The sequence below is a fragment of the Phyllostomus discolor genome, chromosome 5 (assembly GCF_004126475.2).
Source record: "Phyllostomus discolor isolate MPI-MPIP mPhyDis1 chromosome 5, mPhyDis1.pri.v3, whole genome shotgun sequence".
In the NCBI taxonomy this organism is placed as follows: domain Eukaryota; kingdom Metazoa; phylum Chordata; class Mammalia; order Chiroptera; family Phyllostomidae; genus Phyllostomus; species Phyllostomus discolor.
The window spans coordinates 103941315-104085493 of NC_040907.2; the positions used below are offsets into that span (position 1 = coordinate 103941315).

The following is a 144179-nucleotide window of genomic DNA, read 5'->3' on the forward strand; positions in this document are numbered from 1 at the left end:
TATGCTCCTACTCCGCTCATTGTTATTTACTTGAGTTTACGCCCAGCTCTTCTTCAGTAAATGTTGGACACTGTCAGAATTTATTCACTGATGTTTTTTAAAAATTTTAAACCTCATACAGAGTGAGAGAATGAGTGATTTAATAAAATAATAAAATTAAATATATTAAAAATAAAGAGGGAGATAGGGCAGTCAGAAAAGAACATGCCTGAGGAGGTGTCATTTGAGCAAAGTCCTGAATAAAATTGGGTGCAGAGCTGTGTGTGGGAAAAAGCTGGTATGAAAGCCTGTGATGGGAATGAGCCCATGTTTTCGTGGAACATAAAGAAAGTTAGTGTGGTGGAGTAGAGTGAACAATGCTGTCATAAGATTAAGTTAATGGGAAATAGGACCCAGGGGACAAGTTGAAGAATGTAGATATTACTCTGTGTGTAATGAAAAGCCATTAGAGATCTCTTGAGCAGGGAAAAGATGTGACCAGATTTATATGTTTTAAAATATAACCTCTTGCTGCTGTGTGGAGACTAGTTGTAGAGGTAAAAGTGGAGTTAAGAGATGATTGATGTAAAGCCAGTGAAGAAATGATGGTGGCCTGATGCTGGTGGACGTGGAGCAAAAGGGTCAGTTTTAGGATATATTTTATAATTAAAAAATGGTAGGGACTTGCTGATGAACTGAATTTATTGTGTGAGGAAATAAGATAAATTAAGGGTGGCTCTTCAGTTTTATTTTTATTTTATTTTTCCAACAGGCTTAATGCACTTTATTTTTCTTGTATAAAATTATGTGGTGGTCACAGCTGGAGCCTGGGTCCTCTGCACAGACCCTTTGGTGGGTCATTACAAGATGGTCAGTGAATTCCTGATAGGGATATTTGGTGAGCAAGGTATCTTTCCAGAGGTCAGGGTGAGATAGCTATGGGCCTCGGAGATGTCATCAATGGTGGCCTTGTTCCAAACATAAACAATTTATGTTTTAAATTGCATGCTATTTTGAGTAATGTGATGAAATCTCCCTTTGTACTGTCTGGGACATCAATCACACCATTTTCCAGCATATCCATAATTTATATGCTAGTTGCCATTTAGTCACTTAGTAGCCGTATTGTCAGAAGGTCAATAGTAGCCTAATGTTATGTCACAATGCCTATATCATTCACCTCATATCACTCATCATATGGCATCCTGTCATATCACATCATCATAAGAAAGGCGAGTACAGTACAATATTTTGAGCGGGAAACAGCATTCACATAACTTTTATTACAGTATATTTTGTAATAGTTTCATTTTATTATTAGCTATTATTAATTGCTTACTGTGCCTAATTTATAAATTAAACATTATTGTAGGTATGTATGTATAGGAAAAATAGTATAAATAGTGTTTGGTACTATCCATGGTTTCAGACATCTCCTGGGGGTCTTGGAACATATCTCCTATAGATGAGGGGAGATACTGTAAACACACACGCACAGACACACACTTTTGATTATGAGACAATCTGCCTCATGAGAAACAGTATGCCACACTCCTAGAACTGCATGGATATGTAGCATTCACTTTGTCCCTAATACATAGTCAGCTTTGCCCATTAACTGTTGATATATACAATCTCTTTGCTAACTGTTGGTGTGATGAGCATTTAGTTTTATAGTTTTTTAATAGCCACTCATTTATTATAAACATATGTGCTGATTACTATATCACTAAAATAAGAGAATAAATTTACTTTTGAGATTTTTATCATTGTTTTAATCAACACATGTATTATAACTCATGAGTTCTTGTTGATATTAACAGTGTCCTGTGAACAAAAAACTTTAGGAAGTATAACTGATAAGTCTTGTAAATATGAATCCTTGTGATACTTGTAAGAGATGGAGATGAAAACAGCATAAGAAAATGAGTTGATAACATTTGAAACTGAGTGATTAGTTCATGAAGTGATATTTTATTTTTCTGTCTAGTATCTGCTGTTTGAAATTTTCCATAATAAAAAGATTTAAAGAAAATGAAGGAAGATGAATGAACTTTTATTGGATAAAAGGAGGAGTATTACATCAGATTCCCCCAAATTAGGACCTAGTGGTGGATGTTCAAGAAGGTGAAGTATCAAAGGACATTAACAAATCAAGACTGTAGACTTTTGCAATGTTTTGAGACTTGTATAGGCTCAGAGCTTTGGGAAGAAAACTCATGTAAGTGAGTCAGAGTGTTCACAGGTACATAGGGATCAATTGGTGTCCCAGGGAAACTCTGAGCAAAAATTTGTATGGAGAATGTTCCCCTGAGCTCAGAGAAACCCATTGGTTAGCTTTTGCTTGGTAGCACAGAACATTAACTCCAGTTTTCAACAGGAAGGCAGTCTGCCACCACTGAAAACTAAAAGGTCCTGCAAAACAACAAAGTGTTTTAATATTCCAAAATGATGTGCATTTGTATCTCATACAATAGTCATACTTACAGTAACAGAAAGTAGACTGGTCGTGACCAAGGGAGGGACAGGTAGGGACTTGCTGTTCCATAGGTATAAATGAATGTTGTAGACATTTGCTGTTCAGCATTGTACCTATAGATAACAATACTGTATTCAGCACTTAGAAATTTGTTAAGAGGAAGAATGTTTCTTTTTTTTTTTTTTTTTTTTATTTCAATCATTGTTCAAGTACAGTTTTCTGCCCCCTACTCCCGTTTCAGCCCCTCCACCCAACCCTCCCCCCTTCCCCCCACCCTTAGTTTTTGTCCATGTGTCCTCCAAATTTGTTCCTGTAATCCCTACCCATTCCCCCCTGAAATTCCCTCTTCTCTCCCCTCTGGCCACTGTCAGACTATCCCCTATTTCAGTGTCTTTGGTTATATTTTGCTAGTTTTTTGTTTTGTTTTGTTTTGTTGTTTAGATTCCTGTTAAAGGTGATATCATGTGGTATTTGTCTTTCACTGCCTGGCTTGTTTCACTTAGCATAATGCTTTCCAGCTCCATCCATGCTGTTGCAAAGGGTATGAGCTCCTTCTTTCTTTCTGCTGCATAGAATTCCATTGTGTAAATGTACCATAGTTTTTTGATCCATTCATTTACTGATGGGCATCTAGGTTGCTTCCAGCACCTAGCTATTGTAAATTGTGCTGCTATGAACATCGGGGTGCAAAGGTTCTTTTGTATTGGTGTTTTAGTGTTCTTAGGATAGAGTCCCAGCAATGGAATTGCTGGGTCAAAAGGCAGATCTATTTTTAGTTTTCTGAGGAAGAAGAATGTTTCTTTTTAACTCATTGGTTGTTGGACTTCCATGGACTTTGATTTTCTAGCAGTTCTGGTTGTTTGTTGCAAAAGGAAGGAAGAAGGCTATACAAAGTGAAATAAAGGACAATATATAGGAAACCAACAGTGAAGGGAAGGAAGCTTGGGTTCAAGTCAATGATTTGGATCAGAAGGAAGAAATACACATTCAATGAGAACAGAATGAAGAAACACAAATGCAAAATATAAGGAGAGGCTGGAGAACCTCTGGGACAACTTTAAATGTTCCAACATCTGAATCATATGGGTGCCAGAAGAAGAGGAAGAACAAGAAATTGAAAACATATTTGACAAAATAATAAAGGAGAACTTACCCAATATGGCCAAGGAACTAGATATGCAAATCCAGGATGGTCAGAGAATCCCAAAGAAGTTGGATCCAAGATGAAACACACCAAGACACACCATAATTAAGTTACCCCAAATTAGAGATAAGGAAAGAGTCTTAAAAGCAGCAAGAGGAGACAGTTACCTACAAAGGAGTTCCTCTAAGACTATCAGCTGATTTCTCAATAGAAGCCTTGCAGGCAAAAATATTTATTTTTATACTTATAAACAAACAAATAAAATTCCTGAAAATAAAAAAAATTATCAAGTAGGTAGATTTCATGTTAAGTGTTATTTTTTAAGGTATGTTTTATTGATCATGCTATTACAGTTGTCCCAATTTTTTCTCCCCTTTATTCCCCTCCACCCTGCATCACTCCTGCCACCAGCATTTTTGCCCCTTTGTTCATGTCCATGGGTCATACATATAAGTTCTTGGGCCTCTTCATGTCCTATACTTTTCTTAACCTGCCCCTGTCTATGTTGTACCTACCATTTATGCTTCTTATTTTCTGTACCTTTTCCCCCATTCTCCTTCTTTCCCTTCCCCACTGATAGATCTCAATTTATGATTCTATTCCTATTCTAGCTGTTTGCTTAGTTTGTTTTTCTTTTTAATTTCAGTTGTTTTTTCCTTTTTTTTGTTTCTAAATTATTTTATTGTTGTTCAAATACAGTTGTCTGCATTTGCACACCCCCACTCCCCCCACCCCAGCCATCCCCACCTCCCTCCCCTAGTACCATCCCCTCCTTGGTTTTGTCCATGTATCCTTTATAATTGTTCCTGAAAGCCCTTCCCCTTTTCCATCCATTATCCCCTTCCTCCTCCCCTCTGGTTACTGTCAGTTTGTTCTGAATTTCAATGTCTCTGGTTATATTTTGCTTGTTTATTTGTTTTGTTGATTAGGTTCCACTTAAAGGTGAGAGCATATGGTATTTGTCCTTCACTGCCTGTCTTGTTGATAGTTGTGAGTTTGTTTTCATTTTACTGTTCATAGTTTTGATCATCTTTTTTTTAGATAAGGCCCTTTAACATTTCATATAATAAGGGCTTGGTGATGATAAACTCCTTTAACTTGACCTTATCTAGGAAGCACTTTATCTGCCCTTCCACTCTAAATGCTAGCTTCGCTGGATAGAGTAATCTTGGATGTAGGTCCTTGTCTTTCATGACTTTGAATACTTCTTTTAAGACTCTTGCCTGAAAGCTTTCTTTTGAGAAATCAGCTGATAGTCTTATAGGACCTCCTTTGTAGCTAACTGTATCCTTTCCTCTTGCTGATTTTAAGATTCTCTCCTTATCTTTAATCTTGGGTAATGTAATTATGATGTGCCTGGGTATGTGCTTCCTTGGGTCCAAATTCTTTGAGACTCTGTGGGCTTCCTGGACTTCCTGGAAGTCTATTTCCTTTGCCATAGTGAGGAAGTTCTCCTATGTTATTTTTTTTTTTCAAATAAGTTTTCAATATCTTGCTCTTTTTCGTCTCCTTCTCATACCCCTATGGTTTGAATGTTGGAAAGTTTAAAGTTTTCCCAGGGGTTCCTAAGCCTCCCCTCATTTTTTTTTTTTTTTTTTTTTTTTTTTCATTCTTGTTTCTTCATTCTATTCTGGTTGGATGTTTATTTCTTCCTTCTGCTCCAAATCATTGATTTGAGTCCCCATTTCCTTCCCTTCACTGTTGGTTTCCTGTGTACTTTTCTTTATTTACTTTCCTAGCTTTCACTTTTTCCTCTATTTTGTGACCATACTAAACCAGTTCTGTGAGCATCCTGATTACCGGTGTTTTGAACTCTGCATCTGATAGGTTAACTCTCTTTTTATCACTTAGTTCTATTTTTGGAGTTTTGATCTATTCTTTCATTTGGGCCATATTTCTTTGTGTCAGCACACCTGCAACATTTTTAGGGGTGTAGCCTTAGGTATTTTCCTTGGTGGGCAACCCATTTCTCTGTATTGTGGCTCTGTATGTCAGGGACGGGTCAGAGAGGGAACAATGCTGCTTGCTCAGCTATCTGCAGCTTTCAGTCACTTCGCCTGCTACCCACAAGCAAATTAGATCCTTCTGGTGCTGATTCCTGGGTGGGTGGGTTTGTGTACTTTCTAGGACCCTTTGGGCCTCACCAGTGAACTCTCCTGTAAGGCTGGGGATTTCTCCTGCCACCGCTACCCCCACAGGTGTTTTCAGTCAGAGATTTTGAGGCTCTTTTTGACCCATGCAGGAACACTGGGTTGCACTGTCTGTATTGCTCCCCAGTTGTCCTCCTTGTTTAACTGCACACAAATGTGGGACAGCCAGGTCCACCAACTACTGCCTTGCCCACTCTGTCCTCCAGTCACTGCCTTACAGCTTGTCCTCTCCTCTTCAGCTGCCTATCTCTAGCCCTCCTACCAGTCTGAATGAATGTTTCTTCTTTAACTCCTTGGTTGTCAGACTTCCATACAGTTTGATTTTCTGTCAGTTCTGGTTGTTTTTGTTTTTAAATTTGTTGTTATCCTTCTTCTATTTGTGTAAGGAGACACAGTGTATCTACCTATGCCTCCATCTTGGCTGAAAGTCTCATGTTAAATGCTTTATTTTTAAGGTTTTCTAGAAGTTTTTAATGTACTTTTAAAATTATACTGTAACAGTAAACCCTTACAAAGTCGTCTTATGATTATATCATAGCAAGCAATTGTTTACTGGGATAAAGGATATGCTAAAAGACAAATACATAACTATCATTAAATATGCATGGTTTATTGACATTTTTCTTAAAACAAAAAATTGGGTTCATCCAGTGAAGGACATGCATTCTGCCCCCATCTCAAGTAGCAAATGGAATCAGGTTTTAGAAATTCCTGTGATCTTGAGTGTCTTGTTAAATGTTAAAGGGCTTTTGTTTTCTGTTAGCCACTAAATTTTTCAGGAAAAATTCCCCTGCTTTATATGAAGAACACACCAGGGGCCACTCGCAGTATAATGAGATCCAAGTTCATTTCTTACTTTCTCTCAGTATTTGAAATTTTCAGAAGTAATGTATTCTTGAACCTTAAGGTGGAGCTTTGTTGGCTGCATATATTGTCCTAAAGTCAAATTGTCCACATCTGCCTTATGAAGAGCTTTCATTGTTGCATATACTAGCTCGTCATTCTAGTCTGTCTAAACCAAACATTATAGACATTTGAGAAATCACAACAGGCTACACCTTCTTGGTGTGCTTCAGTACACATGCTTCAGAAATTGGCCCTGGGATCACGAACTTTCCTCTGTAATTCTGGAACTGTTTCTATGTTATGTGTATACATATCTAATCCCAAGAGAGTGACCTTTTTATATTGCTTTAAGATCTCCTTGGAAGTTTGGGGTGAGACATTCCATAAGAATTTTTGGATTCCTTTCCTTTAATTAAGATTCAGTCTTTGCAAAGTGCTCAGTTCCTCCATCAGGCATATTATCTTGATCCACAGTTATATTGCAGGGCAATATAATCCAAACCCCACTCTGCAATTGCCTTTGCAGTATTGTAGGTCTCATTGGCATCCAGTGGAGGTGGCTTTCTTACAGTCTTAACAGAAGAAAATCTCCAACCTCTTGTACATGTGTCACCTATCAACATGATTGTGGCTGTGGTGGTGGCATACTCTCCCCCTCCCCAACACTCTCCACTACTGGGGCATCATGCTTCCTCACACACTGTATGGAGATTTAAATTCTGCAAAGTATTTTTCAGTCTATTGTAATTTTTCCCCATGGGAATCTTTGTCTTTAGCCATGGAGGTAGTCTTAACCTTTCTCCTGTCTGGTGCTTTAAGTTTCCTTTATATTCATCCCAGGTGCTCCCGTCTACAAGATCACCAGATACAAAATCTTGAAGGTCTGGTCCATTCTGTAAAAATTCCCTTTTTTATCTGGCAAGAAACTAACTGCTCTGATTGGACTGTATAAGTATTTTCTAAATTACTAGCACTTCACGGTGCGGAGGATGATCCTGCAGCATAGAGACATCTCCCTCTTTTGGTTTCTAGCAGGGATAAAGGATCTAATTCCCAGGAAAAGACCTCATGTTAAGTGTTCTTATCACAATAAAAAATGATATGCCCTGATAAATGTGTGTGTATATGTTTCAATTATTTTTACTGATTTATATTTATATACAATGTACAATTAATATACAAGAAAATCTACTCACTTTACATTAATAGTTCAATGAATGTAGTTATGTAAGTGTCACAACTGAGAGGACCTTTACATTTATCATGTCACTTTGCAATCACTCCTCTTATTCCTTAAGAACCACTGAACTGCTTTCCTTGTAGATTTGCTTTTAGAAGAATTTCTTACACATTATGTAGCATTTTGGGAGTGACTTCTTTCAACTGCATAATGTTTTTAAGATTCATCCCTGTTGTATCAGGAGTTTTATTGCAAAAAAAAGTATTTTATTGTATGGATATTTCAGTTATTTACTCATTCACCTATTGATGGACACTTATGTTGGTTTTGTTTTGAATATTATGCCTATTATGAATAAACCTGTTATGAGGATTCACATAAAGCCTTTGGATAAACATGTTTTGTGGACCCTGAAGAAGAATGTACCTATTAAGAAGGGCTCCTGGTGGCTAACTGGTCTCAAATTTTAAAAAACAGGGCCTAGCAGCCTTTTCTAAATGTACCACTTATACAAACTACAGTTCAGGGAGAAGCTTGAACTACCTGGATCTGCATTGAATTGCCTGCCTGCATTGTGTTCCTGCCATGTAAGCCAGTCCTTATAAATGAGGTCCTGGAATTATATTTCAAACAATAGGACTGAGGCTTTTTCTATTCAACTGGAGCTGTTCAACCATATACCCACCCCAATCAACTTCTTCATAAACCAGTCAGAACTACTCCATTCTGACCAATCAGTACAGTGCTTTTTGGATGAATCAAACTGTGAGGATTTGAAGTCCTCATTGCTTGAAGATGAACCAATCAGGGACCAGAGGCAGGGACTTCTGTCCACATAAGTCAGCTCCTCTCTGGCTCTGAGAGCACACTCTCCCTTTCCACCGGAAATTGTAGACTGTTTCCCCAGCTGGAGTTGAAACATGGAAGATAAAACAGGGATGTTGCATCAGAGCAGAGAGAAGGAAAAGAGCTGTCTAGCTGGAGAGGGGCCTTTCCCCAGGCCCCCCTAGCAGCTCAAATTCTGAATCACAATTGTTCTGTTTCACAGCTGAGCTATATATGTCGCAATTGAGCTGTTTGCACTGAATAAAATTTCCGTCTTCACTGTACCCCAAACGGGGGATTCCTGTTGGTGGTGAATTGATGCCAACAAACTTCAGTTGACAGTTTTCATACCTAGTAGTAGGATTGTTTGGCTTTATGATGTGTATATCTCACTTTGTAAGAAACAGCCAAATTGTTTTCCAAATGGCTACTTTATATTTCTGTCAGCATCTTGTAGTAGAATGTAATAACTTTCCAGTTCATGTTTTTATTTTTTACTACATATATGTATGCATAAATCATATATATTTTTGCTTTGTTCCTTATACACAAATATGCTGTACTGCAACTTGCATTACTTTTTTTCTTTAACTTACATTTTTTATTCCACATTTTGAGATCTATGTTGATATATGGAACTGATTTATTTTTGTGGTGTTCCATTGTTTAAATGTGTCATATTTTAATCCATTGACCATTTGTTTTCAGTTCTGTGAATGCTCTATTTATATATTTGCCTATGTTTTCTTGGGTCACTTGTCCTTTCATTTCTAGCACTTTATATAATTTGCACACAGGGTGGGGCAGTAGGTTTACAGTTGTTCATATGAAAAATGATACACTAATTAATAAATAATAATGCAAGAGTAAACTCCATGTTTCACAAACTCACAACTGCAAACCTACTTTTGCCCCACTGTGTATTTATTAGTTGACTACATTAGGTTACAAAAAATTTCTCTGAATCTGTGGCTTACCTTTATGTTTATTTATGCTGTATCATATTGCACAAAAGTTTTTAATTTTAAGGTAAATATATCAGTTTTTTTTATAGGACTTTTTGCTTTCTGGTTTTAAGAATTCTTTTCTACCCCAGAGCTACTGTTGATTGTTGGTATTTCTTGGTTTGCAGCTGCATAACTCCAATTTCTTCCTCCCCTGTAACCTGGTATTCTCCCTTTGTCTGTCAGGGTCTCTGTATTTCTTCTCTTTAGAGCTGGTTTGTCCATAGACTTCCTTGATCCTGCTCTGCCAGAGCCAGGTCTGGGCTGGTTGCCTCAAATCCAGCATACGATGGGCATGGTGCACTCTGGAACTGCCAGTTCCCTTTCTTTTCTTTTTATTGTGTTGTTGCACTGGCTAGAGCATCTGGGATAAAGTTGACTAGAAATGGCAAGTAGGCATCTGCCTTCTTCCCAATTTTAGAAGAGGGACTCTTTATTTAACTATGAAGTATGATGTCAGATGTAGGTTCTTCCTTAGATGCCTTTTATTAGATTGAAGATGATCCCTTCAATTCCTAATCAATTAATCCCTGGCTGGCATAGCTCAGTGGATTGAGTGCTGGCCTGTGAAACAAAGGGTTGCAGGTTCAATTCCCAGTCAGGGCACATGCCTGGGTTGCCAGCCAGGTCCCCACTGTGGAGTGTGTAAGAGGCAACCACACATTGATGTTTCCCTCCTTCTCTTCTTCCCTCTAAAAATAAATAAGATCTTTTGAAAAAATTCCTAATCAACTTGGTTTTTAATCATGAATGAGTGAATTTTTTTATATTGAATAATTTATTGTTTTGTATTTTTATATATTTTTTTTTACTGTTGTTCAAGTACAGTTGTCTCCATTTTCACTCCACCACACCCCCTGCTCCACCCATCCCTGCCCCCCACCCTCAAACCTACCCCCTTTGGCTTTTTCCATGTGTTCATTATACATGTTCCTTGATGGCCCTTTCCATATTATCCCATTATCCCTCTCCCCCCTTCTCTCTGGTTAGTGTCAGTTTGTTCTTAATTTTAATGTCTATGGTTGTATTTTGCTTGCGTGTTTGTTGATTAGGTTCCACTTATAGGTGAGATCATAGGGTATTTCTCTTTCACTGCCTGACTTATTTCACTTAGTATAATGCTTTCCAGTTCTACCCATGTTGTTGTGAATGGTAGGAGCTCCTTTTTTTCTGCTGTGTAGTATTCCATTGTGTAAATTTACCAATTTTTTGATCCACAAAGAGTGAATTTTTTTCAAATGCCTTCTCTATGTGCCAGAGTATTTATGGTTTTTCTTTTTGAGTCTGTTAAAGATGAAATACATTGATTTTGAATGCTAAAGCAAACCTGCATTTCTAGGATGAACCCTACTTGATCCTGTGTCGACACCCTTTATAAATTGCTGTTTCAGTTTGCTATTTTTAAAAAGAATTTTTACATTTATGTTCATGAAATATATTGAAATAATTTTCCTTTCTTGAGGTGTCTTTGTCTGGGTTTGGTATGTGGGTAATGTTGGCTCATAGAATGTGTTGAAAAGTGTTTTTTTTCCTGGAAGAGTTTGTATAGAATTATTGTCTCCTTTAAATGCAAGTGAATTTAAATCCTGGGTCTGGGTCTATAATTTTTCTGTGTGTGTGTGAAGGTCATCAGGTACAAATTCAATTCATTTAATAGGGCTATTCAAGTTTTCCTTTGGCAGTTCATGCCTTTTCAAGGACTTTTTCAATTTCACCTAAGTTGTTGAATTTATTTGCATCAAGATATTAATAGAACTCCACACTGCTTTAGCTGCAGCCACAAATTTTTTTATATATTCTTTCAATTTAAAGTATTTTCAAAGTTTTTCTCATTACTTCCTCTTTAACCTATGGCTCATTTAGGAGTGTGTTGTTTAATTTCCATATATTTGGGGATTGTTCAGATGTTACTGATTTCTAACATAATTCTGTCCTGGTGATAGACCACATCTTATACGATTTCCATTCTTTTAAGCCTTCTGAAACTTGTTTAAGCCAGAAATGTGACCTTGTAAAGAATATGTATTATGCTGTTGTTGGGTGGTGTTCCAGAAACACCAGTCAAGTTAATTGAAAATCCTACATATCTTAACTGATTTTCTAACCATTAGTGCTATGGATAACTTACATATTGAAATATCTAATTGAAAATTTGCCTATATCCATTTCAATTTTACCCATTTTTACTTTATGAATTTTTCACCTTTGTAAGTGTATTAGAGCTAGAAGATAGTTGTTTTGTTTTTGATTCCCAAATTCAAAGATACAGAAGTCTCTCCCTTGGGGCCAATTTCTGCAGAGAATAAACCTCTCACCTCTTGCAGGAGGGTAAATCCCTGGTCAACAGTGCACAGGTGCTGGGGAGGATATGTGTGTACGGGATGAGAGGAATGTTCCATATGCAACCAGCCATTCATACTGCTTTCCCTCCATGTATTCAATTCCCATTAGGCATGTCTGAGCCTGCAGCCAAACTGGTTCCTTCTCATCCTTATCTTCATATGCAAGCAATATAAGTGGTGCCTGCTTCTGCTCTGATATAGCTATCTTCCTTCTGTCTTTCAATTTTTTTTTTTTTTTTGTGGAGATATCATTTGCTGGTCTTTCTCCTGTTTTTATTGCTGTGATTTTTAAATTTAAAAAAATATTTTCTACCATATTAACTGCTGTCCAGGGGGATCAGTGTTTAACAGAAGCACATTTCCTATTCTCTTCTCTGCTAGCCATTTTGCTTAGTTGACCAAACCCTGACATTTCTGCAGCCCCTTTTGATCAGTTACCACATGCTTCCTATGCATTAGCTTTTCCCAGTTCTACCTCTTATACCTGCTTGTTGGTATACCTGCTCTCAGGTACCAACCTAATGCCAGTTTCACTCTGGTGACATATTTCTTTGGACTTCCCTTGCTTCCATTACCTAGGGTCCAGCTTTGCACTCCATGCTGTTATGAACTTTTCTTGCCAATGAAAGCATAGTGAAGAAGGATGAGAGCTGTAAAAGTGAACTATGTTTTTGGTTGTCAGTGTGGGTCACTGGAAAGGAAGAATTAAAAATACTCTAATTTGGAACTGTGACTACAAGAAGTGATCACATATTCACCAGTATTTTGACCTGAAGATATTAAACAACCTACATAGAAGGCAAATACCATCATTGAATAGGTGAAAGTTTCAAGAATTATAAAAGCTTGTCTCCAGTACTCAACAAATAATAATCTGTAAACTAGATCCTTTGCTAGTGGCAGAATTATCAATTGACTATAATGATTACTGAGACTACTAAAACTAACCAAACATCCTTGTTCAAAATCAACCAGTACTGGTAAAGCATCAAGCTCAGGGCAACAACCACCACCACAAAAAGCCTAGGGCAACCCCTGAACTCTGAAAACAAATGAGTTCTCAGCTATCCTAATACACATCTTTTTTTTCCCCTTCATTTTCACATGTCTGAAATTGAGGTGTCAGAAAGCAACCATGTGTTTCTTTTTCCCTCACAATCCATGGCATCTTAACATCTGATGAAATGTGACATCCCATTGCTCTTTCTGCATTTTCATGCACAAGTCCCTCTTTTTCTAAAATATTGGTTTCCCCAAACTTCCTTTCCATAATCACTCAAATGTTCCCCAAGGACTCTGACCACATTAAGGAAGGTAATGCTTAAAAGAAAACAGTAAAAACTAAACGTATTTAAAAACACTGGCAACTTAAGATATGTATAAAAGGAAATCTGGAAAAGCAGGGTATTTTAAACCCATTTGAGACTTTGGATATAAAAACTCAGTCATTACCCTAATCATTGTATATGGACTGCTCTCGGTTGGAGTCAAATATTCTGGGCTATCTCTTGAAGTGGGGAAAATGTCTCAATTTGTCACCCTCCTTCATTCCTTATTAGAAGTTAGCTATGTTTCCCCTAAATTAATGTATACTTTCTGTTATCTATGTTCACTTAACTGTCACCTTTGGCTGTATGTATCAGTTATAATTCTCAGGCCAATAAATAAAGCATCCATATTTCCCCTGATTTTTTTTTCCACATATGGGTACTACTCATTGGAGAAAAACAGATGAGGAAAAGTGGGCGGTCTCCTAAGCACTGCTTCAGGAATCATTAACCATCCTTCAGAAATTCAGAGCTGCGATTAAAAGCTCATTGTATGGGGCCTGGCTGGTGTGGCTCAGTGGACTGAGTGCTGGCCTTCAAATCACAGGGTCACCAGTTTGATTCCCAGTCTAGGGCACATGCTTGGGTTGCAGGCCAGGTCCCATGTAGGGGGCACATGAGAGGCAACCACACATTGATCTTCCTCCCCTCTCTAAAAATTAAATAAAAAACTAAAAAAAAAAAAAATGAGCTCATTATCAATGAGCAACTTCTGGTTAATTATGTATTTATAATCCCTTTTTTACTTTCAATGCTACATGGGCTTCTTGTATTAACTGTTGCCTAACTTTTCAGGTGTCCTAGTTCCATGCCCAATCCCACCCACACTGCAAGTGAATTTTGTATGATACAATGCATACGTTAGGCCTTATCTTTTCAAAACATGCTCTCCAAAAATGGTTTAAAAAAATTTTAGCCCTGGCTGGCATAGCTCAGTGGATTGAGCACGGGCTGCGAACCAAGTGTCGCAGGTTTGATTCCCAGTCAGGGTACATGACTGGGTTGCAAGCCACGACCCCCAGCAACCACATTGATATTTCTCTCTCTCTCTCCCTCCCTTCTCTAAAAATAAATAAAATCTTTTTAAAAATTTTTATATAGCTATTTTTATATGAAGTATTTTTAGCCAAATAAAAAAATATTTTTAAAAGATTTATTTTTTAGAGAGGGAAGGGAGGGAGAGAGAAACATCAATGTGCAGTGCTGGGTGTCATGGCCTGCAACTCAGGCATGTGCCCTGACTGGAATTGAACCTGCGACACTTTGGTTCACAGCCTGCGCTCAATCCACTGAGCTACGCCAGCCAGGGCCAAATTTAAATATAATTTTATAAATGAGTTAGATGTCTATAATGAGGTCTAGAGTTTGGAGATGCTGCAAAAACAAATAACTTTGGGAGGGGGGTAAGTCAAATATTAAAACGATAAGCCTGAAGACACAAATATCAGAAACTTTTTCTCCTGACTCCTTTGTTTTGCTTAGTATGAAACATGGGTGGTCAAGGAAATTAAGGAAATGAGAAAGAAGTGTTGAGACAGAAATGGAATTCATTTAAATATTTCAACTTCATTTGACATATTTCAACGTGTATGTAACCTACTTAGCTTTAGTTTGGGGGAGTCATGTAAGGTGGTGAGATCTGGAAGAACCCCAGTAGATTAGTTGCATCCATGAAAAAGAACTACGGTACTTATGATGTTCCTGAGCTGCTGTTTTGTGCGGAGGAGGGTTCAATGTTCTATAAAATGGTACATGGGGTGTATTACACAAGTAGTTCTTCTCCAGCTTCTTGTGAGACTGTTGTACATTTTTGCAATAAACACAACAAATTTCTATGCCCATTATATCTCCAACCACCCCTTGGCTTAAAACCAACATATTATGAAATTATAGTTTATTTGGGGCTACTTAGGGCTGGAAAGAAATGTGAAAAAAAAACAAGGCACATATTTTGAAAAGAAATCAGTGTTCCATTTTCTCAGAGATTGTGAACAAAGGAAAACATGTTATGCTTAGATAAAATGTAAAGTTCTTGCTTTGCAAATGCTGGGTAGGGAATAATAGTTCCAATAACACCAGTTGAACTGTAAAGTACAGATGTTTCACTCTACCTGTCTAAGGAACTAGAAAAAGCAGTTCATTGTACAGCATAACAAAAGTTCTTGGGACTTATATACTTTAAGTGAATGATTCCTTTTCAGTGAGGGAACATATCTTAATAACATATCTTAATAACTTATTGTCTCTCTCCTTCATAGAATATATAGGGAAGAGTGATGTTAAAAATACTTAAGTCTTAGAATGTGACTATGTAATTAAAGAGCTCTTTAAACAGGGATCTTTCCTGTGAACCCGCTGGTGAATGTGGAGGTTGGGAGCTCTGGCTGAAGCCCTTCCCACACACTTGCTGCACTCATAGGGCTTTTCCTCCGGTATGTACTCTTTGGTGGGATGAGGAGTTGGAACTCTGGCTAGAATCCCTTCCCACACTTGCCACAGTGATATGGCTTCTCCCCAGTGTGGACTCTGAGATGGATGCGGAGATCTGAGCTCTGACTGAAACCCTTCCCACACTCATAGCACTGGTAAGGCTTCTCCCCAGTGTGTATGCAATGATGAATGTGAAGGTTCGAACTTTGACTGAAACCCTTCCCACACTCTCCACATTTGTACGGCCTTTCTCCTGTGTGGACTCGCTGATGGATATACAGGTTAGAGCGCTGACTGAAGCTCATTCCACACTCCCCGCACTCATAGGGCTTCTCACCCGTGTGTACTCGCTGGTGGATATGCAGTTTGGAGCCCTGACTAAAGCCCTTCCCACACTTGTCACATTTATAAGGTTTCTCGCCTGTATGGATTGCGTGATGGATGAGCAGACTTGAACTCCTTGTGAAGCCCTTCTCACACTTGTCACACTTATAAGGCTTCTCATCAGTGTGGATTGCTTGATGGATGAGGAGACTTGAGCTCCTTGCAAAGCTCTTCCCACACTGTTCACATTTGTAGGGCTTTTCTTCTGTGTGGTTTCTCTGATGAAGTAGTGGTTCTGAGCTCTCACTGTAGTCCTTACCATACCAACTGCATTGGTATTGTTTCTCTGCAATGTGGATATTCTTACATGGAGGACTCTCTGTGCTGATTTTAGGTGTTTTGCCAGAGTCATAATGGTTACAGGGATGCTCCTCTGCATGAGCTCTCTGATCACTGACGACTTGGGATTCCCAACCACAAATGTTATCACAGTTGCCATCTAAAGGATCCAAGGATTCTTTCAATAGGTTATTCTGGCAAATTACTTCCCCACTGAACAATGGCGAGGCCAGTTCTATTACATCAGACACAAGTTTAACATGAAGGGTCTCTGAACAATGGTCTATGGGAGGAAGGCTTTTTCCTCCTAACACTTTTCTCTTAGTGCTTTCTCTATTTACAAACAGACGTTTGCTCTTCTGAGAATCTTGGGGCTCATTCTTATAAAATGTCACTGAGGAGTCCTGTGTGGCCATTTGGCTTGGAACTTTCAAAGACAAATATTCTTCACTTTCCATGTTTTTGAAATCATCACTTTGAAGGGTCAAAACACTGCTTGTATTTCAGGAACTGTGAGAAGATGCTTATCCCCAAAATATCTAGTTTAAGATTTCTGTACACTTCTTGACTCTCCAGTTATTGTACTGGTCATCTCTTCAAATCAACCAGCAGGAAAGCTCTTTATGTAGTAGATCCCTAAACCCTTTCTCTTGAAGAGTCTTCACAGAATTTTCATTCAAGTCTCCTAGAAAACAAAGAAAATTCAGTGACAAAAACAAAGGATAGATTTCAAGATTTCAGAACTGAAGTGCCTAAGTCATGAAGACTTAATAATTTGGAAAAAGTTCAGTTTTGTTCTTACAGACATGTCCTTTGGTTAAATGTCAAAGAAGGCTTTACACAAAACAGAAATATTTTCTCTGCTTTTAAGCATTGTCAATAAAAGTGTTCCTCCCCTATCTCTGCAGTAGGCTACATATCTCACATCCTTGCTACAAATTACATTTTTTTCACTACTTCATTTTAAGCAAATTTGCATATCATTGGTAATCTACTTTAATAGATGCTAGGGATACAAGAAAGAAAACAATCTTTTTACTTAACAAGCTAGTGCCTACTGGGAAGAAGGACAAATATATCATCAATGATAACACCATACCAGTGCTGTAGAAGATGCAGGCACAACCAGGCATGTAAGCAGAGTAAGGGCATTAGACCCAAGCCTGGGGGCATATGTAAGGAAAACAAAAAGGGAAAATATAACATGTTCAAGATAACTATAAACAACTTCTTGTCAGGGATATAAAGTAGGTAACAGTGGTAAAAAGTGTGCCTTGGAGAGGAAGGCAGGAGCCAAAACAAAGGTCTTGGTGTGTACTACTAAGGATTTAGGGCTAAAATCCTCAGGGGTTTAAAGCTATTGAAGGAGTTCAACTGGGAACGAAACAATTGAAAATGAGCAAGACTTACGTAGAGAGACAATTGCTGTAGCAAAACAGGAGAAAAATGGTAAGGATGATGGTTATGGAGAGAGGGGACAGAGGCATTTTAAACAATGTGGTAACTAAACAAAGAAAGGAAAGGAAACACCAAGCACAACCTACAGTTCCTTGCTTTAGTGACTAGGTTTGGGGATACTATGTAATAAAATAGGGAACACAAAAGGAAAAGGCTGGAGTGGAGAACAAGGACAGATGACAAACTCTATATCTAATGTTTAATTTGTGGTGCTGGTGGAATCTTCTTACAATGTTCAGTAAGCAATGAGATATATGGGTCTGGAATTTCTGAAAGAGAATTGTGCTAAAAATACAGATTTTAGACTTACTAGGATATACATGTTGGTCAAAACAAAGTGCATATCCTAATATTACACTGAAATGACAAAAAGAAATCTGTAAAAGTCTTGGAAAAAAGTGGGATTGTCACTACCAGAATAAAAATGTCAAGGAACTCCTAAATGATAATGAACAGATGGATTAGAAATGATGGAGAAACTAGAAAAAAATACTGCACAGTTCAAATCATGTACAGGAAGACTTCTGAAAGACTGAAAGATCTCAAGAAGTCCTAGAAAGTCAAAAAATTCCAATTCCAAACTCAGAATCAACATTTTAAAATAAGAGAGGTTTATCCTGGAAGCTGTTTTATTAATTCATGTTAGTCCTTTCTGATGGCTAGACTAGCTGTTGCCATTAGCAGCACTACTTTCCCAACCACCCTTTTCCCAACAAAAAATGAAATACTGGGTAGTTAACAGAAATAGGCCCCCATAAAATCTGAAGAACAAATAAGTAATCTGTTAAAGACTCCCAATAATATTAGTTGAGCTGAAAGAGAAGAGTTGACGTAATGCTAAACCTGCATAATGAGAGGGTTGATTAAGTTACAAAAGGAGGAAATTGACTCCATATATGCCCAGGACAAAGCCTCAAGGCAACCCATGAAGTGAGATTTTTGACAAGGGAAATATAACAGAGCTAGAGGTCAATTATGGCATGCTCCAGGTAAATTACTTGTCTGAAAAAGGCACCCACAAAAAAAGAGTATACATCTACCATCAGGATTCTTATTATATCCATTCCAAGCCCAGCCATTAGAGGTGTCTCTTATAAGTATAACCTGCATGAAATAAAGAGGGTTGTGTGTCAGCTGAGGATGTACATTCCAGTATAATACTGTGAACATTAAGACTTCTGGGAAAAAATGAGACAATAAAAAAATGTGAGCAGATAAACAAGTAGAATCTAAGTTCATAGAGAGTGGCATAAACTCAAGAAACAGTGAACAGAGGGAAACAGAATTTAAAAGGTACATAATTAGAGAAATCTGACAGGATATCACACATGAAAACAAGACAAGACATAAACATGTAATGAAAAACAGATAATCAGAGTTCTTCTTAATTAAAAGATTGAAAAACATGATAATCATAATAATGAAGACTTACCATATCCATCTGAAGCACTCAGGCAGTAGTTGCACAATCTTATGTGAGAGGAACTCTCAGGACACTCATCCTACATACAAGGAACCAAGGTTCTAATGGTTAGGTAACTAAGTGTCAGGCAGTCTGATTCTATAGGCCTGGTAATCCAGAAGGGCTAAATAAGCAAAATGAATACACGACTGAGATTAGAAAGACTGAGGGATTCTCCTAGAATGCAGAATAAAAGGACAGATGGATGGAAAGATAAAAATAACACAAATTTTGTAGGAGTTCTAGGAATATAGACAAGATAGAATGAAGGGAAAGAAACTATCATGAAATAACAAAAAAAAAACCCTCCCACAAAATAAAACACTTCTTAGAACTGAAGATTCAGAGCCCACTGAATGCTAAAAATTAATTATGAAACCTCAAGACTTCAAGCAAAAAAGAAATCCCAGAAAATGCTGAAAGCATCCAAACATGATACTTAACCAATCAATCACTTCAGTAGGAGGAATAAATAGATACATTTGCAGACAAGGAAGGATTTAAAACAATTACTAAAATAATTACTCATGAATGCACCATAGCAAAAAAATCTTTTTAAATTACCTCAAATGCAAGAAATGAGAATGAGCGAAGAAGTCAGTAAAACAGAACATTAAGTTGAATCAATTGTTGATAAATAAACAACCAATTATTCAAAACCCTATAAAGCAATACAGAATTAACCCCCTCTATATAAAACATTTTAGAAAATAAGTATTAGGTTTAGAAATGAAAAAAAAAAGGAATTGTAATACTAGTATAGTATACTACTTGACTGCAGGGAATAAAAATTATGAATTCAAAGCAACGTAAGCATTAATCACCCACATGAGTCTGACATCAATTCTTGGGAAGATGGGCATGTTGGAAAGTAATGTAAAAGAGCTAAATCATCACATGTAAGGGTGTAAGAAAGTCAATAGCAAATGTCAAATATTGACAAACTGGAAAATAATAGTATATCATAATATAGTAAATTCAAAATAAAACTATACTGAGGTACAAATTTGTACCTGTTACACTGGCAAAACCCCAAAGCCTGAAGACATACACTGCTTGTGATTGTAAATTGGTATCACCTCCCAACAAGGACATTTTAACAATTACTGATCAAAATCACAATTGCATGCACTCAGCATTACAGTTTGGAGTTTCATCCTTTAGCTTTCCAGGAACAGTTGTGAGTTGCATAAAGTTCACTCTCTGTAGATGGTCAGTGATAGCAATCAACGAGAACATGGGTACAGTGGAGTTGGGGATACAACATAAATTTTTCACTGTGCACCTTTTAATTTTTGCAGTACAACTTTTAAAAATTTAAAAACATTTAGTACAACTGGGACAACTGTAATAGCATAAACAATGAAATTGAAAAAATAAAAACATTTAGTATACTTAGAAATGTCACTTTTCTTTCCTACTCATGCATAATTTATTTTCTACCTTTCTCCAAAATCCTCAGTGTACTTTTCTTTAAAGCTTTATTTAGGTGTAATTGACAAGTGACATTGTGCACCTTTTTATGCTTTTTTTAAAATTCTTTTTTAAAAAAGTAGTAACTGCATGAGCACATTATATGGAAACATGGATTGAAACTGAGCAGCTCAGAGCAGCCATTCTCTGTGGCATGACAGCAGCAGACCAGGGAGACTGGTTTTTATGTTAAGCCTTTCCATACAATTTGCTTTACCTGGTGAATGTATTAGTTTGTTAACGCAATTTAAAAGTAATGGCAATGCCCTGGCTGGTGTGTCTCAGTGGACTGAGCACTGGCCTGGGAGCCAGAGGTTGCTGGTTCAGTTCCCTATTAGGTCACATGCCTTGGTTGCAGGCCTGGTCCCTATATGGGGGTGAATAGGAGGCAATCAATTGATGTTTCTCTCCCCGACTTTTGCCTTCTCTTCCCCTCTCTCTGAAAAAAAAAGTAATCTAAAAGAATAGAAATATATACTAAGAGTAAAAGAATGTGGAATGGAACAGTTAAATCATGAGGTGGGTCAAAATTATTAAATGGTCAAAGGTCACTGCTTCAACATTCTTGTTGTAACATACTTGGGAACAGCTGCAGAAATGACAGGGCTATGCAACAAGAAAACTAAAGTACTGAGGAATAAACCTAACCAAGGAAGTAAAAGACCTGTATTCAGACAACTATACAACACTGAAGAAGGAAATTAAGGAAGATACCAATAAATGGAAGCATTTACCATGTTCATGGATTGGAAGAATTAATATCATCAAAATGTCCATACCACCCAAAGCAATTTATAGATTAAATGCAATCCCTATTAAAATATAATGACATAGTTTACAGATATAGAATAAATATTTCAAAAATTTATATGGAACCATAAACACCCTAAATAGCCTCAGCAATTTTGAGAAAAAAGAGCAAAGTAGGAGGCATCAGAATAGCTGATAAGAAACTATATTACAAGGCCACGGTAGTCAAAATAGTCTAGTACTGGCATAAAAACACACACATAGATGAATGGAACAGAATAGAGAGCCCAGAAATAAACCAAAGTCTCTATGGTCAGATAATATTTGACATAGTGGGCACAAGCATAAAATGGAATAAAAATAGCCTCTTCAACAAATAGTGTTGGGAGAGCTGAACAGCTACATACAAAAAAAAATGAAACTTGATCACCAACTTACACCACAAAAATAAATTCAAGTTGGATAAAAGACTTATATAAGTTGTAACACCATAAAAGTCCTACAGGAGAACATAGGCAGGAAAATCTCAGACATTCCACACAGCAATATTTTCACCAATATGTCCCCTAGAGCAAGGGACATGAAGGAAAGAATAAACAAATGGGATCTCAGCAAGATAAAAAGCTTCTGCATGGCTAAAGAAAACAGCATTAAAATGAAAAGAGAATCAACCATATGGGAAAATTTATTTACCAATGATACCTCGGACAGGAGTTTGATCTCCAAAATACATAAAGAACTTACATGACTCCACACCAGGAAGACTAATTAAAAAATGGGCAGAGGATCTGGATAGACATGTCTCCAAGGAGGACATACAGAGGGCCAGAGACATATGAAAGGATGCTCAGCATCTCTAGCCATCAGATAGATGCAAATTAAAACCACAATGTGATACCACTTAACACCAGTGAGAATGGCCACCATAAACAAATCAATAAACAACAAGTGCTAGTGAGGCTGTGGACAAAAGGGAACCCTAGTGCACTGTTGGTGGGAATGCAGACTGGTGCAGCCACTGTGGAAAACAGTAATGGCATTTCCTCAGAAAACTAAAAATCCAACTTCCTTTGACCTAGCAATTCCACTGCTGGGATTATACCCTACAAGCCCTGAAACAGCAATGAAACAGAACCTATGCACCCCAATATTCATAGCAGCACAATTTATAATAGACAAGTGTTGGAGGCAACCTAAGTGCCCATTGGTAAATTGAATGGATCAAAAAACTATGGCACATTTACACAAGCGAATTCTGCAGCAGAAAGAAAGAAGGAGCTCCTACCCTTTGTGACAGCAATGGACAGAACTGGAGAGCATTATGCTAAGCAAAGTAAGCCAGATGGTGAAAGAAAAATACCACAGGATCTCACCTGTAAGTGGAACCTAATCAACAAAACAAATAAGCAAGCAAAATATAACCACAGACATTGAATACAGAACAAACTGATTCTAATCAGAGGGAAGGGGTGAAGGAATAATGGGGAAGAAAATGGGAAGGGTCATCAAGAAACATTTTAAAGGACACAGGAACAATGCCGAAGGAGGGTAGGATCAAGGGTGGGAGGTGGGGATGGGTAGGGTGGTGGAGGAGTAGTGGGGGGGAAATGGAGACAAATGTACTTGAACAACAATAAAAAATAAGAAAGAAATAAAAGAAAACGGCAGGGCTAATGAAAATCAGTGGGCAGGGACTCTATTAATTGTAGATTTTATAAGCAGTAATAAAACTTTGTGATATTAGTTTTGAAAATATTGTTAAGAATAAACCCTGATCAGTGTGGCTCAGGTCATTGGGGCATCATTTTGCAGAGGAAAAGGTCACTGGTTTGATTCTCGGTCCTGGGCACATGCTGGGTTGACAGTTTGGTCCCTAGGTGGAGTACGGATAAGAGGCAACCGACTGATATTTCTATCTCAAATGAATATTTCTACCCCTCTCTTTCTCTCTCCCTTCTCCATTCTTTAAAAAGAAATAAAATCTTTTTTAAAATTTGTATTGTTATTCAATACAGTTGTCTGCCTTACCCTCACCACTCCCCTCCCTGACCACAGCCATCCCCACTTCTCTCCACGGATTCTACCACACCTTGGTTTGCCCATGTGTCCTTTATAGTTGTTCCTGAAAACCCTTTCCCCCCCATTATCCTTTGCCCCTCCTCTCTGGTTACTATTAGTTGTTATTTATTTCAATGTCTCTGGTTATATTTGGCTTGCTTGTTTGTTTTGTAGATTAGGTTCCACTCAAAAGTGAGCTCATATGGTATTTGTCTTTCACCACCTGACTTATTTCACTTAGCACACAGTTTGTTCCTTGGCAAACACAAGGCCCATGGCCAAATCCAGACCTTCTTGTGTTTTTTCTGGCCTGGCACCTTGTCTCTACCTGGCGGCAGTGACCAGCTTTCGCTTAACTGTTAAGGAGTAGTTATATTTATACAGTCCTATAATTATATTCAGCCCCTTGAAAGCAACCGTGAGGCTGATGTGGCCCCAGGTGAAAATGAGTTTGATACCTCTGACTAAGCTTAACGCTCTCCAGTTCCATTCATGCTGTTGCAAAGGGTAGGATCTCCTTATTTCTTTCTGCTGCATAGTATCCCATTGTGGTAGATGTACCATAGTTTTTTGATACATTGATTTACTGATGGTAATTAATGAAATCTTAAAGAAAAAAGAATGAGAATGTAACATTGGAAGAAAATGAGGGAATAATGAGAATAAAGGTCCTTTTACAGGCAATTAATTGACATAACATAGACCTCTAAGATACTGCACAAAACAGACAGTTGAAAAATACATCCAGTATAAGCTCATAAAATTTTCACGCAAGTATTTATAATATACACCACATATGAGTAGAAAAAAAACAGGATGAATAATTATTGGGGATTTCATTTTGTAATATACTTGTTCTCTGAATTTTGAGATTTAAAAAAAATCTTGTGTAAAAACATTGCACATCTGTTGTCGGGTAGCTCAGTTGGTTGAAGCACTGTCCTGTACACCAAAGGGTTGCAGGTTTGATCCCCAATGAGGATACATTCCTAGGTTGTGGACTTGATCCCCGGTTGGGGCTTGTATGGGAGGCAACTGATTGATGTTTATCTCTCACATCAATGTTTCTGTCTCTCTCCCTTCCTTCTAAAATCAATAAAAAACATATCTTCAGGTGAGGAAAAAAAGTTGGACAGCTATGCTTAATTTTGTATCAATTAAAAAGGAAAACTTAGAGGAGAGTGTAAAAGTGAAGACACATATCCTAGTTCAATTTTGTCCCTCTGGAAATCACTCTCTACAAAATAGTCCCAGTGATACTGGGTTACTCAGATCAGACCACTCTGTCATTCCATTGGCTTCCCACCAAACTTATCATGAATCCACATTTTTACCAATTCTTTCAATGCTACAAATGAGCCAGGCCCTCCTCACTATCTCTTTCTACTCTATTCTTCCCAGGTGCTCACTGTATTCTACCTAGCCACACTGCTTCTACCAGGTCTCTAGACCTTCCCTTGTACATCTGTCTGCCTAGAATATTGTTTCCCTTAACCAGTAACCTGTTTAATGCCTATTAATGGTTTGGACATCAATTTAAATGTCACTTCACAGGCTTTCCCTGAAACTCAACAATATACACATCACCTCATTCTATCCCATGTCTTTCTCAGAGTGTACTATCTATACTTCATAATGCTTATTAATTTATTGTAACATTTGTTACTTATTATGTTACTTAGTAACATATTTGTGTTTACTTAATGTCTCTTTCAAAGACTGTAAGGTATATTTCTTCCCTGCTAACACAACAATTTTAAAATCTTGACTATGTGCAAATAGCATGGGAAGTATTAGATGCATTCCTTTCTGGCTGGATAGCAGGCTGGAAACAAGAAAAATAAATCAGACTTGTAGATCCAATAGTTAAAAAATGAAAGCGTTAACAAAAATGTGTAATCAGGTCTGAGACTCTGATATATAAACTGAATGTTCTGAGAAGATGAGGATGAGTGGAAGGGATGACTAAAGGTCTCATACAGGTAGTAAACTTAGAACAAAGTCTTGAAGGGCAAAATATCAGGGAACAGAGCATGGTATAATGAAAAGGTCCACAGCAAGGAAGCATGGAAACCTCAGGAAAAGGGCTTAGCTGGAAGGAAGTTAAACTTGGCGCACCAGAGAACAAGGTTCTATAGGTAAGAGCAGGGTACAAAGGGCACTGAAAGCCAGGTAGGGAGTTTAGAGGTTCTATACCTGCAACTCAAGGTAATTCCAGTGTTTCATTCAGAGTGACATGATAAATGACATGCTTGGCAGAGGTGGGTGGACAGTGTCAGAATTCTACTTGCAGTGTCTAACTTGAAGAATGATGTAAATAATCTGGCTAAGTGTTACCATAATGTAAGCATTAGGTAGACCCATTTTAGGGTGACATCTGTGGAACTTAAGGTTAATAAATTTAAAAGAATTTAAAGGGAAAAAGAACTGGTAAGAAAATTGCAGATACTGAGAACAGAGGAGAAGAAGAAACTTAATGGCTATTTTTAAACTAGAGGATGGAAAGAATGTTAATATCACAAAAGCAAAAACATGAGAAGGGAAATTAAAAAGAAGTCTGAAAATTCTCAACACACTGATTTTGAAGTGATGCTATATATTCAAGTGTAGGTATTCCATAGCCAAAAAAAAATTGAAAATGGAGTTTAATACTATGATAAGAGATAAAGACATTAGGGTTATGGAAACAGGAGAATAGTTGAAGTCATTTAAATGTATGATAGCTTTTTGAGAGATGGAGATAAGTGTACACACAGTGTGCATTCTCCATAGGGACACTGTTGCCCCCAAGGGGGTGAGGGCAGGTTCTTCAGGAAGGCAGTGATAACAAATAAAAAAAAAATGGTTGAGAAGCACTCATATAAAGTGATCAAAAAGCAAAGAGCCTCTTGGAATTTCCAAAATTAAAGGAAAGACAGAGAAGTCAATGAGTATTAAAAAGAGGAATAAGAGAGTCCGGAGGAGGAAACAGAAAAACTATGATTTCATACAAGTCAAAATTTTAAGACTAAGATGAACACTATCTGACTGTTCAAGATGGCAGTTGTGCAGGTGAATCTTGTACATACCTCCTAACAGGACCAAACTAAATATAACTAAATTGAGCTCAATCACCATGAATATCAACTAATGACAGCTGAAGAGGAGACATATAACCAAGGATTTGCAGAAGAAGTCATGTTGAGATTGCACCTGCATAACAGCTCGCACACTATGCTCAGGGTTGAGTCTTGAAGTTAGCCATCCTGAGGGCCAATCCCATGCACAAATGAGCCAACAACAATCAAGACTCAATTACAACAGGAAGGCCTACACAACCCACACAAGAGTCAGTCCTAGAGCACCCAGCACAGTGATCAAGGAAACTGCACCACTGGGTTCTAGAGTACACCTATCACATAAGGGTATCCCATGAAGACTGGGAGTCATAGCAGATCTATCTAATGATATGTAAAAACAAACACAAAGAGACACTCAAAATGGAAAGACTAAGAAACAGGCTCCAAATGAAAACACAGGAGGAATCTCCAGAAAAAAAAAAACTAAATGAAATGGAGGCAAACAATCTACCACATATAGAGTTCAAAGTAATGGCTATAAGGATGCTCAAGTGGGCACTACAACAGCCTGAAAAAGGACATAGAACCATGAAAAAGAACCAGAAGAAAATGAATATCATATCTGACATCAATAATACACTAGAAGGAATAAAAAGTAGGTAGGATGAAAGCAGGGGACCAAATCAGTGATGTGGAAGACAAGGTAGAGGGGTATTGCAAGATGGTGGTGGAGTAGGAGGATTTATCGTGCACCTCCTCCCAGAATGAAGTTAGAAATAAAATTAAAGATAGAAATAAATACCTGAAATAAACCTAAGACTACCTGAAAAAGAGACTTTTAACGTAGGGTGGGAGACCCATCCCCAACCATGACTGGTAGGAAGGGAGGGGGTCATTAAAAGGGCCAGCCTAGTCACAGGGTGGTTGGCCCAGGAAGTGGTGCAGTTGTGGGTGCTTCCCCCCAGATGCAGAGTAACTGGGGCCACAAATCGGGGGTCCCAAGCACAGGGCACTAGCACTGAAATCAGCAGACCACGTAGCATCCAGTGGTGAAAAGCTGTGGGGTTTGTCTCTGCTGGGGAGAGACAGACCTGCTGGAGACTTAAGAGAGAACATTATTTTTCTCTCTTAAGTCTTAAATGGGCCAAAGCACAGGTTTTGGGTTTGTAACCATTTACCTTGGATCCAAGTAAAGGGAAGGGTGGAGCAGACTAGAGTTGTGCAAGTTAGTCTAGAGCAGGAGGCACTGGGTGGTGAAGTGGGGGATCGGCTGTGGAGTTCTATGTGCTGGGATATACCTGGATTCCACGGCAGCCATCTTTTTTGAGAAGAACAATAACCTCCCAGGGGAAAAGCAATTACTTGGCCCTGTGGAAAAACATGGCCCCCAGCCTCTGGAATCCTGCCCACCACATCCTGCATCTTTTAAAAAAATTTTAGTTCTGTTTTTTGTGTCTCTTTGTCTTTTTTTTTTTTTTTTTTTTTACTTTTTTTCTTTCTTTTCTGCCACCTTGAATCTTAACACCTGCTAAGGAGACAGCAACAGATGCAGACTTGGGGTGACACAGATGGGCTATAGGGTGCAGCCATACCATATACTTTCCCAGGAAACAGATTGGAGCTTCCCTCACATGGGAGAACCATAAACATGTAACACCCCTGGCCCTCGTTGCTGGCAGACCCTAAATCTGGGCTCTGGAGACTACCCATTAGCATACTAGGGTCCCTGCCCTGCCAAGTGCAGGGAAAAAATCCCAGACAGACTCGGGCTTTGGGGCAGGGGTACACAACCACCATCTTCCCTGAAATCTAAAAGGCACCTGCCATGGAAGATCCAGGAATCCCAAGTCCTACTGATTCTACCTGAAACCTTCTTAGAAACAGTTGAGTCTGTAACTAGTCTAAAACTGAAAACAGCCTAGCAAAGTCAGGCAGAGGTGGATCCTGCAGTGACTTGGGTCATTTGCTGACACACCACCGAACCCAGTGCTGATAAACCTGAGCTCTGCAGAGCAGCTAGGCCCATCCTGGGTGTAAACTGTAGACAGACTGTAGCTTCAAACAGGCTGTCAGGGGCTAGACAAAGACAGGACCTGACATTGGCTTAACACCTGTATCAGACATAAGAGCTGTACTTAAAGGGAGAAGCCAGCACACAAGCAGTATACTCTGTTGAGATGAATTCCACTTTGCTCTTTTTTGTTATTTTCCTTAATTATTACTTTTTCATGGCCTTTTCATTATTGTTTCTTTTCCTTCTAATTTTATTGGTCTATTTTTTCTATCGCATCTTTCATTTACTCTTACCTTTGATTACACCATTGTTCCTTTCATCTTACCTTATTTCTGTTATTCCTTCTCTTTTTTAATTCCCTTTTCCTGCTTTTCTCTTTCAATTCATTATTCATATTAGTTCTCTTCCCTTTTCTCCTCCCATAATCACTTTTGTCTCTTTTGCTGTGCTCTGATTCTTTATTTTTATTTTCCCCTTTCCCTGATATTACATTTCTCTTCCAACTTTTATTATTCTCCCAACTTTTGTGATTATATTGCTGTTGTTGTTGGGAAAGGATTTTACTTATAGTGGTTTTGTTTTCTGTGTTGCTTTGCTTTGTTCTGCCAGCACCTGATGTCTGGTGTTTCTTTCCTACTCTTTCCCCCCCTTCCCCTCTCTCTAAAATTAAATATATAAAACCTTAAAAAAACAAACAAAGAGACAACTAAAACGGTGAGACAAACTACAAACAAAAGAAAAGGTGAAATCCCCAGAAAAAGAGCTAACTGAAATTGAAGCAAGCAAATTATCAGATATAAATTCAGAGTAATGGTTATAAGGATGATCAAGGGACTTAATGAGAATTATACCAGCATAAGAAAGAACATAAAAGCTATGAATAAGAACCAGATGGAAATGAAGAATACAATATCTGAAATACTGTAGAAGGAATGAGAAGCAGGCGAGATGAAACAGAGGATAGATAAGGTGTGGAGAAAAACATCTAGTCAGAGCAAGAAAATGAAAAAAAGACTTAAAAAAATGAGAATAACCTAAGAGAGTTTTGGAACAACATGAAACATAGCAATATTCACATCATAGGGATGCCAGAAGAGGAAGAAATGGACCAAAAGATAAAGAGCTTGTTTGACAAAATAATGACAGAAAACTTCCCTAATTTGGTAAGGGAAAAAGTCACACAGTTTCAGAAAGCACAGAGTCTCAGTGAAGATGAACCCAAAGAGGCTCAGTGAAGATGAACCCAAAGAGGCTGACACTGACACACATCAAAATTAAAATGGCAAAGTTTAAAGACAAAGATAATCTTAAAGGCAGCAAGAGAGAAACAGCTAGTTACCTACAAGGCAGTTCCAATAAGGCTGATTTCTCAACAGAAACACTATAAAACAGAAGGGATTGGCTTGAAATACTCCAAGTAATGAAAAGCAAGGACCTGCAACCAAGACTACTCTATCCAGCTAGGCTCTCATTTAAAATGAATAGTGAAATAGCTTCTGAAAAAAAAAAGGCTAAAAAAGTACATTTCCACCAAACTAGCATGGCAAGAGATGCTAAAGGCACTGCTTTAAGAAGAAGAAATAAAAAGACAAAGGAACACAGGTACAAAAGAAACAGAATGGCAATGAATAAGTACCTATTAATAATAACCTTAAATATAAATGGGTTAAATGCTCCAATGAAAAGACATTGAGTAGGTGAATAGAAAACACAACCAGTATATATTCTATCTACAGGAGACCCACATCAGAACAAAAGATTTACACAGGCTGAAAGTGAAAGGATAGAGAAAAATATTCCATGCAAATGGAGGCGAAACAACAGCTTGGATAAAAATACTTCTACCTGAAAAAATAAACTTCAAAACAAACACCATAACAAGAGGCAGAAAACACCACTACATAATATTTTCAAAGAGTCAATCCAACAAAAGGGTATAACCCTAGTAAACATATTTACCTGATATAGGAGCACCTAAACATTTAAAGAAAATCTTCGAGGACTTTAGAGAGAGATGGACAGCAGTAAGTCATTGTAGGTGATTTTAAAACTCCACTGCCAACAATAAACAGATCCTCCAGACTAAAAAATCAAGAAGGATATAGTGGCATTAAATGATACATTAGATCAAATGGACTTAATAAATACTTACCAAACATTTCACCACGAAGAATATACATTTATCTCAAAAGCACATGGAACATTCTCAAATAGATAACATTGTAGGACACAAAATAAGCCTTAACAAGTTAAAAAAATTGATGTCATATCAATCATTTTCTCAGATGACAATGGCTTAAAACTAGAAAATAAATATCAAGAAAAAACTCAGAAACATTCAAATACATGGAGGCTAAATAACACGTTATTATATGACTGGGTTAACAATGAGATCAAGGAAGAAATCAAAATATACCTGGAAAGAAAGAAAACTGAACACAAAGAACTAAAAATTCATGGGACAGAGCAAAAGCAATCCTGAGAGGGAAGTTACAAGAATATAGGCCTACCTAAAGAATATAGAAATATCTCAAATAAACAACTTAACTAACCTTACACCAAAAAGAACCAGAACAAAAACAAATGAAACCCAGAACCAGTAGAAGGAAGGAAATAAGATCAGAGCAGAAATAAATGACATAGAGACTAAAAACACTATTCAAAAGATCAATAAATCCATGAGCTGGTTCTCTGAAAGGATAAACAAAATTGACAAGCTTTTAATGAGATTCATCAAGAAAAAAAGAGAGAGGACTCAAATAAATACAATCAGAAATGAAAGAGGAGAAGTAACAACAGATACCACAGAAATACAAAGGATTATAAGAAATTACTATGAACAACTATATGCTAAGAAATTGGACACCTTGGGTGAAAGGGATAAATTTCTAGAAACAAGCAGTTTTCCAAAACAAAATTAGGAAGAAGTAGAAAACCTGAAGAGAGTGATAACAACTAGTGAAATCAAAACAGTAATAAAAAACCTCATAGCACACAAAAATCTTGGACTGTACAGCCTCACAGGTGAATTTTACTAATCAAAGGAGAACTAACACCTATCCTTCCCAAACTATTCCAAAAAGTTCAAGATGAGGGAAGACTTCCAAACTCTTTTTAAGAGGTCAATATTTTCCTAATTCCAAAATCACGTAAAGACACAACAAATAATGAAAATTATAGGCCTATCTCTCTGAACAAAGATGCTAAAATCCTCAACAAAGTATTATCAAAAAGGATAGAGCAATATATTATAAAAAGATCATACCCATGATCAAGTGGGATTTATTCAAGGGATGCAAGGATGGTATACTACAAGCTAATCGATAAATGTGATACATCATATCAACATAATGAAAGACAAAAGTCAATGACCATATCTATAGATTCAGAAAAAGCATTTGAAAAATCCAGCACCATTTATAATGAAAACACTCAGCAAAGTGGGACTAGAGGGACATACCTCTAGTCCCTCACATACCTCACATAATAAAGGCCATATATGAAAAACCTACTGCCAACATCATTTTCAGTGGGCAAAAACTATAACTGTTTCCCTTAAGATCAGGAACAAGACATGGGTGTCCACTTCCACCACTTTTACTCAACATTGTATTAGAAGTCTTAGCCACAGCAATCAGACAAGAATAAGAAATAAAAGGTATCCAAGTTGGAAAAGAGGAGGTAAACCTGTCATTATTTACAGACGACATGACACCGTACAAAGAAAACTGTATAGGCTCCACCAAAAAACTACTTGACCTGAAAATGAATTTGGGAAAGTAGTGGGATACAAAGTTACTATTGAGAAATGAATGGCATATTTATATACTCATAATGAAGTATCAAAAAGAAAAACTAAGAAAATAATCCCATTTACTGTTGCAATAAAAAATAAATAAAGTACATAGGAATAAACTTAACCAAGGAGGTAAATGACGTGTACTTGAGAAACTACAGGAAACCAAGTAAAAAAAAATTGAGGAACATTAAATAAGTATATGCCATGTTGAGGGACTGGAAGAATTAACATTAATATGTCCATACTACCCAAAGAAATCTCTAGATTCAAGGAAATTAAGATACCAATGGCTGGTTTCACAGATCAAAAACAAATACTCTAAACATTTATGAGGGCCCCCCCACCAAAAAAAACCCTGAATAGCCCCAGCAATCTTGAGAAAAAATAACAAAGTTGGAGGAATCACAATACTTGAATACTTGATATCAAACTGTATTACAAGACCACTGTAATCAAAACTGTCTGGTGCTGGCATAAGAACAAACACATAGATTAATGGAATAGAACAGAGAGCCCAGAAATAAATCCATGTCTCTACGGTCAATTAATATTCAACAAAAGGGGCAGAAGCATACAATGAAATAGAGACAGTCTCTTCAAAAAATGGTGTTGGGACAACTGGACTGGTACATACAAGAAAAATAAAACTAGACTACCATCTTACACTATTCACCAGAATAAACTCAAAATGGGATAAAGACTTAAATATAAGTCAGGATACAATAAAAATCCTACAGGTAAACACATACCTTAAAATTTCACATATCTCCCATAGCAGAATTTTTGCCAATATTATCTCCTAAGACAAGAGAAATAAAAGAAAAAAAATAAACAAATGGGACTACATCAAATTAAAAGGCTTCTGCACAGCTACAGAAACTATCATCAAAATGAAAAGAGAACCAACTATACGGCAGAATATATTTGCCAATGATACATCTGACAAAGGTTTAATCTCTAAAATATACAAAGAACTTCTACTACTCAACACCAGGAAGACAAACAATCCAATCAAAGAATGGGCAAAGGACTTGAATAGACACTTCTCTAAGGAGGACATACAGATGGCCCACAGATGTATGGAAAAATGGTCAAGACCACTAGCCATCAGAGAAATGCAAATTAAAACCATATTGAGATATCACCTCACATTTGCCAAAATGGCTATCATTAATACATCAAAAAACAGTAAGTGCTGGCAAGGATGTGGAGAAAAGGAAACCTCAGTGTACTGTTGATGGGACTGCAAACTGGGTTAGCCACTGAAAAATAGTATAAATTTCCTTACAAAACTAAAAATGGAAGTGCCTTTGACCCAGTGATTCCACTGTTGGAGTATACCCAAAGAATCTCAAAACACCAATTCAAAAAAAAAATTTATAAACCCCATATTCATAGCATCACTATTTACAATAGCCAAGATTTGGAAATTGCCTAAATACCATCAGTAGATGAGTGGATAAAAGAACTGTGGTACAGGAAGATGGCCACTGAGTAGGTGGAGGCTGAGCCCACTTGCTTGTGCCACCAGAATGGATTTTCAGCTGATCTTCTGATAAGTGACCTGAATAATCAATGGAATCTCAGCTGATATGAATTTTTCAAACCCAGGAATACAGAGGATGCTTTGCACTGTCCTGTAAGAGATTTTATAAGTACAGGAGGAAATAATCTGTGTGAAGTGTCTGCAGAAGGAGAGATCAGTCAGAAAATGCACTTGGTTATCCCTCCCCTCCTGGAGTAGGATCTAGTCACACACAGGGAAACCACCAACCCTAATTGGGAGAGACTTGGGAGGATATACAAAGCCTGTGAAACTAAGGCCATATAAAATATACAGTGAGCCGCATGTCCATAGCTGCAGTGCATTCTGGGAAAGTTCCAGAGAGAAACTCTATCTAAAACTGTTGGATGCACTGACATGCTGTGGTCAGCCCTGCCAGAGAGACTTTGTACTTTTCGGGAATGTGGAACATGGAGACAACCAGCCCAGGGCTTGGTGCTGTAGTGAGGGGCCACATAGAAACCCTTTTAAAGACACTAAAGGGACCCTGTGTTCACTCCCATGCATGCACACAGCAGCTTTGCCAACAACAACAACAAAAAAAATAAAACACAGTGAAAGCTCAGTTTGGTCCCACTGAGTCCAGCTGCACAGGAAGAACAAAAAGCGTCACACTGATGGGACTGTGGGACCCAACCCAGCATAGCTGTTGAGCAGGGAACTGAAGAATGGACAGTGCAGGCTTGAATCTCCTACAAGAGCAGCAGGCTGAGGACTGGACGACCAGGAAAAATGCCTGGGATTCTTTGCAGCCAGGCAGGTGTCCTCACAGGCAGGTAGGCATGCCCTATCCTGACCTGAGGGATTGCAGGCTCTGTAGGTCAGTGAGGCCAGGCTCAGGAAGCCCTGCTTGGTGCATATCCACAGGGGAAAAAAGGAGAAGATCTGATAATCTCTCTGAAAGGGCCCTTTCTGAACTTCTATCAGACACTATGGGATACATTGGTTCCTCAGGCCCTGATTTACTGAAACCAGAAGAGCAGAAAGATTAGAGACAGGTGCAACAAGGGGTATTTAGAGTACTCCCAGCCTCAGCTCTTAGACATAGGTGCCATCAGCATCAAGTAGGAAAAAGCAGCCCTTTGAAACACAAAGGCCCCTCACAGGAAACAGACAGCTAATTCACCAGAAACCATACATTATAGGAAAAAATCTGGGACAAGATTTATAGTGAGGGGACTGGAACACACTCCCACCATCTTCCCTGAGACTGAACAGTGCTCCCAGGGGGTGACCCAGGGATTCCACCCTCCCAGTTGCTCTGGAGGTGCCCTGTGGATGGAAAGATATAAGTTGTATTGGCAGTGCTCTTGGACATTACACAAAGTACTCATTGGCCTTGTGCTGATGTAAAGCTGGCAGAGCAGAACACTGGGAACCAAGCCAAGCCTGAAAGAGATAGTCACAGACTGTGGATCACTTGTAGTCTCAAACAGGTTGCATAGTGCTAGACTAGGACACCATCTGACAGTACCAGGGGTGGATCCAGAAACAGAAGACAGTGGCAAACACTAGACTGTACTGAGACAAATTCTGTCAAGGTCTTGTGCTTTATTTGTGTTATTTCTTCTCCTGCATAGCTTTTTAACACTTTCTTTTTTCCCGTTTGTTTCTATTATTTCACTATATTTTTCATTTTGGTTTATTTCCAATCTCATATTTTACTTCTCCTTTCACTTCCTCCATTTTACCTTATTCCTTCCTCTTCTTATTTTTGTTTTAAATTCTATTTTTTTCTTTTTCTGTCTTGAGCCTATTCTGCACTGTTACCATTTCTCTTCCCTCCAGTCTCTAAAAACCATTTTTCTTGTCATTAGTCATCTCACATTCTCTTTCCTATTCTTATAATAACCTTATTCCTCCTCCACCTTCATTAACCTTTGCTACTTGGTTGTTGATATGGTAGTTGTTATTGCATTCATTCAATTTTATTCCTAGATGTTCACTGTTTTTGTATTTCAAACTTCAAATTGTACTGTATCCCTTTACTACTCAATTTTGCCTTCCTCTTGACTTTTCCTTTTTATTCATTTTAAACGTTACTTTTCCCCACTCTTAGTCTGGTTTTCATTCCTCACTCTTAGTACTCCTTCTCTCTCTATCCTCTCAATATCACTCTTCTTTCCTTTAGACATCTCATAAGCTTTTCTTTTTTCTTCATTCCTTCTTATTCCTTCACCAACTATATTAGTCTTTGCTCATCTGGCATTGATATTGCAGTGGTGGATGTTTTTCTTCAATTTTATTCCTATTTTGACTATTTTTTAAAATTCTTTTTCAGTATTATACTCTTACCCTTTCTCATTCCATTTTGCCCTCTTCCCTCTTTTTTAATTTACTATGTAAATTTCATTTTCTTTCTTTCTTTGCTGTTTCTATTCATACTCTGATAATTTCTCCTCCCTCTAACCACTCAGTATCATTTTCCTTTCTGTTAGTCATCTCATATTCATCTTTCCTTTCTTATAATAGTCTTAATCTCTTCCATCATTATTAAAATCTACCCATTCATTGTTGATAGTGTGGTTGTGAGTGGGTGTTATTTTTGCAGGTGTGGATTTTGTTTCCTGGATTGTTTTGTTTTGTTCTGGCAGCACCTGTATAACAGCATACAACATGTGGTGGGCAGTGTGAACCTGTCAGCCAGCAGCTAGGGGGAAGCACCCACCAAAAAACAACCCAACAACAACCAAAACCCAATTACAATAAGAGAGCCCACACGTAGGGAAAATGGAGTCAGTCAGTCAGGCTCCCTCACCTGGATATCTGGGTGACTGGCTTGGCAATGTTCATGTGGCCTTCAGTAAAGGCTCACATGTGTGGAATGAAACTGTTATATAACTAGAAGGTTAGTATCGGTACCTTGCTGGCTTTGTGTGAACTTAGTATATAAGGGAGACAGGACTTCCTGTGGTGTGACTTGCAGCATGTATCGATCACCCCACCCCAGAATAAAGGCATGTCAGACATCCCAATGGCTCTGCGAATTTTCTTGTGTCTGCCCAAATCCCATGTGACCCTTCCTGGCCTTGAATGGCTGCAGGACACCACCTCCTAGAACATCCAGCTCAGGAGACCAAGGAGACTACACCACTGAGTCCTACAGGACTCCTTCCACAGAAAGCCACTCCACAAAGACTGGGAACCAAAGCAGATTAATTTAATATGCAGAAACAAACAAGAATCACCTAAATGGGGAGACAAAAAACAACTCCCAAACAAAAGGAAAGGAAGAATCCTCAGAAAGACTGCTAAATGAAACTGAGGAAAGCAATGTATCAGACATAGAGTTAAAAAAATGCTTATGAGGATACTCAAGGCACTAAGTGAGAACTACAAAGAAGTCTATGTAAGCTACAAGGAACTTACTGGCAACTACATCAGCATAGAAAGGATATAAAAAATATAAATAAGAGCCAGGAGGAAACGAAAAATATAATATCTGAAACAAATAATACAGTATAAGGAATTAAAAGAGGGCATGGTGAGGCAGAGTATTGAATCAATGAGTGGGAGGACAAAGTAGAAAAAAACACCCAGAGAGAAAAACAAAATGAAAAATAGACTCAAAAACAATGAAGACAGTTTACAGGAATTGCAGGAATAACATGAAACGTAATATTTGTATCACAGGAATACCAGCAGGAGAAGAAAAGGAGGAAGGAATAGAAAACTTGTTTGAAAAAGTAATGGCAGAAAACATCCCTAACTTGATGAGAGAAAAAGTCATGCAAGTCCAGGAAGCACAGAGGGGGGTCCCATCAAGATGAACCCAAAGAGACCCACTCCAACTGTAATTAATTCAACTGGCAAACTTTAAACACAAAGAGATAATGTTAAAGGCAGCAAGGAGGAAACAGCTAGTAACATACAAGGTAGCTCCAATAAAGCCATTGGCTGATTTCTCAACAGAAAGTACAAGCCAAAAGGGAATGGCAAGAAATATTCCCAATAAGGAAAAGCAAAGGCCTGTAATCAACACTACTCTATCCAGCAAGGCTCTCAATTAAAATGGAAGGCAAAATATGAAGGTGAAATAAGCAGACAAAAAAGGCTAAAAGAGTACATCTTCACCAAGCTACTCTAAGATGCAAAACAGATTGCTTTAAGAAGGTGAAAAAAAAAGCAATGAATAAGTTATTATCAATAACCTTACATACAAATGGATAAAATGCTCCAATCCAAAGATATAGGGTAGCTGCTTGGGGAAGATGGCAGAGAGGTAGGTGGGAGTGGAGCCCACTTCCCCTGCACACAGTTGGAACCTAGCTGATTTCTTGAGGAACAGAGTGAACAGCCAACAGTACCACAGCATATATGAAGGTTGGGGGCCAAATTGTAGAAGGCATTGAAAAACAGATGATAAGGAGATTGCTTTGGGATGGTAAGGTCCCTGGGTCCAGCATGGGACCAGTGCTGGGACCAGAGCTGCTGCAGTCCACAGCCTGGTACCTGGCAGGCCTGCCACAGGATCCTTGGAAGAGAGTCAAATCAACAGTGTCCTCCCATGCCAAACAGGGAAGGTACAGTGACACCAGGATGGAAGTGGATGCATGAAGTCGCTGGGTAGAATAAAGATGAGTGGCAGACACACAGGGGCGCTGTTCACCCACTAGGACTGTAGACATCTGCTAGGTCATTACCAGAGAAATTGGTGAGCCAGGTGATGCATAGACAATGGAGAAGAGTTAGGCCGTGTTGGACTGTGACCTGAATAGCGTCTGGTCTGGTTGGAAAGTTGGGTTGTGTGAAAGGATTGGTGCTTGTTAGGAGAGGCAGGCTTGAATAGGAGGATTTTGTTCAAAAAAAAGGCTCTTGGTGGCTGTTTAGGGAACTCTCCTGCAGCCACTGCCCCTGCCAATCTGGCTGACCCCGCCACCCCAACTGCGGTAGCCACAGCTTTGGCCATGCACATGCCCCTGCTGAGGCAGCCTCAGTAGTGCCACGACCCCCCTGCAGCAGAGCTAAGAGGAAGGACAAGTCGCAGGCCCCAGAGAAGAGCAGCAGGGCTCAGGGAGTTAGCAGTCCTCAGAAAGACTTAACTCAGTGGGGGAGCTGAATGAATCAGAAGAGATTTTCAGAGTGCCTAGCACCTAGAACAGCAAAGAGCAAGAAGGTGGGATGTGAGGTGCCCCTGGTGAGTGCACCTCAAGGACAGCACAACTGGTGAATTGAAGGCACCGGCCTGGTGCAGATGAGCAGTGGGAGCCCAGCAGGAAACAGAGGAAGTGGGCTGGAGGCTGGGCAACTGTGAAGACTGTGACCCAGATCAAGCCCCAACCCTCACAAAACCATAGAAAGGGAGAAAAGCAAAGTGCGAACCCCCTCAGCCTGCTGCAGCCAGGAAGATCAGCAGAACTCACTTGGCTGGTTTAAAGTTACCAGGAGGCTTACTCCCCAACCCCCAAGTGGGACAATAAGACCTGGAGCTGTGAAAGGACCAGTGTCAGACCCAAAGAGGGCTCACAAGGCTAATCCCAACAACTTAGAAACTGGGACAAATTTCACTTTGCTATTACAGAGAACTTACATGTTTTGTTTATTTGTACTATTATTTCTTTTTCTTTATTTTTACTTCTTTTATTTTATTCGTATTTTTTAATCTTCTTTCTGTTTAGTTTTCTTCATTTTATTTGTTTAATTACATTGTTTCATTGGTTTTCTTTGTTCTCTCTTCCATAATGTATTTTAATTTTCCTTCTTTCACTTCACATATGTTCCAATAGCACATTACACTAAGTGTACTTTCAATTCTTGTTATACAGATCATATAGTTTCTATCATATGGTTGCTTTTCCATTATTATCGTAAATAACTGTTGTTCCATACAATTGTAAATACTATTCAGCACACTTCCCAGATCTTAGCCCATTTCTCTGCCTTCCAGAACTTTATTACTGCTGTAGTTAACTCCATTCTCTCACACACTACACCTATTCTCTACAATTTACTCTCACCATATCTCATAATCTGACCTCCCACAAGCTCTCTGTTTGGGTGAGTAAACCTACTATCCTTCACTGCTCTAACGAGATTCTTATCTCTTTTCCACACTTTATAAAAAGTGGTTAGTTGGGTGAAATATCATGGTTAACAATATACTTATCAAAAGGATCTCCTATCTTTTCTCTACAGGTTGGTACTTTAAATCCCATAGAATACACTGGTGCTGTCTCAATCCATTTTGCCTTTCCCCTCCAACTGATCACATAAAAGAGTAGGAGGGAGCTGTGAACACCAATATAGCTGCTGGAAGGGAGAACCAAACAACAAAGGAACCACCAACAGATAATAATGGAAGAAGGTGAAAGAATGAGTGGAAGCCACACTAACCTCCACCTAGGACCAATTTGAAATTAAAAATAAAGAGTGGAGAAATTACTCAGGACAAACAACCGAACAATAGTGAGAGATTAGCCTCATAACCTCAGAGAGACAGAAGAACCAGCTTCCACAAAACCTGTCAGCAACTGCACAACAGCATAAAAGACATGGTAGGCAGAGTGACCCTCAGTTAACCAGCTAGAAGGAAAGACCCACCACGGAATGACCCAACAACAACAAAACCCCCAAAACATCCAGAGAGCCAACATAAATGACACCCTAAGACCAGCAAGTTCAGAAGGTCAAGGACAATGCCACACTGAATCTCACAGGTCTCCTACCATAGAATTTGACAGGAAAAACTCAGGGAGTCAGAACATATCCATTTAAGAAGCAGAGGCTAACAAGAAGACCAGAAGTCCTCACAAACAATGGAAGGACAAAGAAATGAACCCCTTATTGAAATAAAAGGAGGAAGCCTCAGAAAGAATGCTAAATGAAATAGAGGCAAGTCAACTATCAGATATTGATAGTTCTAAGCAGTCGTTATAAGGAAGCTCAATGAACTCACAGAGAATGACCAAAAACTACAGGAAAATTATGATGAACTCACTGCAAACAATATTAACATAAAAAAGGAAATAGAAACTATCAGCAAGGGCCAAGAGGAAATGAAGAATACAATTTCTGAATTGAATAACACAATAGAAGGAACCAAAAGCAGGCTAGATGAAGCAAAGGATAGAATCAGTGAGCTAGAGGACTAGGTAGAAAAAAAATTCCAGAAAGATCAAGAAAAGGAAAAAAGAATGAACAAGTATAAAGGGAACTTCAGGACAACATGAAAACTAATGTCTGTATAATAAGGGTAACAGAGGGAGAAGAAGAGCAAGGGACAGAAAACCTGTTTGAAAAAATAATGTTGGAAAATTTCCCTCTTTTGATGAGAGAAAGAGTCACACAAATCCAGGAAACACAGAGAGTCCCATTCAAGGGCAACCCAAAGAGGCTCACTCTAAGACATATCATAATTAAAATAGCAAAATTGCAAGACAAAGAGAATCTTAAAGTCAGGAAGGGAGAAACAGGAAGTAATATATAAGGGAGCCCTGATAAGACTAGCACCTGACTTCTCAATGGAAACACTCCAAGCCAGAAGGGAATGGCAAGGAATATTCGAAGTAATAAAAAACAAAGGCCTGCATATGATCTCAACTTCAACAGGAACCTAATCAACAAAACAAACAAACAAGCAAAATATAACCAAAGACACTGAAATTGAGAACAGTGGACAGTGACCAGAGGAGAGAGGGGAGGGAATTTCAGGGGAAAAGGGTTAAGGGTTTGCAGGAACCAGTATAAAGGACACATGGACAATAAAGGGGTGGGGGCAGTGGAAATGGGAAGGAGGTGGGGCAGGCTGGGTGATTGGGCTGGGGTGGGGGGAAAAGGCAGAAAACTGTACTTGAACAACAGTTAAAATATATAAACTAATTATTTAAAAAAAAAAACAATAAAACCAAAGGCCTCCAACAAACACTGGTCTATCCAGGAAGACTCTCAATTAAAATGGAAGGTGAAATAAGGAATTTCCCAGACAAAAGAAGGCTGAAAGAATACACCTCCTCCAAACCAGCATGGCAACAGATGCTAAAGGGACTGCTTTAAGGAAGGAAAAGAGAGAGAGAGGAATACATGTACATAAATGGCCATGAATAAGTACCTATCAATATTAACCTTAACATATATGGATAAAATGTTCCAATGAAATGACATAGAACAGCTGAATAGACAAGAAATCATGACTCACACATATGCTACCTTCAAGAGACCCAAATCAGAACAAAAACCTAAACAGACTGAAAGTGAAGGGCTGGAAAACAATATTCCAAGCAAACACACAGGATAAAAAAGCTGGGGTAGAAAAACCCATATCAGACAAAACAGACTTCAAAACAAGGGTCATAAAAAGAGACCCAGAGGTCACTTGATAATACTCAAAAGAAGAATCCATCAAGGAGACATAAACATTGTGAATACATATGCACCCAACAATAGGAGCACCCAATTACATAAGAACAATCTTGGAGAACTTTAAGAAAGATATTGACACCCCACTGTCAAAATCGACAGACCTTCAGAACAAAGTATCAACTAAAATATTGCAGCATTGAACAATGTTCTAGATCAAATGGACTTAATGAAAATATATATATGACCTTTCATACCTCAGAAGTACACATTCTTTTCAAGTGCACATAGAACATTTTCAAAGATAGACCACAAGGCAGTACACAAACAAGCCTCAACAATTCAGAAAAACTGAAATCATATCAAGTATTTTCTCCAAACACAAGAGACTGAAACTAGAAATCAACCCCAAGTGAAAAAACCCAAAACACTCAAAATCATGGAGACTGAATAGCATGCTATTAAACAATGAATGGGTCAAGAATGAGATCAAGGAAGAAATCAAAAAGTTTCTAGAAACAAATGAAAATGAACTCACAACAGTCCAAACCTATAGGACACAGTGAAGGCAGTCCTCAGAGTGAAGTTCATAGTGATACAGGCCTACTTAAGAAAATAAGAAATACTTCAAATAAACAACCTAACCCTATGCCTTCAAGAACTGGAGGAACAACAACAAAGATAGTCCATAGCAAGTAGAAGAAAGGAAATAGTCAAGATCAGAGGAGAATTAAATGACATGGAGACTAAAAGCAAAATTCTAAGGCTCAATAAATCCAGTAGCTTGTTCTTTCAAAGATAAACAATACTGACAAATCTTTAAGCAGACACATCAAGAAAATAAGAGAGAGAACCGAAATAAACACTATCAGAAATGAAAGAGAAGAAACAACATCTGATACCACAGAAATAGAAAGGATTGTAAGAAATTACTATGAAGAACCATATGCCAAGAAAATTGAAAACCAAGGTGAAACGGACAAATTTCTAGAAAAATATAACGTGGCAAAATTGAATCAAGAAGCAGCAGAAAGTGTGAATAGACCAATAACAGCCAATGAAATTGAAGCAGTAATCAAAAAATCCAACACACAAAAGCCCTGACCTGGACGATTTCACAGGAGAATTTTACAAAGCATCTAAGGAAGAGGTAACCCCTATCATTCACAGACTATTCCAAAACATCCAAGAAGTGAAAAGAATCCCAAACTCTCTTTTTATGAAGTCAGCATGATCCCAACAAGATAATCAAGATAAAGATATAAAAAGAAAGAAAACTACATAACAATATTGCTGATGAACATAGACACTAAAATCCTCAACAAAATATTGGCAAACTGCATCCAGTAATACACTAAAATGATCATATACAATGATCAAGTGGGATTCATCCCAGGGATGGAAGGATGTACAATATTCACAAATTAATAAACACAATACATCACATAAACAAATGTTAAGACAAAAATCACATGATCATGTCAATAGATACCGAAAAAGCATTTGATAAGGTACAGCACCCATTTATGATAAAAACACTCAACAAAGTGGGAAGAGAGGGACTATTCCTCAATATAATAAAGGCCATATATGAGAGACCAGAGCCAGCATTATACTCAATGGACAAAAACTAAAAGCTTTCCCATTAAAATTAGGAACAAAACAAGAATGTCCACTTTTACCACTCCTGTTTGACATAGTATTGGTAGTCCTAGCCAGAGTAATCAGACTAGAAAAAATAAATAAAAGGCATCCAAATTGGAAAGGAGGAAGCAAAAGGGTCATTGTTTGTAAATGACATGATAGTGTACATAGAAAATCTGATAGACTCCACCAAAAAATTGCTCAACTGAATAATGAATTTGTCAAAACAGAGGGATATAAAGTCAATATTCAGAAATAAAAGACATTTTGTACACCAACGATGAAAAATCAGATACAGGAACCAGGAAAAAAAAAAAACCATTTCATACAGCAAGAAGAAAAATGAAGTCCCTGGGAATAAACCTAACCAAGGAGGTAAAAGCCTGTACTTAGAAAACTACACAACACTGAAAAAAGAAATTAAGGAAGACACAAACAAATGGAAACATGTACCATGTTCATGGATTGCAAGAATTACCATCCTCAGTGGATTGAGCGCGGGCTGGGAGCCAAAGTGTCCCAGGTTCGATTCCCAGCCAGGGTACATTCCTGGGTTGCAGGTCATAACCCCCAGCAACCGCACATTGATGTTTCTCTCTCTCTCTCTCTCTCTCTCTCTCTCGCTCTCGCTCTCGCTCTCGCTCTCCCCTCCCTCCCTAAAAATAAATAAATAAAATCTTTAAAAAAAAATTTAAAAAAAAAAAAAAAAAAAAAAAAAAAGAATTACCATCAAATGTCCATACTACCCAAAGCAATTTATACATCGAATGCCATTCCTATTGAAGTACCAATGACATATTTCACAGATATAGAGCAAACATCTCAAAAATTTATATGGAGCCAGAAATGACACCAAACAGCTGAAGCAATTTTAAGAAAGAAGAACAAAGTAGGAGGGCTCACAATATCAGATATGAAACTGCATTACAAGGCCACTATAATCAAAACAGCCTCGTACTGCATAAGCACAGATACGCAGACCAATGGAATAGAACAGAGAGCCCAGAAATAAATCCAAGTATCTATGATCAATTAATATTTGACAAAGGTGGAAGAAGGAAAAAAATGGAGTGAAAATAGCCTCTTCAACAAATGGTGTTAGGACATCTGGACAGCTACACTGAAAAAAATGAAAACCCATCACCAACTTAAGCCATACACAAAAATAAACTCAAGGTGGATAAAAATAAGTTGTGACACCATAAACCAACTTAAACATAAGTTGTGACACCATAAAAGTATTAGAGGAAAACATAAGCAGGAAAATCTCAGATACTCCACAGAGGGATATGTGCACTGATACATCCCCTGGAGCAAGGAACATAAAGGAAAAAATAAACAAATGGGATCTCATCAAAATGAAAAGCTTCTCTATGGCTAAATAAAACATCATTAAAATGAAAAGAAAACCAACTGTATGGGAAAACATATCTGCCAATGATACCTCAGACAAGGATTTTATCTTCAAAATATGTAAAGAACTCAGATAAGTCAATTTCAGGAAGACAAAGAATCCAATTAAAAAATGGGCAGAAGATGTGAATATACCCTTCTCCAAAAGGGAGATACAGAGGGCCCAGAGGCATATGAAAGGGTGCTCAGCATCACTAGCCACCAGAGAGATGCAAATTAAAACCACAATGAAGCCCTGGCTGGCATAGCTCAGTGGATTGAGCGCGGGCTGCGAACCCAAGTGTCGCAGGTTCGATTCCCTGTCAGGGTACATGCCTGGGTTGCAGGCCATGACCCCCAGCAACCGCACACTGATGTTTCTCTCTCTCTCTCTCCCTCTCTCTCTCTCTCCCTCTCTCTCTCTCTCTCTCTCTCTCTCTACCTCCCTCCCGTTCCTCTCTAAAAATAAATAAATAAAATCTTTAAAAAAAACCCATTTAAAACCACAATGAACTTCCAGCCAAGATGGAGGCATAGGTAGACAGACTGTGCCTCCTCACACAACCAAAAGAAAGAAAACAATAATTTAAAAACAAAAAATAACCAGAACTGACAGAAAATTGAATTGTATGGAAGTCCTACAACCAAGAACTTAAAGAAGAAATATTCATCCAGACCAGTAGCAGGGGCAGAGTTGGGCAGCGGGGGCAGAGAGGACTCTCGGCAAAGCAGTGGCTGGTGGACCCAGAGAGGCTCCAGTTTCTGCAATGGGTCAAGGTGTGCAAGGTGGCTGGTGGACTGGGTGGTCCCACATTCACATGCAGATAAACCTGGTGAAACTAGGTAACAGGACAGACTGCACAACCCCGGGTCCTGGCGTGGGGAAATGAAGCCTCCAACCATTGATTGAAAACATCTGTGGGGGTTGAGGTGCCGGGAGAAACTCCCAGCCTCATAGGAGAATTCGCCAGAGAGACCCACAGGATCCTAGAGAGTACACAAGCCAATCCACATGGGAATCAGCAGCAGAAAGGCCCAATTTGCTTGTGGGAAGTGGGGGAAGTGACTGAAATCTAGCAGAGAGTGAGTGGCATCATTCCCTCTCAGTTCCCTTCCCCACAAACAGCGTCACAAACCCGCAACGTGGGTTACCCCAACCGGGTGAATACCTAAGGCTCTGCCCCTCACTATGTAACAGGTGCATCAAGACAAAAAAATGGCCCAAATAGAGGAATATATCAAAGCTCCAGAAAAAATATAACTAAGCGACAAAGAGGTAGCCAACCTATCAGATGCACAGTTCAAAACACTGGTAATCAGGATGCTCACAAAATTGGTTGAAATGGGTCTTAAATTAGATGAGAAAATGAAGGCGAAGCTAACTGAAGTAAAGGAAAATGTACAGGGAAACAATAGTGATGGGAAGGAAACTGGGACACAAATCAATGGTGTGGACCAGAAGGAAGAAAGAAACATCCAATCAGAAAAGAATGAAGAAATAAGAATTCAAAAAAATGAGGAGAGGCTTAGGAACCTCCAGGACATCTTTAAACATTCCAACATCTGAATTATAGGGGTACAAGAAGGGGAAGAGGAAGAGCAACAAGTGGAAAAGTTATTTGAACAAATAATAAAGGAAAACTTCCCCACCCTGGCAAAGGAAATAGACTTCTTGGAAGTCCAGAAAGCTCAGAGAGTCCCAAAGAATTTGGACCCAAGGAGGAACACACCAAGGCACATCATAATTACATTAGCCAAGATAAAATATAAGGAGAGAATACTGGAATCAGCAAGAGAAAAGGAGGCAGTTACCTACAAAGGAGTTCCCATTAGACTGTCAGCTGATTTCTCAAAAGGAACCTTATAGGCAAGAAGGGGCTGGAAGGAAGTATTCCAAGTCATGAAAAGCAAGGACTTGCATCCAAGATTACTCTATCCAGCAAAGGTTTCATTTAGAATGAAAGGACAGATAAAGTGCTTCCCAGATAAGGTCAAGTTAAACGAGTTCATCATCACCAAGCTCTTATTATATGCTATGTTAAGGGACTTATCTAAGAAAAAGAAGACAAAAAATATGTACAGTAAAATGACAGCAAACTCACAATTATTAACAACCACACCTAAACAAAACAAAAACAACCTAAGCAAACAACTAGAATAGGAACAGAACCACAGAAATGGAGATCACATGGAGGGTTATCAACAGGGGAGTGGGAGGGGGATAGAAGGGGAAAGGTACAGAGAATAAGTAGCATAGATGGTAGGTAGAAAATAGACAGGGAGAGGGCAACAGCAGTATTGGAAATGGAGAAGCCAAAGAACTTACATGTATGACACATGGACATGAACTAAAGCAGGGGAATATGAGTGGGATGGTGTGTAGGCGGGAGTGAAGGGGGGAAAATGGGACAACTGTAATAGCATAATCAATGAAATATATTTTAAAAAGACCACAATGAGATACCATTTCACACCAGTCAGAATGGCCATCATAAACAAATCAACAAACAACAAGTGTTGGGGAGGATGTGGAGAAAAGGGAACCCAGTGCACTGTCCATGGTAATGAAGACTGGGGCAACCACTATGGAACAGTATGGAATTTGCTCAGAAAACTAAAAATGGAACTGCCTTTTGACCTGGCAACTCCATTGCTGGGATTATATCCTAAGAACTCTAAAACACCAATGCATAAGAACCTATGTACCCCAATGATCACAGCAGAGCCATTTTCTATAGCCAATCATTGGAAGCAACCTACGTTTCCAGCAGTAAATGAATGGATCAAAAACTATGGTATATTTACACAGTGGAATACTACCCAGTAGAAAGAAAGAATGAGCTCCTACAATTTGGGACAGCATGGATGAAACTGGAGAGCTTTATGCTAAATGAAATAAGCAAGGCGGTAAAAGACAAATACCATATGATCTCACCTTTATGTGGAACCTAATCAACAAAACACGCAAGCAAAATATAACCAGACATTGAGATTAAGAACAAGCTGATAAGTAACCACTGGGGAGGTTGGAGGGTGTAGGGGACCAGTTTGTTTTAGTTTGGCAAATGTGACTCAGCTCTGTATAGAAAACCTACAGAAGGGAAGTGGTGGTTAGGAACCGGGCCTTCAAACTGAGTTTTCCCATGGGAATCAGGCCTAGCAAATGCATACAGACTATTATGGCTTGTTCTTGCTAAAACTCCATCACCCTGGTCTAAAACAACAAATGTATACTGCGTATCTTCAAGGTAATTTCCAAAGCCTGTGTAAATTCTCCCAAGGACACAGCTAATCAGCTCACCACCATTTCCCTCTGCATGTTATTTCAATTTCCTTGAATGTACCTAAAATGTAGACAATAATATTCTATGTAATAGATTAATAAATCTTTGTTTGATATAAGACCTGAGAAAAATAATAAAAGCCTGTCTAGCCAAGGGCCGAGGCACTCTCCCCTTGAGAGAGTAGCCGTGCCATCCCCTTTTTCTCCAGAAGATTGTTGTCTCCTATGCATTTATTTTCTATTTCAGTCACAACAGGCAGACTCTGCTGGCCAGAGGCCACCACAGGAGGGGATAATGGGGGGAAAGGGTTTTCAGGAACAAGTATAAAGGACATAGGGACAAAAGCAAGGGGGGTGGAATCAAGGGAGGGAGGTGGAGATGGCTAGGGTGAGGGAGAGTTATAGGGGGAAATGCAGACAACTGTATTTGAACAATAATAATGAAAAAAAGATATAGAGTTGCCAAATGCATAAGAAAATACAACCCCCATATATGCTGTCAACAAGACACCCACCTCAGAACAAAAGGTCTACAACTGGTTGAAAGTGAAAGGATAGGAACAAATATTTTAAAGAAATGGATGTGAAAAAAGACCTGGGGTAGCAATACGTACATCAGACAAAATGGAGTTCCTAAAAAGACCATAACAGGACACAAACAAGGTCACAACATAATACTTAATGGAGTAGTCCAACAAGATGCAATAATCCTTGAAAACATATGCACCCAACATAGGAGTATGTAAATACATAAAGAAAAACTTGGAGACCATCAAGGAAGATATCAACAGCAACATTGTCATCATAAGGGATTCTACCCCTTCAGTGTTAACAATGCACAGGTCTTCTAAAGAATGAACAAAGATATTGTAGCATTGAATGAAACTCTAGATCAAATGGATGTAATTGATATATAAAGAAACTTTCACAGCAAGGGAGGATAATATACATTCTTTTCAAATGCACATGGAACATTTTCAAATACAGACCACATGGTAATTCACAAAACACCCTCAACAAACTCCAGAAAATAAAATCGTATCAAGCATATTCTGAAATCACAATGATTTGAAACTAGAAAGTATCCTCAAGGAAAAACTCAAATACATTCAAATACACGGAGGCTGAAAAATATGTTATTAAATAATGAATGGGTAAACAATGAGATCAGTAAAGAAATAAAAAATGAATGAAAATGAACACATAACAGCTCAAAACCTATGGGACATAGCAAAGGCACTCCAGAGAGGGAAGTTAACAGCAATACAGGCCTACATAAAAAAAGACAGAAACACTTCAAATTTCAAATAAACAACCTGACCCTACATCTACAAAACTAGAGGAACAACAAACAAAGCCCAAAAGAATAGAAGGAAGGAAATAATCAAGATCAGAACAGAATTAAGTGACAGAGAGACTAAAAGAACAATTCAGAGGATCAATAAATCGAAGACCTGGTTCTTTGAAAAAAAATTGACAAGTCTTTAACCAGATTCATCAAGAAATAAAAGAGAAAGGACCCAATTAAATAAAAATAATAAAGGAAAGAGAAGTAAAAAACTGATACCACAGAAATACAAAGGATTGTAAGAAATTACTATGACCAATTATATACCAAGAAATTTGACAACCTAGGATACATGGACAAATTTCTAGAAACATACAATCTTCCAAACATGAATCAAGAAGCAGCAGAAAGCCTGACTAGACCAATAACATCTAGTGAAATTGAAGCAATAATCAAAAATCTCCTGTTACATAAAAGTCCTGTACAGCATGGCTTCACAGGTGAATATTACCAAACATTTAAGGAAGTAACTCCTATCCTTCTCAAACTATTATAAAAAATTCAAGAGGAGGGAAGCTTCCCAAAATGTTTTTATGAGGCCAGTATTATCCTAATTCCAAAACCAGGTAAATACACAACAAAGAAAGAAAACTATAGGCCAATATCTCTGATGAACATTGATGTTAAAACCCTCAACAAAATATTGCCAACCCAGATCCCTCAATAAATTAAAAAGATCATACACCATGATCATGTGGAATTTGTCCCAGGAACATAATACACAACATAAAGAAAACGAAGGACAAAAATCATGTGATCATATCACTAGACGTTGAAAAAGCACTGCTAAAATTTTGCACCCATTTATGATAAAAACACTCAGCACAGGGGGGAATAGAAGAAGCATATTTAACATAATAAAGGCCATGCACAAGAAATGTAGGGCCAACTCATACTGAACTGGCCAAAACTAAAACTTTCCCCTTAAGATCAGGAATAAGACAAGGATGTCCACTATTACCACTCTTATTCAACATAGTGCCGGAAGTTCTGGCCACAGTGATCAGACAAGAAAAGGAAATAAAAGGCATCCAAATTCGAAAGGAGGAAATAAAACTGTTGTCATTTGTAGATGACATGATAGTGTACATATAAAACCCTATAGTCTCCACCAAAAATCTTGTCAACCTAAGAGTGAATTTGGCAAAACAGTGGGATACAAAGTTAATATTAAGAAATCGAGAGTATTTTGTACACCAATAGTGAAATATCAGAAACAGAAATTAGGAAAAAATCCCATGTTCTATAACAAGAAAAAGAAAGCACCTAGGAATAAACTCAACCAAGGAGGTAAAAGACCTGTACTCAGAAAACTACAGAACACTGAAGAAAGAAATTAAGTTAGCTACAGATATATGGAAGCCTATACCATGTTCATAGATTGGAAGAATTAACATCGTCAAAATGTCCATACTATGGAAAACAACCTATAGATTCAATGCAAGTCTTATTACAGACTGGTACTGGCATAAGAACAGACACATAGAGCAATGGAACAGAATAGAGAATCGAGAAAAAACCCATGTCAATATAGTCAGTTAATATTTGACAAAGGGGGCAGGAGCATACGATGGAGTATAAACAGCCTCTTCAATAAATGGTGTTGGGAGAAATAGACTAGTACATGGAAAAAAATGAAACTAGACTGAAAACTTACATCATATACCAGAATAAACTAAAAATGGGTAAGACTTAAATGTACATCATAACATCATAAAAGTCTTAGAGGAAAACAAAGGCAGGAAATTTTCAGGTATCCCACACAGAATAATTTTTTTTTGATATATTTCCTAAAGTCAGGGAAATAAACAATAAAAATAAAAATTTGTAACTACATCAAATTAAAAAGCTTCTTCATGGCTAAAGAAACCATTATGAAAATGAAAGGGAACCAACCATATTGGAGAACATATTTGCCATCAATAAGAATGGACTATGGTTTGATATCCAAAATACATAAAGAACTCACACAACTGCATGCAAGGAAGACAAACAATCCAGTTAAAAAATGGGCAAAGAGTGTCGCAGGTTCGATTCCCAGCCAGGGCACATTCCTGGGTTGCAGGCCACGGCCCCCAGCAACCTCACATTGATGTTTCTCTCTCCCTCTCTTTCTCCCTCCCTTCCCTCTCTAAAAAAAATAAATAAATTAAAAAAAAATTGGGCAAAGGACTTCAATAGATACTTCCTAGGAGGACATACAGATGGCCAAGGGACATATGAAAAGATCTTCAACATCACTAGCCATCAGAGAGTTGCCAGTTAAAACAGAAATGAGACATCATCTCACACCGATCAGAGTGGCCATGACTGATAAATCAACAAACAACAAATGCTGGTGAGAATGTGGAGAAAAGGGAACCCTAGTATATTGTTGGTGGGAATGCAGACTGATTCAGCCACTGTGGAAAACAGTATGGAATTGCCTCAAAAAAGTAAAAATATAACTGCCTTTTGACCTAGTGATTCTACTGGGAATATACCCTGAGAATTGCGAAACACCAATTCAAAAGAACTTATGCACCTCTATGTTCAGAGAAGCTCTATTTGCAATAGCCAAGTACTGGAAACAGTCTGAGAGCTCATCAGTAAATTAGTGGATCAAAAAACTATGTACATTGACACAGTGGAATACTACTCAGCAGAAAAAAAGAAGAAATTCCTATCTTTGGAGACAGTATGGATGGATCTGGCAAATGTGCTAAGTGAAATAAGCTAGGTGGTGAAAGACAAATGCCATATGATCTCACCTATATGAGGAATCTAATGAACAAAAAACCCTAATGAACAAATAGAACCACAGGCATGGAAACATGGAAGAGACTGGCAGCAATAAGAGGTGGGAGGGGAAGGGAGTAGTCAAAGAACATGTATGAGTGACCCATGGACATGGACAATAATGTGGGGTCTTACTGTGGGAGTGGGTATAGGGTAAGAAGAGGGCAAGGGGGGAAAACTGTGATAACTGTAACAGATTAACAATAAAAAAATTAAAAACATAAAAATTAAATGAGTAAAATTTGTCATGGTGTACACAAAGGCATTTTCTGATAACAAATATCCCATGAGACTAACACTAAAAAAAAATTACCAGACTGTAGTATATCTACACAATGAAATACTATTCAGGAGAAAAAAGGAATTCTTACATTTTGTGACAGCGTGGATGGAATTGGAGACTATTATGCTAAATGAAATAAGTGAGCTGGTGAAAGACAAACACCATATAATCTCATTTATAAAAGGAATCTAATGAACAAAATAAACTAATGAGAAAAATAGAAACAGGCATAGAATCATGGAATAGACTGACAGGTGTAATACGGGAGGAGTGAGGCACATGTTAATTGAAAGAAGGTGAAGTGTTAGTCAAAGAACATATATAATGGACCCATGGACTTAGACAATGGTGATGAACTGATTATTACAGTGGGGGGTGGGCTGAGTAAAGGTGGGGCAAAAGGGGTAAAGGTGGGACCACTGTAATAGCATAAACAATAAAGTTTAGCCCAAGCTGCTGTGGCTCAGTGGATTGAGTTCTGGCCTGCAAACCAAAGGGTTGCCAGTTTGATTCCCAGTTAGGGCACATGCCTAGGTTGCAGGCCATGTCCCATTAGGGGGTACACGAGGGGCAACCACACATTGATGTTTCTCTCCCTCTCTTTCTCCCTCCCTTCCCCACTCTCTAAAAATAAATAAATAAAATCTTTTAAAAAACCAATAAATTTAAAGAATAACAAAAAGGGAAACAAGTTAGAAAAAAACACCCAATAAGAGCAGTAAAAATAAAAAAGATGATAGTTTAAGGGATCTATGGGACAATATAAAGTGTAACATCCACATCATAGGGGTACCAGAAGGTGAAGAGAGAAAGCATGGGATCAAGAACCTATTTGAAGAAATAATGATGGAACTTCCCTAATGTGGTGAAGAAAAAAGACATACAGGTGCAGGAAGCACTCAGAGAGCCAAACAAGATGAAACCAACAAGGCCTACACCAAAACACATCATAATTAAAATGGCAAAGTTAAAGCAGCACGAGAAAACCAGGCAATTACCTACAAGACAGTTCCCATAAGACTTAGTGGATCTCTCAACAGAAACATTTCAGGTCAGAAATGTGGCATAAATATTCAAAGATGAAAAACAAGGACCAAGAACCAAGACTACTTTACCCATCAAGGCTATCATTTATAAATGAAAGAGAAATAGTTTCCGAAACAAGAAAAAGCTAAAGATGTTTGTTACCACATAACCAGCATTACAAGAAATGTTAAAAGATCTGTTTTAAGAAGTAGAAGAATAAAACAAAAAGAGTTAAAAGAATAAAATGGCAATAAGTACATATCTGTCAATAATCACTTTAAATGTAAATGGTTTAAGTGCCCTATTGAAATGACATACGGTAGCTGAACTGATAGAAAAAAAAGCATGACCTATTAGAAGGGTACCCCAAAATACCAGAATTATCTTCTGGATGGCAGGCCCCTTTATAGTATAGGCTTACTCTGCTGGGTGAGTGTTTTAGGAACCCATCTGTATCAGTGTACTAGGCGGTGTTGTTATGAGAGGCTTTGCTCAGCTTCAGTGAATTTCTTTTCAAGACTCAATGTGTTTGCCCATTTCATAATGGGTGATTTACGAGTGCAGCTGCCCACACTGTGCTGAGTGTTCAGTAGTTTTTCACCAAAAAGGAGATGACCCCTGTGTCCCACCCTCCCTATTCACCTAAACTAAACCTGAGTGACTTTTTTTTTGTTTCACCAGATGAAAAAAGTCCTCAAAGGGAAATGTTTTGCCGAAGTAGAAGAGGTAAAAGGAAAAAATGGCAGAAGCACTAAAAGGCATCAGAATCAATGCGTTCAAAAACTGTTTTGAGCAGTGGAAACAATATCTCATTGGTATATTGCATGAAAGGGAGAATACTTTGAAGGTGACTGAAGTTTAAACATGTAAGAATTCTCAATTTTTTATAAATAAATTGTTTTTTGGGAGTCATCCCTTGTATATATGCTGTATGCTAAAGACCTACATCAAAACCAACTCAAAGGATGAAAAAAGATATTTCATGCAAATGGAGATGAAAAAAAAATGGGGTAGCAAATACTTATATCTGATAAAATAGATTTTAAAACAAAGGCTACAGTAAAAGACATAGATCACACTGCATAATGATGAAAAGAGAAATCTAACAAGAGACCGTAACTCTGGTAAAAATTCATGTACCCAACACAGCAGTACCTAAATATATACAGCAAATCTTGATAGACATATAGGGAAGATTGAGAGTAATATAGTCATAGAAGGAGATTTTAACACTTCACTGACATAGATGGAGCTTCCAGACAGAAAATCAATAAGGAAACGGTCACCTTAATATACACTACATCAAATGGACTGAATGGATATCTTTAGAGCATCTCATCCCAAAGCAGCAGATATACATTCTTTTCAAGAGCACCTGGAATATTTTCTAGAAGGAACCATGTTAGGACACAAAATGAGTCTCAATAAATTTAAGATTAAATTGTATCAAACACTTTCTCTGAACATAATGGTATGAAACTAGAAATCAACTACAGGAAAAAAACACACACACACACTCGTGGAGGCTAAATAACGCTACAAAACAATGGATTAACAATGAGATCAAGGATGAAATCAACAGTTACCTTGAAACAAATGAAAATAGGAACACAAGTCACCAAAATTTATGAAACACAGCAAAAGCAGTCCTAAGAGGGAAATTCATAGCATTATAGGCTTACCTTGGGAAATAAGAAAAAACTCAAACTTTAGCCCTGGCCAGTAGGGCATAGTTGGTTGGAACATCATCTTGTAGACAAAAGAGTCATGGGTGAGATTCCCATCAGGGCACATAGCTAGGTGGCAGGTTCAAACCCTGGTCAGGAAGTGTATCCTGGTGAAGGTATATACAAGAAGGCTCTAATAGATGTTATCCTGTTACATTGATGTCTCTCTCTTTCTCTCTCTGAAAGCATTGAAAAAATGTCCTCAGGTGAGGATTAGGGGGAAAAAATACTCCCCCCAAATTAAAGTCCTGGACCAGATGGCTTCACAAAATAATTTTACCAAACATTTACTGAAGAGTGAATACCTGTCCTTCTTAAATGATTCCAAAATACTCAGAAGGGGAAAATTCCAAGCTCATTATATGAGGCAAGAATTATCCTTATTACAAAAACAGAAGACATACTACAAAGAAAAAAATTACAGGCCAATGTTCCTGATCTACACACATGTTAAAATCCTCAACAAAATATTAGGAATCCAAATTCACCAATACATTGCAAAAATTATACATATGATCAAAAGGTACTTATCTGGGGATGCAAGGTTGGTATAATACCTGGAAATTGATAAATGTGATACACCACATAAACAAAATAAAGAATAAAAAATTACACGATCTTATCAATAGATGCAGAAAAAGCATTTGATAAAATCCAGCACCCACTTATGATTAAAACTCTCAGGAAAGTGGGAATAGATGAACAAACCTCCATGGAATAAAGGTCATAAATAACAATTCCAGAGCCAACATTATAGTCAATGGGCAAAAACTAAATGTGTTTCCCTTAAGATCAGGAACAAGACAGGATGCCCTTTTCCACCACTCTTAGTCCTAGCCATAGCAATCAGACAAGAAGAAATAAAGGGTATCCAAATTAGAAAGAAGGAATTAAAACTGTTACTAGTCATACATGACACAAAAACTCTTACTTAAGGACTCCATGAAAAAGCTACTAGAGCAAATAAATGAACTTGGCAAAGTAGCTGGATACAAAATTAATATTTAGAAATGGTTAGCATGTCTTTATTTTTAAAGTATATTTTATTGATTATGCTATTACAGTGGTCCCAATTTTATTCTCCCCTTTATCCTCCCTCCGCCCTGCACCTCCCCACACTGCAGCATCCCCCACTTCTAAGTTCATGTCCACGGGTTGTACAAATAAGTTCTTTGGCTTTTCTATTTCCTATACTATTGTTAACCCCTCCTGTCTATTTTGTACCTACCATTTATGCTTCTTATTCCCTGTACTTCTCCATTCTCCCCCTTCCCCTCCCCACTGATAACCCTCCATGTGATCTCCATTTCTGTGATCCTGTTCCTATTGTAGTTATTTGCTTAGTTTTTTTTTTTTAGGTTCAGTTGTTGATAGTTGTGAGTTTGTTATCACTTTACTGTTCATAGTTTTTGATTTCTTCTATTTCTAAGGTAATTCCTGTTAGCATTTCATGTAACAAAGGCTTGGTAATGATGAACTCCTTTAACTTGACCTTATCTGGGAAGGACTGTATCTGCCCTTCCATTCTAAATGCTAGCTTTGCTGGATAGAGTAATCTTGGATGTAGGTCCTTGCCTTTCATGATGTGGAATACTTCTTTCCAGCCCCTCCTTATCTGCAAGGCTTCTTTTGAGAAATCAGCTGATAGTCTTATGGGCACTCCTTTGTAGGTCACTCTCTCCTTTTCCTTTGTTGCTTTTAAGATTCTCTCCTTATCTTTAATCTTAGCTAACTTAATTATGATGTGCCTTGGTTTGTTCCTTCTTGAGTCCAATTTCTTTGGGATTTTCTAAGCTTCCTTGAAGTCTATTTCCTTCACCAGATTGGAAAAGTTTTTTCATTATTTGTTCAATAAGGTTTTGACTTCTTGCTCTTGTTCTTTTCCTTCCAACACCCCCATGATTTGGATGCTGGAACACTTAAAGTTGTCCCGAAGGTTACTAAACCTCTCCTCATTTTTTCCATTCTTGTTTCTTCATTCTGTTCCAGTTGTTTGCTCATTGCTCATTTCCTTCTTTTGTCCCAAATTGTTGATTTGAGTCCCAATTTCCTTTCCTTCATTGTTGGTTCCCTGTATGTCTTTATTTCACTCTTTATAGCCTTAAGTTTTTCTTTCATTTTGTGACCAACCTCAAGCAATTCTGTGAGCATCCTGATTACCAGTGTTTTGAACTCTGCATCAGACAGGTTGTCTGTATTTTCATCATTTAGCTCTTTTTTCTGTAGTTTTGATCTGTTCTTTCCTTTGGGCCATATTTTTTTGTTTCAGCACTTCTGCTATGTTATAAGGGACAGACACTTGGGTATCCACCAGGGCTGGGGCAACCCTCTTTGCTGCATTGTGGTGCTGTCTATGAGAGAGGGGTCAGAGAGGGAACAATGCTGCTCACTTGCACAGCTCCAGCCTTACTTTCCAATCAACCCTCCTGTGAGACTGGGAATTTCTCATGCCTTTGCAACCCTCACAGCCTTCTACATCCTGAGGTTTTAAGTCTTTAGTTTCCTGGTCAGCCATCCCCTGTCTCGTCCACTGCCTTGCCACAGGTCCTCTCTGCCTGACTGGCCTTCTCTGCCCCTCCTACCATTCTGGATGAATGTTTCTTTAACTCCTTAGTTGTTGGAGTTCCATGCAGTTTGACTTTCTGGCAATTCTCTTTGTTTGTTGTTTTTAAATTGGTTGTTATCCTACTTTGGTTGTTGTGAGGAGGTGAAGCATTTCCACCTATGCCTCAAACTTGGCTGGAACCACCTCAGTTGCATTTCTATACACTAATAATTAACTATGAGAAAAATAAACAAAGATAACAATCATATTTACTAATCAACAACAAAAGAAGTAAGGTACTATGCATTGGAATAAATTTAACCAAGGAGATAAAAGATTGGCATTTGGTAAACTTTAGGACATTGAAGAAAGAACCTGAAGAAGATAGAAATAAGAGGAAGCATATACTGTGTTCATGGATTGGAAGAAATTCCACTGCTAGGATTATATCCTAAGAACCCTGAAACACCAATCCAAAAGAACCTATGTATCCCAATGTTCATAGTAGCACAATTTACAATAGTCAAGTGCTGGAAGCAACCTAGATGCCCATCAGTAAATGAATGGATCAAAAAACTATTCCATTTACACAATGGAATTCTATGCAGCAGAAAGAAAGAAGGAGCTCCTACCCTTTATGACAGCATGGATGCAACTGGAGAGCATTATGCTAAGCAAAATAAGCCAGGCAGTGAAAGACAAATACCATATGATCTCACCTTTAACAGGAACCTAATCAACAAAATGAACAAGCAAGCAAAATATAACCAAAGACACTGAAATTGAAAACAGGCTGAGTGGAGTTTCCTCCAAGAATTAAAAATGGAACTGCCTTTTGACCCTGTGATCCCACTTCAGTGAACGTGTCCTAAGAATCCAAAAACACCAATTTAAAAAAGATATATGCACCCTTACATTCATATAAACATTGTTTACAATAGACAAGATCTGGAAATAGCCCAAGTTCTCATCAGTAGATGAGTTGATAAGAAAGTTGTGGTATACTTACACAATGGAATACTTTGCTGTGGGGAACCAATCTGCCTGGCAATGGCAATTGTAGCTCAACCCTATTGAAAAACCAATAGGCTTGTTGTGGTACGCAGGAGCCAAACCCACAGATAGATTCTCCTGTGGGAAACCAGGCCTACGCTATAACTAGGCTGCTTTGTGACTTGCTCTTGCTAAAATTCCCTCACCCTGAGTTCAGGCAGCAAATGCTTACTACAAAGTAACTTCCTGAAGTCTGTGCTAATTCTCCCAAGGACTGAAGTGTAACAAGACCTATTACTCTTATCATTCCCTTGCATTTGCAACATTTTTTCCTTTTCAATCTATAAGAAGTAATCAGTAACATCCCTTCTGTTGCTATCTGTAAAAAGTAATTACCTAAAGCAAACCTAAGTATAATGAATGAAAACCTTTTTTGATGTATGCTATTACATCAATAAAAGCTTATCAAGGCAAGGGTTGGCACACTCTCCCCTTGAGAGTAGCCGGGCCATCCCTTTTCCTCCACAGGACTCAGTAGTCTGTGCTAATTTGTCTTGTCTCATCCATAATGCCGCAGACACTGCTGGTCAGTGTCCGCATCACTATAAGGCCATAAAAAAAGAAGGAAATCTTACCTTTTGCAAAAACATGGATGGACCTGAAAATTATCGTAAGTGAAATAAACCAGTCAGAGAAAGACAAATACCATATGATGTCGCTTATATGTGGAATCTAATGAACAAAATAAACTGATGAACAAAACAGAAACAGAGGAATGGATACATAAAACAGACTAACAGCTGTCAGAGGTGGGGGGAGGGTTGTACTGGATGAAAGAAGGTAAAGGGAGTATCAAGAGAACACATGTGAATAACACATAGACACAGAAAACAGTATGGTGATGGCCAAAGGGAAGGGGGTGGGGGCTGCATGGTGACAGGCAAAGGGAGGGACAACGGGGACGTCTGTAATCGTGTTAACAATGAAAATAAAGAAAATAAAAAGATTAACACTGAAAACCATCAGAAAAATTAGCAACAGTAATTACTCCAAAAATTTAAAAAGGAAAAATTCTGAAGGGGCAAAAGTTTAACATGATCTACAAGTGGGCAATTGTGCTAAAAAATAGAATACAGGTACTAGGTTTATATTAAGTATATGGAAATTCTTGAGCCTTACCACTTGCAGAGACCATTTCACTCAGTTGCACTCACCTCACACCCAGGTTTATGTAAAGACAATGGTTCAAGAGCCACAGTGACTGAGGGGAGAGAACCATGTAGCCCAAAGCAGGGAAAAAACCCTGAAAGCCACCATTACAAGATACTTTTTTCAGTCATTTTTGTAGAATATCTGTTTTTACTACAAAATGGCAAATTTCCATGGTTCAACCTAGTAGGCAGACATGCATCGCCCCATCTAGTTAAAAGGGCTAAACTCAAAATGAATTAAAGCCAAATGTCACACTCTAAACCATGAAAAATCTAGAAGAAAACATAGACAGTAATATCTCAGAAATATCTTGCAGCAATGTTTTTTTTCTGATAGAGCTCATCAGGCAAGGGAAACAAAAGAAAGAATAAGACTATATCAGACTAAAAAGTTTTGCACAGCAAAGGAAACCATCAACAAAATGAAAAAGACAACCCTCTAAATGGATCAACCTATTTGTCAATGACCCATCTGATAAGCGGTTAATATCCAAAATTTATAAAGATGTTATAAAACTCAACACTAGCCCTGGTTGGTGTAGCTCAGTGGATTGAGTACAGGCTGAGAACCAAAGCATCGCAGGTTCGATTCCCAGTCAGGGCACATGCTTGGGTTGCAGGCCACAGCCCCCAGCAACCGCACATTGATGTTTCTCTCTCTCTCTCTTTCTTCCTCCCGTTCCTCTCTAAAAATAAATAAATAAAATCTAAAAAAAAAAAAACAACAACAAACCCCTCAACACTAAAAACCCAAACAACTGAATTTAAAAAATAAGCAAAGAACTTGAATACTTTTCCAAAAGAGGACATACAGATGGCCAATAGACATGAAAAAGCACGCCACTAATCATCAAAGTTTGCAAATTCAAACCCCATTAAAATAATGCCTTACACCGGGTTAGAATAGCTACCATCAATAAATCAACAAACAGTAAATGCTACCTAGGATGTGGAGAAAAAGGAACCCTCGTGGGGTCTACTGGTAGGAATGACTAGTGAAGCTACTGTGGAAAGCAGTATGGAGTTACCTCCAAAAATTAAAATGGAACTGCCTTATGACCCCAGAGATTCTACTTCTAGGAATATATCCAAAGAAACCCAAGATAGTAATTCTAAAGAATATATGCACCCCTATGTTCACTGTTGTGTGTTATTTATTATCGCCAAGATTTGGAAGCAAGCCTAGTGTACATTTGTTGATGAGTAAATAAAAAAGTTGTGGTATACTTATGCAATGAAATACTACTCCACCGAAAAAAGAAGGAAATTTTACCTTTTGTGACAGCATGGATAGACTGGGAGAGTATTACGCTTAGTGAAATAAGCCAGTCAGAGAAAGACAAATACCATATGATTTCAGTTACATGTGGAATTAATGAACAAAATAAACTAACAAACAAAATAGAAACAGACTCAAACAGACCCATAGACAGAGAGAACATATTGACAGCTGTCAGAAAGGAGGAGGTTAAGGGGCCGGGTTAAAAAATATGAATGGAGTAAGAAAAAAAAACCCCAAAGCTCATAGAAAGAGACAACAATATTGTGATTACCAGAGGAAAAGGCAGATTAGGAGAAGTGGAAATGAGTGAAAAGGGATAAATGTGATGGAAGGAGACTTGGTGTGATGAACACACAACACAATATTCAGATGGTATGTTATAGAATTGTATACTTGAGATATACAATTTTATTAACCAATGTTACCCCAATAAAGTTAATAAAAATTTAAAAAGTCCTTAGTATATTTTTTAATGAACACATCTTTTTCTCTTGTATGATTCACTATAATTTGTATGACTAAACCCCTATAGTATATCTAGTAAGTAATTTTTCAATATATTAATTATTAAAATATTATAATGACTGTTCACAATTTTCAGTTGGAGTTACTGGTTAATTTCTTATGACAGATACCTGAAAATGAATTATTTCATCAAAAATGTGCCCTGTCTGGTGTAGCTCAGTGGATTGAGTGAGGGCCTACAAACCAAAGGGTTGATGGTTCAATTCCCAGTCAGGGCATATGACTGGGTTACAGGCCAGGTTCCCAGTAGGGGGCATGTGAGAGGCAACCACACATTGATATTTCTTTCTTTCTCTTTCTCCCTCCTCTTCTCTCTCTCTCTCTAAAAAATAAATAATAACATAAAATCTTTAAAAAAATTTAAAAATGTTTAAGGCTCTTTGCTTCAAGCAAGTCAAAATATTTTTAAGGAAAACTTTATCAATTAAACCTCTATCTATCTCTAGGATATGAGATTTTGTCTTACTACAATGTTATCTTATATTCAGAAGGGAAGATGGATGAATCTCTGAATATGTAAGAAAAAAAGAAAAGGAAACTAGGTATTGTAAAGCAGAGGGATTTTTAACGAAAATAAAGTTCAAGCAAAGATGGTACCAGACCAATGTGGGGAAAATGTGAGAGAAGATAAAAGTACAGATGAGGTCAGTGTGAATAAGAAAGACCACAACTTTTGCCCTGGGTGGTGTGGCTCAATGGATTGAGCACTAGCCTGAGATCTGAAAGGTCCTGGGACCGATTCCCAGTCAGGGTACATGCCTGGATTGTGAGCCAAGTGCCCAAGTGGGGGCATGCAAGAGGCAACTGATCGATGTTTCTCCCACATCTCAGTGTTTCTCTCCCTCTCTTTCTCCCTTCCTTCCCTTCTCTCTAAAAGACCAAAAAAAAAAAAGACCAAAACTTTCTGAAAAGGTAGAAGGGAGAATAAGTGAATAGATACAGGTAGATCAGTTTGAGGAAAGTATCCTTGAAGTCTCAGCTTTCTCCACTGACCAGCAAAATTCAAAGAGAACTCCTGAAACATTTAAGTAGGGACTCTTCTTAATAGATTAGCCTGGGTTTGTGACTTGCCATGGTGCTTCACTGATTTCTTCAGAGTTTGTTTTTTACTGTATAATTATCTTCAGCTTGTTGCAACTGAGAGATCATATCTGGGAAACACACAGGGATTAGGCAACTGTGCAGAAAATAAAATCAGTTCCAAATTATGGTTTATCAGGGATGGATCAGGTATGGTTCTTATACAACTTACTAAAGCTACCATTCTCCAACTCTTACCAAGTAAATTTCTTTAGTTGTTTAGAATAATCAAAAACATCTTTTTGTACCAAAAAGAAATTAGGAAACTCTTACCTGAACCATAACCCCTATTTAAAATTGAAGAAATAAAGCCTCCAATGGGACTTCTGGTCAAGATGGAGGCATAGGTAAATGGTTCACCTCCTCATACCACAGAAAAATTACACCTAAACTACAGAACAGATATCACTCAGAAGTGTCAGAAAATCAGAAGTCCGATTTTCTTTTGATAATCGTCAGTATGGAAGTCTTGACAACTGAGGAATTAAAGAAACCACATTCATCCAGATAGGTAGGAGGGATGAAGTGGAGACAAGAAACCAGTTGGTCCCAAACCCACACGTAGTGGGTATAAAATGGGGGGATATTTCAGCAGTGAGGGATCCCAGCCCCATACCAGACCACCCAGCCCAGGGTTTCAGTGCTAGGAAGATAAGATCCCATAACTTCTGGCTGTAAAAACTAGTGGGAGTTGGGCTGACAGAAGAAACTGCAGGATTCTCAGGCCTCTTCCCTTAAACGGTCTTGCACCACACAGACTTACTCAGACTCACTCCCTCTGAGCTCCAGCACTGGGGTAGCACCTTGAAGAGCACTAGAGGCATATGGGGAGGAACTGAAGTGTCTGACATCAGGGCAAGAATTGGGGGACAGCTTCCTCTCAGATAAAACTGCAGACAGCAGCCACTGTTTCTCTTCTGAGCCCTCCCCACACAGAGCAACAGTGTAGCGGCAGTATATCTGAATTTCTATCCATCTGGCTCAAACAGTAAGCCCTGCCCTGATGATTACCTAAGGGCCTGCCTCATTGAACTTACAGCCCAACCCAAGCTGGTAACAGTGGCTTTTCCATATGAAGGTTTGGGCTAGATGTAGGCTTCAGACCTTAAATCCACTCAAACAAACAACAGCTGAGCCCAGTCCCCCATACCTCTCACTGAGTGGCCCCTGGCCTGGCAATAGCAGCAGCCATTTGCAGATTGCTTTATAGCTTATGCCAAGGGGACCCCAGACAGAACACAGGTGGAGACTGACTTTGGCCTGTGCATCCAAAGGACAGTTAGAGACCACAGTGGAGCAACATCCAACTACCTCCATAAGCCACTGAGGGAAGTGGTTGTTGGCCAGAGGTCACAGTCAGTTCTACCAGCTGTCTGGACTAGATGGATCCCTCCCATTGACCTGCTTATAGTAATCAAGACTTATCTACAAGAGGAGGGAGTACTCACCCCACATGGAGGGAATACCTCAAGTATACAGCTTGGGAGACTGAGGAGGCTGTGCCAACAGACCCTACAGAACATCTATTACATTAGGCCATGCTACCAAGACACAGAGTCAAAGCAGCTCTATCTAATACACAGAAAAAAAATAAAAATAAAAAAATACAGGGAGGCTGCCAAAATGAGGAGACAAAGAAGTATGGCCAAAATGAAAGAACAGAATAAAACTCCAGAAAAAGGACTAAAAAAAATGGAGATAAGCAATCTATCAGATGCAGAGCCCAAAACACTGGTTATAAGGATGCTCAAAGAACATAGTGGGTACTTCAACAGCATAAAAAAGATCCAGGAAGAAATGTAGGATATACTAATTGAAATACAGAATAATTTATAGAGAATCAACAGTGGAGTGGATGAAGCCAAGAATCAAATCAATAATTTGGAATATAAGGAAGCAAAAGACATCCATTCAGTACAGTAAGAAGAAAAAATAATCCAAAAAATCGAGGACTGTGTAAGGAGCCTCTGGGTCAAATTCAAATGTTCCAACATGTACATCATAGGGGTGCCAGAAGAAGAGAAAGAGCAAGAAATTGGAAACCTATTTGAAAAAATAATAAAAGAAAACTTCTCTGATTTGGTGAAAGAAATACACATACAAATCCAGGAAGCAGAGTTCCAGACAAAACTGATAAAGGGGATGGCATCAAGAAACATCATAATTAAAATGCCAAAGTCTAAAAATAAAGAGAAACTTAAAAGCAGCAAGAGAAAACCAGATAATTACCTACAAAGGAGTTCCCATAAGACTGTCAGCTGATTTCTCAAAAACACTTTTCACACTAGAAGGGATTGGCAAGAAGTATTCAAAGTAATGAAAAGCAAGTACCTATAACCTAGATTACTCTATCCAGCAAAGCTATAATTTAGAAATTGAATGGTAGATAAAGTGTTTCCCCGACAAGGTAAAACTAAAGGAGTTCATCCTCACCAAACCATTATCATATGAAATATTGAAAGGACTTATTTAAGAAAAAGAAGATCAAAACTATAAACAATAAAATGGCAATAACCACATACATATCAACAACTGAATCTTAAAAACAGACTAAGCAAATAAGAACAGAAACAGAATCATAGATAAGGAGAACATTGGGATATTGGCCAGTGGGGATGGGGGTATGGGAGAATGGGAGAAAAGGTGAAGGGATTAAGAAATACAGTTATAGAATAGGGAAAGGATGTTAAGAGCAAGTATGGGAAATGGAGTTGCCAAAGAACTTATATGCATGAACCCACGGACAAGAACAAAGGAGGGGGATCGCCAGAGGAAGTGGGAGGTGGTGGGTGGAGAGGGTAAGGGGGGAAAACTGGGACAACTATAATAACATAGTCAATTAAAAAAAATAGAAGCAGGTCCAAACTCATGTTCTTACCCACTGAGACCAATTGGCAGTAGCTCTCCAGCATCCCAGCTCCGTGCAGTTGCCTCAGTAGCTGAGTAACAGCTAGGTGACTCCACTCCCCTCCAGTGAAGTCCACAGAGAAGTCCTCAAATGTTACCGGTTCCTAAAACAATAAAGCACAATCCTCCTTAACTGACAATCATCTACACAAATGCCCTGGAAGGAAGGTGATGTTGGTAGCACTTGAAAAGGTAAGAAGGCTATAGAAGTGTACAGTTCAGGGATCTGAGGGATCTAAATCAAGTATTTTTCGTTTTTGTATTTTTCAGATTCTATTTATTCATTTCTAGAGAAAGGAGAAGGAAAGAAGAAAGAGGAGAGAAACAGACATGCGAAGGAAATATCAATTGGTTGCCTCTCACATGCCCCCAGCAGGGGACTTGGCCTGCAACCCAGGCATGTGTCCTGACAAGAAATCAAACCAGTGACCTTTCGGTTCTCAGGCTGGCACTCAAGCCACTGAGCCACACCAGCCAGGGCTCTAAATCAAGTTTTGATAGAAATACTTTCCGCTGTCATCTACTTTGCTACTTCCTTCCAAATCGTTCCCCTCCTGCCCACAACTCATTCAAGCTCAACCTATCCAGCTACTTAATCTTTCCATGTCACTGTCATCTCATGGTATTGCTGAGTTGTCCTCTCCATCCCATGATGTGCTATTATCCTGTCAACTTGAACACACATAAGTACAATTTACCAAACATCCTAACCTGACATTTTTAAATCTCTATAGTACCAATGATGTCAGTCTCATTTCATGGTCAATAACCATAATCAGGGCCATTCACTATCTTGGACCACTCTGCTTTTGAAATACTAATATCTTAATAGCCACACCTTAAAACATCTCCTAATTCTTTCTGCTCTTCCTTTTGCAACACACCTACTTTATTAAGATCACCATCCTTTCCAGGGTTGTCCAAACTTTTGGCATCTCTGGGCCAAACTGGAAGAAGAAGAGATGTCTTGGGCCATTGTGATTCTGTGATTAGGTGACATTGCAACACTTAGTCACATAAAAAAAATCTCATAATGTTTTAAGTAAATTTATGATTTTTGTGTTGAGCTGCATTCATAGTGGACCTGGGCTCCATGTGGCCCACAAGCCCCTGGTTGGACATCCCTGCAACCATTCTTCTTTTTTCCTCTCAGCCACAGTATACTTTGTATTTCAAATTTTTCCATAGTCATATCAATCCTATGTCATTTCTTCTTCTAAACCAAGTGATTGAACATTACTGGAAAAAATAAAATAGCATATATACGCACAACCATAACACACTCTAGGAATTTGCAAATACATATTTCCTTTCTCCTTAACTCCAGGCTCCGACCTTCCACATAAGATCTACACTTGGATGTCTAAAACGCCAAATTTACAAACTCACAACTATAAACAACTGAACTTAAAAAAACAAAAACAAACTAAGCAAACAACTAGAACAGGAACTATTTCTGTGATTCACAGAAATAGAGATCACATGGAGGGTTATCAGTGGGGAGGGGGAGAGGGGAGAATGGGGACAAGGTACACAGAATAAGAAGCATAAATGGTAGGTATGAAATATACAGGGGGAGGTTAAGAATTGTATGGGCAATGGAGAAGCTGAAGAATTTATATGTAAGACCCTTGGACATGAACTGAGGTGGGGAATGCTGGTGTGGGGGGTACAGGGCAGAGGGGAATCAAGGGGAGAAAAAAATGGGACAACTGTAATAGTATAATCAATAAAATATATAAAAAATAAATAAAAGATTAAATAAATAAAAGGTTAAATTAAAATTTAATAGGCCTCAGCACAACTCTTCCTCCCACTAATCTCCATCAATATCTGGTCTTCTGGGCTGTGGCTTGTCACGGGCCTCACTGGGCCTCACCACCATGGCAGGTGCAGGGTTCCCGGCACCAGTGGGCCTCTGGTACAGTGTGCCTGAAGTTGGAGTACCTGATGAAGAAGTACCTAGTGACTATCTTCTACCACTTGATGCAGGGCTTGGTGGACATGAGCAGTGGCCACTTGAGCTTCATGGCACCATGCCACCTGGAGATCTTCATACCCCAAACCCTCAGCCTCAGCTTGGGCCCGATGCTATGGCAACTTCTTCTTGCGTTACCTGGGCACAAATGGTGTGTTTGTGGACGTTGTGGTTCAGAGGAATGGGGCAATGTTGTTGCAGCTGCTGTGCATGTGAGTAGGGGATGGACCCAACCCACAACTCCAGGAATTGGTCCTACCCATAACCAGGATCTGGACCGGTGCCCCTGGCCATGTTCCTCTTACCTACGACCCAACTCTCACCTATCACCCCAGCTGGATCCCAATCTAGTACTCTAATCTCCTGGCCTTGTAGGTCATATTCACAACCAGGACGCAGACTGAAGTTCTACCAGACACCTGCCCCCCCTCTGCCCCACCCCTCCCCGCCATCACCTTTCCAAAGCTGGAGGCTTAGGCACCTATGCACATGGGTCCAGGTGTTTTGGCTCCTCTGTGTGTTCTGGGAGTTTGCATATATTTTTCACAACCAGCATGTAGGTAGTCCTTAACAGAAATGTTGAACTCTAGTTGGTAGAACTGTCCAAAACTAAAATCTGTACTTTTTTAACTGAGGTAAAAAACAAAACAAAGTGTTCTTCCCTAGCTGTACCCATTTTAGTAGTCACATGACCCTCCCAATTGCTCACACCAAAATCCTATGTCATTTTGATTTTTTCTCACTTCCTCACATTTTCCATTACCAAGCCCGATTAACTGTATCTCTAAAATATATCTGAATCTACTCACTTCTACCTTGCACTATTATCAGTATGAGTCACAGTGGTCATTAACTATCTCCTAATTTGTATCTCTTACCCTCACCCCCCCACAATGAATTTTCTACAAGGTAGCCACAGTGATCTTTTAATACACACCATGTTAGTCATGAAATCCTCCAAAGGCTTTTCAAGGGACATTGAGTAAAATTAAGACTCTTCACCCAGGCCTGCAAGGCTTTATAGACTGGGGTCCTGTCACTTCTCCCTTATGTGTCACTTAGCATATCCTTGACTACTTCAAACATTCCCAACTTTTGGAATTTTCATTAATTATCCTTTCTGCCTACAATATTCTTTTTTCATATCTTTACATGCCTGCTTCCTTATACACATCTCAGCTGAACTGCCTTCTCCTCTAAGAATTTCCTTGACTATCTAATCCATAGTGACACACACAAAAAATCTGTTCTAGGTACTTTTGCTGTAGCATTTTTGCTGCCAACATTATCCCTGCATAACTCATTGGATATAAGGCAATTGTGTGGTAAAACAAAAAAAAATTAAGGTAACTGGTTGACAGTTCATTTGACAAATTAACAACCTTCCCCAGACAATGTATTTAAGAAAGCTGTCAGTTTGGTTTCACTTTCCAGGCACAAAATTACCACAGTTACTGCCATATTTATATTATATATAAATTTTAGTTAGTCTTCATAATGGTCTATACTGTGATGAGTAGTCATAGTGGTAGTCTTAAAATAGTGAGCATTTCTCCTAGATGATGATGATTGGCCCCAAGAGTTGACTTCTTATTTTTAAACACTAAATGGGGAAAAGAATGAGAGGCCAAGAAGCCTCATTGAGGGTGCATAGTTAAACCCATATTTCTTAAAGAATGAAGACAAGTGCTTAGGTACAATCCATAAAATAAAATAAATTATTTGAGCAGTATTATAACAGGGTGTGTCACAGGTGGGCACAGGTAACCAGGTTCTTAGTGATCGGGACAAAGAATTGAACCGAACACCCAGAGTTCATAGAAGAGAACATGGGAGAAGGCCAGCTCCAAGCAGAGATTGACCTCATGGGCTGGAGGGACTTTATTCTTGTAGAGCGGATCCTTCCTGGCCAGTTTTAGTGGGCCTTTACTGAGTATATACAAGTAGTTGCATTACTTTAAAGCTACTGCGCATGTGAAAGGGAAAGTTACTTCCATTTCCCTGGCTTAGAGCTTGGCCAGAGCTATTTAACATATCTATGCAACCAGCCAAAGGCCATAGATATGTTAAAAGACTACGCCAGAGGGTAGCTGCAAGGCTGTTGCTATGGGAAACAGCTCTCAATGGCCCTGCTCCATTTGTCCCTTCCCCTGGGGTGGAGAGTGAGGACATTCTATATATTTTTCTAATATTTCCTGGACACCTTGAGTTCTGAACCCCATTCCAAATCTCTATTTGGGGACCCTTTGGCTGCACCCTCCTACAGAAGGACTCTATTCTTACAGGGCGGATCCTTCCTGGCTAGTTTTGGTGGGCTTTACTGCACATGTACAAGTAGTTGTATTACTTTAAAGCTACTGCGCATTTGGTCTCCCATGATCCTCCCCTACTAGCCACCAGGGTAGAGGGTCCCACAATGCTACTGAATTGACCCCCGTTTCTCCTGGGGTCCCCCTGTACTAGGTTCGCCTTTCCCTACGCCAGAGAATTATAGCTCTCCATGTTAGAGATTGGCGAAAAGAAAAGGAATTATTTATTCAAGTTATACAGACTTAAGAGTAATGACTTAATGTCTTCATCAAAATCCCAGAGTCCCTTAAAACACCCACAAACACACACAGTCCTTCCTTCCCCCTTTGCCCAGTCTGGGGTACCGTATCTCAGGGAAAGAAATATAAGTCCATGGCTCAGGCAGCTCCCGGTTCTTCCCAGTAATCTGTGCTCGGCTGGTAGGCCTCCCTCGGTTCCCAGCACCATCAGCTGTGTTGCCAAGATCTCTAGCTAAAGCCGCGTGGTGGTTCTTCTCATGGCTGCGGGAGTGGAGTGGGGTCCCCCAACTCTGCCAAAATTGCGAGGTTCTCCTTACACGGCTGCAGCCGAATGCTTCCTTTCAATGGCTACCGAGTCTGGGTTTAAATATCTTTCCAGCTCTCCTGGGCTCCATCACGAGTCAACGCAGAGGTGGCCCCAAGTCATGGAGCCAATCATCTCCAAGCTCTCACACAGGCACTGTAACTAGGGGGAGTTGCCTCCCAGTTACATCTTGGGGTGGAGGGGAGTTCCTTCCATTCCCTTGGCTCAGAGCAAGGCCGCAGCTATTTAACATATCTATGCAACCAGTTAAAGGTTATACATATGTTAAATGACCACACCAGAGGTTAGCTGCAAAGGTTAGTTGCTATGCAAAACAGCTCTGAATGGCCCTGCTCCATGTGTCCCTTCCCCCAACTCACACCTATGGTGGAGGGTGAGGACATCCTATATATCTTTCTAATATTTCCTGGACACCTTGAGTTCTGGATCCCATTACAAATCCTTCTTTTAGGGACCCCCTTGGCTGCACCTTCCTACAGGTGCACCTTCCTACAGGTGCAGCCAAGGGGGACCACAAATAGGGATTTGTAATGGGGCCTAGAACTCAGAGTATCCAGGAAATGTTAGAAAAAATGTATATATAGGATGTCCTCACCCCCACAAGTCTGAGCTGGGGGATGGGACACATGGAGCAGGATCATTGAGAGCTGTTTTGCATATAACAGCTTTGCAGCTAACCTCTAGCATGGTCATTTAACATATCTATAATGTTTAACTGGTTTGATAGATATGTTAAATAGCTGTGGCCATGCTTTGAGCCAGGGGGATGGGAGTGACTTCAACCCATGATATAACTGGGAGGTAACACCCTCTGGGTACAGCACCTGCATAAAAGCTTGCAGATGATTGGCTCCATGCCATGGGGCCACGCCTGCCAGGACTTAACTATGACAGCCCAGTAAGACAGGTGTAACAGATTGTGAGAGGAGTTGGAAATGGTGCTGCAGAGGAAGACTGGTGCTGGGATTTAAACCAAGGTGCTGCAGCCATGTTGGGGCTTTTTGGTTGGGACCGTGCAGCTTTAGGGTGCTCCTTTTTGCCATGTGGCTCAGCCACAAGAGAAACTTTGCCTGGAAGAAAAGGGCTGAAAATATTCTTGCTGGTAGGCCACAAGCAGGTGCCACATGGTTTTGGATTAACTGGAGAACAGGTGGCAACACAGCTGATGGTGCCAGAACAGAGGGGCTGCCTGAACTTTGGACTTCTACTTCTTTTCCTGAGATGTGGTACCCTGGACTGGGCAAAGGGGAGAAGGAAGGACTATGAGTTTGCAGGTATTCTAAGAGACTTTAGGATTTTTAATGAAGACATTAAGTCATTACTCTAAGTCTGTATAACTTTTTAAATAAATAATCTCTTTCCTTTTCACTAATCTCTGGTGTTGAGCAAGGTGAACCTAAGTTCAGGGATGGGGAGGGGGGCCAGAGCACAAGGGTAGGTCCATTTGGTAATAGTATATCACTTACCCCCTCACCTCCGGGTCTGTTCTGTAACAGTATTGTCATGAATGTAAACACATTTTAAAAAGCATTTGAATATTTGCATTTCATAATATAATCTTTTTAATTTTATGCCCTTTTTAATGTCCCCCTTTGTGTTTGTGATTTTATGTCTTTTTTATGGCAAAATTGCCTTACAGCCAATTACTTATACATGAAAATGCCTGCAGCAAGGATGTCAATGGCAAAAATACCAGACATGTCCCCAAACCTTCACTTCTCCATGTTTTAATTTCTTCGTACTATTAATGCCTTATCTCATTTTCCTATTTGTATGCTTTCTTATTTACTGTCTGTCCCTCCCTAAGAACAGAGAGGCTGTCTGATTTGTTCGCAGCTGCATCATTCAGGCCTCATACAAGACGTCACACTTGAGAATATTTTAAATATTTAGTTCACAGTGAGTCTGGTTCCCCTAGGGATCTTTCCATGGACTAGAAGATTTCAAACTGTCTCTGGTGAAGGACCAATTTCTTTTAAAAATTTCCTAATGTATCACAGACCAATAGTTTTATAAAATATATTCAAAATATATAATACCAGTATCTATTTTTTAAATTCTTAGATTTAACAAATATAAAAGTTTTAATCACTCAATTTATGTCCTTATGTTAGCTTAGGCAGCTATTTCGTTTTTAAAAAGAGAAGGGAGCTAAACTGGCTAAGCCTGATTGACTAGGAAGCTACTGCTTCCAGACACTCCAGGGGATGGCCTCATTGCCCCACCAAGGTGATTAACATCCCTTCCTCTCCTATGAGTAGGGAGGAAGGAAGGACTTTCCGATCTCTCCAGGGAACAACCCTTCCATTTCCCCAAATTGGGGTGGTGGAGAAGCAGTAAAAGGGAAATTCCTCCATTGAGGCATGCACAGTAAAAGTCACGATGGTTCAGGGGAGGTTCTTCTACTTTGAGGCATGAGCAGTAGGAGCCAAAATGGCAAAAAAAGGGGGGGCATGTCTAGCCTGGGAAAGATTGGATAGGGTAAGGGCATGGACTCAGGGACAATCCAGGAAAGGGGTTGGTTAGGGAGAAGGCCCAGCACAAGCCCGTAAAGAACTAGAAAGAGGATTGTTTAGTTTGAAAGAAAGCCTACTCTATACCAAACCCAAGGAGATACAATCAAAGCTTAACAAAAGCCCATGGTTTGTTTATGAATATGTCTTAGCATATTTTCTCCCCCCTTAGCAGCCACAGGGGCTGAAGCATCATGCTGGAACATGGCTCAGCACCATCGAGCCTTAGTGACAGACATGCAGATTGGGAAATAAGACACAGGCAAGCACAGCCAAGAATAAACATTGTGCTGGACTACCGGAGACTGACAGATCCAGGCAGGATTAGGAAACTGCCAACCCTACCCAGGATGAACAGACGCTTGGTTAAGATTGTGGTCAGCTTATCCAGCATTCCAGAGGCTAACAAGGGGTACAAAGAACAACAGTCAGCAGAGATGGTGCACGGTGACTAGCCCCAGCCAATGACATCCCTACACCTCGGCCCAGCAGCCCAGAATGACCAATCGGACGTTAACACCCCAGTCACCCCACCTGTGACTCCACCCCAAGAACACAGGAGGACAGTCTTAACCTCCCTTGGTTGGCTCCCCAACCTCCCTTGGTCCCACTTTTCCCACACTTATAAACCCTTGCTGCTTAGCTTGCTGTGTCTGCCTGGTTTCTTGAACGACCCTGGCCTAACAGAGACCTGGTTGATGGTATTGCAGTTCTGGATCCTGACCCTCCTGGTGGGCACTTGTGCTCACCAGGCCCAGGACTTGTTTTGCTGCCAGACAGAGCTGAGCCACCTGGTAGTGAGTAAGATATCAGGCACCTGGGGGTAGTCCTCTGTTTTCACTCGAATAAGGTTTACCACTAAGCCTCAAGTCTCGTATGTGTGGGTCCCCAAAATGTATTTCTTGTGATTCCACAAAAGAATCCTGTTTCCACTGGCAACACTTATATCTTTGCACAGTGGTAACAAAATGTTTGTGGGCTGCCACCAGTCTACAGGCCACATGCAGAAAAACAGGAGAGAATATACAAAACAACTGATGAGAGCCAAGTGAATCCCAAAGGAACAACAACTTTGACCCAGGGAAGTGCCTAGTAACCTTCAGAAGAACTCACATCTAAGGCCTGGGGCTGAAGGGGCACCAACCTACTACTTCCTCAGGAAAGTAAGGACAACCAATTTTGGTATCCCCCTCCCCAAAAGGAATGACTTGACTACTCTACTAGTCACTAGTGGAGGTGCTAACAAGGCAAGTGGCAGTTTCTCTTCAAAGTCACAGGTCTCCACTGTGTCTGAGAAAGAGGGATGAGATTGAGCTAGAGAAGTCATCCTTGCATGAGGGTGGGATAAGGACAAGTGGAGGATGTTGCCCAAGAGTGACATAAATGCATGAATCCTTCAGTACAACAGGGCCAAGTAAATATCAAGAAGTCAAATTAGTCACTCCTTTAAACCAGATTTCTTTATCTCAAGAGAAAAAAAGTTTTTCTGTCCAAGGCTAACCTCTCCATCGGCAAATCAAATCCTTTTTTCCCTTCTGAGATACAAGTCCATCAGTTATCTTTTTTCCCTTTTATGTTTTATCCATCTTCTACCCTGTTGTCTGGATTATGGAAGACACCATCCCTACCTCAAAAATATTCAGATAACTTCAGATCTTGTCAGTACTCTCTCCTAAATCTCCCTCCAATGTATTAACTGGTCTTTACTCCCATTGCTACTGTCCTAGATAAGGCTCTCATTTCTTACCTAGACCACAATAACTCCTTACCAAGTCTTCAAATACAAATTTTGCCATTTTTTCAATTCATAGATTAGACAGTCAGATTTAGCAATTTTTAAAAATCCCACAAAGTGGTGAGGAGAATTCTGTGCTGAGAATGGAATGGTTATGTTGATGGACTGACTATAAACTTTGTAGTAGGTTGAAAATTCCAAGAGATGAGAAATAGTATGACAGTGGACTAAATGAAAGGAATCAGTATGACAGGGGAAAGGAAAAAGGGAAAGAAAATAGGGGTTCTGCTAAAACAAGATAAAGTTGGGACTAAAAGACTCTGAATAATAAATAGCCTCCCCTGTTATCAGCGGAGCTTATTAGTCACCCCAAAGTGTGGAACTCATGCTTACTCTGGAAAAGTGTACTCAGTATCCTAAGGGCCAACCAAAGTGGAAGGTGATGGGGATCAGTAGTTTTCTGTCCCTCCCACCACCGCCACTGCCCCCCTGCCCCACCTCCAGTCCACTCCACCAACAAATGTCAAACTCCTTCAAACTACATATATCATGTGCCTTTCCACTTCCTTTCTAGAGCCCTTCCTTGCTGGATCCAACAATTTACTTTGCAAGGGGCAGGAAACAGTAATGCAGAAGGCAGGAGGTAGACAGGAGCTGTAGTCACACTGGATTGATTACCTGTAGTCATCTAAACATACTGTTAGTCTAGAATAGCCCTTATATATATATTGTTTCTGCTCTGACTTACATTTCTCCCATACATTTTGGAACTCCTTTCAGTTTCAGGACAATCAACAATCTTCTTTCTGAAGAATAAGGATGTGTTAGGTGCCTCTCCTCCAACATCTCATAGTATCTTTCACATACCGCTAGTATATCTATTAAATCTATCTTCTAAATTGGATGTAAGGTTCTAAAGCAGGGGTCCATCCCCAATCGGGTTGCACAAGAATAGGTGAGCTTGAATGCAATGTACTTGAATGGTCCCGAAACCCCAGTCCATAGAAAAATTATCTTCCACGAAAATGGTCCCTTGAGCCAAAAAGGTTGAAGACTGCTGTTCTAAAGGACTGGAGGCATACTCAACTAATCTTTAAATCCTCAGCAACTAACACAACTGACTCAGAATCTAAATGATATTTACAAATACACATTCCATTTAAAAGAATAATCAAATGCTACAAGTAAAAGAGAACCTCGAGATCCTCAAACTCAACAGTCATTTTCAGATGACAAAACTAAGGTTCAAAATGGTGAAGTGACTTAGCCAAGTCAAGGAGGAAGGGAGGGGTTAAATTGGGGCTCCTGCCTTTCAGAAGACCCAAAGACAATGTCTGGTATATAAAAACACTCAGCAAGTATTGGTGGGATGAAGTCCTTTCTTTAAATTCAAAGAGTTATTAATATACACCATAATCTTAAAATTTATAATATCAGCAATCTCAAACTTCATCAGCAGTGAATAAATAATCTTTACCAGGTAACAGGTAGAAGAGAGGGAAGGAAAACGTACAGGGTCTTAGTCATGCTAATATCCTTTGAAGTCTTCAATTACTTTTCAAGGCACAGTGATGACATGCTTTCAGTACCTTGAGGCAGTTTATTGTTCTCTAAACAAACCAGTTTTTGTAAGAGTTCACAGTCTATGAATGTGAGGACTGTATTTGCTGAGCAAAAAGGTAGTCTTGGTTAAGAACCAATTATTTTTCCCTTAAAATCCAGCTTGATATTTTGTTCAAATAATTCCTGGTGTGATGACATGTTTAGCTATGGAGAAGGAACACCTTGGTGTTAGAAAACATGGGGCTCTCTGCAACAAAGGACATAGTGCTTCCTTTTTTTATCTCCCTCAAAATTAGATGTGTCTTCTGTAAAAGTGATGGCACCAAGGCAGAGAGGGGCTGGCTGGCTCCTTCCATAAAACATTCTGTTACAAAAAACATTTTCCATAAAAACACACAGAATCATAAAACATTCTATGATTCTAAGTGCCAATCTTGAGGTAACTTTCTAGAAATGGTTTTATGGAGACAAATGAAAAATTGTTTTTTTAAAAAAAAGTGCCAATAAGTAATTTAACATTTCATTGTACCAATTAAACATGCAGATATGTTGGTAAAAAAAGAAAGCAATCAGAGCATAAAAGATGGACATCTTATTTAGCTCAGAGATGCTCACATAAGGCAAGTAGAGAAATATTTGACTATAAATGCAAAAAATCTATGGATGTACAAACATAACTGATATAAAAAAAATAAAAGGAGTGAAATTCTCTTTTTAATAGATCTGGAGGTGGCAGTGCCTAGGGACCTTAATTCTTAAAACAAACAAAAACCACCACAAATACTTCTATTATGAAGCCTGGTTGAGGTGCATGCTGGGAGTGAGTTGGTTTTCCTGAGACTACTTATCATTGGATTGAACATGTAATAGCTTTAAGACTTTCAATGTGAATGAAGTGTCTAGCAGAAAAAGGTAGGCTTTGATAGAGATGACCAGCAAAGGTGTTATGTGGAGTCTTTCAATAAAAAAGCAGAGCCCAGTGCTCTGGGGAGTGGGCCAAGTTCATGGATGCAGAGTAATTCAGTGGAAACTGATGTGTAATTTAAAGGCAGCAGCCCTCATAGGTGTGGTTCAGTTGGTTGGCTGTCCTTCCAAGGCGAGGGATAGCTGGTTTGATTCTGGTCATGGCACATGCCTGGGTTGCGGGTTTGTTCCAGCTATAAGAGAGGCAAGCATTCCATGTTTCTGCCTCACACTGACGTTTCTTTCCCTCTCTTTTTCCCTCCCTTCCCCTCTCTCTAATAAATACATAAATAAATAAATAAATTTTCAAAAGAATAAATTAAGGCAGCAGAGGCCTGTGCAGACTCTGGCAACATCCTCTGACAGCAATATGCCCTTAGTATTTTAATGTTACTATGCCCATATGTCTGACAATAAAGAGAAAACGACACACAGAACAAAGATCAGATAGGCACGCAATTATTGTGCTGATGTCCTTCCCTTGTCCCAAGAAAGAAAGGTTTCTTGCATTTTCGAAGAAGAAACCCCAACTCACCTGGAACTTGGTCATTCCCTCTTCTCAGGACAGACGTCCAGAAAGAGCTAGCAAAAGAGAAAAAGCCATCAAAATCAAGTCCACCTTGCAGGACTAGCCAGTCCTGCAAGACTGCAAGGAAAAGTCCCTCCGTTCCTGCTACTCTGTGTAGCCCTCTCCTCTCCTGGGGTGCCTTTCCTGCCTCCCTACGTGGCACCTCGCTCACCTCTCTCTACAGGGCTCAGGCTCAAACAGGCCACACCCCCTTCCCACCAGGGTACATCCTGCCGCCCCTAGCAGCTCTAAAATATTCAAGTTGAGCAGTGGTAGCTAATTGGATGTATCGCCTTCAGGGGTGGATTTTTTGGATGTCAGCGACGCGTTCCTCGACCTGATTGGTTTTCGGGGTACAGGAGCTCCGATGCAACATTTTAGCGAGGACCGTGCTATGAGGACAGAAACCTCGGCCCATCACAAGGGCCCCTCTCAGTCGTCAACGTCCACCCAAAACCTTGATAAAAGGCCAGTCACTGGCGCCGAGAAGCCTGCAGTCGGGGCAAGGCCGGAGCTCAGGCTAGAGGAGGGCCCATTGAGACGCAGGGCGGTCGCGGCTCCGGGGCACTGGTGCGGCCTGGGACGAACTTCCCCGGTGTGGCTCGCCTTGCCATGGCCGCCCAGACAGGCTTTCGGGTCTCCAGCCCGGAGCCTCTCTCTGGAACTCCCACATCTCCCCCGTCCTACACGCCTCGGGAGAGGCGCCAGCAGCCAGACGCCGCTCACTTCCCACATGAATCTAATACCTGGTAGCGCAGAATCCCAGATTACGACTAGCGTGTCGCCACGCCCACAGCGAACTACAAGTCCCAGAAAGCCGAGGGAGGGTCACGTCGCTGTTCACACATCCGGTCGTAGTCCCAGGACTTCCAAAGGAGCTGCAAGGAGGTCCAATATTAACTGTTCCTCCAGAGTTCATTCACGTTATTATTCTTTAAATTACAAACGAGTAAAAATTATTTTAGGAATGCCCATTGCAGTGTTTTTCATTTTGTTAGTGTACTACTGGAGGGGAAGAACGTAAATATCACCCGTAATTTTGTCTTTACCCGTAAAAACGTTCTGAACCGACCAAATGCCGACTATATGCCGCTTGGCATCCTCATCTGCCTCTTGAGGTTCGTTAGTTTAGCAAACACTTGAGGGCCTGCTGTGCCCAGGGACTGTTCAAGACGCTTAAAGAAAAATCACGTTGGATGTTAAATACTAGAGAAGGAAACAAGCAATTGTTGATAAACGGTATAGTGTATTATAAGGTCATATGTATTGTGAAAAAAGTAGAGCTAAATCTCAGGGATAGAGGGATGCTAGTGCAATTTAAAATCGGAAATTTTGGAGATGAGACTGAGGAGTTGAGGAAATCAGTCACGTGCCATTCAGCAATCAACTCTTCCTAGGATTTTTTAGTTACAGGAGGGAGGACTTGGGAGAAATGGGGCTACTCCATCTGATAGGGGTTTAAGACTTGGGAAAATTTAACTTAAGGTAAATAGTCATAAATCTAGCAAATAATGTGTATGTTAAGTTTTTGTTTCAACAACTACAGATAAGGCCCATCCTGGCGCCTAAGTTTTAAGCAGTTGACCTCCTGGGTCACTGGCTGGAGATCACCTCAGTCTGAAGACTGTACCAGGAAGAAGCAAGGGACTACCCTTCCCCCCTGGAGGCAACTGTTGAATTTCAAAGGCTTTCGCTGACACCTTGTTTGCCCTCCCCCAACCCCCTTATAAAAGATCTGGCTGCTGGCCCTGACTGGCTAGCTCAGTGGATTGAGCGTGGGCTGCAAACCAAAGTGTCCCAGGTTGGATTCCCAGTCAGGGTACGTGCCCGCGTTGCCAGCCATGACCCCCAGCAACCGCACATTGATGTTTCTCTCTCTCTTTCTCCCTCCCTTCCCTCTCTGAAAATGAATAAATAAAATCTTTAAAAGGTCTGGCTGGGAAAGAAAGAGCAAGATGGTTTGTTAGGGTATGAACCCGCCATCTTCTCGGATCGCTGGCCATCTGAATAAAGCACCTATAAAAAATTCAATCACTGTCATTGCTTATTGGATTTGGTAGTGACAGGAAGCCCGAACGGCGTCTTTTCCGGTCACACATCATGGTTGATACCAGAAGTCCCCGTTTTCATTTTTCACCTATTCATATTGCTGGTTGCGATGGTTGATGGTCATTGGCGCCAATTCAGTGGCAACCGGAATCCCCAGTTTGGGGTGTGGTGAACAAGGAAACTTTGTTCAATGCAAAACAGCTCACTTGTGATACAATACAGCCGTGAGGCAGCGCTGGGGCCAGGTCCCTTTCTAGCTAGACAACTCTACTCTGCTCCTTGCTCGCCTGCTTTGCCCTGTGCTGGGGACTTTTGCGAGGGGCTCTGGTGCAGATTAAGTTCAGCTGCTTCTCTTCCTCACCCTGGACCACCTGGTAAGAGCTGTGAAGTGATTTCGGGTTGCTGGGTTTGGAAGCACCTGGGAGAGGCTGTACTATGATCTGATGCTGGCTGACGCCTGTGCTGGGATTGGGGCTGCTCCACAAGGGGCACTGGGCATGCTGAAGCCAGGTGCTGCTTGTTTGGGCTCTGTGGCCCTTTGGGATATTTTAGGAATGTCTGCAGTATGGACCAAGGCTGGTTGCTTGTGTGGAAAAGCTGCTGAAATTGGTTTAGGCTTGTGCATGATTTGGGTGGGGTAGTGTCTTAGGGATTCATCAGGGTGCAGTGAGAGATGTTAGCCAGGTTGAGACTCAGATTTGGTGCCTGCCTTCATCTGCAGGTGGTGTAGGAAAGTCTCAACAAAATAGCAATGGTGACTTCCAGCACTTCCTACTCTGCTGCCCAGGCTGTGTGTAGGGTGGGCTCAACAAAGGATAGTGGTGCCAGACAGCATTTCTGCCCTGGAGAAGAGAGAAGCCCCTATAACCCTCACCCTGAAGCCAGAAGATTCAGTTCTTCCTTGTATGTCCCTGTCACTTTGCTGTTCTTTTGCTGGAGCTTAGGGCTAGTTTTTATGAATGTTTGCTCAGGTTCTTTAAAAGAAAGCCTGAGTCTACTTAGTGGTCTTCAGTCTTACCCAAATGGAATCCCTGCTGATTTTTCACAACCAGAAATTGTGGGGACTCCTCTTCTTGATTCAGGTGCTCAGAGCTGGGAAGCCCAGTGTGGGGTGAAAATCCCTTGCTCCTTGATGGGGGACCCTCACACCCGAAATATCTATCCTAATCCTTAACTATAGCAGGAGGGATTGGGACTAGCTTGTTTCCTCTCTCTGCCCTTGCCAGTCTTGAAGTTGCTTTTTTATATTTTTGGAGGAATTCTGTTCAGCTGGCATATAGGTGCTTCTCAGGAGTGGCTGTTCTATAACTTAGTTGTAATTTTGATGTGGTCATGTGAAGAGGCAAGCACAGTATCTCCCCATTCCACCATCTTGACAGAAAGTCCTCATCATTCATTTTTTAAAAATTACATAAATATTGGGTTGGCCCAAAAAGTTCATTTAGTTTTTGCTGCATAATGGCTCTAGTAGTGCTTGGTTATCTTGATCTTCATTCAAGACAATTTTGTTAGATTGTATCATGACAGTGGTCATATCAGTGTGCATTAAAAGAAAACATCAAAATTGGTGAATTTCTGTGCAGCCATTTTAATATTGAAGATGGAAGAAGATATACGTTTTTTGGTATATTATGCTTTAATATTTCAAGAAAGGTAAAAATGCAACTGAAACACACGAAAAAGATTTGTGTACTGTACAGAGAAGGTGCTGACTGATTGGATGTGTCAAAAGTGGTTTGCAAAGTTTCTTGGTACTTTTGACATTTTGGCCAAGTGACTCTTTGCTGTGGGGGTGTCTTATGCATTGGAATATGTTTAGCAGCACCCCTGGTCTCTACCCATTAGAAGCCAAAAGCAGGAGATAGCTGACATACTGAAAATATCCAAATCAATAAAGTTATCGGTAAAAATGAATAATGTACCTTTTATTTTATGGAAAAAAATAGACAAGACCTTTGGCCAACCCAATATTTACCATGAAAATTTATATAGATGACTAAGGTTAAAAAAAAAGGAAATTCTTCCTCAGAACCAATTTCTTCTAATAGCCTTCAAGTTTCATCCACTAGAGGTAAAAAAAAAATTAAGAGTGGATTATCCTTCCAAATTTCTTTGTTTGTCTTATATGTGTAGGAGGAAGACAATAGTATTGTTAGAGGATTGTACCTTCATTATTGACTACAAATCTGGTCTCAGTGATAAGGACAGTCATGTCCTTTCTAGGTAACCTCAACCCTGAGATACTGCTACTTTTGTCAAAAAGGGTGTGAATGGCATGGTGTCTCCCAGGAAGGAGTTAGTTTAGTAGAGGGCATATTAGGCTTAGGATTCTCAAAATATTGCAGTTTTCTGCTCTTTGGCTATAGGCAAATTATCTCAGTGCTGGAGGAATGAAGTAAATCACAGTGCAGACTTCAAATCTTTGAAGGCTTAAAAAGAAAACTTCTTTTTCATAGTTTTTTTTTAAAAGATTCTATTTATTTATTTATTTATTTACTTACTTTTTAGAGGGGAAGGGAAGGAGAAAGAGAGCGAGAGAAACATCAATGTGTGGTTGCCTCTCGTGCACCCCCTACTGGGGACCTGGCTCACAACTGAGGCATGTGCCCTGACTGGGATTTGAACCCACGGCCCTTTGCTTTGCAGGCCGGCACTCAATCCACTGAGCCACATGAGCCAGGGCAAGGAACATTCTTTTATAAAGAAAGGCTAGAACCTCTGCTATGGACATGACAATATGTTAGAATAGGTTTTTTGGGGGTATCATCCAGCTAACATAATATTCAATAAGAGTATTATTAAAGTAGTTAGATTTATCTCATCATTTCTACCCAGACTTAAATGCAAATGATTAATTTGAGTATGTAGAGAAGAAAAATCTTGAGATTGATAAAAGGATTTTTTAAAAAGGCTGATGCTGTGAATTAAAAATATAAAGTCTGTATCTGCTACACACAGAACACTAAGTGTGTACTAGATTAACGGAAGTACCTTGGGAAATTAGGTCAAAATAAACTGAAATAAACTATAAAATAAACATCATCATGATGAGGATAAATAAGACATTTATTTTTCATACTCATTTGGAAAAAAGAAAAGTCAGTTTGTCCTACCCAGTGATGGTCTTTCTGAGAGTCTCCTTTCAGTCCATAGAATTGGATAGGCTGCTTGATTTCAGATGATTTTGTACTCTTAATTCATAGAGTTCTCTTTGAAGAATGTGGTTAAAGGGTGAGCCTTTGTGAGCAGGTTCGCTGGTGCACTGCCAGACTTCCTCTCTGAGTGAAGCTTTTCCCACATTGGCCACATAGATATGGTGTCTCTCCTGTGTGGATTTTGCCATGTAGGATACAATTTCCCCTGGTATGGAAACTCTTCCTGCATTGTACGCAGGCATATGGTTTCAGGCCTGTGTGGACTCTGATGTGAACAATTAAGCTTCCTTTCTGACTGAAGGCTTTTCCACACTGATCACACCTATAGGGCTTCTCACCACTGTGAACTCTTCTATGAACAGCAAGGTTACTCTGGTTCCTGAAACTTCTCTGACAAATAGCACATTCATAGGGTTTCTGTCCAGTGTGGAGTCTTTCATGAACAGCCAGACTACCTCGTTGACTAAAGCTTTTCCCACACTCCTTGCACTGATAGGGCTTCTCTCCTGTGTGTATTCGCTGATGTGTAACAAGATTGCCTTTGGCCCTGAAGCTTTTTCCACAATGGGTACACTCAAAGGGCTTTTGACCAGTGTGGATTCTCTCATGTAATGTTAGACTACCCTTTTGCCTGAAGGATTTTCCACATTCCTGGCACTCATAGACCCTCTGTTTCACTCCAGGTGGATCTTCCTGCAGTGCCTTAAAATCTGGGGATTTTTGTTCCAGCTTCTCTCTTCTGAAAGAATTCTGGAAATCCAAGTTTGAGGATCCTGTGGCCTCAGAGTGATCATATTTGTGGTGGGCCTCTGTCATCACATCTAGTAAAATGAGAGGAAAGTCATGTAAAATGCACCAATATGCTGAGTGAGAATAGGGAAAAAATAAACAATGCTTTGTTGAGTGCTTATTATATGCCAGACATAATACAGTGAACTTTGCATAAATAACTTAACCCTAAAAACAATCTTATGAGATTGCTACAGATAAGGAAATGAAAGCATAGGGAGGTTGTCAAAGGTCATGCAGTAGATAAGCATAGAGTTGGGATTCAAACACAGGTGTGCTCCACAGCAGTGTACTGCCTCTACATTGTTTAATTTAGCCTCCCAAATAATCTTGTGAGGTAGACATAAATATCTCCAGACTCAGAAAAATTAAGAAAACTACACAGGATCACATAGAGACTCAGTGCAATTTTATCTAACTTCAATTAGGTGAGGATCCAGGTTGTGTAGGGCCCGAATCTTTAACATTTTGGAGGCACTCCATTACAAAAAAGTTATAAAAGTAGGAACAGGACTTTGCAGAGACCAATGCAAGAGAGGAATCCTGAAACTTAGATTTCATTAAACTCACGAGAAATTCTCTTCTGTACTAGTCTGCTTTTCTGACAGTGGAGTAAACTCCATGATGTCAGAAAATGTGTAGTAGAATCCTGAGCACTTTACACCTATTATCTCTCATTCCTACTAGCCGTGAGGGTAGAGCTTATTGTCCTGTTTTACAGATGAAGACCCTGCAGTACAAGGAAATTAAGTGACTTGTCTGATACTACAGATCAAGTCAGAACAACCATAGATTCTGATCCAAGGAATTTTTCCTTTTTAAAACTCATGCTACTTCAGTTTACTATGCTATGGTGGAACTGAAATCAATTTGTGTTTGGAAGTTATTCTCAAGCACTTCCTATGCAATGACTGACATTATTTTCCAATATCGCCTTGTATCTGAGCTGCCTACTACCCTTTAAATATGGGTCCAATTTATCACTATTAACAGTTTTCTTGGAGTCATCCTAAGGAGATTTTTCTAATTGTTCCTCTGCCTTACCCTTTTTTACTCAGTGACTGCACTGAGATTTAAAGCTGTTTATTTATTCTCTGACAGACTACCTCGAGTTTACCTCCATATCAGGATTGTCCTTTTGCTGTGTCTACTGTTACATGTGACTCCAGCTTTCTGGGTTTCCCTTTATCACCTGGAAGGATGAAGTCCATCAAAGGAATATCTCCTCTGCTTCCTTACCCTGCCAACTAGTGCTAAGAACAGAGACAGTGATCAACTGTCTGTAAGGACAGGGATAGGACTCACTCACTGAAAAATGCTACATTCTGTGCATATCTTCCATGACAGTCCAGCAGGGTAGCTGTTGGAAAGCCAAACATGTCCACTCCTGCTGTATGACCTTAATCACCACCTCTTCATATAATGCATCCACAGGCTGTTCTTGAGCACCTGAGGAAGGAAAATACCAACCAAACAAAAATGAAACAGAACAACAAAAACAGGAAAAGAGCATGAGAACTGATGAATGAAAAGATTTAAAGTCAACAGGAGCTCCAGTTTGGGGTATGAGTAAATGGAGGAACTCTGGATGGCCTGATGTAATGTCAGTCACATATAACATGTAACAGCAAAAATAATCTTAGAGGTACCATGACCATATACAAACAAGCCCAGGAGGAAGCAGGAGGTAGAAAAGCGGAGAACATGTAAACACACCTCTGTCTTTTCTGGCCGGTCTCTAAGATAATGGGCACTTCTGTTTGTTCCTTAGCCTTGGCATGTGATTAGAATCTTCCAGTTTCTTCCCCCATCTAGCCATCTGCTCTTTGGATAGCCTCCAAAGGAATTCAGAATCTATAAAAGTCAACATTCAGCCTTCATGATTGGTTCTATAATGGAAATGGCTGTAGCTCTCCTCTCGAATTCCCCCTAAATTATAAGGAGAGAATAAGTGATTTCATATGCTACCTTTAAACTATTCTTAGGAGGCTCCAGATCCAGATTCTCCCCTCTCTTACTCTTCAATATATGAGGATAACAGTTCTAAGGGAAGTGTAAATATTTGTCAATACTTGGATAAGGAAGAGCTACTTTGGACTCCAAAACCAAGCCCAAGGCATTCCAACTACAGTAAGTAACTTGCCCAAATTCTCAGAGCCAGTAAGGAGTCAAGATGGGAGAAAGATTCAACTCCAAGATTTTCTGGATCTAAAGCCTATACCTCAGCACTAGATAATTCTGTAGTTCCTCATCACTACAGAGCTGGTGGGAATTTTTATAAAATAAAACAGAATAAAACAGAGTTTGGAAAGACTTTACTACTCTTCTAGATCCTATGAATTCTCTTACCCTATATTATCTTTTTCTACACTTTTTCTTTGGAATATTCTCTTCTTACTTCAGGATCCTGATTGCTGCATTCTTATACTTGACACAGTGGTTCAGTATATAATCTTCATTTCCTTCTAATATGTCTCATCAAAATGCTAGCCACCACACTAGTCAGGCAGCTCTCAGCTGGTTGGAGTGCTGTTCTGTACACCAAAAGGTTGCGGGTTCCATTCCTGGTCAGGGCACATACCTGGTTATGGGTTCCATCCCTGGTTGGTGTGCACGTAGGAAGCAACTGATTGCTGTTACTCTCTCACATTGATGTGTTTCTTCTCTTCCCCTCCTCTCTCTCTTAAGTCAATAAACACATCCTCCAGTGAATATTAAAGAAAAAAATGCTGGCCACTTGATTTAATGAAATAGCAATGTGATGCTATAATTCTTTGTTTTGTTAACTGAAGCACCTGGTCTTCTTTTCAACTCCACATTCTGCTACATATTGTGATGCCCGAAGAGGCATTTTAAATTCTTATTTGGAGGTGTCACCTCCAATTTGGAGTACAAGCTACAAAGGAATCTCCTATTAAGAGTGTCAGGATGTTACAGGACATTAATTTGGGAATTCAAGGTATTACTGCTCAACAACTGCACATCCACCAAGAGTCCATGGAAAGTACCTGGTATCTGCTGCCTGAAGTTGGACTCTGTTCCTGGGGAATCCAGCAAATAGAGCTTGGTCAGAACAAGTGGGTAGTACTTACAGCTCTATCTCTCCACATACTGTGAGATCTTCAACAAGTAACAAACTCAATTGTATCTCAGGAACTTCCTTGATTAATAAAGAGAAACTGTCTTATTTTTCTCCCTAGGTCACATGTCTGAGGAATTAATTTCCTGAAGATTTTGGAGAAAGTGGCTTTATCATAGCAAATATTGCTTTTCCTAGCAGAAAAGCCATTTATCCTGTGGGAAAGCTCAGAATTAGGTCATGAGACTTGGCTTCCCACTCCTCTATGTGACCTTGTGCAAGTAACCAAACAGCTCTGACTTTACTTCCTCACTTACTAAATAGATTAATAACAGTTCCATATCAAGTAGTTCCTGGGAGAATAAGAGAATAAAATGAATGTGAAGGGTCTCTGACAATACCTGTAGGTTTAAGGTCTAAGCTTCAGAGTCCCCAAAAGGAGAGAACGAGAAGAGAGGTTGATTGCTGAGTCTCCGGAAGCTCCTGGGGGATAGATAATTTCAGGATAAGGACATTCTGGGTAGGGAAGATTATATTCTCCACACAACTGAATCTGCTTTGTCCTTTCTCCCATTCATCCTCCCTAGAGAAAATGAAACTTCTTTCCATCCTTTGAAACCCTCACCGCTGGGCCAGGATGCACCTGTCCGCTGCCCCCGATCCCCGACCCCCGCCCCGACACCCGTTCACAGACTGCAAGGTGAAGGGCCTTCTACACGTCCTGCCCTGCCGATCCCTGGTCTAGGAACCCCTACCCCTTGGAGTAAACTCTCCCTCGGTCCTGAACACTGCCACCCCTTGACGGCACGCCCTGCGCGCTGGACCTCAAGCCCCTCACCTCCCTCTTCCTCCGGTCCAGCGGGACCCTTCTCTCTAGCCGCAGACTTCTCCCCACACGGTTAGCTTCCTCGCAGCCGGCAGGCCTGGCCTGATCCAAGCCTTGGAGGCGATGCAGGAGCCAGGCAGCCGCCTGTCAGCGTGGCTCTGGCTCACCTGGGGGCACTGACCTGCCAGCAGCCTCACTCACCACCACCGCGCAAGCCCGCACACAAACAAAGGCCACCGCGGCTTGCAGCAGCGCCCGCAGAGCCAACCAGACTACAACTCCCAGGAGGCTCTGCACAAACCCACCCTCAGTTCATAGATCCCAGCGCCCAGCTTTTCCAGAGCACTGTGGGAAATGTAGTTCCTCTGGGTGTCGCAACGCTCCTACTGAGGTGCGGACTTGTCCACAGAGTAGAGAGCCAGGCGGAATGGACAGCCTGGTGAAGCCATCTGCTGCGCCAGAAACAGTAATATAATGGCCTTGCAGGATACCATGGAAGGAAACAAAGTCTTGGGGCGAAGTTGGTTGATAAGGCCTTAGGTGCTTAGGGGTTATGTGTAGGAGTTATGTGTTGAGCCACTATGTTAAAGGTTAAGCCTCTCTTTGGTAACTAGATCTTTGGAAATGAATCCTGTCTCCTTTACTTGCTGCAAGTACGTAAAACTGCCTTGTAACAACCACTGCTCCTTCTTGAAATGAACACCCCAAGCAGTAAACTCATTTGGGTTGGTAACAAATTTGGCAACTCCATATGGGGACTCTCTTAAAAAGGCTCCCTCCCTCTTGGCCTTGTGTGGATGCTTGATGAAGAAGTTGGCGGCAGCAGCCTCTCTGGGGTTTATCCCTTGGTGGGTAGTTTCCCCTTGGTGCGGACCACCAAAATAGCTGCCTGGCCTGTGGACACCTGAACCTGTTTCATTCAGTGATTCAGAAGGGAGGCGGGTAGGTCAACCCCTGTGGTGGCTTTAATTAGCGCTGTTATTCCCGTTTTGGGCACAGGGTATCAGAAACGTATGTAGTTTCAGTCCTGGTGCGTGCCTGTTTTCTGTTTGGTTGGGCAGGCACTGTTGCTGGGAAGCCAAATTCAGAGCCTCACCTAGGTCTAACTCTGTTCGGGGAGTTGAGCAATGCCGGCTGGGGAATCTGAGACAGATTCCCCAACCCCCAGAACATGGACCAGTACATTCAGAGGCCTGGTACGAACCAGGAGCAGGGTGAGCCAGGGAACCTTCTTTTGAGTTACCGCCTTGTTACAGGGTGCAGCCCAGAGGGAGGATCCCAAATAGGCATTTGAAATGGGGTCCAGAACTTAAGGTGTCCAGGAGATTTTAAGATGTCTTCACCCCTTCCCCCACAGGTGTGAGTTGGGGGAAGGGGCACACACAGCAAGAACATGCAGGGCAGTTTTGCAGCTAATCCATGGCATGGTCATTTAGCATACCTATAGCCTTTGGCTGGTCACTTAGATATGCTAAATAGCTATGGCCATGCTCAAGGCCAGGGGGATGGAAAGGGATCCCCCCCCCCCCCCCCCCCCCCCCCCCCCCCCCCCCCCCCCCCCCCCCCGCAAGATGTGACTGGGGGGCAGGTCCCCTGAGTTACAGTGCCTGTGTGGGAGCTGGGAGAAGATTGGCTCCGTGACATGGGGTGACACCTGCCCAGACCCACGATGGCGACCAGAAAAGCTGGAGAAGACAGCAGATTGAAGGCAAGTGTGCCCAAGTGTAGGAGGAGTCGGAAATGGGGCTGCAGAAGAAGATTGGCTCGGGAGATTTAAACCCAGACACGGCAGCCATTGAGAGAGAACCATGCGTCCTGGACAGAGTGGGGACTCTCCCTTCCCGCAGCCCTGAGAGAGGGAGAACCATGCGGCCTTGACAGAGTGGAGACTCTTCCTTCCTGTGGCCCTGGGAGAGAGGACCACGTGCTTTTGCCAGAGTGGGGACCCTCCCCCCTGCAGCTTTAGAAGGGGGAACCACCACCTGGTTTTAGCAGAGATCCCGGCGACTCAGCTGAGGGTGCAGGGAACCCAGGGAGGTCTCCCAGTTGAGATGGAGTACTAACTGGGAAGAATCAGAGGACTGCCTGAGCCATGGACTTCTATTTCCTTTCCCGAGATACGGTACTCTGGACTGGGCAAAGGGGGAAGGAAGGAAGGACTGTGTCTGTTTGTGGGTCTTTTAAGGGACTTTAGGATTTTTGATAAAGACATTAGGTCACTACTTTAAGTTTGTATAGCATTAAATAAACATTTCCTTTCCTTTTCACAAATCTCTGGCATTGAGAGATGTCTTTCCTAGAACAGCGGACATAACGGACCTGGGGCCTTCTTTCAATAATAGTATATCGCCCCAGGCCCCCACCCCCCTTGTGTGTTCTGTAACAGCCTGAGCTCCGCCTCCTGTCACCCCTTCCCGGATGGTGGAAAAATTGTTTTCCACGGAACTTGTCCCTGGCGCCAAAAAGATTGGGGACCATTGATCTAAAACATCCTCAGGTGACAGTCTCTCTAGTCTGGTTGTGAGATGGTCTGTCCTGTAGGAGTTGAATTTTATTCTTTGTGTGGCCTTGTTTGTCTTATGTGTAAAAATGCTAGACTTGCAAAATGAAACAGGTAGAATCAACCACGTGTATTTATTTTAATAACAGAAGTCAAAAGTTTCGGCTAGGAAGCCTAGCCACACAGTGTAGGAGGAAGGTGGAAATGACATGGGGAGGTGAATTGCTTTTAGTAAGTAAGATTTTAGAGCGGCTTTAAGAGGTAATTTACTGTTCTCTGTCCATTCACCCACCTGCAAGGATGGTTTTGAGGTCGCCGACTCTGGGCATGTGCACACTCATGAATTCCCACGTCAAAGTCCAATCAAGTTCAGAAGACTCCTGAGACCTTAGCTTCTTTTCAGAGTAGTAGCCCATTAGCTCCCTCTCTTTAATCCAAAGCTGTGGTGTGGCTTGAGGTGGGGCAGGTGGAGGTGAGAGCTTGTTCTCTGCCTCCACAGGCAGGATAAGGTTCTTCTAAGTTGTGTCCTGTCCTTGAGCAGCAGCTCTGCCTCAGCCTAGGCACAGGCCTCTATGGCTGTGAGAGTCTGCCTACTGGCAGTGAAATGGGTTAACCTGGGCACTTGCCCTGCTGTGGAAGCAACAAGGTGGAGCAGCCCAGTGTTTTATCACAGGAGAGACAGGCATAGAAGTTTAGTAATAGAATACTGCACTTCTGAGTGTGAGCTGGAAGGGAGACAGGTATAGGGAAGCCACACCTCCCAGAACCTTCTTTTTTAGCAGTTTTGGTCTGAATTGTGGCAGGTGAGCCAGGCTGTTAAACCAGGCAGCCTAGGAATGCCTTCTGCCTTTCACAGTCCCACCTGTCTGGAGCATGGAGGGCCAGCCTTGGGGAAACCTCAGCCCGTTTTCTCTCCGAGTCCAGGAGCCAGAGGGCTGAGAGGAGCTGGGGCTTGTTAATGTAGTAGGAAGTGACTGCTGTGTGGGTGTCTGGGCCAGAGAGGAGGTGAGACTGGGCAGTACCTCATGTGAGCAGCCCCTCATGGCTGACTCTTTACTTTACCCTACTGTTGATTACAACATGTGCTCAAAGCTGTTCCTTTTCTTCACTTTTAGTCCTTAGCTCCTAACATTTTCAATCTGGGGACAAAGGGCGGAGGAGCCAGTTGGGCCATATAGGCCTCAAGTGATCTGTTCATCTTAAGGCTTATCCCAGTGCCTACAGGGCAGTGGGTTTAGGGAACAAAGAAGTAGAGAATAACTGGTGGTTTCTTCCTGGATCTTGATTCAGAAGGACTTTTAGTTTGTAGGCTGCAGCTGTGTAGCTGGCTAACTAGGGGATGGTGTCTAAAAGGGTGTCTGATCATAGAGGGCCTTGTGCTGGAGCCTGAACAGTAAGGCCTGACATGTTTGGCCTTACCCTTCTCCTGTATACACACACACACACACACACACACACACACGAATCTGTATTCCCCAGGAGTGTCTCCTATCATCATGAGAATGGGGAGAGAGGGACTTTTTTTGGTGGTACATCTAAGACAGCAGCAGATGCAGAGGGCCATGTCAAGACTTCCTTCCAAGCTGTCCTCCTCTCCAGGCCCAAGTGCCTTACGAGGTATAGCTCTTTATGGCCATATGGCAAGCATGTGTGCTTCACATGCTTGGCACGTGGGATACCTACTGTGCCAACGGTGGGATACCTACTAGGTATTTTGTAGAACTGTCATATCTGGCATCTTTTCCCCCTCTTGGATTTCTGTGTTTTATCCACTGGGCTCTCCCTTTCTACATAGTCACTTCCTGCCCAGCTCCTACCTGTCTTTCAAAGTCCTGGATAGACTGAACAACTTAATAACTGATTCCTGAATAAAAAAACATGGGGTGTCCTGGATCATATGGGAAAAAACTCAGATATGACATCTTCCCCCTTCTGTCCATTGTTGGCAGCTTTGTCATTATTGGTGGCTGTCACTCTGGACCACCTTGCTCATTAGATCCCCACTAGAGTGTGAGTTTACGAGTGGCAGGATCTCTGTCTCTTTGATTTTTCCCACATCTGCCCCACTTCATATGACACATTTCTCCTGTTATAGTAGTGATCTCTTTATACACTCCAGTTCTCAGGAATCCCAGAACCTAGGAGAGCTGAAGACTGTGTCAGGCGGCCAGAGAATTTCACTTTTTCAACTCAAAGATGTACTTTGTTCATGTTCAGCAGGAAGCAGTTATAAAATTGACCCTTGTTCCTGTTCCTTCAAGAATGAGGAGTGAAAAACCTCAGTGGAGGTTTGATAGGATAAGGGTTTCAAAGTCTGGGCAGTTCTTATTACATGTTATTCTTGCTAAATGTTAAAGACTAAGTCTTTCTACAGAAGACAGAGCATTAAATATAAATAACTTCTCTCCTTTACTTGTTGCAAGTAAATGAAGCTACTTTGTGACAATCATGTCTTAATCATTTTTAAAATTCTTGTTCAATTACAGTTGTCTTATTTCCCCCATTATTCTCCCCATCTCCACCCTCCCCCTCCCCCATTCAATCCTCACCCCCCCAGTGTCTTTGTCCAAGCGTCCTTTATACATGTTCCTAGATGACTCTACCCTTCTATACCCCACTATCCCCCTACTCCACCCCCTCTGGTTACTGTCAGTTTGTTTTTTATTTCAATGTTTCTGATTATATTCTGCTTGCTTGTTTGTTTGTTGATTAGCTTCTACTTATAGGTGAGATCATATGGTATTTGACTTTCACTGCCTGGCTTATGTCACTTAGCATAATGCTCTACAGTTCCATCTGTGCTGTTGCAAAGGGTGTGAATTCCTTCTTTCTGCTATGTAGTATTCCACTGTGTAAATGTACCACAGTTTTTTGATCTAGTCATTTACTTATGGGCATTTAGGCTATTTCCAGAAATTTGCTCTTATAAATAATGCTGCTATAAATTGGTGTGCATATATTTTTTTGAATTGGTGTTTCAGGATTCTTAAGGTATAATCCCAGCAGTGGAATTGACTGATCAAAAGGCAGTTCCATTTTTAATTTTTTGAGGAAATTCCATACTGTTTTCCATAGTGGCTGCAACAATCTGCATTCTCACCAACAGTGTACTGGGGTTCCCTTTTCTCCACAAGCTCACCAGCACTTGTTTGTTGATTTGTTTATGATGGCCATTATGGTGAGTGTGAAGTGGTATCTCATTGTGGTTTAATTTGCATCTCTCTGATGGCTGGTGATGCTGAGCATCCTTTCATATATTTCTGGGCCTTCTGTTTGTCCCCCCTGGAGAAGTGTCTGTTCAGATCCTTTGCCTATTTTTTAATGGGATTGTTTGTCTTCCTGGAATGGAGTTGTGTGAGTTCTTTATGTATTTTGGTGATCAAACCCTAGTCTGAAGTATCATTGGCACATATATTTTCCCATACAGTGGGTTCCATTTTCATTTTTCTGGTGTTTTCTTTAGCTGTGAAGAATCTTATTAATTTGATGAGGTCTCAATTGTTTATTCTTTCATTATGTCCCTTGCTCTAGGGGACATATTGGTGAAAATACTGCTGCATGGAATATCTGAGATTTTCTTGCTAACATTCTCTTCTAGGACTTTTATGGTGTACTGACTAATATTTAAGTCTTTTATCCATCTTGAGTTTATTTTTGTGTATTAGTTTAAGTTGGTGGTCGACTTTCATTTTTTCATATAGCAGTCCAGATCCCGCAACACCATTTGTTGCAGAGGCTCCTTATGAGCACTACAAGGGAGTGCTCATAATACTATCAGCTGATTTCTCAAAAGAAACCTTGCAATCTAGAACTAGCTGGAAAGAGGTATTTAAAGTCATGAAAGGCAAAGACCTACACCCAAGATTACTCTACCCAGCAAAGCTATCCTTTAGAATGGAAGGGCAGATAGGGTGCTTCCCAGATAAGGTCAAGTTAAAGGAGTTGATCATCACCAAGTCCCTATTATATGAAATGTTAAAGGGTCTTATCTAAGAAATTGAAGAAGATAAAAAGAAACTATGAAGAGTAAAATGACAACAAACTCAAAACAATCAACAAATGAACCTAAAAAAAAGAAAAAAAAACAAAAACTAAGCAAACAACTAGAACAGGAACTTAATCAGAGAAATGGACATCACATGGGGATATTTCAGTGGGTAGGGGGAAGGGAGGGATGGGGGAAATTGCACGGAAAAAGAAGCATAATTGGTAGGTATAAAATAGATGGGGAGAGATCAATAATGGTATAGGAAATAGAGAACTCAAAGAACTTATGAGTAAAACCCATGGACATGAACTAAGAAGGGAGATGAATGATGAATGCTGGAGGGTTGGGGGGTACAGGGTGGAGGGAGGATAAAGGGGGAGAAATTGGGAAAACTGTAATAGCATAATCAAGAAAATATACTTAAAAAAGAAAAGTAATATAGGATACACACTAAAATAAAAAATGGGCAAAAGGCTTGAACAGACACTTCACCAAGGAGGAAATTATTCATTAATCCCTGCATCTCTTTCCCTTCTCCCCCTTCTCCCTCCCAGCTGTTAACCCTGCAAATGATCTCCATACTTGTGATTCTGTTCCTGCTCTTGTTGTTTGCTTAGTTTTTTCCTTTAGATTCAGTTGTTTATAGTTGTGAATTTGTTGCATTTTAAATGTTCATAGTTTTGATCTACTTCTTCTTCAATAACTCCCTTTAACATTTCATGTAATAATTGCTTGGCAATGATGAACTCCTTTAGCTTTACCTTGTCTGGGAAGCACTTTATCTGTCCTTCCATTCTCAATGATTGCTTTGCTGGAATAGTAATCTAGGTTGTAGGTCCTTGCGATTGAATATTTCTTCCCAGCCCCTTCTTGCCTGCACAGTTTCTTTTGAGAAACCAGGTGACAGTCTTATGGGTATTTTTTTGTAGGTAACAATCTGCTTTTCTGTTGCTGCTTTTAGATTCACTCTTTATCTTTTGTCTTTGGCATTCTCCTTATGATATGCCTTGGTGTGGTCCTCTTTGTGTCCCACTTGCTTGGGACTCTCTGTGATGCCTGGAGTTGTATATCTATTTCCTTTGCCAAATTAGGGAAATTTTCTTTCACTATTTTTTCAAATAAATTTTCAACTTCTTGCTCTTACTCTTTTCCTTCTGGCATCCCTCTGATTCAGGTGTTGGCACATTTGGGGATGTCCAAGAGTTTTCTCATAGTATCCTCATTTTTCTTCGAATTCTTATTTCTTTTTCTGTTCTGGTTAAATGTTTATTTCTTCCCTATGTATCAAATCATTGATTTGAATCTCAGCTTCCTTCCCTTCATTGTTGGTTCCCTGTAGAATTTTCTTTATTTCATTGTGTAATTTTCACTTCTTCCTTTATGTTGTTGCTGTACTCAGTGAGTTCCTTGAGCATCTTGGTCACCAGTGTTTTGAACTCTGCATGTGATAGCTTGGCTATATCCATTTCATTTAGTTCTTCTTCTGGTGTTTTGTTTTGTTCTTTCATTTGGGACATATTTCTTAGTCTCCTCAACTTGGCAGCCTCCCTGTGTTTGTTTCTTTGTGTTACTGCAGTTTTCAGACTAGAAGATGCACTTTTTTACCACATTTTTTTGCTTAAAAATTTTTAAAGATTTTATTTATTTATTTTTAGAGAGGGAAGGGAGGGAGAAAGAGAGAGAGTGAGCAAGAAACATTAATGTGCGGTTGCTGGGGACCATGGCCTGCAACCCAGGCTTGTGCCCTGACTGAGAATCGAACCTGTGAGGCTTTGGTTCGCAGCCCACGCTCAATCCACTGAGCTACGCCAGCCAGAGCACTTAACTTTTTTTAAAAACAAAAAATTGAAGCAAAAATGTGGAAAAAGCATGCATCTTGTAGTCCAAAAATATGGTAGGTAGAGCTGCTGGGGACTTGAGAAGGCTAGCTGGATGCCCACAGGTGGCAGCAGTGGAGGAATAATTAAGTGGCTTGTTCTATCCCCTTTAGAAGAGTGGTGTTTAAACTCTAAGCTGGGATGCCCATCCTAGAGCACTAGAGCCCAAAAGGTACACAGATAACAACCAGCAGTGAAAAGTGGCAGGTTTGCTCTCTGCCAAACATGGATCACTGGTGACACAAAGATCCATTTAAAGGGCCAACACACAACTTTGCATTTGCAGTCTCTTGCCCTGGCCTCAGGCAAAGGCAGGAGCAGAGTGGGCTAGAGGAGAGACTGGAGATGAAAACTTTGTGGAGAGAACTGAGAGAGTTGCTCTGGACCCTAGTGCTGAGTCATCCCCCATATGGCAGCAGACATCCTGCTTAGGCAGACCACTCCCCTCAGAGAAGCAGCAGCCTGAGGAGAAATAGTAGCCCTGAACCCAGGAGGGACTTTGCCCCTCCCTATGGTTCTTAAGCCTGACTGCTGAGTACATACAGCATGACAAGATTAATAACTGAAGACAGCTACTGACAGTAGATCCCTGGAATTCTTGAACTGGCTGACTAAGGTCAGAAAAGATCAACATCGGACATCATCAGAGGTAGATCCAGAAAGAAAAAATAGTGGTAAATACTAGAGGCTACTGAGATGAAATCCACTGTGGTCTTCTCCATGATTTTCCATACTTTGTTTCTGCATAGCTTTCTAATATTTATTTCTTATCCATCAAGTTTGTGCATATTAAGTCACTAGATTTTATACTATAGTTTATTTCTCTCTTTTCTTATAACAGACTTAATCTCTTTATACCTTTATTAATACTGATTCATTTGCTGTTGATAATGGGTTTGTGGGGAGTGGGGATATTTTTGCCGATATAGGTTTGTTCCCTGGCTTTGTGGTTTTGTTCTGACCGCACCTGTACAACAGCATACAAGATGTGGTGGGCAGAGTGACCCTCAGTCAACCAGCTGGAGGGAATGACCCACCAAAGAGTGACCTAACAACAATCGAAACCCAATTACAACTAGAGCACCAACATAAATGGTGTAAAGTCCATCTCAACAGCATCAAGTTCAGGAGATAAAGGAGACTGCACCAGTGAATCTCACAGGTCTTCTACCATAGAAGTTCACATCACAAAATCAGAGAGTCAAAATGGATCAATTTAAGACACAGAAGCAAACAGGAAGAATCTCACAATTATGGGAAGACAAAGAACCCCAAAAGAAAGGAAAGGAGAAATTCTCAGAAAGAATGTTAAATGAAATAGAGGCAAGTAAACTATCAGATATTGAGTTCAAAACAATGGTTATAAGGAAGCTCAATGAGCTCAGTGAGAATTACCAGAAGCCACAGAGAAACTGTGAGGAACTTACTACAAACTATATCAGCATGACAAAGGACGTAGAAACAGTCAATAAGAGCCAAGAGGAAATGAAGAATACAATTTCTGGATTGAAGAACACAGTAGAAGGAATAAAAATTCCTTCTGAATGGAATTCAGACTGAATGAAGCATGGGATCGATTCAGCAAGCTGGAGGACAAGGTAGAAAAATACTCCCACAAAGAGCAAGAAAAGGAAGAAAGACTCAAAAAGCACAAAGAGGGGTTAATGAAACTGCAGGACAACTCAAAATGTAATAAAATCCATATAATAGGGATGAGAGAAGGAGAAGAAGAGCAAGGATAGAAAAACTTTTTGGAAAAGTAATGATGGAAAACTTCTCTAATTTGATGAGAGAAAAAGTCACACATCCAAGCAGCTCAAGGATCTCAATCAAGATGAACCCGAAGATACCTATTTCAAGACACATCATAATTAAAATTGCAAAATTCAAATTAAAGAGAGAATCTTGAAGGCAGCAAGGCAGAAACAGGAAGTGACATGCAAGGGAGCCCCCAAAAGGCTAAGAGCTGACTTCTCAACAGAAGCACTACAAGCTAGAAGGGAATGATAAGATATATGCCAAGAAATGAAAATTAAAGGCCTGCAAACAAGACTACTCTATCCAGCATGGCTCTCCATTAAAATGGAATGTGAAATCAGGGTTTTGCAAGACAAAAGGAGAATAAATGATTACACCTCCATCAAACCACCATTGCAAGACATGTCAAAGGAACTGATTTAAGAAGATGAAGAAAAATGGTGATACAGAGAGGAATACAGGTACAAAGGAAGCAAAATTGTAATGAATAAGTACCTATCAATAATAACCTTAAATATAAATGCTCCAATAAAAAATATAGGGTAGGTGAATGGGTAAGAAAACAAGACTCGCACATATGCTCTACAAGAGACCCATGTCCGAACAAAAGACTTATACAGGCTGAAAGTGAAGGGTTGGAAAAAAAACATACCAAGAAAATGGACAGGAAAAAAGCTGTGCTAGCAATACTTACATACGCTTCAAAACAAAGGCCATGAAAAGAGACCCAGTAAGACACTTCATAGTACTCAAGGGCAGAATCTATCAAGAAGACATAAATATTGTAAACACATATGCACCCAACTTAGGAGCATCCAAATATATAAGAAAAAGCTTGGAAGACTTCAAAAAAGATATAAACTGTTATACAATTATAGTAAGGGATTTTAACTCCCCACTGTCAGCAATAGATAGAACATCCAAACAGAACATCAACAATGATATTGTGGAACTGAAAGACAAACTAGATCAAATGGACTTAACTGTGTGTGTGTGTGTGTGTGTGTGTGTGTGTATCCTTTTGTCCCCCAAAAGCAAAATATATATTCTTTTCAAATGAACATGAAACATTTTCAAAGACAGATGGCATGATAGGACACAAAACAAGTCTCAACAAATTCAAGACAATTGAAATCATATCAAGCATATTCTTGTACAATAGGGGTTTGACACTAGAAACCAACCTCAAGGAAAAAACTCTAAAACATTGAAACAAATGGATACTGCATACAATGCTATTAAACAAACAAAAAAATGGGTTAATAATGATATCAAGGAAGATATCAAAAAGTTTCTAGAAATAAATGAAATTTAATACCCAGTAATCCAAAGCCTATGGGTCACAGCAAAGGCAATCCTGAGAAGGAAGTTCATAGCACTACAGGCCTACCTAAAACAGATAGAAACATTTCACATAAACAACCTAACCATACATGTAAAAGTACTAGTGAATAACAGGAAAGCACAGAGCTAGTAAAAGGAAGAAAATAATCAAGATCAGAGCAGAATAAAATGACATAGAGAAAAAAAGAACAATTCAAAAGATCAATAATTCCAGGAGATCGTTCTTTGAAGAGATAAAGGAAATTGACAAGCCTTTAAGCAGACTCATCAAGAAAAAAAAGAGATGACCCAAATAAACACAATCAGAAATGAAAGAGGAGATTACAACTGATACCACAGAAATACAAAGAATTGTAAGAAATTACTACCAACAACTATATGCCAAGATTTGAACAACTGGATGAAATGGACATATTTCTAGAAAATAACAATCTTCCAAAACTGCATCAAGAAGAAGCAGAATGCCTGAACAGATCAATAACAGCTGGTAAAATTGAAGGAGTTATAAAAAAAAAAAAAACCACCCAGCACACAATACTCAGAACTGGACGGTTTCACCAGAGAATTTTATAAAATACCTATGGAAGAGCCAACCCCTATCCTCAGACTATTCTAAAATCCAAGAGGAGGAAAGGCTTCCAAACTCTTTCTGTGGGAGCCTTATCCTAATCCCCAAATGAGATAAAGACACAACAAAGAAAAAAAACTACAGGCCAATATCACTGATAAACATAGACACTAAAATCCTCAACAAAATATTGGCAAACTGCATAGAGCAATACATTAAAAAGATCATACACCATGATCAAGTGGAATTCATCCCAGGGATGCAAGGATGGTACAATATCACAAATCAATGAATGTAATATATCAAATAAACAAAAGGAAAAACAAAAATCACATGATCATATCAAGAGATGCAGAAAAAGCATTTAATAAGGTATAGCACCCATTTATAATAAAAACAGTAAAGTCAGAATAGAGGGATCATACTTTCACATAATAAAGGCCATATACTAGGAACATACAGCTAACATCATACTCAATAGGCAAAAACTAAAATCTTCTCCATTAAAATCAGGAACAAGACAAAGATGTCTGCTTTCACCACTTGTATTCAACATAATATTGGAAGTCTCAGCCACAATAATCAGACAAGAAAAAGAATAAAAGACATCCCAGTTGGAAAGGAAGAAGTAAAACTGTCATTGTTCGCACATGACATAATAGTGTACATAGAAAACCTTATACACTCCATCAAAAAACTGCACAACCTAATAAGAGAAATTGGTAAAACAATAGGGTACAAAGTTAATATTCAGGAATCAAAGGCATTTTTGTACACCAACAGTGAAATATCAGAAACAGAAATTAGCAGAAAAATGCCATTTGCTATAGCAACGAGAACAATATTGTACCTAGGAATAAACCTAAGGAGATAAAAGACCTGTACGCAGAAACTACACAACACTGAAGAAAGAAATTAAGGAAGACACAAATAAATTGAAGTGTATATTGTGTTCATATATTGGAACAATTAGCATCATCATAATGTCCATATGACCCAAAGGAGTTTATAGATTCAACACAATTCCTATTAATATACTAATAACATGTTTCATAGATTTAGAAGAAACATATTCAAATATTTATGTGGAAACATTGACAGTCATGAATAGCCTTAGCAATTTTGAGAAAGAAGAATAAAGTAGGAGGGATCAGAATACCTAATAGCAAACTATATTACAAGGCCACTGTAATCAAAACAGTCTGATACTAGCATAAGAATAGACACAGATCAATGGAACAGAATAGAGGGCCCAGAAATAACCCCACGTGTTATAACCCCATATGGAGTTATGCTTGTAACTCCAACAAAAAGGGCGGAAGCATAAAATGGAGTCCATGTGGCCTCTTCAAGAAATGATGTTGGGAGATTTGCACAGCTACATTCCAAAAAAAGAAACTCCATCACCAACTTACATTATACACAAAAATAAACTCAAGATGGATAAAAGGCTTAAATGTAAGTCATGACATCATAAAAGTCCTAGAAGAGAACATAGGCATGAAAACCTCAGACATTCCATGCAGCAATATTTTGACTGATATGTCCCCTAGAGCAAGGGACATAAAGGAAAGAATAAACAAATGGGATTTCATCAAATTAAAAACTTCTGTATGGCTAAAGTAAACATTAGCTACATGAAAAGGGAATCAACCATGTGGGAAACTATATTTGGAAATGATACCTCAGCCTAGGGTTTGATCTGCAAAATATATAAAGAACCCATGACTCCACACCATGAAAAGAAAGTGCAATTAAAAAATGGGCCAGGGACTTGAACAGACCCTTCTTCAAGGGGAGCTACAGAGGGCCCAGAGCCACATGAAAGGATGCTCAGCAACTCTAGCCATTGGAGAGATGCAAATTAAAACCACAGTGAGATAACACTTCATGATGGGCAGAATGGCATCATAAATGCAGGAGAGGTTGTGGAGAGGAGGGAATCCTAGTACATTATTGGTGGGAATGCAGAGTGCTTCAGCCGCTGTGGAAATCATTACTGGAATTCCTGAAAAAAAAAACAAAAAACAACAACTAAAATTGGAACTGCCTTTTGGCCCAACAATTCCATTGCTGGTATTATACCCTAAGAATCCCAAATACCAATTCAAAAGAATGGATACATCCTAATGTTCATCGCAGCACAATTTATAATAGTCAAGTGCTGGATGCAGCCTATGTGGTCTGGTCATCAGTAATGAGTGGATCAGAAAACTATGGTACATTTACACAATGGAATACTATGCAGGAGAAAGAAATGAGCTTCTACTATTTGAGACAGCATATATGGAACTGAAGAGCATTATACTAAGTGAAATAAGGCAAGCAATGAAAGACAAACACCATAAGATGTCACCTATACATGGAACCTAATCAACAAAACAGTCAAGCAAGCAATATATAATAAGAGACATTGAAATAAGGAACAAACTGACAGTAACTAGAGGGGTGGGAGTTGGTTAATGGGGGAAAGTAGGGGAAGGGTCATCAGGGAACATATGTAAAGATCCCATGGACAAAGCCAAATGGGTGTAGGATGGAGGGTTGTCATGGGGCATGAGTGGGGCAAGGGAACATGGCTGTTTGAAAATGGAGACAATAGTAATTGAACATCAATAGAAATTTAAAGATTAAAATAAAAATACAAAGAAAAAAATGAAAAACCAACTGATTGTAATCAGAGGATGACAGCAGAGGGATTATGGTGGATGTTTTGGGAAGAAGGAGTCTGAGCCTCACATAAGGCCCTGAGTTCTGGGTTCCATTGCCATGAAGATAAGTCCACATAAATTCTAGTGGAAAAACCTAATGGAAATTGTGTCAGTGGAAGAAACTCGTGGAGCCTCAAGTAGTCCTTCTCAAAAAATTCACACAGGGACTCAGCTATTGGGAACCACGCTGCCAAGGAGGTATCAGAAGCTATAACCCCTGCCAAGGCTAAGGCTGAGGGAATGACCTTGGACCATAAGCCACCAAGGAGACAAAAGCTCATCTCCCTGGCAGGAGCACCACTTCTGCTCCTTTTACTTCACCCTGCCTGGCCCCCAAGGCTTGGTCAGTTAGCCAATGACAGGTAAGATTCCCCAAGGGTGGAACGAAGTAAGACAAGCATGATCATGTGGGAGGCCCCCAAGGAAAAAGTTTGGGGGCTACAGCAAAAGGGGGTGATGGACCCTCACCCCTTGGCTTTGACAAAACTTGAGTTTTCATTGTCTGTGAGAAAATCTCCTAGTCTCTTGGCTGTCTTACTTCCCTTGCTCCACCTAAGCCTGAAACAATGACAGAGGGTGGTGCAGCCTTGTGCTGGAAAGGGCGGCTCCCCTGGGTGATCAGGCCTAAGAAAGAATATGTAAAATCCTGTGAAACCTGCTTTGTTTAGAATGCTCTCAGTTGAATGGTAAGGGTCCAAGGAAGAAGTAAGTTTGTTCCTTAAAGTTTTTTACATCTCTTTAGCTATCTGACCCTGACTCAAAATAGACCCTCAGAGTTCCTTGTTATTTGATCCTTACTTCCCAGCAATGAGTAATGAACTTTACCTGAATTCCTGTGTAAACAACAAAGCTGTTGAGGAAAAGGCTCTTGATCCTTCTTCTTTGAGAGATTGGCCACCTTTCCTCCCCAAGCAGATCATGTCTTGGTAGACTTATTCTCATCTGTGGTGAACAGGGGGCTCTGGGGACAAAGCTCCCCCACACTCACCTACTCAGACTCACTGTGTTTTGAGCTCCAGCACTGGGTAGCAGCTTGAAGGGCACCAGTGGAATACTGAGAGAATCTGGTGTTTCACATCGGGACGAGCAGAGAACACTATCCCTTTTCTGAGCCTCCCCTCTGCAGAGCCATGAAGCCAGAAGTCTGGTGTCATATTTAAGACTCCATCAACCTAGCTAACACTCTTTGATAGGCCTTGGAGATCCCCAGGGACTCTACCCAATACAACTTATTGGCCCACCCAATCTGCTTTTCCATATGAATAAGTGACCTTGGACCATGCTTCAGAGCTCCTTAAATCCTATCAAACAAGCAACAGCTGCCCTCAGTGAGCTCAAGGCTGGACACTAGCAACATCAAGATTAGTTTCACAACTTAGCTTCTTCTGGGAATCTCCAACCCAAACACAAGTATCAACCTCCTTAGGTTGCTTTATAGCTCAGGAAGGGTGACCCCAGGCAAAACACAGGTGGGGTCAGACTTTGGTCTGCACCACCTGGGATACCTCAGGGCCAGTACACCCAGTGGACAGCTATAGACCCCTTCCAAGAACCACCACTTTGCCCCTGCACAGCTGACCCTCAATGGAAGATGGGAGTTGGTGGTGAGTGGTCACAGCCAATCCTTGCAGCTGACTGACCTGGGAAAATCCCTCTAATTGATCTGCCAAAGCAACCAAGGCTCAACTACAAGAGGAGGGTTCCCTTAGCCCTCATGAAGGGCACACCTCAAACACCCAGCTAGCGTAAAAGGGGAAACTGAGCCATTGAACTCTACAGGATACCTAGAAATTAGTGTATACTACCAAGACATGGAGTCAAAGCAGCTGTATATAATATATAGAAAGAAACACAGGGAACCTGACAAAATGATGAGACAAAGAAACATGGACCAAATGAAAGAACAGATAAAAAATATAGAAAAAGAGTGAAACAGAACAGAGATAAGTAATCTATCAGATGCAGAGTTAGAAACACTGGTTATAAAGATGCTCAAAGAACTTAGTGAGGACCTCAGCAGCATAAAAAAGAGCCAGTCAGAAATGAAGGTGTCATTTATTGACATAAAGAACAATTTACAGGAATACAACAATAGATTTGATGAAGCTGAGAATCAAATCAATGATTTGGAACAAAAGAAAGCAAAAACAAAATAACAGTCAGAACAACAAAAAGAAAAAATAATAAAAATATAGCATAAACAGCCACTGGCACAACTTCAAGAAATCCAACATTTGCATCATAGGGGTGGCAGAAGAAGAGGAGGAGCAAGAAATTGGAAATCTATTCAAAAAAAAGATAATGAAAGAAAACTTCCCTCATTTGTTTATAGAAATAGACATGCAAATACAGGAAGCACAGAGAGTTCCAATCAAGTTGAACCCATAGGGGACCACACCAAGATACATCATAAGTAAAATGCCAAGGGTTAAAGATGAAGGAAGAATCTTAGAAGCACCAAGACAAAAGCAGAGAGTTACCTACAAAGGAGTGCTTATAAGATTGTCAGCTGATTTCTCAAAAGAGACTTTTCAGGCAAGAATGGGATGGCAAGAAGTATTCAAAGTGATGAAAAGCAGGGTCCTACAACCTAGATTACTCTATCCAGCAACACTCTTATTTAGAATGGATGGACAGATATAATGGTTCCCAGACAAAGCAAAGCTAAAGGAGTTCATCACCAAGCTATTATTACATGAAATGTTAGAGGGAGATATTGAAGAAAAATAATTAGATCACAACTATGAACATTAACAGTGTAACAAATGATTGAGGGTGGGACATTGGGGTGGCAAGGCAGAGGATAATAGTGGGGGAAAATGAAGACAACTGTACTTAAACAACAATAAAAAATGACAACAAACACAACTATCAACAACTGAATCCTAAAAACAAAAACAAGAACAATCTAAGCAAACAACCAGAAGAAAACCAGTATCATATGTATGGGGAACATTTGGAGGGTTATCAGCTGGGAGGGGAAAAGGGGTAAGAAAGGGAAGTGATGTAGGGATCAAGAAGCATACTTAGTAGGAACAGAATAGATGGTGGGGGGTGTTAAGAAAGGGAGAATCCAGAGAACTTACATGCGGAATCCATGGACATGAATTAAGGGTGGGGATTGATAGAGAGAAGGGGGATACCAGGTGGAGGGTGGCAAAAGGAAAAAAATTGAGACAACTGTAATAGCATAATCAATAAAATATACTTAAAATTAAATAAAATAAAGGAAAAATCAAAAGCACATTAAGATCCACTTCTCAGCCAATATAATGGTATAAATATATACCCCATATTTGATAGGTGTGCGCGCATGCGCGCACACACACACACATACACACACACACGAGGTATGTCTGGAAAAAGTCCAGCCATTGTTAACATAGTGAGAATGGTTTTTCCAACATCAATGTAACCTGGAAGCCCAGGAGAATAGACTGGAATGCACATGTGTGAACAATGATGACTTCACTGTACTAGTCAGTGGGATTGGTAGACACCACTGAGTGAGCATGTGTACTGTGTTGCCATTTCATTCCAGATGACTGAGTACAGTAAAGAAACTGCATCAAATTTTGCATTAAGCTTGAACATTCCTGCATAGAAACTTTTTAAAAAAGATTTTATTTATTTATTTTTAGACAGAAGGGAAGGGAGGGAGAAAGAGAGGGAGAGAAACATCAATGTATGGTTGCTTCTCACATGGCCCCCACTGGGGACCTGACCCACAACCCAGGTATGTGCCCTGACTGGGGATTGAACTGGTGACCCTTTGGTTCACAGCCCACGCTCAATCCACTGAGCTACACCAGCCAGGGCTGAAACTTTTTTTTTTTTTTTTTTTTTTTTTTGGTGAAACATCAGATCATCCAGATGTCTGTTTCCCCCATAGCCCAAATTTGGTGCTGCCCTGGGATTCCTGGCTTTTCCCAAAACTAAATAACCTTTGAAAGGAAAGATATTTCAGACCATTAATGAGATTCAGGAAAATATGACAGGGCAGCTGATGGTGATTGGGAAACTGTGTAAGGTCCCAAGGTGCCTACTTTAAAGAGGACTGAAGCATCATTGTCATATGTACAGTGTTTCTTGTATCTTTTATCTTCTTCAATGAATGTCTCTATTTTTCATATTACATGGCTGGATATCTTCTGGAATACGAATATATATATTTGTATATATATATGTATATATATCTACACACACACATATTCTCTCTAAAAATAACAAATGTTGGTGAGGATATGGAGAAGTTGGAAAGCTTGTGCACTGTTTGTAGGAATGTAAAATGACACCATCCCTAGAAAACATTATGGCAGCTCCTCAAAAAATTAAACAGAATTACCATATGATTCACTTCTGAGCATATACCCAAAAGAAACAAAAGCAGTGACTTGAAGAGAAATTTGTATACCAATATTTGTGGCATCATTATTCTTTTTTCTTTTTTTATTGTTGACACTGTTGTAGATGTTCCTTCCCATTTTTCCTTCTTCACCTCTCTCCTGCTATCCACAACTCTCCCTTCCTTCTGGCCATCACCACACTTTTGTGTGTGTCCATGGTTTATACATATATGTTTTCTGATTTATCCCTTCAACTGCTCTCATCCAGTACTCCCAACCCCTGACCCTCTGACAGCTGTCAATGAAAGTATCCATGCCTCTGTTTCATTTTGCCAGTGTATTTTCTTCATCAGGTTTCACATATAAATGATGTGATACTGTATATTTGCCTTTCACTGACTGGCTTTATTTCACTTAGCATAATGATCTCCAGGTGCATCCATACTGTTGCAAAAGGTAAGATTTTCTTATTTTTTATGGCATTGTGTAAATGTACCACTTTTTATCCACTCATCTACTTATGGGCATGTGGCAGTTTCCAGATGTTGGCTATTGTAAATAATGCTGCTATGAACATAGGAGTGTGTATATTCTTTTGACTTGGTATTTTCAGATTCTTAAGATATATTCCCAGAAGTGGTATCACTGGGTCAAAAGGCAGTTCTCTTCTAAATTTTTTGAGGAAACTCAATTTTATTTTCCACAGTGGCTGCACCAGTCTCCATTCCTACCAAGAGTTTGCTAGGGTTCTCATTTCTCCACATCCATGTCAGCACTCGTTGTTTGTTGACTTACTGATGGTAGCCATTCTGTTGGGTGTGAGGTGATATTTCATTGTGTTTTTTATTTGCATCTCTCTGAGCATTTTTTTGTATGTCTTTTGGCCATCTGCATGGCCTCTTTTGAGAAGAGTCTGTTCAGGTCCCTTGCCCATTTTTTTATTGGATTGTTTGTCCTTCTGGTGTTTTGTCATATAATATGTCTCATATATATATACATGAGATATATATATCTCATGTATATATATATGATATACATATATCATGTATACATGATATATATGATTAACCCCTTATCAGGTGTATCATTGGCAAATATATTCTCTCATACAAGGGGTTTTCTTTTATTTTTGTTGATGATTTCTTTTGCTATGCAGAAGATTTTTAGTTTGATGTAGATATATAGAACCATTTGTTTACTTTTTAAATTTTTCATTGCCCTAGGAGACATATTGGCAAAAATATGCTTCAAGAGATGTCTGAGATTTTACTGCCTATATATTCTTCTAAGATTTCGTGGTTGTGTGGCTTACATTTAATTTTTTATCCATTTTGAATTTATTCTTGTGTATTATGTAAGTTGATGGTATAGTTTTTTTTTTTTTTGCATGTGTTTGTTTAATTTTCCCAATAATGTTTATTGGAGAGACTCTCTTTACTCCATTGCATGGTCTTGCCTCCTTTGTCAAATATTAGTTGATTATATAGGCATGGGTTGATTCCTTGGCTATCTGTCCTGTTTCATTTATCTATATGGCTGTTCTTATATCAGTACCCAGATGTTTTGGTTAACTTGGCCTTTTAATATAGTTTGATATTAGGTAATATGACCTCTCCAACTTCTCAAGATTGCTAAAGCTATTTGGGGTCTTTTACAGGGCTATTTGGGGGCTATTTGGTTCTATACAATGGAGTATTTGGTCTAGATCTGTGAAATATGTCATTGTTGTTTTAATTGGATTTGTGTTGAATCTATAGCTTTCTTTGAGTAGTATGGACATTTTAATTATGTTAATTTTTCCAACCCATAAACATGGTATATGCTTCCACTTATTTGTGTCTTCCTCAATTTGTGTCTTCAATGTCCTATAGTTTTCTGAGTATATGATTTTACTTCCTTGGTTAAATATATTCCTTTTCTTTCTTTCTTTCTTTTTTGTTGGCAATATTAAATGAGATTGTTTTCTTTGTTTCTCTTTATGATAATTTATTGTTGTATAGAAATGCCACCAATTTTTGGATATTAATTTTGTATTCTGATACTTTGCAAAATTAACTTATTAGTTCTAGTAGCTGTTTGGTGCAATCATTTGGGTTTTCTATGTACAATATCATGTCATCTGAGAATAATGACAATTTCACTTTATTTCCAATTTGGGAGCCCTTTATTTCTTCTTTTCTGATTACCATGGCTGGGACTTCCAGTATTATATTGAAGATGGGTGGTAAAAGTAAACACCCCTGTCTTGTTCCCTATCTTAAGAAAAATACTTTTAGTTTTTACATATTGAGTATGATGTTGGCAATAGGTTTCTGGTGTATGGCCTTTATTATGTTGTGGTATGCTCCTTCTGTTTCCACTTTATTGAGTGTTTTTATCATAAATGGGTGTTGTACTTTATCAAATGCTTTGTCTGAATCTGTTCATATGATTTTCTGTTTTTTTTAATTAGACTTTATATCTTTTTATTTATTTATTTATTTATTTATTTATTATTTTTTATTGTTGTTCAAGTACAGTTGTCTTCATTTTCACCCAGCCATGGCCACCCACTCCACCATGGCCAACCACCCCACCCATCCCTGCCTCATACCCTCAAACGTACCCTCTTTGGCTTTTTCCATGTGCCCTTTTTACAATAGTCAAGTGCTGGAAGCAAACTAAACACCCACCAGCAAATGATTATATTATTCTTACCCTTAGTTTTGTTTATATGATATATTAAATGTATTCATTTGCAGATATTTTACCAAACTTGCATCTCTAGGATAAATCCTACCTGATCATGGTTTATGATCTTCTTAATGTATTGCTGAATCCAGTTTGCTACATTCTGATGAACATTTTAGCATTTTCATATGTCATGGATATTGGCCTACATATTTTATTCATGGACTGTCTTCATCTAGTTTTGGGTTAGAATAATTCTGGCCTTTTAAAATGAGTTTGTGAGTCATTTGTTCTTTTGCATTATTTGGAGTATTTTGAGAAGAATAAGTGCTTGTTCTTTTTTAAATGTTTGGTAAAATTCAACTGTGAGGATGTTCTGTCCAGGACTTTCATTTGGTTTTTGTTTTATTATTGCTTCCATTTACAGGTTGTAGTATGCTTATTCAGATTCTCTGATATTCAGTTTTAAAAGATTGCATTTCCCTAGGAATGTATCTGTTTCTTCCAGAGTATCTCATTTGTTGATGTATAGTTGTTCATAATATATATATTTTTACAATTCTTTTGGGGTATTTTTGGGTCAGTTGTGAATTCTTTTTTATATCTCATTTTATTTTTTGTTTTTGTTTTAATTAATTAATTAATTTTAATTGTTACCCAAGTACAGTTTTCTGCCTTTTCACCTCACCACAACCCAACCACCCAGCCCTCCCTCCCATTTCAACACCCCCTGTTATTGTCCATGCGTCCGTTATACTTGTTCCTGTAAAACTTTCACCCTTTTCCCCTAAAATTCCCTCCTCTCTCCCCTTTAGTCACTGTCAGACTGTTCCTAAGTTCAGTGTCTTTGGTTATATTTTGCTTGTTTGTTTGTTTTGTTGTTTAGGTTCCTGTTAAAGGTGAGATCATATGGTATTTGTCTTTCACTGCCTGGCTTATTTCACTTAGCATAATGCTTTCCAGTTCCATCCATGCTGTCACAACGGGTAGGAGCTCATTCTTTCTTTCCGCTACATAGAATTCCATTGTGTAAATGGAATAGTTTTTTGATCCATTCATTCATTGGTGGGCACCTAGGTTGCTCCCAGCACTTGGCTATTGTAAATTGTGCTGCTGTGAATATTGGGGTGCATAGCTTCTTTTGGATTGGTGTTTCAGGGTTCTTAGGATATAATCCTAGCAGTGGTTTTGCTGGGTCAAAAGGCAGATTCATTTTTAGTTTTCTGAGGAAATTCCATGCTGTTTTCCATAGTGGTTGTACCAGTTTTTAATCCCTTCAACAGTGCACTAAGGTCCCCTTTTTGCCACAACTTCTCCAACACTTGCTGTTTGTGCTTCATTTACGATGGCCATTCTGACTGGTGTGAGGTCAGAAATACAATACTGGTGTGAGGTCAAATTAAAAATACATCTCATTGTATTTTTCATTTGAATCTCTCTGATAGCGACACTGAGCATTTTTTCATGTGTCTCTGGACCCTATATATGTCCTCCTTGGAGAAGTGTCTGTTCAAGTACTTTGCCCATATTTAAATTGGGTTGCTTGTCTTCTTAGAGTGGAGTCATGTGAGTTCTTTTTATATTTTGGAGATTAAACCCTTGTCTGTGGTATCATTAGCAAATGCTGGGGTCCAGCTTCAGTGGGGTCTCAGGGTCCCCAAAGGATGCATGGCTAAGGCAAAGCAAATGAAATAAGACACCCAGTGGGGTGCTGGAGGAGAACTACACTTTTTGGGCCTGACTGACTTACTGAGAAAAATCGATCTTTATTTTTATAGGGGAGGTTATACAACATTCAATGCATAGTGTGATTATTAAAACAGAAATAGTTACCACAGACATAATTTCTAAAAACACAGAAGGTTTAACAGATCAATCATGTTAAACAAAGAAATAACCGAGAAGTACAGGAGGTCCCACAGATTGCCCATATTAAACAAAGGTTATTTTGACCAAGAGGATCATTAATCAGATAGCCAACAAAGCTATGTGGGTGCAAACTTTCAGGTGCCAATTAGTAACTAGGTATCTATTAAGATTCTAGTAATTGGTCTAAATTAAAAGGGCAGGGGGTGATTTGTAGGTATATAGAAATCAACTATTATCTATTAAGGTTAAATTTGTCTTGGCTAGGTAACTGTTCTTTTGCCTAGGTTTTTTTATTTATTCATCTTGGGGGGGCATGTTTTGTGTTCATTTCCATGTATTGAGATTATTATTTTCAACTAGAACTCCTTGCTTCTATACACTCCTGTTCAGGGTACGGGAGGGGTAGTGGCTCTAATAAATCTTAAGCTTTCAAGTGGTGACTCCCTAAGAAACATTCCTAGCAACAGCTTCCTTCAGCATTCTGGCAGTTGGTCTGTCCGTAGTTTAATTTTGTCCTTAACTTCCCAGGCGGGGGAAGCAGGCAACATTAGGGTTTCTAGGGGTCTCTATTCTGTGATCAGCAAATCATTTCGTGCAGAATCAGAGGCATTGTGCAGATTTTTTGTTATGACACACAGGTATCTAAAAATCCCACCCCCTATTGCTAGCAGGGACAGGAATACAGGAGGAGATAGACAGGAGATCCGACCACAGTCACCTCTGCTGTGCAGATGTGTCTCACCTGATCCAACTGTCTCAAAAGTCAGCTGTTGGTCAGCTCCCAACAAGCAAATATGCTTTCCCATATGGTTGGTTGTCTTTTTATTTTAATACTGTTTTCTTTGGCCATACAGCTTTTTATTTTGATGAGATCCTTTTGTTGAGATTCTTTCTTTTATGTCCCTTGCTGTAAGGGATGTATCAGTGAAAATACTGCTGCATGAAATATCTGAGATTTTCCTGCCAATGTTCTTCTCTAGGACTTTAATGATGTCATGACTTATATTTAAATCTTTTATCCACCTTAAATTTATTTTTGTGTATGGTGTAAGTTGGTGCTCGAGTTTCATTTTTTTGCATGTAGCTATACAGCTCTCCCAACACTATTTGTTGAAAAGGCTATTTTTACTCCATTTTATGCTGCTGCCCCCTTTGTTGAAAATTAATTGACCATAGAGACTTGGGTTGATTTCTGGGCTCTCTGTTCTGTTCCATTAGTCTATCTGTTTTTATGCAACTATCACGCTGTTTTGATTACAGTGGCCTTGTAATACAGTTTGGTATCATGTATTGTGATCAATCATACTTTGCTCTTCTTTCTTAAAATTGCAGCAGCTATTTGGAGTTGTTTATGGTTCCATATACATTTTTGAAGTGTTTGTTCTATAGCTGTAAAATATTCCATTGGTACTTTAATAAGTATTGCATTGCATCTGTAAATTGCTTTGGGTAGTATGGACATTTTGATAATGTTAATTCTTCCTATCCATGAACACAGTATATGTTTCATTTTGTTTGTGTCTTCCTTGATTTCTTTCTTCAGTGTTGCATTGTTTTCTGAGGTCTTTTACCTCGTTGGTTAGGTTTGTTCCTAGGTATTTTATTTTTCTTATTGAGGTATCAAATGGGATTTTTGTCTTGATTTCCACTTCTGCTGTTTCATTGTTAGTATACAAAAATGCCTTTGATTTCTGGATATTGACTTTGTGTCCTGCTATTTCACCAAATTCATTTATTAGGTTGAGCAATTTTTTGGCAGAGTCTATAGGATTTTCTATGGATACTATCATGTCTTCTGCAAACAATGATGGTTTTGTTTTCTCCATTCTTATTTGGATGCCTTTTATTCCCTTTTCTTTTCTGACTGCTGTGGCTAAACTTTTCAGTAGTATGTTGAATAGAAGTGGTGAAAGTTGACAACCTTGTCTTGTTCCTGATGTTAGTGGGAAAGATTTTAGTTTTTGCCCATTGAGTAAGGTATTGGCTTTAGTGCTCTCATATATGGCCTTTGTTATGTTGAGGAATGCTCCCCTATTCCCACTTTGCTCAGTGTTTTTATCATAAGTGGATACTGTACCTTATCAAATGCTTTTTCTGCATCTATTGATATGATCCTGTGATTTTTTGTCTTTGCTTCTGTTTATGTGAGGTGTTATGTTCATTGATTTGCAAATATCGTGCCATCCTTGCATCCCTGGGATCAATCCTAGTTGGTCATAGTGTATGATCTTTTTAATGTATTGCTGGATGCAGTTTGCCAATATTTTGTTGAGGATTTTAGTGTCTATGTTTGATTCGAACCCTGGCTTGTGGGGTCTGCCACGTTGTGGATGTGACACAAGACATTCACATGGACTACCAAGTCCTATGGAGGAAAAGGGCAAGTGGCTTCACCCTTAAGAGGAGCCAAAAGCTGCAGCCTCTGCCTTGATTGGCCTTTATTTCCTTTTCTGGGCACATTACACGATAGTCCTCATTTACTATGCACCTTTTACAGAAAACAAAGGAGCTGATGCTGCTAGTCACATCACAGAAGAAGGATATTTGCAAATGAAAAGGGAAAAGATGTAGAACCAGTTACACTCCATAGTGGGGTTTTAGGTTGTATTTTAGCAAGTTACAGTAAGCACTTGCTGTCTCAACTCAGGTTGAGGGAGTTTTAGCAAAAGCAAGTCTCAAACCATCCTAGGTACACTGCAAGCCTGATTCCTGATGGGAGAATCTATCTGTGGGTGTGTGTCCTGTGCATCTCTGAGTGGGATTGGGGCCCACACCATGCAGAACAGTCTCCTACATTTCCCCCCTTGTTTTTAATTAGGACCACTATAGATCCCACAAAGCTTGCTACTTGCTGGTTTCTCACAGGACCCTGGGAAAATAATTCACAAATGTGTCAAAGTGCACAGAACATTATTACAATCAGTAAGCAACCAGTAGTTCCAAAGACCCACATTCTCAGATTAAGCCCATCAGTCATTGTGTGGCAGTGATGATCAAATAGATAACATTCGAAGAAGTCTGAGGGCATATTTTGAGTCAGGGTCAAATAGCTAAAGGGCCATAAAAGTTTGGGGAAACAAATTCATTTCAGTTTTGGACCCTTATCATTTAAATTGAGGGTATCAGCAAAGCAGGTTTCATAGGATTTTATGCTTTCTCTCTTAGGCCTTATTGTCCCAGGAAACCCACCCTTTCCAGCACAGGGCTGCACTCACCACTGGCATTGTTTCAGGCTTAGGTCAAGCAGGGAAAGTAAGGTAGCCGAGATTAGGAGACTTCTTGCAGACAGAATGAGGACTCAGGCTATGTCAAAGCTGAGGGGCGAGGGTTCATCACCCTCTTTTTCTACAGACCCCCAAGTCCTTCCCTGAGGGCCTTCCTGTGATTGTGCTTATTTTAGGTTGACCCTCCCTTGAGGAATCTTACCAATCATTGGCTAACCAATCAAGCACTGGGGGTCAGGCAGGGTGAAGTAAAGTGGTCAGAGGCAGTGCTACTTCCAGGGAGATAAGCTTTGTCTCCTCAGTGGCTTAGGGTCCCAAGGTCTGTCACTCAGCCTTAGCCATGGGGGGTTACAACTTCTGAAATCAGGCAGGGCGGTTCCCAACATCTAATCTCCCCGCTTTTTCATTTGTAAATGCTATTTGTAGCTGTTAAGCCTCTGAAACCTACTATTTGCTGTTCCCCAATGCAATATTAAGAAAACCACCTCTCTCTATATATATCATAAAGCATAAATAAGGATTAAGACAGTGAGGCATCCAAGGGCTACCATGACCCAAACCCATAAATTCAGTTCATTGAACCAGTTTTTAGGGTTCAACCATTGGACATTATGGGGCACTGAGGGGTTGTTGCCCTCTGCAGGAGGTGCTTGAACCTCAGCCTCTGTCATTGGGGCAGACCCCTTCTTTTTCTGTTGGTGGACCCAGGCCGGTCAGTAACAGTGTGGGTGTCCGTGTTCCTTCTGGTGTTCCGGGTCAGCTGGGCCATCTGGTCTGTCAGTCGATTGGTTCTTGGTCCAGGTAGCAGAGCTTGGTGTCTATCCTGCTCATGATAAGGCTTTATTTACTCTTTTGGCTGGTAGCCAGACAGGACCTGTAGGGATGGAAACACACACATATACCCTCTTCTCCACGTTAAGAGATCTACAGGGCCTTGTGGAGAGCCATCTCCTAGTGAATCTATATAAAACCTGAGGATAAGATGACTTTGGCTCTTTCTTCTGAAAATGTTTCTTAATTGAAATACAGAGTGATTCATCACAATTTAGAAAATTATATGTAAACATGGCTAACATAATCAAATTTGCGGGGGAGGACTCATGGTTCCCCCTTTTTGTTTTTTAAGAAGATTTTTAAAAGTACGATGAGTCTGTTCTACAATTGCCTGACCTGTTGGATTGTAAGGTATTCCTGTTTTATGTTGGATATTCCAATGCTGAAGAAAAACCTGAGTAGAATATGCAAGGTATCCAGGGCCATTATCAGTTTTAATTTGCTGAGGCCATCCTAAATGACTAAAGACCTCAAGCCAATGGGCTTGTATATTTTTAGCAGATTCTCCTGTTAAAGCAGATGCATATAGGGCACCAGAGTAAGTATCAATAGAAATATGAAAGTATTTGAATTTTCCAAAGGGAGCTTAATGAGTGACATCTGTTTGCCAAATTATTTGAGAACCTAGTCCTCAAGGATTAACTCCTGTAGATGCGGGTGCCTTGCTAAGGGCTTGGCAATCAGGACATTCTTCAATAATTTGCTTAGCTTGGAAAGACAGGCCCCCTGCTGTTTCTGCAAGCTGCAATGAGTTTAAGTAGCAAGTCAATTACCATGTTGTTCTCAGGACCTGGTAGCTCCTAGGTTCAGAGTTTTCAAGGAAAGTGGAAAAGATGAGGGAGGGGTGCTCTGCTTAAATATGTTTTAGACAAAAATGGTTACATTCCAAGGGCCTTTTGTGACTTGATTGACTAACTGTTCTGTCCGGGAGAATAGCCAGTTCTTCCTCAAGGAAATGATCAGTATTTATAGGTACTGAGCTGATAAGTGGTACTTAATCTTCCATGGAGAGGAGCTAGTTCTCCCTGAGAGAGAGCACACCTAAGTTTCATTTTTATAATAAAAGACCATGGCTCCGGCATAAACAAGGAGTCTTAATATTTTTTTAACATGTTACCCCCCCCCCATCTCACTTGTAGTATGCTTTAGGTTGAAAAATTTATAAACACATTCATAACTTTCAGAAACAGTTTTTCTCTCTACTGGCAAATACATTTACTTTTTGTTGTTGTTGTTAATTCTTATTGATTACTTCATTCCTTGAATGTGCTCAAAAGTGAGCTGTCTCATTATCTAGTGCCCTTGACAACTTCAGGGAGGCTGGAGAAGAGGAAGGAAGGATGCTAAGCTCCACATGGCTCGTTCCTAGGACTTAAGCAGTCTCTGGACCTCCATATGGAAGATTCAGAGTGGTTAAAAGACACATTTTCTCATTATTTTTCTTCCTTCACTTTTTACTGTCTGGGGGAAGTGAGATCTTATTCTTTCCTTTAAACAATCAATTTAAATTCTTTCTGAGTAGAATCCTTATGATGTAACAACATTAGAGATCTTATTCTATTTACCAGAGGTTTAGCAAAATATTTTGAGACTGAGCAGTTCCTTTCAAAACAAAAACAAAATTCAAGCAAACCAGTATTTTCAAATTAAATCCTCTAAAGAAGGTAGTGAGACACTAACCTAGAATCTTATCTCACACCACCTTGTACTACTTCAACTTCTGCCCAACTTTTTCCTAAATAAGTCTAAAAATCCCTTATCAGGGAAACATTCAGCAGCCCTAAAAAGCTTTTGAATTAGCTTCAAACATTGTTCTTGTTCCCCAGAGAGCTTGTTCCCTGAAGTTGAGGATTCGCAGAAATCTTTAAAGACATTTTTTTAACAAATAAAAGAAACTTTTTCTGAAATTTCTCCTGCTGTGAGCATGGTGATTACCAAACCAATCTAGATTTTGCTTTCTCTCCACCTGCACCTTTAAAATCCTTATGCAGGTGGATGAAGGGAAAAGGCAAAACTGAAGGGACTTCAAGAGGCGGCTTAAAAGAAAGACTTTGTTGAGGTGCTTGTAAATTGTCCTGTAACTAATTGATGATTTTAAAGCTGGTTAAAGGGAAAATCTTTGCTCTTTCTCCCAAGCCTAGACCTAGTTGGGGGTTGTGCCACAGGGATTGGCTCATGGGTGTTTTTACAGTGTTGCGGCCAGCACCCTTGTGACTCTTAACTGCTCCACCCATTCCTGTGAAGTTGCAGAAAAAGCTTGAGAGAGGGGGCAAGGCTCCTGCTTACTAAAGAAGGTACAGTTGCACAGCGGTCCCAAGAGATGGCGACCTAGAAAGAAAATCCTTTTCCTCTGAAATCCAACACGCCCTATGACCTTCCTGAACAACACCTGGGGTTGTTGGCCCTTTCCTGGGCTGATGTGCGCATACTCCAAACAAGTTGGTGTGTTGTCCACAGTGACAGCTCATACCCCTGGGTCCCTGTTCCTGGGCGCCCGCTGATATGGATCCCAGCATGTGGGGTCTGCCACATTGTGGATGTGACACAAGACATTCACATGGACTACCAAGTCCTATGGAGGAAAAGGGCAGGCAGCTTTGCTCTCAAGAGGAGCCAAAAGCTGTGGCCTCTGCCTTGATAGGCCTTTTTTCTTTTTTTGGGCACATTACATGATGGTCCTCATTTACTATGTACCTTTTACAGAAAACAAAGGAGGTGATGCTGCTAGTCACATCACAGAAGAAGGATATTTGCAAATGAAAAGGGAAAAGTGGTAGAATCCATTACACTTCATACTGGGGAGATTTAGCACAGACTTTAGGAAGTTACAGTAAGCACTTGCTGTCTCAACTCAGGTTGAGGGAGTTTTAGCAAAAGCAAGTCTCAAACCATCCTAGGTACACTGCAAGCCTGATTCCTGATGGGAAAATCTATCCATGGGCGTGTGTCCTGTGCATCTCTGAGTGGGAGCTGGGCCCACACCATGCAGAACAGTCTCCTACATATGTTCATCAGTGATAGTGGCCTCAAGTTTTCTTTCTTTGCTGTGTGTTTATCTGGTTATGGGATTAGGGTGACGCTGCCTTCACAAATAGAGTTGGGGAATCTTCCATAATTTTGGATTTTTTGGAATAGTCTGTGAAGGATAGGGGTTGGCTATTGCTTAAATGCTTTGTAGAATTCTCCTGTGAAACCATCTGGTCTAGGGCTTTTGTGTGTCAGGAGCTTTCTGATTACTGCTTCAATTTCATCTGCTGTTATTGGTCTGTTCAGGCTTTCTGCTGCTTCTTCATTGAGTTTTGCAAGATTATATTTCTCTAGAAATTTGTCCATTTCACCTAGGTTTTCAAATTTCTTGGCATACAGTTCTTCATAGCAATTGCTTACAATCCCTTTTATTTCTGGTATTGTAACAGGGTGCAGCCAAGAGGGGGGGCACCAAATAGGGATTTGAAATGGGGTCCAGAACTCAAGATGTTCAGGAAATATTAGGATGTCCTCACCCCCACCCCCACAGGTGTGTGTTGGGGGAAGGGACACATGGAGCAGGGCCATTGAGAGCTGTTTTGCATAGCAACAGCTTTGCAGCTAACATCTGCCATGGTCATTTAACATACCTATAACCTTTAACTGATTGCATAGATATGTTAAATAGCTGTGGCCAGGCTCTGAGTCAGGGGAATAGAAGTAACTTCCCCACCAAGATGTAACCAGGGAGCAGGTCCCACGAGTTACTGCACCTGCGTGGGAGCTTGGAGAAGATCGGCTCCACGCTATGGGGCTACACCTGCCCAGACTCACGATGGCAGCCCAGTAAAGCTAGAAGGATATGAGAGTGCTGGAAAGTGTAACCAATTATGGGAGGAGTCGAAAATGGAGCTGCAGAGGAAGATTGGTGCAGGGATTTAAACCCAGACGTGGCAGCCATTGGGGGGAGAACTACATGGCTTTGCCAGAGTGGGGACTCCCGCAGCTTTAGAAGGGGGGACCACCACCTGGTTTTAGCAGAGATCCCAGGGACACAGCTGATGGTGCTGGAACTGATGAAGGCCTACCAGCCAAGCACGGATTACTGGGAAGAACTGGGGGCTGCCTGAGCCTCAGACTTCTATTTCTTTTCCTGAGATACGGTACCCCAGACTGGGCAAAAGGGGGAAGGAAGGACTATGTGTGTTTGTAGGTGTTTTAAGGGACTTTGGGATTTTGATGAAGACATTAGGTCACTACTGTAAGTTTGTATAGCATTAAATAAACACTTTCTTTCCTTTTTACAAATCTCTGTTATTAAGAGATGTCTTTTCTATAAGGCAATGGACATAACAAACCTGGGGGGGTTCCTTTTGGTAATAGTATATCGCCCTTTGGCCCCTCTATTCTGTAACAGTATCAGTTGTAATCCCTCCTCTTTCATTCCTGATTGTATTTATTTGGGTCCTCTCTCTTTTTTTCTTGATGAGCCTGCTTAATGGCTTGTCAATTTTGTTTATCTTTTCAAAGAACTAGCCTCTGGATTCATTGATCCTTAGAATTGTGCTTTCAGTCCCCATGTTATTTAATTCTGCTCTGATGTTGGTAATTTAATTCCTTATACTTGCTCTGGGCTGTCTTTGTTGTTGTTCATCGAGTTCTTGTAGATGCACGGTTAGGTTATTTGAAATGTTTATATCTTTTTTAGGTAAACCTGTATCACTATGAACTTTCATCTCAGGACTTCTTTCACATGCCCCATAAGTTTTGGGTTGTTTTGAGTTGATTTTAATTTGTTTCCAGATTTTTAAAAATTTCTTTCCTAATTTCATTCTTGACCCATTCATTGTTTAACAGCATGCTATTCAATCTCCATGATTTTGATGGTTTGTTTTGTTTTTTTCCTTGGGGTTGGTTTCTAGCTTCAGTCCCTTGTGGTTGGAGAAAATGCTTGGTATGATTTCATTTTTTTTTTTAATTTGTTGAGGATTGTTTTGTGTTTTATCATGTGGTCTATCTTTGAAAATGTTCCATGTGCTTTTAAAAAGCATGTGTATTTTGCTTCTTTGGGATGAAAGGCTCCATATATATCAGATAAGTCCATTTTATGTAGGGCCTTGTTCAATACCACAATATCTTTGTTGATATTTTGTTTGGGATATCTGTCCATTTTTGACAGTGGGGTGTTAAATCCCCTACTATAATTGGGTTGCTATCAATATCTTTCTTGAAGTCCTGCAAGATTTTCTTTATTTATTTGGGTCCTCCTATTTTGGGCGCACATATATTTACCATATTTATGTCTTCTTGGTGGATTCTTTCCTTGAGTATTATGAAGTGACCTTCTGGGTCTCTCTTCTTGGCCCTTGTTTTAAAGTCTATTTTGTCTGATATGAGTATTGATACTCTGTTGTTTTTTTTCCTGTTTGTTAGTTTGGAAAATTTGTTTCCAGCCCTTAGCTTTCTTTTGTCTTTTGTTCTAGGTGTTTGTTCTAGGTGTTTGTCTTTTGTTCTAGGTGGGTCTCTTGTAGGCAAAATGTGTGCAAAATGTGTCATACCTTCTTATCCATTCAGTTATTCTATGTCTTTTGATTGGAGCATTTAATTCATTTATGTTTAAGGTTATTATTGATAGGTACTTATTCTTTACCATTTTTTTGTACCTGTGTTCCTCTCTCTCTCTCTCTTCTTCCTTTCCTTAAAGCAGTCCCTTTAGCATCTCTTGCAGAGTTATTTTGGTGGAGGTGCATCCTTTTAGGCTTCTTTTGTCTGGGAAGCTCCTTGTTTGGCCTTCTATCTTGATTGAGAACCTTGCTGGGTAAAGTAGCCTTAGTGTCAGGCCTCTGGTTCTCACTACTTGGACTCTTTCTTGCCATTGTCTTCCAGCTTAGACCATTTCCTTTGAGAAGTAAGATGCTAACCTTATTGGGGTTCCCTTGTGTGTTACTTCCTTTTTCTCCCTTGTTACCTTTAAGATTCTCTCTTTGTCTTGGAGTTTTGCCTTTTTGATTATGATATGTCTTGAAGTGGGCTTCATTAGGTTCCTCTTGATTGGGACTGTGTGTTTCCTGGATTTGTGTGACTTTTTCTCTCATCAAATTAGGGAAGTTTTCCATCATTACTTTTTCAAATAGGTTTTCTACCCCTTGCTCTTCTCCTTCTGGTATAGCTATTATATGGATATTATTACATTTCATATTTTCTTGCATTTATCTTAATCCGTATTCATTCTTTCTGAGTCTCTTTTCCTTTTGTTGCTCTTTCGGGGTGTTCTTTTCTACTTTGTCCTTGAGCTCACTGATCTGATCTTCTGCTTCATTGATCCTGCTTTTGATTCCTTCTACTGTGTTCTTCAGTTCAGAAATTGTGTTCTTCATTTCCTCTTGGCCCTTGTTGATAGTTTCTATTTCCTTTTTCATGTTGATACAGTTTGCAGTGAGTTCACTGTGGTTTCCCTGTAGTTTTTTTGGTAATAATTTGTGAGCTCCTTGAGCTTCCTGATAACCATTGCTTTGAATTCAATATCTGATAGTTGACTTGCCTCTATTTCATTTAGCCTTCTTTCTGAGGCTTCCTACTTTCCTATAATTTGGGGATTGTTTCTTTGTTTTCCCATTGTTTGTGAAATACTTCTTGTTACCCTCTGCTTCTTAAATCGATCTGTTCTGACTCCTTGGGTTCATGGTGTGAACTTCTATGGTAAAAGACCTGTGAGATTCAGTGGTGCACTCTCCTTGATCTCCTGAGCTTGCTGATCTTGGATTGTCATATATGTTGGCTCTCTGTATGTCTTTGGGTTTTGATGTTGTTGTGTCTTTCTTTTGTGGGTCCTTCCCATCAGCTGGTTAACTGAGGGTCACCCCACCCACCACTTTTTGTATTCTGTTGTGCAGGTGTGGAAAGGTTGTGTTGAAGCTGATTCTTCTGTGTGTACAAGGTTTTGAGGATTCTCTCTCACTCTTGTTCAGTTGTTTGTTGTGGGTAATTTTTCCACCTTTTAATTGTACTTTCAAATTGGTCCTGGATTGAAGATTGTGTGGCTTCCACTCTGTCCTTTGCCTTCTTCCCTTATTTTCTGTTGGTGGTTCCTTTGTTTGGTGGGTTTCCTCTTCTAGCAGGTGGACTGTCGTTCAGTGTTCCCACCTTGCAAGTTCTCTGGAATAGAAAAATGAAATTTTTCTCACTGTCTCTGTTATTGGGATGACCCCTGTTTGGGTCTAACTCTGGTCTTTTGTCCACTTCTGGTATTATTGTCTCACCTTTGGGGAAAAAAAAGAAAAAAAGGGAAGGAAGGAAGGAAGGGAGAAGGGATAAAAAAAGTAGAAGGAAAGAAAGGAGGAAGGAATTAAAATAAAAAATATAAAAAAGAAGGAAGGAAGAAGAAAAAAAAGACGGGCAGAAAGGAAGAAGGAATGTAAAAACAAAGGAAAGCCTTCTGCTGGCCTTAAACTGGTCAGGCCTGTCCTTCTGATCGTCCTGGCTGGTTCAGGCTGAGGAGGGATTTGCTTTGCTTTTCTGCTTTCCTTAGCTGCACTCTTCACTGCTGTCCAGCCTCCATCCCAGTTCCTCAGTGCCCTTTTGCAGCCAGCCTAGGCCTTTAGTCCACCAGTTGCACTGTCCCTGACGTGTACCATTAGGGGCAACTCACATATCACCTTCTTGATCTTTGCTGTCCTAGATGCTAGGGTCTCTCAGTGTCCCCTCAGGGTAGTTCAGCCCCTCACTGTGTCAAGTCTTTCAGGGGACTGCAGCTCCCCTCTGTGGGGCTTTCCAGCCTTTATCCCAGAGAGCCAGTTGGCCCTGCAGGGCTCTGGGCACAGGGACCACGTGGGAGGAGCTCCATTCCTGGTGCCTAGGGAGTAAGTGTAGGCAGGCAGCTGCACCATTCCCAGTGTAGGCAGTGGAGTGGATGCGGGCAGACCCACCACCAGGCCACACCAAGTGTGCACCGTCCTCAGTGCTTAGGGCGTGGGCCCAGGTAGGCGCTGGCTGGCAGTGGATTGGGTGGGCGACCTCAGTGCTTTGGGTGTTGGTGTGGGTGGGTGCGCACCAACCCAGGACTGCAGGGGTAGGGGCACAGGAGGCAGGCGAATGCTGCGGAGAATTCCCCAAACAGCCATGGAGTTACTCTTTTTTCTCTTTTTCTTTTTGAAAAATTTTTCCTATTCAAGCTCCTTGGTCCAAACAAGCCCCTGGCCTCTCACACAGCCCAGCCTGGCTCTCTCTCTCAAGAATCTTGCAGCAGACCTTGTGGGTGCCAGGCCTGTGGCTTTAGCCACCCTGGTCCCCGCGCTGGCCCCAGGGACCTTATTGTCATTAAGCACTCTCCTTACCATCTCATTTTTCAATGTCCTCTACAATTTTTGGTTTCCAACCTTCATATATTCTGGAATACCTTTGGCTGTTCCCTCTGTTCCTCAGAAGATTGGCTAGGTGTTTCACTTGTGAGCAGGGAGAAGTGGAGTCTGCTTGCACCTATCTTGCCACCATTTTTTCTTTCTTTATAATATTCTGTGATCTAAGTTTATTTATTTTGTCCCGCTTGTTTTTATACTTGATAGGTCTGGGCGAATTTTTGTCAATCTTGTTTATCTTTTCAAAGAACCAGCTCTTGGATTCATTAATCTTTTGTATTTTTTTTAAAGATTCCATTTCACTTATTTCTGCTTTGATTTTTATTATTTGCTTTCATGTCCACATTTGGGCTTTGTTGTTTTTTATGGTTCCTTTAACTGTAAAGTTAGATTGTTCATTTGAGGTTTTTTTTTTCTTTTGTATTCTGAAGTTGACCTGTAATGTTATGAATTTTCCTCTTAAGACTGCTTCTGATGTGTCCCATATATATTCGGTTATTGTGTTTTCATTTTCATTTGTTTCAAGGTAACTTGTGTGTTTTTCAATTTTTTTGTGGTTGATTTTTAATTTCATGCCATTATGGTGAGAGAAGATGCTTGATATGATTTCAGTCTTCTTTAATTTATTGAGACTTGTATTCTATTCTAACATGTCATCTATTCTACAAAATGTTCCATGTACATTTGCAAAAAATGTATATTTGACTATTTTTAAAAAGTATTTTATTGATAATGCTATTACAGTTTTCCTGATTTTTTCCCCTTTACCCCCTCTGCCTTGCATTCCCAGTCCTCCTACATTCCCCACTCACCTCATTCATGTCCATGGGTTATACATATAAGTTCTTTGATTTCTCTGTCTCCTTGTCTATTTGATGCCTACCAATATTGGTTCTTATTCCCTATACCTTTACTCCCCTATTCTTCCCCACCCCTTTCCCACTGAAAACCCTCTGTGTGATGTCCATTTCTCTGATTCTGTTCCTGTTCTAGTTGTTTGCTCATTTTTTGTTTTCATTGTTTTTCTTTTTTCTTTCTTTCTTTTTAAAATAGTTTTTTAGGTTCGGTTGTTGATAGTTGTGTTTGTTGTCATTTTACTACTCATAGTTTTGGATCTTCATCTATTTATTATAGAACTACCTTTAACATTTCATATAGTAAGGGCTTGGTGATGATGAACTTGACCTTAACTTGACCTTATCTGGGAAGCACTTTATCTGCCCTTCTATTCTAAATGCTAGCTTTGCTGGATAGAGTAATCTTGGATGTAGGTCCTTGTCTTTCATGACTTCAAATACTTCCTTTCAGCCCCTTCTTGACTGCAAGGTTTCTTTTGAGGAATCAGCTGATAGACTTATGGGCACTCCTTTGTAGGTAACTCTCCCCTTTCCTCTTCCTGCTTTTAAGATTTTTTCTTTGTCTTTAATCTTGGGTAACTTAGTGATGATGTGCTTTTGTGTGTTCCTCTTTGGGTCTAATATCCTTGGGACTCTGTGGGCTTCCTGGACTTCCTTGAAGTCTCCTTCCTTTGCTAGATTAGGGAAGTTTTCTTTCCTCATTTGTTCAAATAAGTTTCCAACTTCTTGCTTTTGTTCTCCTTCTGGCACCCCCATGATTTGGATGTTAGAGTCCTTAAAGTTGTCCTGGAGGTTCCTAAGCCTCACCTCATTTTTTTTTTTTTTTTGGATTCTTGTTTCTTCATTCTCTTCTGGTTGGATGTTTATTTCTTTCTTTTGCTCCAAATTGTTGATTTGAGTCTTGGTTTCCTTACCATCACTGTTGGTTCCCTAAATATTTTTGCTTTATTTCACTTTGGGTAAGCTTTATTTGTTCCTTCATTTTGCAGCCAAGCTCCATCAGTTCTGTGAGCATCTTGATTACCAGTGTTTTGAATTCTACATCATATAGATTGGCTCTCCTTATCACTTAGTTCTATTTTTGGACCTTTGATCTGTTCTTTCATTTGGGCCATATTTCTTTGTCTCAGCACACCTGTTAAGTTTTAACGGGGCGGGGCCTTAGGTATTCTTTAGGGCAGGACAACTTTCACTGCTTTCTGTTGCTGTCTGTAGGGGAGGGATCAGAGAGAACGATGCAACTTGCTTGGTCAGCTGCAGGCCCACTTTCCAAAGAATTCTTGTGTGAGACTGGGAGTTTCTCCCACCATGGCAACCCCTGCCACAGTGAGCTCTGAGTCTCAGTTTCCTGTTCAGACAACCCTGCCCATGTGGTCCACTGTCTCACCATGGGTCCTTTCATCCAGCCCCACCCATGTGGTCTGCTGCCTCATTGTGGGTCCTTTCAGCCAGCCTTGCTCATGAGGTATGCCTCTTTGCTGCGGGTCTCCTCTGCTCACCCAGCTGTGCAATCCTTCCTATTGATCTGGTTGAATGTTTCCTTAATTCCTTCATTGTCAGGATTCCATGCAGTTCAATATTCTGGCACTTTTGGTTGTTTACTGTTTTTAGATTGGTTGTTACCCTCCTTTTGGCTGTGCTAGGAAGAAAGGGTTTCTACCAACACCTCCATCTTGGCTGGAGCTCTCTGCATGCCTATATTCAGTTCTTAAGAAGATATACAGAGAAGATGGTGGTAAGGTAGGTGCAAGCAGAGCCCAGTTCTCCCTGTGCCCAGCTGGAACACCTAACTGATCTTCTGAGGAACGGAGTGAACAGCCAATGGAATCCCAGCTTAAATGAAGTTTAGGGGCCAAAAATAATAAGGACATTGAAAAATAGATAGTGAGGAGATTGCGTTGGGATGGTAAGGTCCCTGGGATCTGCATAGGGACCTAGACTTCTGTGGACCCCCATCCCTTGGTGCCTGCCACAGGATACTGGGAGGAGAGTAGATCAGCAGCTCTCTTCCCTATCAGAGCAGACAGGGCAATCCAGGACCATGAAGGACCTGGATAGTTGAAGGCACTGGAGGGAATATAGACACACAGAGGTGGTATACACCCACTGGGACTCCACTTGGGTCATGACCAGAGAAACTGGGGAGTTGGGTGACACCTGGGGAAGGGAGAAGAGTTGGGCTGTGTCAGACTGTGACCCGGATAGTCTCCAGACTTGTTCGAAAGTTGGGCTGTGTGAAATGCCATGTGTTTGTTAAGAACAGAGGCTTAAACAAGAAATTTTCACTAAAAAAAAAAAAAAAAAAAGGGCTTGCAGCTGCTTTGTAAGGAACTCTCATGCAGTGGCTGGTACACCTTGAGGGTGATTTGAGCTGTGTGTCTGTCCTTGGCTTGGGCTGCTGACTTGACTGTGGATTCAAGAAGCATGCCTGCACTTGACTCTGGCAGCTTGCTGGACAGCTGATTTATCTTGCTGGCCCTGAGACTGATTTGAGCTACTTGCCTGACTTGGGCCAGTAGCCTGGCAGCTGAGTCACAACAGTCATCTGGAAGCTGACTGGTGACACTCACCCTGTGGGTGATTCTGGCTGTTCATGACACCACTCACCCCAAGGCTAATTTGAGCAATGCACCTGAGCTTGACTCATGCTGCTCACCTAGAGACTGAGTGGCTGATTTGAGTTGCTTGCCCATGCTTGACTCATGCTACTTTCCCAGAGGCTGAATGACACCACACACTCATAGGCTGACTGGTGGTGGGCTCTGGCTATGGTGGGCTCGAAAAGAGCAAGGAGGAGGTGAACCACATGGACTTCGGTGCAACTGGTGAATTAATGGTGCAGGCCTGGCATTGATGGACATTGGGGGGCTTGTAGCTCACAGAGGAGCTGAACTGGAGGCTGGGAAACTGAATATTGTGGCCTGGACCTGACCCCCATCCTCCCAAAACCATAGGAAGGGAGAAGAGAAAAGCCCAACTCTCCTCTTCCTGTGGCATCCAGGAAGACCAGCAGAACTCACTCAACAGGATTGGAGTCAGCAAGAAGCTTATTTTTTGCTCTCCTCTCTTTTTGTTTTCTTCCTCTACGTGAAACAATAAGACCTGGAGTTTTGAAAGGTCCAGAGACAGATCTAAAGGGGGAACATAAGGCTAACCCCCAAAACTGAGAAACAGACAAATGTCACTTCGCTATCCCATAGAACTGGCATTTTATTATTTGTATAATTATTATTTTTCATCATTTTTACTTCTTTTATTTTATTAGTATTTTTTAAATTTCTCTTCTTACTGTTTAGTTTTCTTCATTTTATTTCTCTGTTTAATTGCATTGTTTGACTGGTTTTCCTTATTCTCTATTGTATTTTAATTTTCCTTCTTTCACTTCACTTGTGTTTCAATAACACACTACTCTTGATTGTGAACTTTCTGTTCTGGTTATTCAAATCATATATTTCTTGTCATATTATTGTTGTTACAATACTATTGTAAATAATTGTTGTTTGATAGAATAGTAATCACTACAAAGCAACCCTCCCTGATCTTAGTGTACATCACTATATTCCTGAGCTTTATTATTGTTGTGGTTAACTTTATTCTCTTGCACACTATACCTACTTTCTATTATTTAATTTCACTGTATCTTATCATCTAACCTTGCACAAGTGCTGTTTTCTGGATTCAGCTCACAATCCTCCTCCCCTCTAACAAGAGTCTTATATCTCTTTCACCTTTCATAAAAAGTGGCAAGTTGGGTGAAATATCATAGTTAATGCTATACTTATCCAAAGAATCTCTTATCTCTTCTCTACTTGTTGCTACTTTAAATCCGTTAGAATACTATTCCACTGTCTTAATCCATTTTGCCTAACTGCTGCCACTGAGCAAATACATGAATATGTAGGAGGTGTGAACATCAGTATACCTTCTGGAGGAGAGAAACCACCAACAAAGGAATCACCAAAAGGTAAAAACCCAAGTACAGCGAAGAAGCCCACACAAACAGTAGAAAGGGGAAACCTAGAACATCCAGACAAAGAGATCAGACCACACCACTGAATCCCATAGAATTCCTAACATGGAAGTTTACCCTACAAAGACAGCTAGCAAACAAAATATCAGCAAGTGCAGAAACAAACAAAAAGTGTCACCTAAAATGGGGAGACAAAAATGAATCTGCAATCAAAAGGAATGGATGACTCCCCATGAAAGGAGAGAGCTAAATGAAAGGGAGGTAAGCAAAATATCAGATATACATTTCAAAAGAATTGTTATAAAGATGCTCAAGGAACTCACAGACAACTACAAGGAACTGAGTGAGAACTACAATTGTATGAAAAATGAAATAGAAACTATAAACAATAACCAGGAAGAAATGAACAATAAAATCTTGGAAATAAAAAACACACTAGAAGGAATTACAAGAAGGCTGGATGAAGCAGAGGAGTGAATTAGTGAGTTGAAAGACAAAGTGGAAACACCCAGGTAGAGCAGCTACATGAAAAAAAGACTCAGGAAATATGGAGATACTTAAGGGAACTCCAAGATAATATGAAACACAACAACATTCAAATCATAAGAATACCAGAATGAGAAGAAAAGGAACAAAGGATAGAAACCCTGTTTGAAAAATAATGTCACAAAACTTACAAACCTGCAGAGAAGAAAAAACCATGCAAGTTCTGGAAGCACAGAGAGCCCCAAACAAGATGAACTAAAAAAGACCAACTCCAAGATGTACCATAATTAAAATGCCAAGTATTAAAGAGAAAGGGAGAATCCTAAAAGCTGCAAGGGAGGGACAAGAAGTAACATGCAAAGGAAAGGGGCTTCGATAAGGCTACAGCTGATTTATCAACAGAAACACTTCAATCTAGGAGAGAATGGCAAGAGATACCAAGACATAAAAAACAAAGGCCGACAACCAAGTTATTGTATGCAGCAAGGCTCTTAATTAAAATGCAAGGTGACATATGGATTTTTGCAAACAAAAGAAGAGTGAAAGAATACACCTCCACCAAACCAGCCCTACTAGATTTTCTAAAGGGACTACTACGAGAAGAGAAAGAAAAGGAGTGAAAGAGAGAGGAACACAGGTACAAAAGGGGAAAAATGAAAAAAAAAACCCCTGTCAATAATAACTTAAATGCTAATGGATTAAATGCTCCAATCAAAAGACATCGAGTAACTGAATGGAAAAGAAATTGTGACACACACATATGTTGTGCACAAGAGACTCACCTCAGAACTAAAGACCTACATAGACTGAAAGTAAAGGGTTTGAAAAAATATTCCAAGCAAATGGACAGGAAAGAAAAGGTGGGTAGCAATACACACATCACACAAAATAGACTTCAAAACAAGGGCCATAAAAAGAGACTAAGAGGACACTTCATGATACTCAAGGGAAGAATCCATCAAGAAGAAATAAACATTGTAAATATATATGTGTCCAACGTGGGAGCAGACAAATATATAAGGGAAATATTGGAGGAGTTCATGAAAGATACAGACAGCAACACAATTACAGTAGGAGATTTTAAGATCTCACTGTCAAAAATGGATAGATCTTCCAAAGAAAATTCCAACAAAGATATTGTGGCATGGAACAATGTCCTACATGAAATGGACTTAATGAATATACATACAATGTTTGATCCCGAAGAAGCAAAATACACATTCTTTTCAAGTGCACATGGAACATTTTCAAACATAAACCACATGACAGGACAAAAAAGCCTCAACAAATTCAAGAAAATTGAAATCATATCAAGTATTTTCTCAGACTGCAAAGGACTGAAAGTAGAAACAAACCTCAGGGAAAAACTCAAAAACACTCAAACTTATGGAGATTGAATAGCATGCTATTAAACAATGAATGGGTCAAGATTGAGATCAAGGAAGAAATCAAAAAGTTTCCGGAAAAAAATGAAAATGAGCTCACAGAAATCCAAAACTTATGGGACATGGCAAAGGCAGTCCTGAGAGAGAAGTTCATAGTGATACAGGGCTACCTAAAAAATACAGAAAGATTTCAAATAAACAACTTAACCCTACACCTAAAAGAACTGGATGAATAACAACAAAGAGAGCCCAGAGCAATTAGAAGGAAGAAAATAACTTAGAGCACAGCAGAATTAAACAACCTAGGGAGTAAAAGCACAGTTCTAAGGATCAATAAATTCAGGAACTGATTCTTTGAAAGATAAACAAAATCTACAAGCCTTTAAGCAGACTCATTAAGAAAAAAAAAGGAAGGACCTAAATAAACACAATAAGAAATGAAAGAAGAGAGATTACAACGGATACCACAGAAGTAAAAAGGATTGTAAGAAGTTACTATGAAAAAGCATATGGCAATAAGTTTAAAAACCAAGGTGAAATGGACAAATTTCTAGAAAAATGAAATCTTCCAAAAGTCAATGAAGAAGAAGCAGAAAGCTTTCACAGACCAATAACAGCTGATGAAATTGAAGCAGTAATCAAAAAGCTCCGGACACACAGAAGCCCTGGATCAGATGGTTTCACAGGAGAATTCTACAAGCATTTAAGGAAGAACTAACCTCTGTCCTTTACAGACTATTCCAAAACATCCAAGAAGTGAGAAGACTCCCAGACTCTCTTTCTGTAAAGCCAGCATAATCATAAACCAAAAATCAGATAAAGACAAAACAAAGAAAGAAAACTTCAGGCCACTATTGCTGATGAACACAGATGCTAAAATCCTCAACAAAATATTGGCAAACCACATCCAGCAATACATTAAAAAGACCTACCATACAGCATAAGCAAGTGGGATTTATCCCAGGGATGCAAGGATGGTACAATATTCACAAATCAATGAATTTAATACACCACATAAACAAAAACAAAGAAAAAATCACATGTTCATATAAATAGGTGCTGAAAAAGCATTTGATAAAGCACACCAACCATTTATGATAAAAACACTCAACAAAGTGGCAATAGAGGGAGTATTCCTCAACATAACAAAGGCCATATATGAATAACCTACAGCCAACGTCATACTCAATGGGCAAAAACGAAAAGCTTTCCCACTAAGATCAGGAACAAGACAAGGGTGTCCACATTCACCACTTCTATTCAACGTAATACTTGAAGATTTAGTCATAGCAATCAGACCAGAAAAAGAAATAAAAGGCTTCCAGATTGAAAAGGAGGAAACAAAACTGTCATTGTTTGCAGATGACATGATAGTGTACATAGAAAATCCTACAGAGTCTGCCAAAAAACTGCTTGACCTAATAAATGAATTTGGCAAAACAGTGGGATACAAAGTCAATATCCAGAAATCAAAGACATTTTTTGTATAACAACAATGAAACAGCAGAAGCAGAAAACAAGAAAAAAAATCCCATTTGATATAGCAACAAGAAAAAAAATACCTAAGAATAAACCTAACTAAGGAGGTAAAAGACTTGTACACAGAAGATTACACACACTGAAAAAAGAAATCAAGGAAGAAGCCAACAAATGGAAACATATACCGTGTTCATGGACAGGAAGAATTAATATCATCAAAATGTTCATACTACCCAAAGCAATTTACAGGTTCAATGCAATACCTATTAAAGTACCAAAGACATATTTTGCAGATATAGAGAAAGCACTTCAAAAATTTATATAGAACCATAAACAATCCCAAACAGCTGCAGCAATTGTGAGAATGAAGTACAAAGTATGACTGATCACAATACCTGATATCAAACTGTATTATCAGGGCACTGTAATCAAAACAGTATAGTATTGGCATAAGAACAGTCATATGGACCAATGGCACAGAACAGAGAGCCCATAAATAAACCCAAGTCTCTATGGTCAATTCATATTTATCAAAGGGGGAAGAAGCATAAAATGGAGCAAAAATTGCATCTTCAACAATTAGTGTTGGGAGATCTGGACCACTACATGCAAAAAAATGAAACACAATCACCGACTTACACCATACACAAAGATAAATTCAAGATGGATAAAAACTTAAATATAAGTCATAACACTATACAAGTCTTAGAGGAAAACTTTGGCGAGAAAATATCATTCATTGCAGCAACATCTTCATGGATATGTCCCCTAAAGCAAAGGAAATGAAGGAAAGAATAAACAAATTGGACCTCATCAAAGTAAAAGGCTTTTGCATGGCTAAAGAAAACAACATTACAATAAAAAGAGAACCAACTACTTGGGAAAACATATTTGCCAATGATTCCTCAGATGAGGGTTTGAACTCCAAAACATATAAGGAACTCGCATGACTCCACTCCAGGAAGACAAAAAACCCAATTGAAAAATGGACAAAAGAGCCCTGGATGGCGTAGCTCAGTGGGCTGAACGTGGGCTGCGAACCAAACCATCACAGGTTCGATTCCCAGTCAGGGCACATTCCTGGGTTGCAGGCCATGGCCCCCAGCAACCGCACACTGATGTTTCTTTTTCTGTCTCTTTCTCCCTCCCTTCCCTCTCTAAAAATAAATAAATAAAATCTTTACAAAAAATGGAGAAAAGACTTAGACACTTCTCCAAGGAGGACATACAGAGGGCCCAGAGACACAAGAAAAAAATGCTTAGTATCACTAGTTATCAGAGAGATGCAAATGAAAGCCACAATGACATACCACCTCACACTGGTCAGAATGGCCAATATAAAGAAATCAGCAAACAAGTGTTGGTGAGGATGTGGAAAAAAGGGAACCTTAGTGCACTGTTGGTGGGAATGCAGACCGGTGCAACCACTGTGGAAAACATTATGGAATTTCTTCAGAAAACTAAAATTGGGACTGCCTTTTGACCCACCAATTCCACTGCTGGGATTATACCCTAAGCACCCTGAAACACCAATCCAAAAGAACCTATGCACCCCAATGTTCATAGCAGCACAATTTACAATAGCCAAGTGCTGGAAGCAACCTAGGTGCCCCTCAGTAAATGAATGGATCAAAAAACTATGGTACATTTACACAATAGAATTCTATGCAGCAGAGAGAAAGAAGGAGCTCCTACCCTTTGTGACAGCATGGATGGAACTGGAGAGCATTATGCTAAACAAAATAAGCATTATGCTTAACAAAATAAGCCAAGCAGTGAAAGACAAATACCATATGATCTCACCTTTAACTGGAACATAATCAACAAAAGAGAAAAGCGAAGAAAATATAACCAGAGTCTTTGAAATTAAGAACAATCTAACAATAGCCAGAGGGGAGGGGGGAGGGGACAGTGGGCAGAAGGGTTTTCAGCAACTGCTATACAGGACACATGAACAAAACCAAGGGGCAGGGTGGAGGCAAAGGAGGAAGTTGGTTTTCGAGCTGGTGGGTGGTAGCCATGGGAAGAAAATACAGACAAGTATAATTGAAGAACAATAAAATAATTTAAATTAAAAAAATATTTGATAATGGGGAAGAATCATAAAATGGAGTAAAAATACCTTTTCAACAAATGATGTTGGGAGAGCTGGACAGCTACATGCAAAAAAATGGACCTTGATCACTAACTTATGCCATACAAAAAAATAAAGTCAAAGTGCAAAAAAGATTTAAATATGTCATGACTCCATAAAAGTCATTCAGAAGAACAGAGGCAGGAAAACCTTAGATATTCCACACAGCAATATTTTTACTGATATATCTCCTAGAGGATGGGAAAGAATAAACAAATGGGATCTCATCAAAATGAAATGCTTCTGCAAGGCAAAAAATACAGCATTAAAATGAAAAGAAAATCAACAATATGGGAAATATTATTTATCAATGATACCTCAGAGAGTGGTTTGATCAACAAAATATAGAAGGAACTCACACAATTCCACTCCAAGAAGACAAGCAACCCAATTAAAAAATGGGCAAAGGACTTGAATGGACACTTTTTGAAGGAGGATATACATAGGGTCCAGAGACATATGAAAGGATGGTCAGCATTGCTGGTCATCAGAGAGATGCAAATTAAAGCCACAATGTGATAGCACTTCACACCCATCAGAATGGCTGTCATAAACAAAACAACAAACAAATGTTGGAGAGTGTGTGGAGATAAGGGAACCCTAGTGCACTGTTGGTGGAATTGCAGACTTGTGCAACCACCATAGAAAACAGTATGGAGTTTCCTCAGAAAACTAAAAATGGAAATGCCTTTTGAACCAGTAATTCCATTGCTAGGATTATATCCATATGGAACTGGAAAGCATTATGCTAAGTGAAATAAGCCAAGCGATGATGGACAAATGCCATATGATCTCATCATTAACAGGAACCTAATCAATAAAATGAACAAGTAAGCAAAGTATAGCCAAATAAACTGAAATTGAGAACAGCCTGACAGTGATCAAAAGGGAAAGGGGAGGGGATAAAGGGGGAAAAGGGTGAAGGGTTTACAGGAACAATTATAAAGGACATATGGACAACAACAAGGAGGGTGGAATTCGGGGGGAGACAGGGAGGGCTTGGGTAGTTGGTAGGGGTTGGGGGAAAATGCAGAAAACTATACTTGAAAAATAATAAGAAATGTAATAAAAATAAACTTATAGAGTATATGGGAAAAATAAAAGAATTAAAAAAACAATGAACAATGAGAAATGTCAGAAAATGAAACCAAATGGAAGTCCATCAAAAAAAGAGTGAAATAAACATTCACTCAGACCTACTGTGCTACAACTCAGTAAGAGGGTTGTTTCGCCCACGTGAATATCTAAGGCCTAGCTCCCTTATAATATGGGAGGTGCATCAAGACAAAGAAATATGCCCCAAATGAAAGAACAGATCAAAATCGCAGAAAAAGATCTAAGCGACTAGGATATAGACATCCTATCTGATGCAGAGTTCAAAATACTGATAATCAGCATGCTCATAGAACTGATTGAGCTTGGTCAGAAAACAAAGGGGAAAAAAAGGCTACCCAAGGTGAAATAAAGCAAAGTATATATTTACTGTTTACCAACAGTAAAGAAAGGGAACTGTGACTCAAATCAACAATTCGGAGCAAAAGGAAGAAATAAACATCCAACCAGAAGAGAATGAAGAAACAAGAATTCAAAAAAAATGAGGAGAGTCTTAGGAAACTATGGGACAACTTTAACACTCTACCATAAGAATCATAGGGGTTCCAGAAGGAGAAGAACAAGAGCAAGAGGTTGAAAATTTATTTGAAAAAATAATGAAGGAAAACTTCCCCAATCTGGTGAAGGAAACTGACTTCCCAGATGTCCAGAAAGTCCACAGAGTCCCAAAGAAATTGGACCCAAAGAGGAACATAACAAGGAACATCATCATTAAGTTACTGAAGATTAAAGATAAAGAGAAAATCTTAAAAGCAGCAAGAGTAAAGGAGAGAGTTACCTGCAAAGGAGTGCCCATAAGATGATCAATTGATTTTTCAAAGAAACCTTACAGCAAGAAGGTCCTGGAAGGAAGAATTTGATGTCATGAAGGGCGAGGACCTATATCCAAGACTACTCTGTCCAGCCAAGCTATCATATAGAATGGAAAAGCAGATAAAGTGCCTCCCAGATAAGGTAAAGTTAAAGGAGTTCACCATTACCAAGCCTTTATTATATGAAGTGTTAAAGGGACTTATCTAAGACATAGAAGAAGATCAAAACATGAACAGTAAAATGACAACAAACTCACAATTAACAACTGACATTAAAAAAGGAAAACAAAAACTAAACAAATAACTAGTACAGGAACAGAATCAGAGAAATGGACATCACATGGAAGATTTTTAGTGGGGAGGAGGAGGGGAAGAATGGGGGCAAAATGATACAGGGAATAAGAAGCATAATTGGTAGCAATCAAATAGATGGGGAGAGGTTAAGAATGGTACAGAAAACAGAGAAGTCAAAGTACTTATATGTACAACCCATGGACATGAACTCAGGGGGTGATGCTGGAGTGTTGGGGAGTGCAGGGTGAAGGGGAGATAAGGGTGGGGAATTTGGAAGAATGTAATAGCATAATGAGTATAATATACTTAAAAACAAAATACATCACATAAACAAAAGGAAAGACAAAAATCACAAACACACGATATAGCTGTCACTTTCCTTTGTTATGATGAAAACACTCAGGAAATTGGGAATAAAAGGAGTATACATCAACATAATAAAGGCCTTATACAAGAAACCTATAGTCAATGTCATACTCAATGGTCAAAAACTAAAGTTTTCCTGTTAAGATCAGGAACACAGCAAGGATGTCTGCTTTCAACACTTCTATTCAATATAATATTGGAAGTCCTAAACATAGCAATCAGGCAAGAAAAAGAAATGAAAGGCATCCAAACTATAAAGGAGAAAGTCAAACTGTCATTGTTTTCAGATAACATCATAGAATACATAGAATATCCTATACCCTCCATCATGAAACTACTTGACCTAATAAGTGAATCTGGAAAAACAGCAGGATACAAAGTCAGTATCTAGAAATAAAAGACAATTTTATACAACAACAATGAAATATGAGCAACAGAAATCAGGAAAAAATCCCATTTGCTATAGCAACAAGAAAAATAATATATCTCAGAATAAACGTAAGCAAGGATGTAAAAGACCTGTACTCAGAAAACTACACAATACTGAAGGATTAAGGAAGACACAAACAAATGGAAGCATATACAATGTTAATTGATTGGAAGGATTAACATCATTAAAATGTCCATATGACCCAAAGTAATTTATATATTTAACATTATCCCTATTAAATGACATATTTCACAGATATAGAACAAACATTTCAAAAATTTATAGAGAATCATAAACAACCCTGAATAGTCACAGCAATTTTGAGAAAGAAGAACAAAGTAGGAGGGATCACAATACCTGATGTGAAACTATTATAAGACCACTGTAATCAAAACAGTCTGATACTGGCATAAGAACAGACACATAGATGAATGGAACAGAATAGAGAGCCCAGAAATAAACCAACATCTCTATGGTCAATTATATTTGACAAAAGGGGCAGCAGCATAAAATGGAGTAAAAATAGCCTGTTCAGTCAATGATGTTGGGAGATTTGGAGAGCTACATGCAAAAAAAAAAAAAAAAAAAAAAAAAAAAGAAGAAGAAGAAGAAAGAAACATTACCACTAACTTACACATTACACAAAGTTAAACTCAAAGTGGATAAAACAATTAAATATAAGTCACAATATCATAAAAGTCCTGGAGAGAAGACCATAGAGACAAAAATCTCAGATATTACATGCAGCAATATTTTCACTGGTTTGTCCTATAAAGCAAGGGACATAAAGAAAAGAACAAATAAATGGGACTTCATCAAAATAAAAAACTTCTGCACAGCTAAAGAAAACAATAGAAAAATGAAAAGGGTACCAACTGTATGGGAAAACATATTTGCAAAAGATACCTCAGACAATGGTTTGATCTCCAAAATATATAAAGAACTCAAATGACTCCACACCAGGAAGAGAAACAATGCAATTAAAAAATAGGCCAAGGAGCTGAACAGACATTTCTCCAAGGGGGACATACAGGGAGCCCAGAGATATATGAAAAAATTCTCATCACCACTAGGCATCAGAGAGATACAAATTAAAACCATGATGATATACTGCTTCACACTAGTGAGAATAGCCATTGTAAACAAATCAACAAACAGCAAGTGCTGGCTAGGTTGTGGAGAAAAGGGAACCCTAGTACATTGTTGGTGGGAATGCAGACTTTTGTAGCTGCTGTGGAAAACAGTATGGGATTTCATTATAAAATTAGAAATGGGACTGCCTTTTGACCTGCCAATTCTAGTGCTGGGATTATATCCTATAAATCATTAAACATCAATTCAAAAGGACCTATGCACCCCAATATTTATAGCATCACAATTTATAATAGCCAACTCTTGGAAGTGATGTAAGTGTCTATCTGTAAATGAGTGTATCAAAAAACTATGGTACATTTACACAATGGAATACTATGTAGCAGAAAGAAAGATGGAGCTCATGCCCTCCTTGAAAGTATGGATGAATCTGGAGGGCATTATGGCAAGTGAAATAAGCCAGGCTGTGAAATACAAATTCCATGTAATTTCTCCTATAAGTGTAAATTAATCAACAAAACACACAAGCAAGCGAAGTATAGCCAGAGACATTGAAATAAAGAACAAACTGACAGTAATCAGAGGCGAGTTTGGGGGGATAACAGGGATGAATGGGGGAAGGGTCACCAAAGAACATATATGAAAGATTCATAGACAAAGCCAAACGAGTATAGTGTCAAGGGTTGGAGGTAGGTATGGCTAAGGTGGGGGCAAGTGGTATTGGGAAAATGGAGACAACTGCACTTGAGAAAAAAAAATATAATGATCAGAGCATTTACAACTGACAGCCCACCTACTGATTTTCAATGAAAAGAATTAAAGTATATGAAATTATTATTGAATAAATCATATTAAAAATAAAGGCCCCAAAAAGGAAATCATAATGTGGGGTGGCTCTTCCCACAGAGCTCCTCCTGTCCACTGCAGATAATAGTTCTACCAAGACATGATCTGCTTGGGAAGGAAAGGTGGTCAGTCTCTCAAAGGAGAAGGGACTTGAGCCTGTTCCTCAATGGGCTTTTATTGGGTTCAGTTTGCACAGGAATACAGGTAAGGCTCATCAGTCATTGTCAGGGGTAATGATCAAACAATATATAACATTCAAAGAACTATGAGAGCTTATTCTGAGTCAGGGTCAGATAGCTAAAGGGCCATACAACTTTGGGAAACAAACTCATTTTATGCTTGGACTCTTGTCAGAAAATTGAGGGAATTCTTAGCAAAGCAGTTTTCACAGGATTTTATGCATACTGTCTTAGGTCTGATCACCCTAGGGAACTACCTGTTCCTACCCAGGGCTGCACCACCCTCCAGCATTGTTTCAGGCTTAAGTCAGGCAGGGGAAGTAAGGCAGCCAAGAGATTGGGAGACTTCTTACAGAGAGAATGAGGACTCAGGCTATGTCAAAACTGAGGGGTGAGGGTCCATCACCCCCTTATTCTGTAGTTCCCCAAGTCCTTCCCTAATGGCCCCATTGTGACCATGCCTGTCTTAAGTTGTCCCTCCCTTGAGGAACATTACCCATCATTGGGTAACCCAGTCATCCACCTGGGGCCAAGCCGTGTGAAATAAAGGGGGCAGAGGCAGTGCCCCTGCCAGAAGTATATGCTTTGTCTCCTTAGTGATTTATGGTCCCAAGGTCTTTTTACTCAGCCTTAGCCATGGGATGTTACAGCTTCTGAAACCAGGCAGGGCGGTTCCCAACACCTTAGTAAGGACTGGCTCAGATGGCAGACACTGTACTGGCCAGTAGTTCAGTGCAGAGTCTTACCCATGAAGTATTGTTTGTATGAGATTACCTTGTGCAGAAATGGCTGCTAGGCTGTGCCTTTTTACTTGAGCCCAGTGCACCACCAGGAGCCCTTCTTAGTAGGTGTCTCTTTCTTTCTTTTGTTTTTTTTTTTTCTCTAGGGTTTACCATCCAATGGCACTTGTTTTTTTCCCTTGCTTTGGACATCTGTCACACTGGTGCTACAACCTGGCTGTGAGTTAGGTTGGGCCTATGGGGAGAGAGGGGAGGTTAATTCTGCTTGGTGCAGGCCCTCGGTGGAGACTTGCAGATTGTGAAAATGCCTTTGCAATGGTTCAAAGCTCTCAGTTAAGCACAGGTATAAAGAAATGTAACTTGCATTATTTTGGATGAGTCTGATCTATTTTATTTTTTATTTGTGACTGATAGACATAAACTAATCAGTTCCTCATTAATTCTATTGAGTTAGTGATTGCTCAGTCATTTTAGGTTTAGAACTTACTGGCTCCTCCTTATCTCATTCTTGGCTTAATTCTAGTTAGAGAGCACAGGGCTTGATACAGTCTCCCACTTGGTACCAAGGAGTAGCAGCCTCTCCTAAGGCCTTGTTCTCACCTGGTCTCTGCTGATCCCCACCTACTTTTCAGCATATGTTTTGTGTTCTCTGGGGCCATCTGAAGAAGGGCCAGAAGGGCTTTGGGAATGGTGTCTGTGGTCCCTTGGCTCCCTGGGACAGAGATATGCCGAGATAGTAGCAACATCTGTGCCTGGCCTCAATGAGGAATGTCCAAGTGGCTTCCTTTGATGTAGTTGCTTGCATTACAGCTTAAAGACCCTGAGTACATCTGCTTGGGTTATCTAACTGCCAAGTCCCACTTCAGTCATTGGGAACTTGGGGATATTCTCTCATGTTTTCCAGGTTGGGGACAGATGAGGCTGCTATGGGTCCTCTGGTAGCTAGACACACCTATTTGTACTACTCCCCCGAGTCCTGACAACACAGCCCTCTCTGCTGGTTCTTCAAGGCTATTATCTGGTCTCAGTTCTAGATTAGACTAATACTTCAAGGTATAGTCCACTGTGTTTCCATCACTTACCCCCCCTTACACCCAACCCAGGGTTGGAAGGGTCAAAAGCATGGCGGGAGGGCTGTGCCTAAGCCTCATGCTTCCTCTGTCAACAGTCCTTTCCCCTGCTCACCTTGGAGAGTGCATACACACTAACACACACAGACATAAACTATATTACATATGTTTTTTATATACAATGAAGGTAGATCCTTAGCTTCCCTTTAATATATATATAGCTTTCCGCAATATATTGCAGATGAGGATGGTAGTGAGGGTGGATATCAAATCTTATATTTTTCAAATTCATCACTTTTTAAATCTTTGGTCTCACAATGGATGGTACTTTTTGAAATAAAAAAAAAAAAACCAAGGATATATCTTCTTTATTTTATCATTGCCTAGGGCCAGAAGGATCCTGTCAGAGTGGAGGAAGCCACTGGTATCATGGTCCATATTCTCACTATACCCTCTGCATCTCACAGGGGATTGTCAGGTCAAGGTCCCAAGGTCTGACCACCCCTAGAGTGGAGGGGGCTTTCCTGGAAGGGAATGGGCGTTTATTGCTAATCATCTAGGAAGTGGTGAATTCTAGAACAGCAGCTAGGACTTGGGAGGTATTGAGGTCTCTGAGAAGATTGAATAAATATACCCCCAAATATCTGAGTTCTGAACAAATTGAGAAATATCTCACAGGAGTGGCAGATGAACTCCAAAGCATGGCCTTACTAGTGCTGGTGGTGATCACTTCTAGCCACAGGGAGGCAGTCTGATGTGAGGTAAGCAGTTAGTCAGGAGCCTAACTACAGCTGCAGGACAGCTGTAGAGCCCACTTCTAACTTATTATATTATATGTTTCTTGGCTTATTCCCAAATCTTCAGGAAATTCCATGAAAAGTTATAATCTGATCTCATATTATGGTTAGGTGTTGGGGTAAGAAGGAATTTGTGCACGTGGCTTGGTGAGCAGAACAGGGCATAGTGCCTATTCCCTAAGGACAGACACATGTCTGCTGGGAGGCCAGGACAGCTGTGTTCTTCCAGCATGACTGGGAGGGCTGCAAGTGGTGAAGAGTAGTAGTGAATGAGAGAGTTTGAGAAGGAAGGAGAAGGGTCTGAGGGTCTTGCTGTTGATCCTTCTGAGAGTGTAGAAAGTGCTGGCAGGTGAACCAGTGGGGGTCCCATCTTTTTTATTTTGATCAGAGTGAAGTTGGTCTCTTAAAAAACGTATTTTATTGTTTATGCTATTACAGTTGTCCCATTTTTTCTCCCTTTTACTTCCCTCCACCTTACACCCTGCTCCCACCATCATTCCCCCACTGTAGTTCATGTCAATGGGTCATATATATAAGTTCTTTGGCTTCTCCATTTCTTCTGTTTATTTTGTACCTACCATTTATGCTTCTTACTCCCTGTACCTTTTCCCCCATTCTCCCCTCTCCCCCTCACTGCTGATAACCCTTCATGTGATCTCTATTTCTGTGAACCTGTTCCTGCTCTAGTTGTTTGCTTAGTTTATTTCTATTTTTTTTTTTAGAGTTGGTGATAGTTGTGAGTTTGTTGTCATTCTACTGTTCGTATATTTGATTTTCTTTTTCTTAGATAAGTCCCTTTAACATTTCATATAATAAGGGCTTGGTGATGATGAACTCCTTTAACTTGACCTTATCTGGGAAGCACTTTATCTGCCCTTCCATTCTAAATGATAGCTTTGCTGGATAGAGTAATCTTGGATGTAGGTCCTTGCCTTTCATCACTTTGAACACTTCTTTCCAACTTCTTCTTGCCTGCAAGGTTGTTGGGGACCACTCTGTGTGGTTTTGGAGAATGTGGCCCTGTGAGACCAAGCTCTGAAAGGGGCTGGTAAGTCTCCCTGGAAAACTAGGTAATAACGCAGGTAGCAGGCATGACTCAATTCTTACATGAGGGTTCCCATGGGAATCAGGCCTAAAATGCACATTTTTGTCCTTTGAAGGCTGCTCTGCCCTGAAATAAGCCCTGTCAGTATAAGCCAGATGTTTGAGTTCAAAGCATAAGGAGTGAAACTTCCTACTTTATGATACATACCTTAACAACCATCTGGCATCTGCATGTCTCACAGACCTGACCTGAAAAAATTTCTATTTTTCTTCAGTTGTTATCTATAGATAATGTCAGTTTTTTATGATGATAGCCTTTTGGACACTTACTGATAAGCTATGCATGTGTGCTGTATCCCCCTGCACTTCCAAACCCTAATAAAAAGCCATGTCAGAGAAGTGCTTAGGGCACTCTATACTAGAGGGAATCACAACCCCCTTTTGCCACCAGAGCAACAAGATTGTGTTCAGGATGACTCTTTATCCTTTATTTGCAGTGGCCAGGAGAACTCCACTGGCAGGAGTTCCCCACACAAGATTCGTACTGAGAAATCAGCTGACAGTCTTATAGGACTACACTCCTACACTCCTTTGTAGGTAACTGTCTCCTTTTCTCTTGCTGCTTTTAAGATTCTCTCTTTATGTTTAATCTTGGCT

General features: G+C 39.7%; 2 protein-coding genes and 1 pseudogene across 6 annotated transcripts; all 3 read right to left on the bottom strand.

The window, feature by feature from the left end:
- Nucleotides 1–6208: 6208 nt before the first annotated feature.
- LOC114497158 lies at nucleotides 6209–7652 on the bottom strand (annotated as a pseudogene).
- Nucleotides 7653–15224: 7572 nt separating this feature from the next.
- On the bottom strand, nucleotides 15225–79474 carry ZNF239 (zinc finger protein 239). Of its 2 annotated transcripts, XM_036026673.1 has the most exons (4): nucleotides 79267–79284; nucleotides 78488–78534; nucleotides 66298–66430; nucleotides 15225–17055 (listed from the first exon to the last, which is right to left on the bottom strand). In XM_036026673.1, exon 4 carries the CDS (start codon nucleotides 16826–16828, stop codon nucleotides 15749–15751), a length of 1080 nt encoding a protein of 359 aa, XP_035882566.1. In that variant the 5' UTR covers nucleotides 16829–17055; nucleotides 66298–66430; nucleotides 78488–78534; nucleotides 79267–79284; the 3' UTR covers nucleotides 15225–15748. The 2 variants fall into 2 exon arrangements, with proteins under 2 accessions (XP_035882566.1, XP_028368549.2); XM_028512748.2 differs by having other exon boundaries at nucleotides 78488–79474.
- A 4139-nt stretch (nucleotides 79475–83613) lies between these two features.
- On the bottom strand, nucleotides 83614–88677 carry ZNF32 (zinc finger protein 32). 4 transcript variants are annotated; one of them, XM_036026674.1, is made up of 5 exons: nucleotides 88431–88677; nucleotides 87994–88075; nucleotides 86230–87195; nucleotides 85823–85962; nucleotides 83614–84545 (listed from the first exon to the last, which is right to left on the bottom strand). In XM_036026674.1, exons 4-5 carry the CDS (start codon nucleotides 85890–85892, stop codon nucleotides 83794–83796), a joined length of 822 nt encoding a protein of 273 aa, XP_035882567.1. In that variant the 5' UTR covers nucleotides 85893–85962; nucleotides 86230–87195; nucleotides 87994–88075; nucleotides 88431–88677; the 3' UTR covers nucleotides 83614–83793. The 4 variants fall into 4 exon arrangements, with proteins under 4 accessions (XP_035882567.1, XP_035882568.1, XP_035882570.1 ...); XM_036026675.1 differs by lacking the exon at nucleotides 86230–87195; XM_036026677.1 differs by lacking the exons at nucleotides 86230–87195; nucleotides 87994–88075 and having other exon boundaries at nucleotides 88600–88661.
- Between the last annotated feature and the right edge of the window lie 55502 nt (nucleotides 88678–144179).

Excerpts from the sequence above, each read along its gene's own strand:
- ZNF239 (XM_028512748.2), bottom strand. The coding sequence starts at position 16,828 with ATGGAAAGTGAAGAATATTTGTCTTTGAAAGTTCCAAGCCAAATGGCC.
- ZNF32 (XM_036026675.1), bottom strand. The coding sequence starts at position 85,892 with ATGTTTGGCTTTCCAACAGCTACCCTGCTGGACTGTCATGGAAGATAT. Across the intron at positions 84,546-85,822 it reads ACAGAATGTAGCATTTTTCA|ATGTGATGACAGAGGCCCAC; the intron begins GTGAGTGAGTCC and ends TCATTTTACTAG.